The sequence below is a fragment of the Mugil cephalus genome, chromosome 18 (genome assembly GCF_022458985.1).
Source record: "Mugil cephalus isolate CIBA_MC_2020 chromosome 18, CIBA_Mcephalus_1.1, whole genome shotgun sequence".
Classification (NCBI taxonomy): Eukaryota; Metazoa; Chordata; class Actinopteri; order Mugiliformes; family Mugilidae; genus Mugil; species Mugil cephalus.
The window spans coordinates 11,237,726-11,368,501 of NC_061787.1; the positions used below are offsets into that span (position 1 = coordinate 11,237,726).

Genomic DNA, 130,776 nt, shown 5'->3' on the forward strand with positions numbered 1-130,776 from the left:
CTTTGCCAACTGTCTTTTTGACTTTGGTTTGTCTGGGTCTTTATCACTGTAAAAATGTCTAATATTACACTCAGAGTTCCCTGTTTGACTTTTAGAGCACAGATATGAAGCCACAGTATCCATGTGTAAATGGTCTAGTTTGCAGTTTGACATACAGTAGTTGGTATATTAAATGCGACCTTCTGAATTTCAGGTTTAATGGGACATAAAAATTACTTTGCACTTGCGTAGTATAATATAAATTAAATAGAAAACATATCCTAAGAGATTTGGATTAATCAGCATTATTTAATAACCACTGCTGAGTTCCACATAAAAGGCTTTACTCTGTTTACCTGGCTTAAGGAAATGATTATGGTTTATGAATTAAGAGCTTATGTTCCATGCCTCCAAACGCCGATATCATCTCAATTAGTTGAATGTGTTTCCTGATGTACAGATGAAAGTCAAAAACGCAGTTTGTTTAATTCAAACCCTGTTCCTAACATCTGCTTCATTACTCTCTAGTTCCCACTTCAACAGATAAATGCACGGAAACATTCTGTAAAACCACAGACTCCTGTTCAAAAATGAACCGCCTCTTGTTATAATTACTTTCTTTTATCATGAAACTATAAGGGCCGGATCTCATAAGCCACGGCTGAAGGTTAGGCAGAAGAACAAAGATAGTGGAACATGCTGTCCCGTGAAGAATAATGCAGTTCTCGAATTTCACTTTGCTTCTCTCTCTGATAGAGTAGACAAAGTCCTTTTGTAGTATCTGCATACTAATGTCAATCCCATTAAATATTACATTGCTCAGAGAGAGACCACTGGTTCTTTATGTGCAAGCTCTGAAAGAGAGACTTGTTCAGTGGAGGGTTTTGTGCTAAATTGAAGTGAACTGACCTTCGTGTAGGATATAGTAATGGCATGGTATGTTTTCACTAGTGTATAAATGAACCCCCATCCACATATAAAGCGATTTGCAACTGATGGTCACTGGTGGATGCTTCAGGCTCTGGTTGTTTTCAAGTGAAACGAGCAGAACATAAAAATATTGCTAGTGTATGGACAGTGTTCCTCTATCTGAAGAGATGTTGCCAGTGACATCGCTGCTACATCTTACTTCAACCAAATCTCCAAACCTGCTAGCAGCATTTAGAGGTAGGAACCAAACTTGTGGACGTTTTTTCCATTATGTGCAAACCGTAAGCGGAGCTCTTATTCATTATTGCTTTAGATTAGTTCTAGATGATACCTTCACATTTTGCATGCCCAAATTTTTTTTGTTTGCCCTCCACAGAATTTCATAAATATTCCACGTTATTCGGGCATCACTGCTGTTTTCTATCTGTGTGTATGCTCCTTAATAAACATGGACTTTCATTAGTTTAAAATTAGTCACATCTACGGAGGTCCATCATATGCTCTTCCACAGGCTACAGTAAAGGGAAGGTAGGAACATTAATTTGCATGCAGTTTGTAATCTCACCACTAGGCGGCATTTATTCCTGCACAGTAGTCCTTTAAACTGAAACTTTAAAATGCAGTGTAAAGTGCGGTTAGAGCTTCCAGGCCTGCTTGTGGGCATCTTAATTCTTCCCAGTAATTTCTCAGATTTTCTTACAATGCATTTATATGCGTCAAGCCTTTTCTTCAGGAGATATTGTGATTTGTCACAAAAAAAGAAAGCACAGGTGTGCTCCATTAAGTGACCATGACAGTGAACCCCAATATCACAAAAGAAAAGACCTCCCCGCGCGGGGAACACAGCCATAATTAAGACACCTGCTTTACCTGCTGTGACAATTCAAAATGTGGTTACCCTGGCAACAGGTACAGTTCAACATCGCCGCAAATCGTCATCAGGCGGTTACTTTGTCTGAAACATAAGAGCAGTTGATAAATCTGTTTACAGTGCAGACAAAACAAGAAGTGCGATTCAAGTTGTCCTTCCACGCAACAAACAGTGTGGTATAAAATTGATATCCGATAAATCATTGCCGCGTCTTCCATTGTAGATGCTGTTTCGATTAATACTTGCTGGCGCTGGTTTTTAAATAAAGCCACATATTGAATTTGCCGTGACAGCTTCACAATAAAATCCACCCTTCATTTCACCAGATGAACACTTTTAATGTGAAGCAATAGGAAATGTTAGTTTGCTGCGGCTATAGCCAGGCCAGAGTCATGCTAATAGAAATCTATTTAAGGCTCATATCGACAAGAACGCAAACTGTGTAATCGCTGCATTAAATTTACAATTACATTTCCTGTGAATCCTTTTATATACAGAGGGTATTTAAACTCTTTGTAGGAATGGTGGATCCCACCAGCAGCAAAGACAGCTACCACAGAGAGATGTTTTGTTTGCACATTGTCAACTGACAAAAACTTTGAAGATCATGGCTTTACTGTAAATTTAAGCCATTTTGAAGTCAATTTTTGCATTGGCCTTAAAAACCTACAGTAAATGTATAAACGTTACTAAAGGTGTATGGGTCTGAGTAGACGTCAAGTATGACGATTCTCTGCAGGGTGGGCCTCGTCATTCGTGTCATGGGTCCACGTCGTGGAATAGTCAGCTTGGACTAAGTGCAGCCATTTCCAGGGACAAAGAAAGAATGAAAACGGCAAAGCCACACAAACACAAGAGAGATGCATTCAATGGAGTCCGCTACCTAAAAGGCCCCGTGTGGCATTTTACTAACCGTCCCAGCTCACATAGGCACAGTCCCAACCTTTAAAATATGCATAATGGTGAGGGAAAAAAAGCTCTTTCCTGTAATGGTTTTACTAAACCCACATCCCAGCGCTGATAATACCACATACAGGCAAAAGGCTTTCAAGTATATTTTGAATTATTTGATATAATCCTTCCACCTCAAGCTCTTGTAAATGTAACCCATTTATTGTAATGAGCATTAAATCCCCTTACAGTTATGTGTGCACATTCCATTTATTTTTGATTAAAATATCCCACACAATTTTTTGCAGACTCCTTGACAAAACAGTAATTAAAGAATAAAAATCCATTCGTTGCTTTAATAAAGAAAATTAAATCAGTGTATAGATTTTTTTTTCTTTTCCTTTTTTCTTTTTTTGCCACACACTGAAGTGGACCTCAGCTGTGTGGGGAATGGGTGTTCTGTGAGTACGTTTTAGTAAGTTCACTCCACTTTAATCAAAATGTCAGACAGGATGTAGAAAACTGTGATGTTATACGTTCTTCTTGAAATATATCCCCTTTGGCATTTTTATTTTTGCTGTAAAGGGCTGTGGATACACGGGCCATGAAGATTTTCCATCGGGCGCGGTGGCTGTGTAGCAGAATCGCAACGAAAACTTTGATTTCCATGTTGCTGCTTGTTGCGCGCATCCTATAAATAATGCACCTGCAAATATTGATTAACGCACCTGAAGAGTAACCACGAGGCCTCGAACGCCTCAATATTTTCAGCCCTGTCCCTGATTGGCTGTTCATGGCCAGAGGCATTATGTGGCCTTTGCACTGGATTTTATCATTGCAATAAATTATGATTCTCTTTAGCTTCATGTCTTATTTAATAAATATGATAATAATAATAAACTAAAAATTATAAATAAGTAAAATTAAAGCAAATACACAGATTCAGAATTCAGTGGAAAAGGTATGCTTTTGTTGCATTGGTTAAATTGCGCCCCCAATCATTAATAAAGAGCATGTCAGGAGCATTGTTGCGACTTAGAATAAATTAAATAAAAATATCAAAGATCATTACAAGCCTCTTTCTGAAGCACCGGTGATATCACAGAGAACCACAAATATGACAGCCTCTCCAGTGTTTCACAGTCGTGTGTATAAATCATGTCGGCTGAGAGTGCATTTGCGCATTACAAGTTATGCAGTAATAAAACTGGGAGGATTTCAAGTCTGATGACTCTCAGTATCACCCATTAGTCATAGTTTATTATAGAGTGTGATATTGGATTAGGAGGAATTACGCCCGGCTGTGGTTTAATTGCAGCATTTCTTTCGTCACCTCTGCCCTGCCCACATGTTGGAACCTATCTCCAGGTATTTACTAAATCAGACCATCTTTCTGATTGTGAATCATTAACAGTGAGCAGTGAGGTCGTGAGCAGCCCCAGGCAACCGCGATTACACGCCGTGCACAGCAACACGCTGATTGCTGCGTTTCGTTTATTACCAATGTGGGGTGACTTTGTTGACTTATCACACCGATTGAGACCAAAAAAAAGGGAGTACAGTACGCTGCCAAAGGGACTCAACAGTCTCGGGTGTCTTAATGAAAGGAGAGGTAAACACACTCGGTTATGAAGGTGCTAGAATTTGCCCTGAGGAAAGTTTGATCGCCGCTCGTGGACACCCAGTGCATTCCTCAGACACTGCAAAGCGCTTTCCGCTGCACTTCCCAAAGGCTTGGATGTGATCTGAAATGTGAATTAAATTAGACAGTGCTTAAGGTGGAAACAGTGCACCCGCCGTGCTTATGATGAATGAATGGTGACAGTTGTCTCCAGCGCTGTGTGCTACGTGAACTTGTGCTGAATTTTGTCTGACAACGGCAGTCAAACACTAATGCGTCAATAACACATTATTACTTTCCTGTCTGGCGCAATCAGCAATAACCTACATTACTCAGGTGTATTTATGTAGCAAATGAGAGAGGGGGGAAAACATAAAGAAGTGTTTCTGCACATGAAGTATGAGATGAAAGCACCGTGCAGCTTCTTAATGCAGTTGTATGGCCTAAATGTGCTACACTCACTCAGATTCAGGAACACGGGTAGTTATATTAATAATGCCGCTGTTTCCAAAATGACCCATTCATGCACTATTTCTCTTTTTATGTAGAACACAAAGAGGATGAAGGACACGCGGCGTTTCTGTGTCAACAAGAATAGGTGGTTACAATTTGTTCAATAGTCAGTACAGACTGTTTGCCATTTTGTTGCAAAAACATTATATCCTTAAGAATTGTGTGACTACATGTCAGTGCTTTAGTGGAAAATGGACTGACCGAGAGCGAATGACAACGAGTGAGCAGGTAGGAAACAAAATATTGCCCAAACTAGTTCGTCTAGTGTTTGTATTTTGCACACATTAGCTGCACATTACACATTGCAAAACTGTCAGAGAGCAAACTAATTATTCAACATGTTGTTTGTCCACTAAGAAGTGTCCAAGTAATTGTCCTACACGGTTTGATCCATTAACGTCTGGACACTGAAGATTTTTACTTTGAGGGTATTCACATCCACACTGAAGCCACGGTGAAGGAATTACAACAATTTTCAGGGTTCGAAGTTGAATAGATAAATAAACACAATCAACAATAATTAAATAAATGTATAAACTGTGGAATTCTTTGCAGAGAGTTGTTGGTGTTGGTTTATTATTCAGTATTTTGTCTTCAACAAAAAAAAACATGGTTGACCGGGTGGAGTTCGTGTGACTCAACAGCTGCAGAGTATTCCACTTCTTCACCTTCAAAAACTCCTAACATGCCTTTATAGCATGTCCACACTTTGTTTCCATACTCATCATATATAAAACTGCTATGACAGACAGATAATGTAACAAGTTCAGGGGTCTAAGCACTAACCATAATAAAATATATTTGCCATTATCACATTTTGTGATCTCATCCTAGTGTAGTCCTTCACCTGTTTTGGAATAGTACTGAGTAGAAAATGAGACCGTCTTTTGGGACACGGTATGCCATAATGTCTTTTGTTGTGCTTTGTTTGCTCAATTTAGGCACCGTCAGTGTGTATTGTTAACACTGTGACAGAGTAGCTTGTTCTTAAGTGGTATAGTTGTAGTCCCTTAGACAATAGCGATAGTGATTTGTTTAGCTTCATTAGTCTGCGTTTGTTCCCTTTCAGCACCGCGGACAGTTCTGAATCATGTTATAGGAGTTTTATTCCTCTTGTTGTGTCTCTAATCTCCACGATGATTGTATACAGTATGCACTACACTAATTGTGTCAGGATGAGGATTTCTAATGAGGACAGGAAAAAAAGAGGGCGTCTAATGCATCATGGGAAGGCCAACATTGCATACGTTACCCCTGTATATCTGGATTGCATAAAACACCAGTATATATGATTAAATATAAACAGTAGGGATATTATGGGTCCCATGGCTCTATGTTTCAGCACCATGGACACGGCTGAAATATGTTCAGTAGTTTTTCTTTCATGGAAACTATTTCTCACAGTTTCATTTATATGGCCTGGACTGTGTGATATAAAGTGCTCATATCTACACATATATTCTATATAGTATGTACTATATTAATTGAGTTGGGAGGCTTATTTCTATTAAGGACAATAAAGCACTTTTTTTTCCCTCTTGTCATGCGCTCTTGGTATTGTTATATGGCCGTAAGCAACAAATTAAATTCAAATGTGGACAGAAAATGTAACATAATGTAATGATAATATGAACATGCATTCTGTTTCTGTGACTATAAATAGGACTGAATGATGTTATGATGTTTTACTGCAAGTGCTTTATTTATTGTTTCACCTTGCGACGACTCTGTACGTACAGACGCGTCTCTGCTCCGATGTGGAGACAAAGTGTTTGCTGTACACACCACATTTATTGTGTGAGCGTGTTAATATATTGGTGAATGGTCAGTTTTCATCAGTCTTATGTATGATGCCAGGAGAGTATGAGAAGAAAAACACAGCTGTGTTTCAAACTACACATGAGTGCATTGTATGAAGCACATATTAAAGGAAACTAATTGTGTTAATATATGGAATAAAGATATGAAAAAAAAACTGTTTTACTATGTTTCATGCTTACCTGGAGTTTTCTTGTGTGCTCTAATGCATCAGACATGTACGGTGGGGTGGATATGTGTTGCCCCCCTTCCTGAGTTCTTATTATTTTAATCTTAGCACAAGATAACACAAGTAAAAACAATAAGTGAATGCCCCCTAAACATGATAACTGGTTGGGCCACCATTAGCACCAACAACTGCAATCGAGCATTTGCAATAATTTATAATGACAACATCACTGTGGAAGAAGTCTGGCCCACTCATCTTTACAGAAATTCAGCAACATTGGAGGTTTTTCAAGCACGAACCACCTTTTTAAGGTCATGCCAGAGCATCTCAGTAGGATTCAGGTCAGGACTTTGATTCCAAAGTCTTTTTGTTTTTCTTCAGCCATTCAGGGGTGGACTTGCTGGTGTGTTTTAGATCACTGTCCTGCTGCAGAACCCAAGTTCGCTTCAGCTCGAGGTCATGAACAGACAGCCGGACATTCTCCTTCAGGATTTTTTGGTGGACAACCGAATTCTCCATTTATCATAGCAAGTCTTCCAGGTCCTGAAGCAGCAAAATAGCCCCAGACCATCACACTACCACCAGCAGATTTTACTGTTGGTATGATGTTCTTTTTCTAAAATGTGGTGTTACTATTCGCCGGATGTAATGGGACACACACCTTCCAAAAAGTTCAACTTCTGTCTCGAGTATTTTCCCAAAAGTCTTGGGGATCATCTCGATGTTTTCTGTCAAAAGCGAAACTGAGTCTCCATGTTCTTGTTGCTCAGTAGTGGGGTTTTCCTCTTGGAACTCGTCTTGCCCAGTCTCTTTCTTATGGTGGAGTGATGAACACTGACCTTAACTGAGGCAAGCGAGGTCTGGACGTTGTTGTGGGGTCTTTTGTCATTTGTGGATAATGACTCTCACTGTGGTTCACTGGAGACACGTTTTCCATACAGGGGCATGTATAAGATTTCCCCCTCCTTAATTATGCAAACCTTCATTTAAAAACTGCATTTTGTGTTTACTTATGCTATCTTCGACTCATATTTAAATGTGTGCGATGATCTGAAACATTTAGGTGGGACAAACGTGCAAAACAAAATAAGAAATCAGGAAGGGGGCGAACACTTTTTCACACCACTGTGCCATACACATGTACTGTATGTATATAAAACATACGTATACACATATATTGCTGCATTTAGTTAGTAGGTATTGTGTTACTGGGACACACTTATCTAAGATTAATCAGCCTACATGGCTATCTTTAATAAAATGATTTCGTTTGTCATCAATGCACCACGTTCTCTCGCAGCGAAACCGGTTTCAGAACCACGGACAGCGCTGCCTCGTCGTTCGCACGTTGTCTGTCCTGAATTCGCTTCGCACGCGTGCGATTACGAGCATGATGGGGGTTGTGTTTTTTTTTGCTGCACGCGTTGACCAAACCATTGCCGCACAGACCCACGCTCCCGCTCCTCCATCCCTCATAAGAGAGCCAGGCTGCATATAAGCAGCTCGCACTCGCCCTGAATGAAAAGAAAGCATGCCTGGATCCTGCCGTGCCACTGACACCGAGCGAGCTCTGCATCTTTAAAACAGAAAAAAAAAAAGAAAGGGGAAAAAAAAAAGAAGCCAAAGAAAAACACACAACCGGTTCAGTCATAACTGTGGGATGATAAGGACTACCTCTTTTTACTTTTGGAGAGAGCCAAGCCGTTAGGAGAGCATTCAGCATCAGCTGTTCAACACTGGTCTCTCATTGCTGGAAGTCGGGGCTGAATGAGTCACATGACAGAACTGGAGGCAGAGATCTAGAGAAAAGGCACAGCATTTCGGCTTGCACCGCCATACTGTATTTTGAGCCATATCACATTTTTATTGCAACATTTTACTCCCGCTCGGTGAGTACATTTCCAATGGCTTTTTTGTAAGCATTTTTTTGTCTTTTTCATTGCCCCCTTTTTTATTTTTCCTCCTTTTGCTGGTGTTTGAATTTGAGCATTGACATGGTGGTTTTGAGCGTTTTTCACATCCAGGCTTCAAGTTTTTAGCATGCAGTTATTCTGATGGAGAGTGCCGAGAGGGTGAACGGGTGCGTTATCGGTCTTGAGAGAGCCTTTACTTGCTTGCAGTTTTGTTTCGAGGGTCGAAACCAAGCAGCTCTTGTCAGTATTGCGATTTTTCAAACATTCATTGGTGGGTTTTGAAATCTTTTTATTTTTATTTTTTTGTTTCTGTCGACTTTTGCTGTTGCTATGCTTTGGTTTGCATTTGGCAGTGTTGTTTGTTGCCTTCGAGTTTTGTGATTTTGATGTCTCGGTGACTCCCACCGATCGAACCCCTTGCTTTTACTTTGTTCCTCTTTTCTTTTATGAGAGAGAGAGAAAAAGAAGGGAATCATTTTTAAAGCGCGATGGCGTTTTAACGTGCTACTTTTCTTGCAGCTGAGCTCACAGGTTTGTTTTGTTTTTTTTGTGTTTCTCTCTTTTTCCGATTTCATTATACTTTTGCTGGTGGCAGTGTCAAGTATTTTTGGATGTTATTTTTGTTTTTTGTTTTTGACTAGATGATGCTGGGTGGACGAGGGGAGTTTTGATTCTTGGGGGAGTTCAATGCGTTTTTTGTTTTCTATGTCAACGAGGATGAACAGACGTTTTCCCCCTTGCAGGTATATAATATGAGTGGATAAGTATTCTGTGTTTACAATAAAGAATGAGGTGACAGAAAATACGCACCTGTGGCTGACGTGTTATTTTGTAAGGCTGGCCAAAAAAATGTGCTCATTAGAAAAAAAAAAAGCATTCTTTACCAATGTTACCTGAAGGTTACCTGCTATGATCGATCCGCTTCCAGTGTTTCATAAACAATTCAAGAACAACGGATTGGGAATCAACACTCGTTTGATCAATATGTTTTCTTTCTTTTGAGTTCAGCAATCTCCATGTCGCCCGAGCTGAGGAATAAATGTAAGTAGCTGCATTCAGGTCCCTGGGAAGGATGCACCGTAATGATCTTCCACAGATATCCAAACTCTGTCCATATGCCATTTTCTTTTTGGAGGGGTGCAGAATTCAGTTTCCATCTCTGCAGCAGTCTTTTGAACTGAGCCAAGTTGGGGAAATAATTAGGCTACCATCGCAGTGTGTCATGCACACAAGTATCTTGCACTTAAGTGCCATCCTTACTGCCAGACGAACCTAAATCGGGCTGTGAAGGCCTAGATGCATAAATACTCTTGGATTTGCCAAATCTGATTTTGCAAGGAAACGAATAGGGTCACCGGGAGGACGTCTGAAAGAGGACTTGGAGCAGATTAATCCTTCAAGAGGCAGGTTTAACTGCAGATTATTAGCGTGCTGCAGGATCTGCAAACAGGAGTAAATAGATATCACGTAGTCTTAGGGAAAAAAAAAAAGAGAGACATGGCTTGCCACCAGGGAATTATTTACTGTGTGTGTTTGTGTGTGAGTGTGGTTGCCTCTCCATGAATCTTGAATAAGTTCAGTCTCCAAGGAGATATTCAAAAACTACTCGGCTAGTCCTGAACTATTCCTGGACTGTTTTAAGTCATTTCCTTGATATTAGCTTCCTCTTGCAAGAGAGGTGTTAATGGAGCTCATCGGTTTCCTTCAGTTTGATCCACCAGTTTAACAGATTTTGTCAGTGTAATACTGTGGGCCCATAAAACATATAAGAGTGGATCATTAAGCTTGAGTATAGACCGTTAAGTCTCAGTGTCGTTAAACATTCTGGCACATTAGATCAAAATCAAAACAATTTTATGCAGAGAAATGAGACATTCCTAAGTGCTGCAGTAGGTAAACTCGCATTTTTAATAAACCAACCTGATTAGAGCAATTAAGATGAAGCGTTTTATCATGTATTGAAAAGCTGTTATCACATATTGATTGCGCTGCCCCCTGTTAAACCGGCGCGGGCCATAAAGCAGATGCAGATAAAGAGCCACGAGGAGGTTTTAATGGTTTTCAATTTGTGAGACAATTTAGAAACAGAATGTCAGAGTCCAGGAGGGGAGTCTGCGTTTCCTTGCAAATTCACACCCGTGCTCCGGCTTAAACCTGTTCAGTGACAGCCCTTGTCTCCGAGGAGGCGGCCACACAGCCAGAGCCTGTCAGTTATTGAGGAAGGGGTGTTACAATTCAATCCTTCAATTTGATTCTGACACAGATAGCCTTGCACATCATCAGAGGTTGGATCTCAGCCGCGATTCGAATGGATTTCTCTTGTATAAATAAAAAATAAAAAACTAATTGACTTTAATTTCCAGGATCCTTCCAGTTTTAGCCTGAGACCAGATCATGTCAAAGTGTCTAGTTTATATTTTTAACAACTTCTTCAACACTCCAACACCCGCATTTACCCCTAAACATTTGCTAAATTTAACCCAAACAAAGCCTTTGCGACACATTCCATCATCCATGCGTTTGCTTATACGTCCGTCGGCTTCCAAGCGTCACGTCATCCCACCCCAGCACGTCCTCGCGCCTTCGGGTTGAGAGGTGTCTCTGCCGCGGCGCCACGGCATACGAGCTCCTGGACATCTCTCCCGCTAAGCATTATGATAGCTTTTATTGCGTCCTGCAGCGCTGTGTCTCCCCTCCGGGCAGGTTCTCCGTTATCTGGGCCAAGCCAGAGCTGCGCGGGAGACTCGCAGACAAGTATGATGGCTCGTGTGTGGATATACCTCCGCTAGCATGAATAAAACATCACACGAGAGGAAGCTGTGCTAAACGCGTGCTTAACTATGGGCCTTGTGCCTCCTCGTGCACGCTTGCCGGCGTGAGTGCGAGCGTGTTTATGCTCGGTTAGTGCTTTTACTGCAATTTGTATCACCTCCGCTCACACCCGAGTCTTAAACACACATGCCCGGGTTATGGGCTGAATTTTAAACAAGATGTTCTCTAATCTTGCTTCGGTGTCAGTTTTAGTACATACACATTTCTCAGACTTTTATCTCAGGCAGGACGTTGGAAAGGGAGCCTTAAACATGTTCTAGGATGTCAAAGGCGCAGCAGTGGAGCTTTATGGGCTCGGCTAGTTTAAGGTTCGAGTGTAAATGCCCTGTGACGTGCTGTAAGTAAGCTGCAAAGCCACTCTGAAGTTTAGGATTCTGAATTGGATCAGAAAGTGAACGTGCTTTTAACTGGAACCGACTCACTTGGGGTTATCTATTGATTGTATTTGATTATTTTCTATACTGATACAAATGTAAAGGAAGCAACCAGTCCTTTTGCAACAACAGTAACATGAAGATAAAAACATTTTTCAACTCAAAATAGCTGCATTATTACACCAAAAACTGTGTTAAGATACTAATAATTGTTCTTTTGCTATTTTCTACACTATATAAACGTGGCTGCTCTTTAATTTAACAGCTGAAAAGCTGTTTTCAAACCCAAATAGCATCTGAATTCCTCCAGGCTGCGTGTGAATGTGAATATTCTCAGTCGTCACGGTATATGTACGGTTCAGTTGAGTTTCTCTTAGCTTTTTGTGTTTGAGTTTTAATGGCGTCTCACTGCTCATCCAGTCAGTTTCTTTAGTTCTAAATGACCAATCTAAATGTTTGTGTATGTTTGTTTTTTTAATTTTTGGAACATTAGTGAGCGGTGCCATCCCGTAACTTATGACACAATCCTAATATCTCTTCTGAAAACGTTTCGCTGCCGTTAGCCAGAGTGTGAGTTTCATTAGGGAACCACTAATCATGAAAAGCAGATACCACTCTGAGTACAGTCTGAATGACGTCCTTTCATTGCAGGTGGGTGTTGAGATGTTAACAGACCCCGTGTGAGTTTCAAGAGTGCACCTCCCACAGATGTTCCAAAAATAAACGCCAAGACCCCACAATTCATTTAGAAGTGAAGAAGCTTCTTCTCTTCTAACTCTAACCACAAAATAACAAAGGAGGAGTATACCTTTTTTTTTTTTATTGACTTGAGCTCTTTCCATTTTTATTTTGGCAGCTGGACAACATTCCCGAAATCTACATACCACACTCAAATGCTTTTATTTCTCCCCTTCGACAAGATAAACCCGTTAGCAGATAAACAGCTTACCTCCATCATGACCCACTCCTCTGAAACCACCGTTAAGTACTTAAATGTCCTTTTCTGAGCTGTTAATTCGATAAGTGAAGGGATCTCACTCTTCATATCCTGGGCAATTAAACCCATATCTGAAGAATAGGGTCAGGCTGAATGACTTTCCACTGTCTATTACAGGAACCATTCGAGTTGCACTTGCGCTGAAACGAGACTTGCCGAAACCTGGGTGTAATTTTAGAATCTCAGGCGCAAGATTGAGGTTATATTTCATTAACATTTGGTCCTGAGAGCGCGTGCATCTGCCGTCTCTGACTCAATATATAAAACAAGACGCAGACGTAGAGCTGGTGCGGGTTTGCGTGATAGGAGTAATTCCAACAAGTTTAAAAACGGCCAGTTAGGCAATAATTACTTCTGTGTGTGCTTATTGGGTGCAAACTAATTCCCAGGGGAATTACGTTTTTTTTTTAATTCCTTTCATTTTTAGAAAGAGACGAGGTCTGATTAGGAGCAAGTGAACCACGCAAAGCAAAATGTTCCAAACTTTACAACATGATCAAGAAGAAAGAAGGTTTTATGTGCTTTAACTACATGTCAGTCGCTCAGCGTGCAGTTATTGCCGCAGCCAACTTCAAAGCCTCCAGGCCAGCTGTATCACACCACATGTAAACTGAGCATCGCTGCTCCTGATGCATATATTTACGGTGTTTCTAGCACGGACAAATCCAAATTCATATCATGGGGTGATCAGTAGAACTCTCATCCGTACACACGCCACGCTTGTTTCATCATACTTAACTTTTTGCCGTATTTTTCCCCCCACATCAGTCTGCCAAACGTCATCATCAAAGTTTAACCCTGAGGCAGGAAGGCGGCCGCGCTAAAAGCGGCGCAACAGCTTTCGCCAGTCACGTCTGCCCTTTTTATAAAAATAATGGTAAAATCTCCGCTGTTAGTGTTATGGAATTGTGCCTGAGACATCTCGGCTGAGCACAACAGGAAAGTAACATTCACACATATACGCAAACCGACGGACAGAGCAGGAAACGGAGGCAAAGCTAACAACTTTTGGATTTCAGAAGCGGAATCAGCCATCAGATGTTTTCTTTCCTTCTTTTCTGAATGCGTGTGCATTTATTTGAATTTTGCCGAGCTCGTAATATCCCCTTCAGCACTCCCAATAACCAGCTTCCCCCTTGGAGCACTATTAGCCTTTTGTGTGTTAAGATGAGTAACGGAAAGCCATGTGAAAAGGCAAAGCCAGTCAAATATTCGTAATGTTCAAATGTTCACTCGCACAAGGGTGAAATTTACTTTTTTAACCTCGGCAGAACATAAACAAGCACACAGAGGAACAAAAAGACACTCATCAGTCAAAATCCACTGTGAAATAGTGAATCGATCGAAGAGTGAGGTCTTTCAGGTCAGTTTGCTGTGATTAAAATCTAAATTAAATGAGAGATTTACAGCAACACAACGAGCAACACATTTATTGCTTCTTAAGGCAACATAAAAGGCTTCATAACTGTACTTGGGTACATTTAATATGAAGATTTACTACTGACAGTTTCTAGATGACCAGTGCATGAAGATAGCAGGTTGTGCATGTTTTGTGCATGTGCATGAAACGTCCAGTTGGCTACATCGTCTTACTAAATTTGAGCATTTCTGACCGCGTTTAATCCAACGGACTCTGCATTATGCACAGTTTATTAGTAAAAGTGACTGGTTTCAGTGAGGCAACAAGTACACATATAATTGTCATCCTGATCAGTGTGTGTTAGGCGCCTCAGGCCTTATTCGGACTACCAGGCCTAACCCAAATCAGTTTGAGCTGATCATACAACACATTTGGTGGTTTGGTTTGAAACGCAACTCCAGTAGGAATTTTTACAGGTGTGTCTCAGTCTGGACGTTCAGATCAGATTTCAAAGTGTCTTTTGCATCGCTCGCAACACGACACACAATAACAACAGCATCAATTTCAGATTGACAGAAGTACTGAGCAGAATCCGGTCCTGGAGGACAGCATGGAGTACATCAGTCTGTGGGAAAATGCTGTGTTAACGTGTCTGTTGGTGCTGTACAGGGAGAGCAGGAAGAGACCTATCATTTGAAAGAAGTGTCCCCAGCACAGCTACACAGTCACTGATCCCTACATCATGACCTGCATCATAAGCTCAGAAACTGTGATGAATCTGGACTCACGAACCCAATCGGATTGTTGCGAATAACAGCAGACACCATCCATCCATCTCGAAGATCTGATTTGGCTGCAGTCTGAGCGAAGCCTAAGTGGCTGTGTGATGTTTGCTGACTCCGTGAGAGCAAAATAAACAAATATGAAATTACCAAAAAAAAAAAAAAAAAAAAAAAAAAAAGGCAGAGGAGTGACGTGAAGCCTTCCGAAGCAGGTGGCAGAGCCCTCCAGATGCTGCACAGAAGCAGTGGAGCAGATAATGTCCTGCCTAGATTACCTCTGGGACCTCGATTACTGTGGAGAGTCCTCATCTGGGTCAGCTCCAAGCTGGTTCTGCAGGGATCAGCTGTTCTCGCTGTCGTCCTGCTTGCCTCAGCTGTCTCTCACCTGCTCGTAGCCAGTTGTGGATGTGTTGACACGACGAACGCCACAGCCTCAGCAGCCATGATACAGTGCACTGCGCTGTACCTGCCGTGCAGCGATAGCCACGTTTGCAAGCTTGGCGTCGCGTCGACGTTGTTTTGGCAACATTTGCATAAAGACACTTTTCATAAGCACAGAGGAACTGTTAAGCAGGTTTTCAGAGAACAAGCCGTTGTTACTGTTTGAAGTTAGAAAGTCTGTGAAATGACCACAAGAGCTATTTAAATAATCACAAAGAGACAGAAAACAATCACATATAACAAAAAGGCTACAAAACGCACCAAACCGTGGCAAAGAGACAGAAAACAACTAAAATATACTAATGATACATCGAAAGAAAACACTGAGAGACATAAAACAACTACAAAGAGACACTGAGCTAATACACAGAGGCACAAAACAACTACGTAGATCATGAGTGACAACATAGAATGACAAAAAAACTATGTCAGGAACATACAAAACAACCAAAAGAAACAATAAATCACAACAAAGATAAAACAACCTCAAAATAATCAAATTGTCAAAAACTTACACAAAAAAAACGAACACAAAAGAGACGCAGTAATGTCAAAAACGTACAAAATGACCAAAAGAGGCAGGAAATGATGACAGAGAGATAGAAATATCACCACAAAAGAATCAAAATAATGTCAAAAACAGATGCAACACAACTACAAAAGACCCACAATGATGTCAAAAAAATACAAAACTACATGGGATGACCACAAATAGTACTAAAACTGATGATTGCAAAGGGAAACACAAGAGACACGATACAAAACACACAACAACAGGGCAGGGAATGACCACAAATAGATACAAAACCACCACAAAAGACCCAAACTGAACACACAAAAAAAACTGCTGCAAGGAAAAGCAAAACCACAAAGAGACAAAATTACAACAACAAGATGCTCAAAACCACCCGAAAGGAACACAAAACATTTTTCATTTCTTTCACTCTGGGCGTCTTCATCCTGTGCCGCGGGGGCTCGGGGCCTTTTACATGCCCGGGAGCACACTGGCGAGTTCTAACGGGAGGCAGAGGTTTAAAATCTTTGAAGTTTATATTCAGAAATAGAGTCACATCACAAAGGATTGTTTCCCCAACTAGGACAGCACGTGATGGCTTTACACAAAAGGAGGTCGAAAGGTGTTAAAAAAAAAGCAGAATCTTGTAGCTGTTGAGTTTTAGTTTGTCTTTTTCTGTCGGTGGGGCTGTGTCAGACACCGAAACCTAAACCGTTAAGCTGCACAACGACGGGGTGTGATGGTGTTTTTGCAGCACGTTGTTTTTTAAATGATTCACTCAGATGAATCGGATGCGCTTAAATTAAGTCATGGCTAGTTTAACAGAGAAAATTAAAGTGGATTTGGATTCACTGTTACAGATTAAAATGATTAAACATGCTCATTTGGCAATGAATGCCACAGACAGTGATACTTTTTTTGTTTTATAATGATATAATCTAATTTACACTAAACAAGATGCACCTGAAATTTGCAGTTTCACCTCATGAGTGGAACAGACAAACAGAAAAGATTTAATACTGGTGCAGTATTAAATCTGCACAAACAAGCGGTACATGCGCAGGATGAAGACATCCTTTATATAATGCGTGTAGTCAGTAAAAGAGAGGAAAAAGAGAGAGATATTTCAACGTGGAGGCATCTTGACTCACATACTCACAGGGATCACGACCTCAATTTTCAGTGTCTGCCACTAGGAAAGCACAGGTGCACTCAAGGAGAGACGACTAGCTAGCGAGCTAGCTAGCTAGCTATTGGGTTTGTGTACCCCTGAGGGAAAAAACATGTCCACCGAGCAACCCTTTTATGTTTCCCTCAACAAACGGTTCACTCAGGGGCAGCAGGGGGACTGCTGGAGATGGCAAAAACGTATTCCTCTGCACATTCAAAGTTTGATTGAGGCTGAGGGGTAATCGCTGAGACATTCACGTAGTTATTTAAATGAAGTCCTGCAGTAATGTTACAAACTGGGAAAAATAAAGTCCCTGTTTTGTTTCTGCATGCATGTCCCTTTTATTATGCATCTCAAACAGAAGTGCAACTGATTGAGGTTAAGAATTGCACTACCAACTGATTATGTTCAGGCTCAGATGCCTTCTACATTAAAATCTGTGGGAAAAAAAGGCAAAAACATCTGTGTTCAAAATGAAGCCGTGCTCACCAGTGGCTTTGTGGATAAAAATAGAACTCCCACTATTTAATTCCCCCACTTAGCCACTAAACAAAAAAAAAACAATCTTCTGCTGCAACATTAATGGCTTGTTGACATCTTGCAGTGAGCTGCAGTCTGTCAGGTGGCATGTGTAAATAAGGCCTCATTCTTCATATTGATTTTTTCCTCCAGGTTTTTTGACATCAGAGGAAATCAAGGAGCACATTGCTGCATGTTTGCCACAATACCGGCAGCTATTACGGCCTTTACTCCTGTCACTGTCCACTTATAAATGTCACAAGCCTAGACTCATCACATCCCTCTGTATGTTTATAGTAAAGATGGCGACGCATTTAAAACTCCATTAAGGCGGTTTAATTTTATGTCTCAAAAAGTGGTCACCAGCCTTTTAGATGACTCCGTCAAGCAGAAGCTACGTCTGCTTTTGACCCATCGCCATCGCTACTGCAGGTCATAACCTAGTGGTCAAATAACCCTACAATTCACAATACGCAAAGCAAAGATCGAACAACAATTAATATGTCATATTGTGTGGTATAAATGCCTTTATCTTGAGCTTCTACACCGCTAAGCGTCTTTAGAATCACTTCTGTAAACAGCAAAACTTCTTCTTCATTTATTCATCAGCAGGGCCAGACAAACCCTCAAGTGAGGGTAGGGACCCCATCCTGGGCCCTGTCTTCTTTAATTTAGGTTACTGTTATTAAAACGCTGTTAGGTGGTCACAGAGAGAGGAAAAAAAAGATAATGTTTTCCTCTTTCCTCCTTGTTTTTCTTTTCTTATCAACTTATCTCGCAAAAAAGGTGTAAACCTGTGAAGGCAAAATAACAAAATGAAACAGATCATTATAGGAAAAAAAAAATAGAAAATAGCAGAGCCCAGTATAAAGGCATCAGTTTGTCTTTGTGAGCTGCAACAGAGAGAAAACGAAATACAGAGGCTTGCTATGGAAATAAGGGGTGAAGGTGAAAGACCCTGAAGCAGTAGTCCGCTTTAACTGATTTGTTATCTAGTCCTGTCCATCACCATGGCCACGTTCTCTGGGAATGTTTTTATGAGATGGTTTGAGTTGGTTTTTAATGACGATTATGAGCACGCTGTTTTCTTGGCACTTGTGGTGACCTTATGCTAAGCTAAGCTAACCAGTCGTTGTACCTAGCCTTATATTTAATGGATTGACATGAGTGTCACTGATTAAATCAGTTTTCAGTAATTTTCAAGTCAGCCTCTTAGATCAATATCAAGTTGTCATTCTCTTTCAACTATAGTAGCTGGCAGTGAGTTAGCTTAGCATTATCAGCATTAGCTAATTTGTCTCTTTTCACATGAAAACAAATCCTCAGACCAATAAAGCCTAACGCAACAAAATACATTGTTTGGTTAGTAAAGAGTATTATTATTATTATTTTTATTTTGGTGTTTATAGCATGACTATAATGTGGCATGTACAGCAACTTTATGCTAAGCTAACTGACTATTTGGCATGGCCGTGTATTTAGAAGTGGGAGGGGACTTTATCTTGTCAAGAATTACATGATAAGCTCAATAACATACAGCAATTAAAAGATTGTAGCTGGCAGGCAATTAGCTTAGCTTAGCATATCATTGTAGGGTAGTAAGACTGTAATCAGCTAATGAGGCTCTTTTCACAGGAAACTAAATCTCAAAACCAGCACTTCTAAAGCACAAACCTCTGCTTGACTGGTGCAAAAACCTACATTGGGCAACTATCATGGAGGGTTATGACCAGGACTATAACTTGGCAGATGTAGTGATTTTATGCTAAGTTAAGCTAACAGGCTGTTAGCCTCGTACGTAACAGTCAGATGCGTGACTTCAGTACAAATGACTAAAACATGTGAGTACAATGTCTTATTAAGAATGTACAATATTAGTTGATAACAAAACATCCTACATAAGCACTTTATTTGGGAAGTTGCGCACTAATCTTTGCCACAATGACTGTCTGAAATTGCTGTGACCAGACATCTCCAATATAAGGAAGACTTGCAGTTTATATGGGGCCATGGGGAGTTGACAGTAGAAAAATCCATTTCTGTCAGAGGTTGACGAGTCAGTGGATGACAGTGAATAAATTTGTCAGGGGTAGATTTAAAGTTGCAGCAAGCCACGGGAGTTCGACAGCTCTGTAATGCAGGTAGAGCTAAAGTGTGTGCATGCAGTGCAACGCTCGCACAAGCCGAATGAAGTGTGACATCTGCTCGGTTCACTAGTTGTTTTACAGTACTCTTAAAGACACCTGTCAGTGATGTCATCAGGGAATACAAACATAATTAAGTAATCAACTAGACACATTACATATGTAAATGACATTAATAGCAGACATGGGTTTGAAATATTCCTTCAAATTAGTCACATCATTTAGGCAGAGATCTCTTCCCAGCGAGTGCAATCATTGGACTAATTAGGTCAGTCAGTGCAAGTTGAAACAATTTGAAAAGCAATTTCACTTTCCAATTAATTCTTGACTAAGAGAATGAAAGCTATATAGGAAGCAAATGTGTGAAGCAATAGTAATCCCTTTCAAATAATCAGATCCAGAATGACAGAAACCAACTAAAGATTTTACCTTAAAACCTGAACTTCAGTTGTTATTTTTCAAGGTTTCTGGATCAGAATGTGTATTTGCAGAGCCAACAACCTGTGTGAAGCTCGGGAGTATCTCGGGAACGCCATTCTGTGCTCCAGAGCTGAATAGTGGTGGATGAAAGCTTAACATGCTTTCACTTTTCTGATAGAAAATAAAAGCATTCAGTAAAGTTCACAACCATCCATCCATCAGCTGAATAGTTCAGTCACAGTTCAGTATTACCATCACATTATTTAATGCTTAAGCAACATTAAAGCTGCAAGAAAGCAATTTATTTTACATGTTGACTTTTAGCGTGTCAGAGGATTGCTACCCAAAATGGCTGCCACCAGATTGCATGCGCACGAAGCGGGAGCCCTCACAAAGCCTGACAAGCTATATATGGTGACGTTGTGTGCATGTTTTCTCTAATGAGAAAGTGTTTGCTTTCCTCAAAATGTACCAAAAACTGACAACTGTCTTTATTTGCATGGACATAATTGCAATAGTTGGCATGCCCGTCTAATGAAGCGCCAAGAAGCTGCCGTGCTTACAGAATTGAACTCTGATACAGTTGATATGTGACCCACTTCTTTCTTCACCAAGTTCATCACAATGAGTTTCATTAATATTCCGTCGTCACACCGCTGTTGGTTTCTTCTCGTGTGTACGTACCTTCAGACATGCGGCCTCTATGTAAAAACTGAACCACCTTCTTCTAACTAGATGCCAATAAATCTGCAAGAAGAGTCTTTGAGCCAACAAAATTAACAGCTGTTGGCTAGAGAAGCAAGCTCTTGTTTACTTATGTGTGAAATTGAAGATCTATTGTTTCTAAGAAAACGAAAATTTTGAGAAGCATCTTCAGCCATGACCGTGAAATTGAAAGGCTGACAGGCAAAACAAAACTAGCCGTTTGTCTGTTTGTTTATTTTTTTGTTTTGTGTTTTTTTTAATTGAAGACCCTGATGATGATTCTCTAATGAGAATAAAGAGTTATTTTTTGTATATTTTATATTTCCAACTAAGATGACATTAACAGGACGTGCTCTCAGAGGTCTCCTGTATTTCTCAATTCTTCATCTCTCCCCAAAATATCACTCTCACTCTCATTTTCCGGCCTCCCCACAGCGCTTCCTCAGAGATCTCACCAGAACGGTGCAGAAAGACCGACGCTTTGTCCATTCATTCAGTAATTACATTCCACCGCCAGGTCTTTGCGGGCTGATTATTTAGCTGTCTGTCTTTTCCTCTTTATCTAATGCCAAGCCACTTTTTCAGCGTTAGCTCTGATGCAGGAGATCAGGACAGCGGAAAAGCCGCAGATAAGAGCCACATCCAAGAATATCATCCTGATTGTCTTAAACAATGGAAAGAGTTCCAAGAGATTGACCTGCCAGATTTAGGCTTATAAGGTTCCATCAATGGAGGACAAAAACCACAATAATCACAAATGTGTGATAAGTCTCCACAGTGATATATGGAGGATGCTTTTTGGTGCGACGAACAAATTCATTTAAGTCGCCTACACAAGCACAGGACAGTTTTTTTGTTTGTTTCAGTTTCCTTTGAAAAAAAATAGCCCTTGGGCTTTATTTCGCACCTATCTTTTTCTTACTCTCCTTTATATCTGAGCGTCACCAGCTGTTATGGCAGATGGGCGAAGCAGCAACCAATTTAGCTCCATCCATTTCTATGCAAGAACACAGGGAAACTTTCTCTCTCTCTGCCGCTGCCTCTGTCTCATCTAAGGCTTCTTTTGTGCGTGACCCAGCCTTGCCATTCTTTGACAGACTTGGACGAACTCAATCACCCAAAAATGGGCGGAATTGCATGCATTGAGGTTGATATACTTTACTTGGGTATAAAAACGAATGTATAAGTAGAAGTAAGAGTCTTTTCCTTATACAGCGTGCTGGTTTATATTTTTATTCTGGACGGAATGAAAGACCTGAAGTCTTCCCGTCTTCTTCTTCTAGTGAGATCGTTAGCAGGCTAAGCCACAAAGAGCAAAGAGGAGCAGCGAGGTTCAACAGGAGGGCGAACGTGGCTCAAGGTGCCAGGTGTAGTGATGGGAGTTAATGGCAGGGCAGAAAGGTTTTTCAGCGGTGGATCCCAGACCAGTGTTTAAAGACAAAACAGTGTATTTAGTAGGAGTCTATTGTGCATCTAAAACTGAACTCTTTTGTTCCTATTCCACCAAAGAAAGCACAGCCCTTAAACAACCAATGGCACGAGCGATAACAGCCAAACCGGCTAGTTCATTAACTTGTCTCGCTGTGTTAATAATGAAAAGCAGTGTGGATAAAATCCACACGGATACACGCACTAAGACCTTTCAATAAAAGCTTCATCATGAGTTGGGGTTCCCTGCGCTCTTCAAACTACCCTAGTTCTTGGAAACAAGGATTCCACAAAATGTCGACCTAATTCCTTTCAGGTTTCCATCCATGTGGCCTCACATAATAATACATGCTGCAAATCTTCTGCTCTACTTGTGAAAGGCTGCACTTATTGTCATGACGATGAAACCAGGTCAAGCTGCTAAAGGTAGCCATTAAAAGACGGTAAACTGCAGATGCAAAGTGATGCATATGGTGAGCAACAACACTCGGATATCAAACTGTCACTGATAAGTATTCAAGGGACGCTGTAGGGTTTTTACATGTAAATGAATGTCTGTTATATTGAAGCCCTTAGCAAACAAGATTACTGGTTTAAAGTACAGAGGGACGCCAAAGACAGAGTAGCATAAAGCAACTATAAGTATGGCCAAAAAAATTGTTACAAATGTAACTACAGTTCTATGAAACAAACACTGATTTTCATAGATGTGGCTTTTGTGGGTATCTATCTACAACCTTTCTGACAACTTCAACCAGTCTAGCTGTTCTCCTCTTTTGTCTTTTGCACCATTCTATGTAAACCTTAGAGATCTTTCAGGTTAAAATCTCTTGAGTAGTACTTTCAGAAATGCTCTGATACTGAACTGTCTTTATTATGATGCACAATGGTGTGATTGGATAATTGCAAGAATACATAGAGTGTGAGTTTTCCTTAAGGGCTTTATGAAACATACTGTATGTACAGTATGAAGCTTATTGTGTTACCATGGTGTGTGCTGTGGGAAGGTAGCAGATAAAGCCTGGTTGTACTGGATACAGCCTCTCAGATTAAGAATTAACACCTCAAACACAAAGTTGTTTTAATCAGTTTCACTTCAGAAGCACTATGGGACCTTTCCAATTTGCTGGCTGATGGAATACTGTTGTAGCATTTGGACAAAGCCTCTACTGCAAACTGCAGTACAGTACGATATTGTTTGCATGGAGAAAATGGCTCTTTAAGCATATCTTCTTAGGAGTTCAATTTAAAGTGAAACTTGATAGATGTGTAATAAATGCACGTAAAAACTACTAGTCACACAGATTCGTATGACATTTAGGTGACCATAATACTAAAAATAAATAGGTGTTTTAGAGCGGATCTGCTATCAGTGCTACACTACACCTTGGACCATACCCAGAGACACTTGACATTTGGGGGAATGTTGTTGGCTTTCTGGCTGAGAGGAAAGAGAAGATTGATGCCACTATTGTGCTTGTACTCTAAGTAAACAAAATAAAAAACTAAAGAAACTGAAAGCAGATATTATCATTGTAATCCAAAAAGCGTTGAATAAGGTCAGCTGGACTTGTAGAATTTCTTGAAGACGTTTCGCCACTCATCCGAGTAGCTTCTTCAGTTCTGATAAACTAGTGGGAAATTGAGGTTTAAATAGGAAAAACTCTGTGGGTAACACCCACCAGAAACTTGCTTGACCAGAAACTGGGGTCACTAATTACTCTCTCAAACCATCTTAAATCCAGAGAGGAGTTAAGGAAGCCATCTATGTCAAAATGGAGAAACCTTCTCTAAACAGAGGAGGTGGACTGAGATTTAATTTACCAACTATTTATAATTCAGTTTTGACTTCTGTCCCCAAGAAGTTTCAACAACATTCACACATTGAGCCTCCAGGTTCCCATGGACAATAGCCTCGTTAGAGCTCTATTCATAGGGCAAGTTAGCCTGGGCACTCAGTTCCCCCCATTCAAGGACAGGTAAGTATCAGCCATTATGGTAATTAGTGACCCCAGTTTCTGGTCAAGCAAGTTTCTGGTGGGTGTTACCCACAGAGTTTTTCCTATTTAAACCTCAATTTCCCACTAGTTTATCAGAACTGAAGAAGCTACTCGGATGAGTGGCGAAACGTCTTCAAGAAATTCTACAAGTCCAGCTGACCTTATTCAACGCTTTTTGGATTACCATGACCTGGATGACTGAGAACCTTTACAGAGATATTATCATTGGTTAACTTGACTCCAACTTGACTTAAAGTTAGCAGAAACTTTCCTCTAGTGCCAACACAGCTAATTATCATGTCCTATCTTGTTTGTTTAACAGGCCTTGACACATTCAAAGCCATTCAAAAAAAAAAAAAAAAAGACACTGTGCTACAGATAGATAATACTAAAATGTGTTTATGTTGTTCAATTAATATGTTTTAAGAGTTTTATAAGTGCTGGTTCTTGGATTTTAATATTTGCACTTACTGTAGCGAGGCTAGTTGTTTTCCACTGCAATTATGCTAAGCTACCCGCCTCCGGTTGTTAGTGAAAAATGTATTTTGGCCAAAATCCAGAAAGAGGTACTGACAGGTTATGGTACAAGAAAAAGGCAAATTTCCTCTTGTTGTGACAGGAGTGCAACGAAGTGGAAAAATTGTCATGCAAACACAACCATCAGAGGGAAAACAGTTCATCTTTTCTGCTCTTCTTGTGACAAGTTCTTTTATTACGTGGCCGTATAAATCAGGTCGTAGATATTTTAAGGTTGGAGTGCTGTGAAGGAATACTTTAGATCAACTGGAGGGTCATTAGGCTTTTCTGAGTGGCATGTGGCTACTAAACACACAGTCATTTTACCCAGAGCAATATAATATAGCCAAGGGCAGGTCCAACATGTGCCAGAGGGTTTGTTGGGATTGGCCTTGCCTTCCAGACATTTACAGTTGGACCTCTCAGACTCGCAGACATTAAATTACAAATATATGTAGCCAGTTCTTCCAGAGTATTATTAATTTTCTTTACTTTTCACTCTTTTGTGTTTTAAAGTGTGTCTTACTTAATAGAATGCACTTTGATTTCCTCTCACACTACTCCTAGTATACATCAAATCTAAATTACTTTAACGTAGCTCTTCTCTTATTAAAAAACCTCAATGTAATTATTTGAGTGTTTTAGTTTCTGTTACTTTATATGTTATATTACATATTGTATTTATGGGCACATTCTTAATGAATTGATTGTCGGATTAAGTTGCATCCCTCCCAGCGTGCACAGAAAGACACGTGACCTCTACTGGAAATGGCTCAAAGGGGAACTAACTGAAATGTTTTAGCTATTAATTTTTTAGAGTGCAGCGTCCCGAACTAAAATAAGCAGATGGAGGAATGGAAAGATAGATGGAGGGGTGGATGGGTTTCAGCCATACAACGGATTATTTGATTGTTTTAGAATTTGAGCCAAATATTCATTGTTCGAACAACTAGAATAATGTCATTAGGAACGTATCCCATATCTTGATCCACTGATCCGCATGGAACTAGAATAGCAGTTGCCTCTGTAATCCAGTCAGGTTGCACTTTACTTCTATGCTTGTCTGGACCGTTGTAATATACAGGATGTACAACAAACTTAAATAAAAGTGTTTTTTTTTTTTTTTTGTATCTGTATAGCATTATCTCAGTGTCTCAGGCTCCTGTTTCTAGTGTGGAGGCATAAAAACATGCTGTATGTAAAAAAGTTGCCCTCAGTGAATTCCAGGTCCAATCTATAACTACATCTGCCAAGCAAGCTTTGCACTGTTATACAACTTTAAGTCTTTGACCTTGCAGCATCAACCAGTTTCAAAAAGTAGACAAATTTGCAATTTGTTGTATGTGCACTCCTTCATATACTTCTGATCGGATACGTCAATTCTTCCGCCCACATTTGTAACCAGAGCGATATCTCATTTCACCAACAAACTGCCTCATAAGCGAGGTAAAAATGCAACACATTTTCAAGCCGTGTTGAATCATGCCCTCTCATGTGGGAAATCAACACACGAACAGCGACAGAAATGCTCCACGTTAACTCTCAAGATGGTTTTTCGTGGCCTTGTTGTGCTTTCAAGTCCCGTCTCCTGCCTTGGATCTTTGCCAGTGTCATAGTAACGCGTGTGTCATCGTCTAATCCAGGCAACACTTTCCCGAGGAATATGTTAAAGGCTGCTTTCTTTGCACAGGACTCGAGGAGTGCTGTGCGTATACCGTGAGGAGCTTGTTTATCTTTAGGCAGCCCTAACGCTGATTGTATTTTGAGTGATTTAATAACTATCTAGAAATTTGGAGAAACTTCACTGGGTTAGAGACGTCACACTGGAAAGGTCAGCAGGAATTAGTGGAGTAGGAGGGAAACTTAACCTTTCTTCAGGTTGACTGGCAGAGAGACAGAAGTGGCTTGATTGCAGCCATTGTGTACTCTTGTGTTTGATGATAATTACATATCCTGTTGTTTGCTCAGAACCATAAATATTTCATGAGCTCCTATCATGGATTTAGAAAGACAACAAGATTTCCACTGTGCTATGACAGAAAATGTGTATAATAGAGTAGCACGGGTGTGTTGCTGTAGTTGTTACACGATGCGTTTTCGGCATTCTGCTTTGACTCTTGGCCTTTTTTTGGACCTTTTTGTTGAATATTACATGATGTACATAGAATCGATTTCAAGTCAAGTTCAGTTTTATTTGTAGCTGTAAACCACCGACTTCTTCAAGTGCCTGTCAAAGACATACAAGACTTTTCACTCTTTTCGCTCTTGTGTCAACATCCGGGTGCAGCGACTTCGTGGAGTCTCTCTTGTTTCCCTGGCAAGACTCCAGGAACTCGCAGGGAAATGTTACAGCGCCTAATTCCTTTGTAAAATCACAACTTGACAATTTTAAATTTTGGCTTGACAGCAGATCAAGCGAATGAGTCAGTTAGTGAAGTGTATAAGTGCTGGCAGGTGGATTTTGGACAGTCACGCTAATCATTTCCCCATTGTCAGTCTTTATGCTAAGCTAATACTGAGCCTCTAATTTTGTAAAGAAAAACGCACAGATATTCGAGTGTCATCAATACTCTCATGAAACCTAATTAAGCTGCTTTCCCCATGTACACTGCCGGGCCCAATGAAAAGTTGGCACCGAAAAAAGAAAAGGTCACACACTCTAATATTTTGTTGGATCTCTTTTAGCTTTGATTGTAGCAGCATTCACAGTGTCATTGTTTCACTAAGATGCTTCTGCAATGTTACAAGACTTTTTTATTTATTTTTTTTACCAAGATCTTGTATTGATGATGGGAGAGTCTGACCACTGCACAAAGCCTTCTCCAGCACATCACAAAAGTTCTCAATGGGGTTCAGGTCTGGACTTTGTAGTGCTCAATCCATGTGCGACAATTATGTCTCGTGTTCCCTGAACCAATCTTCGAATGTCATCTTGGAATATGCCACCATCAGGGAAGAAAAAATCCATTGATGGAATATCCTGGTCATTCAGTATATTCAGGTCGTCAGCTGACCTCATTCTTCAACTGCAGCAACCCCAGATCATAGCACTGCCCCCACAGGCTTGTACAGTAGACATTAGGCATCACTTCATCTGCCTCATCTCTTACCCTGATGCCCCATCACTCTGGAACAGGGTAAATCTGGACTCATCAGTCCACATGACCTTCTTCCTTTACTCCGGAGTCCAATCTTTATGCTCCCTAGTAAATTGAAGCCTTTTTTTTCCTGGTTGGCCTCTCTGATTAGTGGTTTTCTTAAGGCTACACAGCTGTTCAGTCCCAATCCCTTGAGTTCCCTTCTCATTGTACGTGTGGAAAGTCTCTTACTTTCACTATTAAACATAGCCCTGAGTTCTACTGTTGTTTTTCTTCGATTTTATTTCACCAAACGTTTAAGTAATCGCCATGAATCAGAATTTTTTTCCGACCACATTTCTTCCTCGAAGACGATGGTTCCCCACTATCCTTTTATCCGTTCTAAAAGATGTGTTTGTGTTTGAGTGGAGCTGAGGTGGGTAGATGATGATGAGTCAGGAGTCTAGTGACCTGTGACAGCACCAACCTGTCGCTAAAAGCAGCTGTGCCCTAAATTATGCATAACCCCACAAGGCTTGATATAAATTAAACAGGTTATATAACAGTTTACCCCGATGCAGTTGTCATGAATGAGGAAGATGGAGCTCAAAGGCAGTTTTCATACCAGACTTTAAACATTGAAATTAAAATTAAAAAAAACATTTTAATATGGAGGTATATGGGGGATTGACTTGTGAGTAAGCTTCAAGTGGTCCTTTGAGGGATGTTTTTCAGCCGGAAGGGTGGCATTATTACAGTAAGATCGCATCCACAAAAGCAAAAACTATTGCAATGTTTTTGTTTCATTAGCACATGTAACCACATCTTTTGTTGTTGTACAATTACCATACATCATATTTGAATACAAGACAATAGCAGCGCTTACACAGACGCTGAACTGCAGGCCAGCAGCTCCACCAGTTTCTGCCTACTCCGTGTTGTTCAAAGAGAATTCTTTACGCCAGCATCTAGAGATTTGTGTCGGCTATATACACTGCATAGTAAACACGACCCAGCGGCCCAAACCAGCATACCTCAGCACTCATATTGATCACCGGCGTAAGAATAAAGACTGTGGCATCTGGAGACTCAGTTAAGTGTTGATGAACACATTCCCCTTGGAGGCCGGCATATACAGTAAATCCAGATTAGATTTTTCTTATCCTTTGTACAGCACAATAGATTAATTATTGTCATACTTGTGAAGGAGGAATTTCATTATAATCCATTTTAAATAAAACTATTAAAATATCAGGTTCACTTGTTTAATAGTGGTCATTATAACCCACTAAATAAAAAAAACAGGAACGTTGCCAGTTTTGCAGTTACCCAAAATAAAATTCAGTTTCATACTGTGGTAGTAGTCTCAAAACTGCTGATTCAAGGCCAGTTTGCAGTGTTTTACAACGTAACATTTATTTTTAGTTATACTTAGAGGTATACAACCCCATATAGCATCAGTACTATCACACAGAAGGACAGCTTGACATTGTTCTTACATATCTGCACTTCATGTTTTAAAGGCTGCATTAGCGCGACACACACATAAAAGTGTTTTAAATTACATGAGCAAGCGTTTGTATACGCCCACCAGTATTCCAGCATTCATTATTACACAAGATAAGATATTACAATCCCTTGTGCCAAGATCTGAGGCAAAACACAATTAGAAGCCCAGTCCAACTGAAAACTGACCAGCAGGCTAGCAGTCAGCTACCAACTAGCAACCAACAAGAAGTCACCAGCTAACTAGCCTAGCCAACAGCACTAGGTAAGAAGTGATGGGATAAGTGACTACATGTCAACCAACACTTCTCCCCTCTGCAAAACAAAGGCTAAACACATTTAGAAACACAGTCCAACTGAAAAAAACAAAACAAAAAAAAAAACAATGAGACACTAGCTAACTAGCCTAGCCAACAGCAGTAGGCAGTATGCAGCACATCATTGGGGTTTCCAAGCAGGCACCTCCCGTCACCAATGTTTCGTCAACTTAGGCCCACGACACCTCAAGAAGGCTTGACAGCGAGTTCCAGCATCCTGGAGTCACCCCCCCTCCATGCAAAGATATAAGCCGACCCGTTTCTAATCATGCACGGGACATGATGTTTACACGTCTGCCATGTTTGCTGGTTGGGATTTGCTTGAAGGACGAGAGGAGTCTTGACACTGAGGAATCAGAGCAGCAGGCTTTCAGCGTCCTGTTTTTGCACAACTTGGATGCATTCCAAATCTTCCACAGAAAGACACCATTTTGGGCAAACTCAAAGAGCACATACAAATACAAGTTTTGAAAAAAAGAAGAAAAAAAAAGATCCGAGATAAAAACTGGATGGCACACAGAACCGAAACACCATCTCAGTAATTCCTGTCCTCAAACTGGTTGGATATTTTGAATCATACAAGGTAAGGGGCATTTCGGTGGATTCCAAACCTACACTTGCAACAAGCTGCGACAATAAGTCCTGTTTATTTTCAACACCAGTAAAACAGGTTAACATATGCGCAAGCAAATCATTCCAGATCGTGACAACGGTATCAGCTGGATGGATTCCAATGAAAACTATTAAGAAAAAGACGACAAATAGTTTAACAGCCTGAAGGGTGTCAAGCTGGAGGGTGCAGCTATAGTCTCTTGCTTACAACTCTGTTACAACTCTCACAACTGCCATAAAATCAATATGTTGGCATTTTTCCAACGGGGCTCGTGGCCTGGTGTGAGGGAGCGGGACATGACCTGGGACCAGGACGTTACATGCAGAAAGTGAGAAAGAAGCCATTTAGTGAAATGTTTTCTATTCAACACCAGGACGTTGAGTGCACTGTGTCTGTTTGCTTCTGCGCCTTATTACAGGGATGACTGAACTCTACCTGAGCCTCACAATATACATGCTTGTCTGCAAACAAGCCCCCTTAAGAATCGGATCGTTGCTGCAATTAGAGTGTTTATAGAGAAAAACATAAATATATATGCTTTAGTTGGACTTGTCCAATCTATTCTCCACCAGCGTGCAAAATGTTGTTTAGTACATTAGGATGAGAATCCGCGTTAATTTGCCCCCTTATGCACACACAAACAAGGATTTTAACTCTACTCTTTACACACTCAGTGTACTTGTAATTTGGATATATAAAGACATCGTGGACAGGACTGTTACAGGTTAAAGACATGGCCCGTGGGAAGAAGCTGTTCCCGTCTCCGGTTGTTTTGGAGTGTTGTGTTGTGTAGCTCCTACCAGAGGGGAAGAGTTAAAACTGGTCATGTCCATGGTGTGATGGATCCGCACTGATGTTTGCTGCTTGTTTCCTGACTCTAGATGTGTATAATTCCTGGAGGGCAGGCTGGCACCAGTGATTTTCTCCTGCAGTCTTGACGATCTGTTGCAATCTGTTCCTGTCCTGTTTGATAGCTGATCCGAACCAAACGGTGACGGACAGGCAGATGCATCCACCGATGACCCAGTTCCGGCAAAAACAACTCATACTTTGGCCACACTTTAGCATGGTAACAAGTGCAACTAAATCAGTAAACATGAGAACACTTTCCCAGCTAAACATTGCACTTTTACTGTGAGCTTCACACTTTTGCATCACAGACTTCATCAGTGAGGCGGCCTGTGTTATTGTGTGACTTAGGTCTGTGAACACATTAGCTCGTTATAGCACCAGTTTTAGACAAGCAAATTCATTGTACTAAAAAATAAAACTACTGTGACTTTAAATGGAGTCTGGTGCCTGAAGAGGTTGATATGTTGTCGTCCAGTCCCCATCAGAAAAGTCTTTTTGACAGCAAGGTAAACCTTCTGAATTTAACATATGCTTAAACTGAAACTGATATCATTAGGAGGACCTTGTTTTAGAAGATGTAAAATATATTCTGCAGCTGACTCCACCCGCATACTCGGCGTGCTGATCAGGTAACATTACGACCACCCTCCTAAAATTGTGCATTTCCCCCTCGTGCCTTGAAACCTGCTGTGACTCACCAGAGAATGGACATGGGTCTTCTGAGGGTGTCCTGTGGTGTCTGGTAACAGGCTGTCATTAGTGGTGGGGCCTTTGGGTCCTATGTGTCCTATGTGTTGAGGGGAGGGTCCTCTGTGGATCATCCCACAGATACTTGATCAGTTTGGGATCTAGTAAATTTGAAGGGCAGTTTGTCATGTTTTTTGAGTTGTTCCTAAACCGTTTTTGTGTGTGTCTGTGTCAGGCTGCATCCTGCTGGGGATGGATGCTGCCATCAAGGAGTGTCATTGCTATGGGGTGGGGGTGCCTGGTCTGGTCTACAAGTTTCCCTAAAAAGGAAAAAAGGTTGAATTGTCACAAGATGGTCGATGCCAGTGGTCATAATGTTATGCCTGATCGATGTACGCTAACTGTGGATAAGTAGCTAATACAGCTTTACTTCAAAGCCACTCTAATGTGACTTTAATATCAACTCTTGCAGCGGTCCCAACGAAAACCGTCAGGGTGAATGATAGAATAATGTGCATAAAATCAACTGGGAAGCATCTATAACAGTTATGCATATCATAAAGTTTTAAATTTATAATGTACAGTATGCACATGTAATGAAGTGCTGGGATAAGATACTCATATACGATACAATCAGTGCGTAGAATTAGACAATTCATCAACCTTAAAGCTAAGGGGGAACTCTTAACCACTCCATCAGTAACTCAGTGACACAATGAATAGCTGCTGTACATCACTGTGAACATTTAAACGATTGAGCTCTAAGACAAAGGAAGGCTGCAGTGTGAACCTGAGTGTTATCACAGACAAACAGTGTTTGTTGGTGACTGCGCGTTTGCTGCTAATTTAACATGTTTTTTCTTTTTTTTTTGTGCGTAATTACCTGCACAATCCAAGGTAGGCAAATTAACCATTAAAAACACTTTTTGATGATGCTCATGCTATTCTGAATGTGACATTTAAGTCCTTTTCATCATATTCTCTTCCGCTGCCTCTCTACAACACTTTCGTCAGTACGCCCCTGGTTGAGTCATTAGTCGGAGGAGAAAGTTATCACATGTCTTCTGCATATTAATGTCGTCTTTGTCATTAAAATCTTCACGAGTTCAGCAGGATACTCCAGATTCCTCGCCGAAACACTCCAGTTATTGCGCTGTTAGATTTAGCTGCTTAATAACCAACACACAGGCATTCAGATTGATTGAAATGTTTTTTGTTTGGGGTGGGGGGGGGGGGGGGGGCTTGTATCATCAGTGGGGATCGCGGATTGCGAAATTGCTGCTTGCGTCTGAGACTTGTTTTGGATGAGTGTTCAGGGGATGTAATCTGAAATGACAGCGGTGTCAAATAGGTCATAGACACACAGGCATTATATTTACAACAATGCACTTTTGCGTTTGTGCCTCCCCGCGCTTGTTTTTTGACAATCTGCGCCATCAAGTTTTTAACCCCGCTAAATCTTTTCCACAAGTACCTGTCATGTTCTCTCCATTTGTGCTGTTGCCTTGACAAACGTGCTGCCGGAGAATTAGGTGAGCCGGGATCGGACTCACTTGCACGTGCTGTTGACAAAGTCAGACGTGTTGCGCTGCACATCGCAAACTCACAAAGTACAATTCAGTTTTTCTTATTTTTTTTTCTTTTCTTTTAAGCTCATAAGATAGGATCACATTTTTTTTTTTTTTTTGCCACAGGAAAGGGGGGAAAAAAAGGACGAATTTCTCAGCTGCAGCTTGTGTGTGCTGTCACACAGATGTGACAGATTTGAAAAGTATGTCATGTATCCAAGGATTTCTGATGGCAAACCTGGGAGACAGACCACAACCGAAATACATCCAAAGCCAGCGAGCGAATGTGGAGTGAATAAAACACCCCAAGCTGCTCTCATCAATACTTATTAGTTCTATTTAGCTTTAAGTCGCTTTAAGTCGCTCTACAGTCCTGTGGAGTCTCTTGAACTCAATATATGGCAGCTACTTATGTGGCATGTTGCAACTGAACGGTGAATACTTTGCATTTCATTTCAGGCAAGTTTTGCATATAAAAGCAACACATTTTTAAGCGTATCAGGTGTCATTTAACGCTTTAAGATTGAGGCCAGAGCCAGACTGTCTTCTGTATAAAATTAAACCAAATACTACAAAGGATCCTGCAAACAGGCAGAGGCAGTTATTAACTGATAAAAAACAATGACACATTTTGCAGCTAAAGAACCAGACTTCTCACTTAGTAGGTGGTGGAGACCAAAACAGAGAGAAAAGCAGAGTGTATATTTGACTAGAAAAGCAAAAATATATCTGTGGATAATCTGATGAATCATTTCTGCTTGTTCTGTGGCCATTGATTTAGTCTTAATCTGCCCATTTGTCTCTTAATTCTCCTTTGTTCAATCCACAATCTCAATTCATTTTTTTTTCATTTATTTTTTTTTTTTACCAACTTGTTGTATTTGTTGGCACATTTCTCGCATATTCCAATCACTGGAATTTTTCGAAACCTCAGAGAGCCCCTCGTAGCACAGTGGAAAGTCACCGGTAGCTGATTCTAAAAAAAACAAACATTGAAACGAAACAGAAGTTATAAATATTTTATGATGCTTGTTAATAAACATTAGTACTCTAATGCATACATAAATAAACATTTGTATTACTTTGTCGTGTCTGTTACTATTTGTTCTTTATTTGGTTATATTATAAAGGCCAGGCTTTTACGTTAAGCGTGTGCTAAATGTGGTGCCGTAATGTTCTGCCTCACAAGCCTTTAAAATGCTCATTTTGTAATTGAATGGGAAAAGAAATGTTTGATTTTTTTTTTTGAGTATTATGCTGCATAATCCTTTTTTGTGCACCGCTTTAAGATTGAAGCTATATTGCTGCACAGCTAACTTCCATTATCCGCTATTAGGTATGTTCACGGTGCGTTCGCTGAACCTTGTTAATAAAACTTTCCTCAAACATCATTAACTTTGTAACGTAAACATCATTCAGCCGTAATGATGTTTACTCGTCTAATGCTACATAATCAGGCGACGGCCGCACGTTCTGTAAATAAAAGTGCTTCTGCGGAGGCGACGCAGCGTCTGTCAGCCAAAGCGCTGCATCATGCACCCTCGTATTCATGAGGCGAGTCAAGAGCACTGCAGACAGACTGAGCTGTTGGTGTGATGTGGGGACTGGAGCAGGGGCGCGGCGCAGTAAGGTGTCAGCGGTGATTTAGCTTGAGAAGGAGCAGAGGTGATTGAGAGAAAAACATCGGGCCGGTCTGTGCCATACTGGAGCTCCTCGGAAAAAGATGTGAGGCAGTAAACACTAAGCCGCCTGCAGCTCTGTCATACATATTATTGGGTTAGCTAAGCAAACCCAGGCCTAATCCTCTTCAACTCTGCAAGGCAAAGTAGGGAATCAGCGCGCAGCGATTATCAAATGACGCCGTTTATAGTTTTATTATATAATTTTTATTGGTCTATCCGCAGCAACCAGGAAAATACCAGCACATGGATTTTTAGTTGATTCATTTTACACTGATAAGGATTGTGAACACTGCAAAAAAAAGAGAACCCACAAGGGAGGTGTAATATTGTGTAATGGTTACTCCACCGGTGCCGCAAATTAGCAGGATTCATCCGTCCATGAGAAAGCTGTTTATGTATGTATTTTAAACTCCCTGGGGTGTGTGTTGCCAGGCAAAATGCCCCATCTGCCATCTTTTTCCTCTCCATTCTTTGATCATTTCGTGACCTCCTCCTCCCTCCCTCCCTCCCGCCACCGAGGGGGGTTTATTCACATGACGATTCATCCGGCTCTCGATCGGCATTAATAATGCAACCTGACAGACATTGTATGAGGCTGAGTGCGAGGTGTCACTCACGGCGGCGAACAAGTGAGGAAGCGGCTGATGTGATGAGAGAGGGAGATACGGACCCAGAGTGGAGGATCAAAGGTTTAGCAGTTCACTTCACCTTAAGTTATTTTAGTATATGACAGATCTGGAGCCGCTAATCCTCGCAGATAACATTTCACGTGTCAACATTTATCACGTCTGAGCAGCGAGCTGATATTTTTGGGAAAAGTCACTTGAAGTAATCTTTGCTCCGAATGTGGAATGTGGAGATGCATTTCATTTTGGGAAAGAGAAATAGCTGTCACATCCGCAGAAAAAAATAAAAAAAATAAAAACCCGGAGGGGTTTCCTTTTAAAGGTAGCCCGTCATCCCCAGAGCAACCTTCCCCTCATAAGAACTTTTGCCATCTGAGTGTTTGAGTTCATGTATCACTCTTAAGAGGATGTGAGCGTTCATCCACAGCCAGTATGTCATCATGTGGTTTGGCTTTGGTACAGTGCTTTAAGGCTCACAGTGTCATCCAGTGTGTAACTAAAGGATCTGAAGGCTTTCAGTCATCTCATTTGCTATAGACCCAGTTTTCAATCAAACAGCAATGATACCTTGCTTAGATATAAATAAACTGTCAAATGAAAGTGATATTTAAAATCTTTTTCAGCAACATCTGAGCATTTGTTTTGTGACAGAGAAATAAAAACTCTGAGTGAGTAGGTGTCATTTATTTTCCCAACATGACTGATGTTTGGAAAGGGAACCATTCAAATGCTTGTGATAATGCGTCGGTACCGCCGAGCTATTTTTACAAGGTTGTTTGTTTTGCCTCGTGCGAGAGAATTTTCTTTCAAGCTCTTCAGTGTAACGCATGCATCTATAAGGGAGCGTGTGTTTTATTTTATTAACCCGAGAGGAGAGGATGTGTCGAGGGCCACAGACAAGACTCCAAGTCTCCACCGCTGCACCGAAGACAGCGTGAGCCGTCAAACTGTCAAAACTTAAACTTCAAGGATTGAGGTCAGCCAGCTGTGTGAGGTTCTCCATCACTTTTATGTGTGTTTGTGTACAAGCACAGAGGGTGACTTCATGCATGCGTTGTCTGTATGAGTGATTACACACGAGTCTGTGTGTGCTCGTGGTCCTGTGTTGGAGTTGGCAACTCTTCATATGCACGTTAGCGCGCGTGTGATTTCAACATTTCTGCCTCTTTGTGGCAAACCGCCACCGCCATGATCCATTTTACTGAAGTCTGTGGTTCTCGCACTGCGCGTCAGTGGACCCGATAAATGGAAATATGCCAGGGCGAGGAGAGAAAAGAAACCGCTACACTTCATGAAGTACGATGACGGCTTCATTGCCCAGGGAGGCCCTTGAGGGTTCCCATGGGCTCCAAGCGGCTAGTGATTAAAAAAAAAAAAAAAAAATCCGCATCTGTGCCTTGGCGTACCAGTTAGGGTAATTGAGCTATTTGAGAATAGGTAGGATTAACGGCAATTACTACGTGCTGCAATTGTGTTTGCATTGCCCATTTGCAAGAGGTATAAAAAGAACGCGCAAGGGACGTATCAGCCCCTTCATCAAGCGTGTCTAATTGTCGGCGCTTCTTCGTCTTTCTGAATTATTTAGACGTCGCGTGAACTCTGTAAAGACTGTGGCTGTCTGCAAATATTGAGACTGCTTTAATTGTACTTTACTGTTACACTACAAATGCCGTGCGGTTCAAGGGAAGTGAATTGCGGGGGCGTGATAAACCGTCTATTTACAGACGGAGAGGGCGGGAGACATTTTTAATGAAGACGCCACATGGAGCCGGCCAATTAAATATAGCTGCTGGTTTAATATCCCTCTATAAGATGTACAGTATCATTGCGTCACACCGTGCTTTGTATTTATGTCCTAGGTCATTGATATTCAGCCCTTAAATGCGCAGCCTGTTTAGTCTCCTCCGGTTTTGAAGGAACTTTGGCCAGGAGTCGATCCAGGAGAAGAGGCCACTTTGCTATGCACATTTTAAACCGAAAGAAATCAATAGAACTGAACACTTAGCAAGCTCTGCTTTTGTCTCGCTTTCACTCGCGCTTGATTTACACACATGGATTAATCTTGGATAATGGAAGCATATTATGAATATAGAAACATTTGACTTTGTAAACTAATTAACAACGTATTTTTATTTCTGTATGGATAATTGTTTTGGCATTGAGGGGCACGATGATGAGGGGAATTAAAAATGTGTAGGAGATCATATTGTTCTGGTGTAGAGCATCGTTTACACTACACTGCTTGTGTCTTACGCTCTCACCAGTACTAATACGAGTGGGATTTGAATTGTGCAAATTTTTGAAGGATGCATAAGAAATTATTCATGCCAGTATGTATGTGATGCAACACGTGTCACGTGCAACAACTACACATATGAACTGATTTGTGGCATGTGAATCTGAACACAATTGTCCATTTTTAGTATCTTCGCGTAGAGATTTAAGGCCTCTTGTGAATGTGAAGATGTTCTGCATTTATTCAAATGAAAAAAGTCACTTTACTACCGTATACATGATTGTGAGTCACAATATGTTTTGCAGCGAATCAAATCTCAACCAGTATTTATCAAGCTTAATCCTTAATAGGGCACTCATTAAAGGGCATGTGACATGCTGGTGAAAACCTTTTAGGGCTCTCCCAGGGGAGCAGTGGTTGAAATTACCCACGATTCATTTTGGCGAGTTGGGAGAGATGCGTTCCAGATTGTTCTGTGAGTTCATGATGTGTTCGGTGGCAGTGGCAGCATTAGCTCGAGGATGAATGTAAACCAGAATGAGAAAAGGCTGTGGACAAGATAATAGGGGCAAAGAGAGATGGCCAAGAGTTCAGTGTCTGTGGTTTCGCTCTCGCGACGGCCATCGAGCACCAGCGTGTGTTTACATACAGACAAGCCCTGTCGCTATGTCGTCTCCCAGTGAGCTCTCCGTCCATGTCCAGTCTTAGGCAGAGTCCTGTCCTCCTGCTTGTATTCCATCTTTTTTCTTCCCCCTGTTGGTTACCTTATGTTTGTGGTGAGCGGAGTTGCCGTGGTGATGTGCTTTTATTGCACCATTTAAGAGCACAATTAATCCCCTCAGCATGTGGCTTCTTCATTAGGTGTACATAGAGATGGATGAACCTGCTGGTGGCTCTTTGTACCAGCTTGAAAGCATGTATTCCAGCTGCAAAGACGGACACTTAAACATGGAGGTCAAGTGGTCATTTGAGAAACTGTAGTTTTGTCATTTTCCAGCCCCAGAAGTTGCAGCTTGGGTTTGCTTAGATTAACTTAGACACAGTACAGAACTATCTTGTGTTGCCCAGTAAAAAAATACATAAAACATACATGTTTAGGATTACTTTGCTGTGTTAATGACGTCTGAACCACTCTACTGCTGCAAACATAAAATACGGAGCCTAGAGTAGTTTGGTTGCGAGCTTGCCAAAGGGGGGATATCGATTTAACAGCCCCTGGAAGAGAAACTGTAGAAAGCCCATAACAAATATCTCTCTAAAGGCCATCTTTTGACGCATAATTTCTTGAGATTCCAGCGAGGCAGCAAAAGGGTAAGATAGATCTGCTATAAGCTCCGTGATGACTGAGATGAACCGCCAGGATCACCAATAATTCTCCAATTCACCTTAATGTCTTGCTCCAGCCTCTAACGGCAAATGCATTTGACTGATTGGTTCTCCTGCAGTTGTAATTACCGAACGTCTTCAGCCGGCATCTTTGTATTTCACACCGGAGAGGGGACAGACTTTGTCTCAATTAGCTTCCCGTTTTATCTCCTCTTCCTTTCTCCGAACCTCACACCTCAGTGGCGCTGACAAGAATGTTTGTACCTGTTATACACAGCGGCGCAATCAGTTCAATCCTTGGCATGACTTTGAAGATTAGTCACCAAACCATGAAGAAGCTTTTGAAGTGTTGGGGATTCTTTGAAGTTTGTAATGCAACCTTCTTCTTCTTCTTTTTTTTTAATGCGTTGCACAAAGTTTCTGCTAGCTTTGAACCGGCAATAAGAAGAGGAAGCAGTCACAGGCATAAACACAACATGATGGAGATTTGTATCATCAAAGTCCATCTGATAGGTGTTTCAAAACTGATATCTTCAGTGTGCATATTCCACAGGTCCCTTCACACTGAACTGTTATTTTAAGTGGGAGAACCACCACCATCTACTTATGGAACGGCCCCGTTTGACCAACAAGTGCTTTTTTGAAATTCAGATTTTATAGAGGGTCCCTGAGTCCTTAATGCCAATGACTATTAAATATTTATACTTTGCATGCGCAGCAATGAATAGTTCGAATAAACTCCACTTTCATTTTACACTTGGCAGGCAAACTGATTATGAATAAAAATGAAAATGACATTGGAAAACAGCAGCGGGGGGAAAAAACCTGCTCGTCGAAGCCTGGTGGCCACATTCAAGAAAGTCATAGCCAAATTTTTCTTGGCCAACTTCCTCTGGTCTAGGCTGAGTGTTCCTGGCTGCTTACCTCAACATGAAGTTAATGAATTACCGGAGACTTGATTGATTGCGTTGCTTACGGTGTGTGAACGTATGGTCCGGCCAGCTGCGCTTCACGGCAGATGGAGAGAACGACTTTGCCTTTCGGTGCGTTCAAGTCAAAACACCAGCAGAAAGGCGTGCACAAACCCGAGGAGAGTGAGATGCGAGCGTGTTCTTGCGAGGGCGTTTCGGCGGCGGGCATTGCCACGGGGGAAGGGCAGCTGTGGCCGGACGACGGCCTGTGCTCGGACATCACGGTCACGGCACGGCTACAGATGGTCGACCAGCCGCTCCGTGCGAATACCACCAGAGAAGAAGAGTCAAATATGTCTTCCCTATACCCTCTCAGAGTTTCACTCAAGAGCGAAGCACACGGCAATACATTCATATTCACGACCCACAAAGAGAGCAAAGTGCATAAAATGTGAAAAATAAGCAAATTTTTATAACATTATATAGATAATATCCCTGCCTTTCTGCGTAGTAATTCCATAAATGAAACCTGTGAATTTTAAGGTCATTTACATTCAACTGAGCCGTTGCCAAGCCTTTGAAGCCAAAAATTGCCTGTCATCCTCTCACAATACAAGCTATCGAGCACAGTGTAGCTGGCAGGGGTGTCCATAAAAAAGAAATATCCTTCTGCAAACTGTTAATTGTAGAAAGCTGACAAAATAGCTCTGCTATGTGACTTTTTGAGACACTAAAACCCAGGTGTGGAGTTTGTGTTTCCGTCGCCGTAAAACACTTTTTTTTACAGTGCGGATTAACGCTCTTAATGAAGAGTTGGGACTTGTTTTACCTCTCCTGCAGAGTGGATGTTAACAAATGCTAATTTGCCCCCATTAAAAATTTGTCCCAGCTGCAGCTGCAACTTGGAGCGCTAATGATGACACATCCAGATTTAATGGGGAGGGCGGAACGGTCACCGGCCAAATATGTTACATCCACAGAATCAAAGCATCCCTCAACGAAATTTCAGCAGGTTTAAACACTTTAGTTTTATTTGTATCACTTTGCATTTATAACAGTTTGCCCTTATTGATTATGTTGTACCGATTTTAATGCAATTGCCAATATGAATCCCGTAAAGATGAATCACACTTTGTAGTTTAAAGTCACTAAAATAGAGTTGATGGATTCAATTAAATATTTTTTTTTTACAAACAGGAGTTTCGTCCACAGAGTATGTTCTGTTCTGTTTGCAGTTTCTTAAAAGTCCTTTGCTTTAAAGTCACTATATTCAACATCTTTGTATTCATACAGTGGTTGCCTATAGTAATGAACCCACAGAGTATTATTACCCAGCTCTGCAGTTTCCATCAGCTCATTTCAACTTTATGTTATCTTTCAGTTGCACCTTTATGACCTACTACTTGTACTACTCTTCTGGTTCACCCTCACCTCTCTCATGTTGTCGGTATTGGTCACATCAGAAAGCCGATTCCAGGGAAAAAGCTCTAAATCTTACTGCATTCTGCCTGTTCAGTGTCAGCTTCGGAAAGAAGATTCTGCTCGAAGGAAATATCAGATTTTTTGAACTGCTGTGTTTGATTAACTATTCCTGTGTGCTGTTTAGGTGCTGGACAGGTAGTATTTTCCTGAAAACTGTGGCTCAATAGGGGTGAAAGCAGACCTCAGAGACTTAAGACTAACATGATACAGTAAAGTTGAGGCTCTTGGAACTTAAATTATCATTAGAAAATAGCTTAGCCACTTAGCCAAACTCAGGGTTGTGGCAGACATCGAAAAAGGTGAAAGAAAAATGAAAGTTAAATTTACATCACTGCCGTTGTTGCTCCGAATCTGAGAAGTTTAATACACTCGATTATAGTTTTTTCCTACGAATAGCATGCAGCAACTATGCAAAGGTTTCAAAAATTGTAGGTGTTATAATCAGTGCAATAGTTGTGCATAACACTGATGATATAAGCAGCTTTGATCTGTATCTCAGATCTATAGATGGAAATATCCCAGTAACCAGGGTTTCTAGGTTTTCTTAAAGTAAATTGTAGTAGCCGTGATGTCTTCATTTCAGTTTAAAAAAAAAGATGAGTGAATGCAATTAGCATGCAAGTTTAAAAGTTGGAGTGAGTCAGCATGCACTCAGCATGGAGATTGATACGCACATAAACTTTATGTAAATTTTATTTATTCCTCAGAGGAGGTACTTCTACTCTGGCACATTTCCATTTGTAATTTGTAAGCCTTCATTTACACCCCACTACATCTCAAAGATAACGATTTGCATTCAAAACATCTCATCATAAGTGCATGAAACCAGATGCACTGCAGTTGTAACCAACTATATATGAAGTAGTTAGAGCAGTTGTGATTGATCGCTTTCGCTAAAGTGAAGGTTTTCAACATTAAGTGTCTCGATGTTGATTTTTGAGGCTGTTTGTCTGCTTGCCCATTTTGAGAAAATGGGAATATCTAGCTGCACCATGGATAGAAACCTTTTAAATATCCCGTGGAGCTATGTTCCATAGTGAAGAGGAAGCTTTCAAAACAATCATGCAGAGTGGGTTTTATGTCACCCTGGTGCTATCCTTACCAATCAAATTGGATTAAGAGCAGACTGAGATTGATCTATTCTGCGCTCGACAGCTCACGGTGTTTGACCAGATTAGTTTCAACTCTGTGCAGCTGTATACGACCATTGAAAGAAATGAAATCTTGTCATTTCGGGTGAAGCATTCCCCTGCCTGTCACAAACAGCCGACTCCCCCCTGGACAATAAGAAATTCCACTTGTATATCATCCAATGTCTGCTATGCCCTGGCACACGGGAGCTTCCCTCAATGCATATTACCCACTTCCCCAGTGCAGGTGAATGAGGGCCGACTGAGAAATGACTCCATTTGCATGTCAGCTAATTGTATCATTGCCCCAGGCTTTCTAATAGCCAATAAATTTTCTGAGAACAAAGTTCGAAGGGAATAAAAATGGTTGGAGCTGCAAAGCATATAGGTACTATTTGTCGTGAAATGAGATTTGCTGCAGGTAAGAGAAAGAAGGGCCCTGGTGTAAGAGGCTGTGGTATTGAAGTTATATAAGATGTATGAGGTGCATATGATATGTCTTTCTCATAGGATATGCCTTTCTCCTCAGACCATAACCACCCAAGTATAAAGGAATCCTATAGCACAGGGGAAACTCTAATATTAATTTTTCAATGAGTCAAAGGTCCATTTATTGAGGTTGGCCAAGCTACTATTGTATAATATTCAAAAGCACAAAAATACATGACATTTTTTCCAAATAAATATTTGAATAAAACAAGACCCCTGTCATGAATCCAGCAAATATGTATCAGGATTGAGGTTAAAGTTCTTTAACCTTGCTTTTTTAAACAAAAACAAAGAACCACAAGAAAATATGTATTTCTTTCCTGAGGTGAACCAAGCATCTCAGGAATTTTAATGCTAAAATACAAGCTAAAATCAAACACAAATGTAGTTTAACAAAGAACCAACACATTTATAGGTTCCTTTGCTAGGCAAATATATCAAGATCCCAGGAATCAAAGTGCAATAAAAAAAACAATTTTACATTCATAATGTGTCAGTGTCAAACACTGCTTAATGAAAGAAATGGCTTCCAGTGTTTGTTGCCACTGCTTTGAACTTTGGCACAAATGGCATGATGGGCAGACAGATCGAGTCAAAAACAAGGATTGTTTGGAACTGTATTTAAAAATATGTTTTAAATGATGCATGCAATTTTTAGTAATAATGCAAGAAATATTTACAGTACTATGTCTTCATGGGTATTCCTTGGACTTGGATGTTATCTAGCACAAGTCAACACAATGTAGTTGAGTGACAAAATGTCAGAGTTCTTGAATATGAGAATTGAATATTTTCACATTTTGGATAGCTGGATGAATGGATAAATTAAGCTAATATTGTTTTGCTACTTTGCTCTGATGCTGTCAAGCGTATAAACTTGAACTTTAGCGAAAACCAAACACAAAACATTTTCCAATTTTTACTCCCTGCTTTGGTCAAAATCCCCAACTCCAAAATTAGGCTGGTGAAACCAACACTTTTTCTATTTATTTAGAGATGAACAATTGCTAAAAACTCAGCAACAACATAGTGGCAAACATTTGTCTATTTACACACCCAGCAGACATTAACAGACTAGCATTAGCATTTATTGGAAGTTAGTCTGAATGGTGAACTGTTTTTAGCACCAAATCTTGAGGGATATATTTGTCTCTTTAGCTGTTAAATACGCCGCTATCTTCAGTAGCTAGATGCTAACTGTGCCTGTTCTTGTTTAGAAACAGAAAAGTTGCTGTTTACCAAAACAATTAGCAGAAAAAACTAGAACAGCTGGTAGTGAAAATGTGCAAATCAAGTTGATAATTGACACTGCAACAACTTCAGTCACAATACATTCCTGTGATTGATCCAGCTTAAGATAAAGATACTCTGTAAATGCTTGTAAGCCCAACATTCACTCTCCTTGTAGGTCAGCTTTAGTCTCCTCCATTTGCCAGCTAGACAATTTTCCCTCCGTTTAGTTGCCCACAGATTTGACAGCAAGCTAAAGCAGTAAAACTGCTGCTCTTAAAACCAACATTATAAGTGGAAAAAAGCTAAAAACAGCTATAAACCTGCTTGAATCGATCTATAAATTCTTGTCGATGTCTGACTCGGTATTCTCATAAAATACCAATCCAAAACTGTTTATCAAAGCTAAGGGTAGCAGACCAAAGCACAAACCACTTGATATCTTTTCACACATTTATCATAACTTTACTAATACCTACTACCTTAAAAGCATTTTTTACTCTCTGTGCAACTATTGGGAAAATGAATCTTCAATAATGGCATGTGATAGTCGTAAATAATGAAGCTGTATAAACATCCCACTGACCAAAATATAATTTGCGTTTACAGCACTTTGAACTCATTTGGCTGGCTCAATTAGAGCTCTTTCTCTTCCTCCTCCTCCTCCTCCTCCTCCTTTTTATAGACCATCTTCGCTGTCTGTGAATTCTGAATTGAATCCCAGCCCGGCACTGTGTACCTTGACTCATAAAGCCAAAGGGCAGCAGCTGATTGAAAATGTGGGGGAAATTAGGTTTATGTCTCTCTATCTTGGAGACTGGAGTCATTTTTCAAGAGGCAGGCAGAAACGTGGAACGTCCGAGATGACATTTAATTTGTTTATGGCCTCTATTCTTTTGATATTAAATTTAATTTCCGCAAATGTTCTTTTACCTTCAGATCAGACAAAATGTGGCGACTGCCGTTTGGTCTGTGTGGGGCTGAACAGTTTCACCCTCTGACCACAATTCACAAAAGGGCACAATTGTATGGCTGGCTGCACCACTGCAACGCTCTGCGGCCATACAAATAGTTGCATTGATTTACAAATAGAGGGATTTTTTTTTTCCTTCAGTTGTTGCCGTTGCTTTCACAGGCGGACACATTTTAAGACAAGATATAAATGGAAGGAGTCCGTGAAGCAATTATTCCAACTCTGTGGTACATGGCAGAAACACCATTGGAAAAGGTGTATCGGGTTACCTTTCTCGGTTCTGTTTCAGTGAGCAGCTTCTCCAGCCTTTTCTCAGCCCGTCAAGCTGCCTAGGCAACAATCAGAGCAGAGTGGCTGAGGCATGGCGAAGAGAAATGTACAGTGGTGGAGTGGTAGGAAATTACAAAAGGAATCAATTCAATGAGTTCCCTCCCTCCATGAAAAAATGTCTATAAATCAGGCAGGTGGCCAGACCCAAACAACAACCTTTTAAGAGCCTGTCTACCAAGGCACAATGCATTACAGAGCCGGGGAGGACTTGGTAATATGGCGACTCCTGCACTAAATCCTTTCTTTTTTCCACTCGACCATTATCTCAACACGACAGTGCTCTCAGTCTCATGACCTTGTTGCTTTTTCCTCTGACCTTATCCATATTTATTCATCACCCTCATGAGATTGGGAATTCTGCCCCGTAGCCCATTGAAGTCAAAGCTCTTGTCTGTAATGCCAGAGCAGCAAAGTGTTTCGTTCCAAAAGGAGACATCCCCCTTTTGAAAAATGTGTCACCTACTCTGACATGACCACACCAGCATGAAAGTGAAAATGAATCTGTCTTCTGCTCTTAACTGACAAAAGGCAGCACTGTAGAAGCTGTAATCATTTTTAAAGAGTGGGCTTTGAACACCGGGTCGTCATTTTTCTTTTTTCCTCTAAGAGCAGTTTGCAGACTGTATTTCTGGGATGAAGCTCTTCGCTGTGCTCCTTTTTTTTTTTTTTTTTGATAACAAACGTCAAGTCCTCTAAAACAATTCTCGTGCCAATTACGTTCTTTATCGCTTCCCGTCCTGCTTTCCCATGTTTCTCCTCATGACGCCATCACCTCATAGGAATGAGAAGCTTAATGTAGGCTGTAAATTTACGGAAAAGGCAAGGTCAGCAGGAAAGCCACCGATGGAATAAATTAGTGCCCTGGTGCAAAGAAAACAACTGAGAAGACAACGTGAAATACAACAGTGAGGAGCTGTAAAAAGACTCCATGACCTGATTTATCTGACAAGAGAGGCAATCTAACGCTTCTGCACTGATTTGTCATGTTCCCTGTGACCTGTCCACGCACATCAATATGGCATGGGTGTCAGACTGGGGATTTAAACCACTGTTAGGCGGTCATTGTGGAGCTTGTTCGAGTTGGCGCATGCACTGCATGTACTGCATGTACTGTGCGCTTGCACCACATTAATTTCCAGTGTTTGCTGCTGATAAATGTCAAGGCCACTTGAGCGATGGCGAGCAGCAGCCCACGCGCACAAACAACACGCCGACGCGGCGCTGTATACGTGAATTATCACGTGGACGTAGTGGGTGTTAATAGACAAGAAAATAGTATTGCAGTTTTGGTGCTCTCCAAGTGAAATGATTGAAAGAGCAGCAGGATATTTCTCACGATCTGAGACTCAGGGGTAAAGGATGTCTGGCGGAGAATATCTCTTGGCTGCTGTAGTTTTCTGGATGACTGGGCAGCTGTCTTCTTCTCCTGTAGGTTTAGATTAGGCAATCTCAAAGCAGAATGTCATCATCACTCAGTTTGTGAATTACATCCTCTCTCTGTATTTTAAGCATAATCTCATGCCATATAATTAGCTGAGCAAACCCATTACAGGATAGCACTCCACAATAAAACCACATTGTGTATTTGTGAAGAGACCGAGGCTATGCTGTGTCAAAGTGGCTGAGCTGTAGGAATCTGCAGCCTCTTGCAGTGGAAAATAATGTTGGATAAAGGGAGGGGGTGCTGCCAGTGTGAAAAAGTGCGTGTGTGCGTGCCCGATATTCCAACAACATCAGTGTTACCTTGGTTACTAATCCTATTTACTGAGGATTGGATCCATTATTCAGGTTCTTCGTCTCAAAGCTGAATAGTTGTTATCACCGTGTGTCAGGGACAGAGGCTCAGAGCAGGCGAATATTGAATATTCAGTGTTTTCTTCACAATATTTCACAGTATTTAATGCACTAAGTGTAATCCATTTTGGAACATAAACTGTAATGAAAACCTTGATTTTTCCAGCTATAAAAATTAAATCATGTGCTTGGAGTGAAAAGAACGAAAAGGGATCCATGCATTCATGTGCATTTATCTACTTATTGATAATGGTAATTAAACACACATTTATAATTGTGCATCCTTTCCTTGGGTAGGAATTCCCTGATCCTGCAGCCGGTCATCTTTCATAAAGACATTCAACATTCAATCCATGAAAAGGTCACTTACAGATAACTGCAGGGGAGGCCTACAAAAGCTGAGGCTAATGCACGCTGATAACTTGACAGCACAAAAAAAAAAAAAAAAAAGTGAATAAAACTGTAATACGAATTACAACCCATGCATTCTGTGATCAGTGAAACGGCGCACAAAGCATTAGGGATGCAACAATATGGGTATTGAGATAGCAAAGCATTCCCTCTGACAGTGACTGTATTTGGTTTCTCACAAAGGGAGAGAAAACTACTGCGACATTCACATACTGTTGCTCCGTCTAATTCTCCCCCACCTCATCCTTCCAGCGGTAGCATTTCAACCATGAAAAATGTGACTTAGGTAAGCAGTTGACTGCCCAGTGACCTTGTACGTTTCAATACATTGGTTACACACTGTAGAGTAAGCCTTCAACAACAAAAGCCTCCATCATAAAAAAAAAGGAAGCAGAAAAATCACTAACCTTGTGTGTACATGGAGCCCCATGGTGTTCAATATTAAATAATATAAACATTACAAAATAAATCAGCAGATATCATATTAATGTTAGCAAACAAGGTTCTCTTTATTAATTTATGACTATTCAAGTGCATATTGTATTTTCGAAAGTCTGTTTTTATTTCTTTATGCCTATGTTTTTTTTTTCATGCTGCATTTTGTTTCATAATGTCACTTTTTATGACAGTTGTTTTGTCACAAGGCGATAGACCTTTTTCATGGTGAACATTTTGACTTGTCACAGTAGGGGAAGCATGGCTAAGTTCTAGTAAATGTCAGGGTAAGCAATGATAAGCTTCCTCTAAGTGGAACACAGTCATCATAAATAGCCTAGCCCTTTGCGCTAAATAGCCCTTTGCATTGGTCACCAGATAGCTATTAAGCTAGCTCTTGATGCTATATAAACCACAGTGAAAAGTTGTGTGTTTTCTCCTTTAACCCTGTATTTGTCCTTAAAAAACTTATTTAAAGTGAGCAATTTAACTAAAATAGTAACTGAATACAGTGTTATAAACTAGCATAGCTACATAGCTGGCTATGTAACTAGCGTGTGAAGCCTTTTAGGCTTTAAAAGTAGTTAAGAAAATTTGCGATTGAGCTGCATTAGCTAATATAAGCTAACTGACTAACTGTACTAGCAGTTGTTTTTTACATATCCTAACGGGCATATAAGCACAAAGTATTTCTTCAAATTCATCCTCAATTAATAACCTGTTAAGATCAAATGAATGACCTCGCTGGGATTTTGAAGATGCCTTTGACTTGTTCAGGTGAGGCTGCGTCCTACGTGGCTGCACAAGGCGTTATGGACCTCTGTGGCAGTAAAGGGATTCCTGTTTTTCAGAATAGGACATAACCTTAGAAGTGAAGAAGTAAATATCTGGTTTCTTTAACAGGAGCTATGTAGGTAGCTAACCAGACTCCACTGTCATGAAAAGACTCTAGAAAAGTGAAAGAATTTTGACCAGTATTGTCGTAATACTTATTCACATCAAATGCAGTTTTGTAGTTTCGTATTCACAGAAGTTTAATATTGAATACTTAGGTACTTTCTTTAGGAGCAGAATTAGCCAGCGTTGGCCTGTCCAACATCTAAAGCTCTCCCCCATCCTCCCCCCTTCTGTCTGTGTCCCAGGAGGGCAACTGGAGGAGAATGACTGGTAAAACCCAGACCAGCAACGTGACCAACAAGAATGACCCGCGTTCACTCAACTCAAGAGTTTTTATTGGCAACCTCAACACAGCCATCGTCAAGAAGACCGACATAGAGGTTATCTTCGCCAAGTACGGCAAGATAGTGGGTTGCTCCGTTCACAAGGGTTACGCCTTCGTACAGTACATGAACGAAAGGAACGCCAGAGCGGCTGTGGCAGGAGAAAACGCCCGTATCATCGCTGGACAGCCTCTCGGTGAGTCATCTTTGTCTCTTTCCACCTATTGTGAGATATTTCTGTGTCACTTAGATTGCAGAAGAGACAGTCTTAGGCCACTGCTCAAAAACTTTCTACTTGAAATACAGAATGTTTTGTTGAAGCCTGATCTTTGCTGGAGGAATGGATTGTCTCTCTCGGGAACAAAAAATGCCTCGGGCATCTCTCAGAGTTTTAGTTTAGACCCTCCCTTGGCTCCTAAATGCTGAAGTGTCTGCGTTTGTTGTCACGCTGTTTTGGAAAAAAAAAATCCCTGTTGAATCCGTTAACTGATCCACTAGTGGATGTAAGCACAGTTTGATTTTAACATTCACCAAGCAGCAACTTGCAAAAAGTATGTCAAACTTCTTGTGACACACTATTTAGAGCAGAACAGAATATGGTAAGTGGCCTGGGATGCAGCGACAATATGCTGTGCAAGCATTGATTTTCTCCACTGCCTGCACTTTGTAGTGGGTTGTTCTTTGTGGATGTTTGCTGTGAAAAGTTATTCTTTGCTCACATTTGCTTCGCTCATGGCTGGGAGGCTGTTGGATGTTTCAGAGAATGAAAGGGATGAGTCAGAAGGTAACTTTCTAGACAATTTGACGAAATTTAGGAAAGCATTCAGCTTATACAGTTTTGTGTGAGACTTTACCAGCATCTATGTAAAGCCTAGGGAGGAATTGAAAAGCTACTGCAGAGCATGTTCCCAGACACTGCTGGTATAAAACAGAATTTTAAACTGATCATGAATGGATAATGCTACATATGGCCAACAAACCTTTTGATTCCAGTCTTGGTGTTTCAGCTAGGGAACCTAAGTTTAGTCTTTTTTTTTTTTTTTTTTTAATTTAAAAGATCAGTAGATGATCAGAGAAAGCAACGTGTAACAGACATTCAGTCAGGAATACATATGGAGTAATTGAGTCTGCTTTGAAGTTATGGAGTTCGGTCATGGTTTTGCATTGCATAGTATCCACAGGGCTGATTTCTGGATTAGGTCTGGCATTCAAATAAATTGTTTTGTACAATGTAAGATAATGAGGACGACAAAGATAAGCAAAACCTCACTCTGATCCATTGCTCTGAAAGGATACGATCACCTAGACGGCTGCCTCCTCGTTAATGAAGGTGACATGAAACATAATTTATGTGTAGAATAAAAATGTAATGCTTAAAGAGAGCACATGGTTGCTAGGTTCCTCTACCTCTGGTGGTCTCCTGTTTCTTCACAGTAGATAGGAAGATCCTAAACACCAAACTAGACTTGACTCTTCCTCCTTCTAACTAAAGTGTTTTCTTTAGTATTCTTAAGATGTTTAGCTGCTCATGAAGGCCTGTTGGGTTTGTTCTTGGCTATAACCTCTTATGATTGCCGATGCAATTAAGGTATTTTTGCATTCTACACTTTTTCTATCAGAACATCAATAGCTGATAATGATAATCTCTCTTGTCTGATTAATGGGGGCTAATGTGCTTTTGTTCGCCCAGCCGCTCATTAGTTTGATATTTGGCGTTATGGATGCCGCAATCAGCGAATGAGCAGGAAAAAAACGCATCCGTTATTAAAAACACTTCACTACCAGGTCCATCACCAGACAGAGCCAAGCCCATCACGGAGCACCCTACCATATCCACAAAGAGAATGTTGGTGATTTATTTGTGACTTCTCTGCAAACTGTTTGACTCTCTTCATGTGTGATTGCTTGTTTTTGGTTGAGGAGGCAAACATAATGGAAAGTATTTTCATTACTTCAGAGTTCATTTCACACCAACCTCGAAGCGAGACGACCCGGCCCTCAGCGCTATCGCTCAATCTGCAAGTCATGTGGCGGGAGTCGGACTGGGAGATACATCCTTAATTGACAATTAAGGCCACCCTCAGTCTCATCCTCCCAAGCTGATGCTTTTTATATTAACATGGCAGAGAAATGAATCAGCCGCGTAATGATTTGGAGTTGAGGAATGACCTCCGCAAAGGATCCGGCTTCCTTTTCGAAAACGTTTCATTAAAGTGTTATTACCTGCAAGGTGATTGCACATCGGTTTCAGAGGTAAGCTTGTGTTGCTGTGGTGCAAGAGGAAAAGCAATCATACGTGTTAGTGTTTTTAGCCATCGCTGACCGTGTTTTCTGCTGCCGTCCTCCTGCAAAACATTTTGTCGGGAGGCAGAGAAACCCTAGAAAAGCATGCTTTACAGTGGTCACTGGAAAAGAGGTCATTGGAATAATCACATCATACTGCTGCTACTGCTGCTGCACAGATACACTTTAGTTGCGCAGACACACTGGTGATGACTAATCCGTATACTCAGTGATACACGCGGGTCAAAGGTCCTAGCATACTGCCAACACTCAAGATGAGACTGTCACTGTATATGCTGCGTGCGTGTGTGTGTATGGATGCACAGCTGCAAAACAAATGCAAAAAAAATCTATAATAACACAGCTGGCAGCATCTTCCTCCCCTCGCTCCTGAATGAAAAATGGATGCTCTATTACCCTATCAAATATGAATAGGAGTTCATGAGATCATATCTAGGATTCTGAGCGCAGCAATCATTACTAAATAACAGTATGTGCCATGCTAGTCTGAATCTGTATATATGGGCAATTCAGAGTTACAAGCATGAAGGCATTTCTCTGAAAGCACTTCACATGAGCACAGATGTTGAATGTTGAATAGGGGAAGACGTTTTATTTTTGTTTTTGTTTTTTTTCTCCTCTCATCGGTATTTAAATGGTGCTGAAACGTGTCCCAATAAACACTATAAAACACAGATAACCTGACGGGAAAACACTTTTGATGCTAAATTTGTTCCCATCAGGCGTGCAGCTTTGTATGGTTCCTGCAGACCCTCGAGAAAAAGCTAAATGTTTAATTAAATGTTGATTTGTCTTTCTCAGATGGATGTGTCTCACTACGTTTTCAGCTGTGAGTAGTGGTCCTCAGCCTGCGGTATGTGGGGCCAAGCAAGTGTCAGGAATATCTATAGATTTACTAAGTAGACTTGATTTTGTCAGTTTTTGTTTTTCTGACAGTTCGTTCGCAAGTAATTATCTTTGGAGATTTATGTCCATCACCTTAATAATGACAAGTGTATGGCATTTGGTTATGATATAAGGAGTCATGTTTCTGTTCACCTTCCAAATGTACGTCCTAAATTCACCCTCTTTCAGCTCTGCCTTTGGTCTCCGCCGTCTCCCGAGGGAAATATCTGGCTGCAAAATGCTCCACTATGTTTCACCAGCCACTTACTTAGTGCATCTTTCTCCTGCCTGGTGCTAGACAACCAGTTTATAGTGGTTTCCACTGAATACAGACGCCTGCTGCTGCCGAAAACAACTCAGATAAGAGCACTGGGACGAAAACGCAGACAGTAACTTTGTGGCTTGTAAACGTATAAATAAACAATGAGTTAACTGACACTAAAGTGCACCGCAGAATGGAGAGAAACTGCAGAGATGGTGGTAATTAAAAGTAGCTTTGCCAATATTACCGATCCCTTTCATTTTAGAAAAAGACATTTCATCTATTGCAGCTTTAAAAGGGTGAATTCCAGTCAAATCCTGCTCAAAAGAATTGAAGTGTCAGTAATCAGTGCAGTGAGTCAGTCTCTCCATGGCGCCCCAGAAATAGTTTAAATTTGAATGACAATAGTTCCTCACAGTCAGATAAGTATTAGTCATCTGAGGTCAGCTGCTGTATTGTAGGATGAGACACATGAAGTGCAAATATCTCTGCGTCTCTGTTGTGTTCCCTTCCCCCTGGCTAAAGGCTGACAAGGGGGGAGGGAAGGGGGTTCCTTCTGACACAGTGACATGATGATTGCTGGCATCCATGAACCTCAAATGCATGTGAGCAGTTTCCTTCTTCACCCACTGAGATCTATTTGCTGCATCTCTTCGCTCGTCGCTCTTCGCTCTTCGGCGCCCTCACTGGGCTGCCATGGCGACAAAGAGTGACAGACTTTTTGCCCTGAGCTGTCCCAACAGCCTCCCCGTCATGTCGATGCTGAGTCTCCATATCTATAGAGTCGACTACATATATATACCCCATCTTGTTATGCAGTACTTTGTAGAGCAGTCAGTTAAAATAAAAAAAAAAAAAACATCTGAAAAGTTGATTGTGTAAGACTCTTCTGATGTAGTCACAACAAATATTTGTGATGCATATCACTCCCTCCTTTTATGTGGTAAGACGAATATCTATCTTTTCTTGTTTTTTGTTTTTTTTTTTCTCATCCACCGATGTGATTGTTCCAACTTTGTCCTGATGTGGCACCGTGTACTTATGAGTGTCAGGCAGGAGGCAGCAGATGTGTGTGACTGGCAGTTGCTGATTGAAGCCCTGATGGAAAAGGACAATGAAAGAATCCTATATTTTCTTCAGAGAGGCCACGTATGAAGATACGAGCTGCTGTGTAACTCTGCAGCGGAGGAGAGGAGGAGAACGGCAGAGAGAGGATGATAGCTGAGAGGGGGCAAACTAACAGCATCTCTGGAGAGTCTGTCTGCTTGCAAACGCACCTGATAATCTTCCTTCTGTTGACTCCTATTTTGAAGAGCTTGACCCCCCTCCTCCCCCTCCCTCTCAAGAGATCTGCATTCCCTTCCACCTGGAAGTTTCATAGTCAAGGTCCATCCCATTACAATATTAATGACCACAGTGAAGGATAATGTGTGATGGATCACCAATCATACTGCCTCCAAATGGCATTGGCAAGAGTTAGGCACATAAATAATAAAGTGATTTAGATGCAAAATCCATCCTAAGCGGATTACAAAGGCAGTGGCACCGCAATCAATCGTTATTTTGGGCCGGCATGATGCATAGCAAGCAGCACAGGACACAGAGAGTAAAGTATATTGGTAAGGAGGAGGAGAATGAGTAGTTACAGGTAGATGGAGTGCGGCTTAACAAGATATGTGTTGTTTTTCTTGCTCTGTATTGATGTCTGATTTATGTAAACTGAAAAAAAAAAAAAAAAAAATGCCACCAAAAAAAAAAGGCCACACACTCTCATATTTTATGACCTTTAGCTTTGATTACAGCAGCAATCACTGTGGCGTTGTTTCAGTAAGCATTTATTCCCATCCAGTGTTCCATTAATTTTTCACCGAGATCTTGCATTGGTGATGGGAGAGTCTGACCACTACACAAAGCCTTCTCCAGCACATCCCAAAGATCCTCAGTGGGGTTAAGGTCTGGACTCTGCGGTGGCCGATCCATGTGTGAAAATGATGTCTCATGCTCCCTGAACCACTCTCTCACAGTTTGAGTCCGATGAATCCTGGCACTGTCATCTTGGAATATGTCCGTGCCATCGGGGAAGAAAATGTCTTTCGACATGCTTGTTTAAAAAATGAGAAGCAGGTGGGGTTAAATAACTTTTGGCCTGGTAGTGTATTTGTTTCACGGCCGACTGACAATGTCCAATATAACATTAATGCAGTGAAAATCTTGTTTTAAAGGCCCTAATGTTGATAATTGTGAATGAAATTGTTGTGTGAGTCCGTTGATGGCAGAACATTGAATTGACACAAGATTCTTAGTGTTATTTATTTCTCCTGTCAGTGGTTTTAATGTTTTGGATGATTGGTGTGTGATCTGACTAAGATTGTGACCCATAACAGCCTGCATCAAAAAATGACATAAAATGTTAGTGCTAATCTATCGGCTCCTGTGTTTAAGCGCTGGCGTCAGTCCCTCGCTTTTATCGAGATTCATTAATCCAGAATAAAAGGAAATATGTAACTTACTTGGACAAATGGGATTGTAAACCTAAGTGCAACACTCCCATATAATACACGTGTCTCTGAATATCGCAGACTTAACATTGTAAGTGAATATCCACGGGGGATTTCTTTTCTTTAAAGCCTACCCAAACAAATCCTCCCGCGTCCCCTCCACCTGACTGTGGTAATTCTCTCCATCATTCACCATTAGTATTCACAGGCTGACGCTCGCTTGCAAATTTGCATAGATAATTCCAACTATGTCCACAATAACGGCACAGTTCACCAAATTTATTTCGAGAGCCAGGTTTGGAAGCACAAGCGGGAGGCCCTGTGGGTGTTGCAGCATGCGACTGCATGGGCCAATTCCTCCCCGTCCGCCGGGCCGAGCCTTGCCAAAGCCGAACCCGCGAGGCCCTCTCTTTATTTTCATGTCACTGTGTTTGCTGCCGGAGCTGCTGCGCGAATATTCAGCCCGTGTGACCATGTGAAAAGATTAGAGAATTCGAGTTTGAGTGAGCAAAAACACTTCCCACAAATTGCAATATCAATACATAATCTATTACTTTCCTCTCTTAGTCTCTCTCCGTCTTCTCTTCCATATCTTTCCTTGTCCTTGCGGGTGATTAGAATGCACCCTGGTCGTCCATCTCCTCGCTCATTAATCACGCTCTGAGAGACTGGGCTCGACGTTGAATGCACAGTTGGCCTAACCCAGCTCTCAGCTGAAACATCCATACCAGCAGGTACGGAGTAGCACACAGGCTCACATTCATGCCATAGCACCAGCAGCAGGACCACCAAGGAGCTGGAATACATTAGTAAAAGACCACGATTCTGTGCAGAAACAATACTGGGGAAATTTAATAGTTTATTTCGCAACGCTTTAATAAAGCCAGCCAGGATCTTACTGTCATACATGCCGACAAATGCTGGTGTGCAGCTTGAGCCACTGTGTGGGCAAAGTGAGATGGATTCCTGTGTAGATTTTGGCAGAGGGAAACTGCAGCTAATTCTCTGATTAGAAACCTGGGTTCAGAAGGCAGAGAAACACAGAGCTGTGAATCAGAGTCAGAGCGCAGGGCTCTGTGGGATACCACAAGCTGTGTGGGCAAATATGTGTGCATATGCTCACATGCACATGGAATCAAGCTTTTCTCTGTGTTTCTACCTGTTTCATCTGCAAGTATCTGAATTATAGTTATCACGCTGTGTAGTTATGGCTTTGCATAGTATGTTATAGATTCATATGGGTAACGCATTACATCTGCAGGCCAGATGGTATAATATACTGTAATATAAAATAATAATAAAAAAAAAAAATACGGTCACGTTGTGCAGTGGTGTTTGGATTTCCACACCATATTTGTCAAAGGTCTCTTGAGCAACACCTTAGCATAAATGTGTAAAAAGAAACATGGAAATATGCACCGGATGCCAAGTTTTGAAAGCGTATAATTAATAAATCTGGAGAAAATGGAAGAAAAGATAAAAAGAGTAAGGTTTCTCGTCACTGATTCCAAATTAACTGACAAGTTCAGTTAATAATTGTTACTCTACTGTAGCAGTAAAACATTTGTACACAAGAATATTATTTTTCCTGGCCTATAACTCAAACTAGTCCTGTTCCAAACTAGACCTACCTTAAGTGTTCTATATTAAACTCAACCTAGCGCTCAAGCCCCTGAAGACATTTCAATTTGTGGGGGAAAATAAAAAAATATACATATAAAATGTCTAATCAACCAAAGATTTTGCAACCCCCCTGCACTAGCTGTCATGTTGACAAATTCATCCTGAGCCATCAGTGAGTGTCTATGACCTTAGGTTTTAAAGTGTGTCATGTACCATTGCCACTAGTTGGACCCCTGACCTCAGCGCGTGAGAAAAGGAACACATATCATCTGACTTACCTTTCCTCTCAACATTAAAATACACAACTATTTTCTCAACAACATGATAATTTTTATATATTCTGTTGTGTATTATGTGTAGTCTATGTCATAATACTGTATATTGTAGTAGAAGTAGTAGAAGTTGTAGAAGTAGTAAAAGTAGCACAGTAGTTGAAGTAGTTATTGTCTGTGTCACGTACAGTGGGACTAAGATCCACTTTATTTCACATCTGTGTGTCAATTGTGTGGCACATTTTAGCTCTTCTAAGCCTCCTAGTAGAGGCTGGGCGTATCAATCCAAATATCCATAGTAGTGATACCAAGGCGAATATCGGCATGGGATCGATGCCAGTTTGATGAGATCAATACTTTTGTTACAGTTTCTCTCCTGCACATTCAGCAAATGACTCCTCACGGATTCAGCTTCTCTAAAGTCTGTGCATGGCAGTAGCTTCTCCATCCCCACCTGGAGCAAACGGTGGGATATAGACAGAGTTTGACACTCAAATCAAAGCATCACAGTGGCTGTACTGTCAAATTGTTCGATATTATAATTAGTTAAAAAGGTTTATTTACCTAAAATATTTGTCCTGTGTTTTATCATAATCAACCAACTGAAGGCAAAATTACGAATTTCAAGTAAAAAATAAATTATTGGTATCGGCGATTCTAGCCTTGTATTTACTTGGTATCGGATCGATACCAAAATCCCCAGTATCACCCGCCCCTACCTCCTAGCTAACAGTAGCCTTTCCAGTTTCCCTTTTTAAATGATAAATACAGATGCTGTCACCTGCTGGTAAGGATAGTTACTTCCTTTCACGCAGGTGCAGAACATAGATTATGTGGCACCTTGTCTGTAGTCTTTGTGGTGCGTTCAAGTGCAACTCCTTTGTCCAGACAAAGGCAACGTGAGGCGACAGTAGTGGCCGGTGGTCCGTACCTCACACCTTTCCTGTAAAAGGTAGTTGGGTGGCTGGAGCTCACCCCAGAGAGGGTGGGAGGGTACACCCTGGACATGCAGGCAAGTCTGTTACAGGTCTGACACAAAGAGACAAACAACAATTCACATTCACTATGCACACCTGCGGCCAACTTAGAATTACCAATTAACCTAACATGCATATCTTTGGACGGTGGGAGGAAGCAAGAGCCCCCAGAAGAAAATAAACAAACGCACTGGGAGAAAATGCAAATTTAATTTCTAGCTGTGAGGTGGCAGCATTAAACACTGCACCGACTGCTTAAATGGATTTTGGTTGGACCAGTTCACCGTCAAGACAAAAGGTGGAACTTTGTTTTCTACATAATAAGTTTGAATGAGATAAACCTGACATCGACAAAACGCGCGCATTAACGTATTCAGCCTGGAGGATGACTTCAGGCCACGCGATGATATGAAGAAGAAATGTGACGGTGACATTAGTCGGCAGAAGACACATCAGCTTTCATTCCTGTCTTCATATCTTCCAGCTGACCAACCGCAGATTCCGAGGCCACGCTTCTCTCGTTTCCCTGAAGTTTCTGTCCCTTTCTTTGGCCGATGCTCAGTTCGTAAACAGACCCACTGCAGGGGCACGCTTTGAGATAAGCAAAGAGGACGGTGTGAAACGGGATTAACTAAAAGCCTAACAAGCACACTGAGTGTGTTCATTAATATTACATCTAGAGGAAAAAAAAAAAAAGGAAGAAAGAGATGAAGAGTTAGGATAATTGTTCTCCATACATAATGCCTGGGAACTATTTACAGTTTCAGGTTCAGGTTTAGTTCATGCTGATGCAGTCAGGGTGGGCTTTCGTGAATGGAGCTGCAACGGAGGAAACAGTAACATCGTACGATAGGCCTGAAAGTTTGTTATGGATAGATAACAAATTCGGAACACGCACATTAACCGAAGACACTTCACTCTGACTTGATCTAATGGAGCCTCAGCATCGTGCATCAAGAGTAATTAGCGTTTTGCGTGGGATTCGTACAGCTGCTCCGCTTGTGCATGCTGAGAGATAATACTTCAAGAAGGAAGCAGTGTGTCTGCAGCAGGTACAGGCTTGACGGAGACCACTGCAGTGCAACCTTTACGCAGAGCATCAGCTAAACAGACAGGCTCCCGCGCCAGACCTGACGCGGTCCCCTTGAATGGAAAATCTGCCCTTTAACACTTCATAATAATTGATCCAGTCAGTCATGTCTGCCGCTTGATTCGCGCCGTAATTGTCGACGTGCACCTCGGGCTGAGCAACAAAGGAGAAATCCATGCGATAAAAAGGTGACTTACTGTGCGGGTAATGGTTCATGACTTGTGATTACACATGCAGTGATAATTACCGCGACCCCGGAGCATTTCCGTGGACCCGCGCTCACAGGGCTCCGCAGCGTAACCCCTCTGACTGCCCCCGCTTAGCGCATGAATTGAGAATGGCTGTGACAGACTCGCTGGGGACTTCAGCCCCTCTGAATGAAGATGGACAGTACAAACAACACAGCATTAAAAAACAGCCCAGAACCTCGCCCCGAGTGATGTCTTGCTCTGTTTACTCAACGCTTGGTTTACTCCTGCTCTCAGATTTCCTTATTTGACTCAGCAATTACTCTCCCCCCATCTCCTCGCGCGCTCATGCTAGTTCGCTTCCGCCCTTCCTTCATCCTAATTACACTGAGGGCTTTGTGACTCATGGCATCCAGTTGAATTCTTCGGGACTCCGCCTTGGGCTCCGCTCACCGCTAAAGGTCGCGCTGAAAACGATGGCGGATGACCACCGCTAGTTTATTTGCATTCTCCGTAGCCAGGAGAAACCTCACTGACACCATCCAGTCACAGTTTACAGTCAGGCCATAACTGTCCCAAGGTACTCGACGCACTATTTAAAGCGGCGGTGCGTGACAAAACTGGCCACTTGGCCTTCTTAGACCTTAAGCCTTTGCTGTTTTGAGGAGTGAGGAAGCAAGGATTACTCTTCAACTGAGAGGGCACAGATTTTTTTTTTTTCCGGATCCACTAAAAAAAAAAGAAAAAAAAACAGTCGTCTAATTCAATGTGAAGTGATTGTCAAAACATGTCGTAACGCTCCTATCTCAAAGCTTAAAAGCCTCAGCTCTCTCTTCTTCTCTATCAGCGTCCTTCCTCCTTTCAGCCCGATATAGATTTAATTATATTATAGATTTAATGTCCTGCATAATATACGCTCGGCTGCCTGCTTTGAGAAACGTACTTCGGACAAGAGTTTGGTTGTTAGAAAGTCAGAGATGCTCATTAATAGGTTGACGGTGTACTTGGGCTGACAGGATGACCGTTTGCATCTGCTTAGGGGGGGAGGAGGCATAACGCACAGATGTTTGCTCTGAGTCTCCGAGGAAAGAATGACTAACGCGATCTTCATACGTGTGCCGGGGGTGTCTACTTAAATAGATAGCAGCTGGTAGGGAGAGCAGCCCTGACCTTGATGTGGCCTTGGTGGATAAGTCATAAACAAGTTGCAAAAATTATATATAATTAGGAACGGCTGTTGTATGTAATAGGCGGTAAATGCAGGGAGATAATTTACAGACGATGTAATACCTTATGTATGATGATTGATGCCTAAAATCCGTAGTCTGACGTAATGCAAAGCCTCTTAGTTTTACATACATGTCTATATATACGGGCCTTGGATGAGTTCGGGGACTTGAGCTGTAAAGTGTGTCACCATCGTCTCTGTAGCCTACCTGTGTGACAGAATTAGTAATGAACTGTGTCTGTATTTATGCACCTCATCTAACAAGGGAAGATGGGCCGCCTTCATCCCTTTGAGTTGCGGGTGCCGGCCTGTCAAACCATATTTGAGCCGAGGCCCGAGACAAGCGCTCGTCACAACAAAAGGGGGAAATTCATCAGGTGTCGATTTGGTTTGAAATAATGGGTCAAGACAGCGTAATTCTCATCTCCTCGTATGCGGAGCGCATGGAGATTGTGGACACGGGAGTAACTGAAACTGAAAAGGCTGTGTGTGTTTTTTTTTTTCTACTCCGCGGTCACTGAGCTCCACACTGTGGTTCTCGGCGGTTATTACCACTTGTGCTTGACATCAATAAGAGATGCCAGGAGGTCTTGAATTGCGACTTGTTTTCAATTTAATAAGAGGAAAATGGTGTACATGTACTTTATATCATGTTTTGTGGTTTTCCTTCATCCTTGGAGTGTGTTTTCTGGCTTTATATCTAGGATTCATTTCTCCTTGTGCTCTCCTCCCCTCATTGGTCTCACCTGTCTCTCGTTATTCCATCAGCCCTTTGCCAAAAGTACTAAATTGACTTCGGGTGTTCCAATCACTTCCACGGCCACAGGTGGATAAAATCAAGCCCCTAAAGGCGTGCAGATTGCTTCTACAAACATTTGTGAAAGAATGGGTCACGCTCAGGAGCTCAGAGAATTCCAGTGTGGTACTGTAATAGGATGCTTCCTATTTAACATGTCCAGTTGTAAAATTTCCTTGTGAAAAATTATTCCACAGTCAGTGGTTTAATAGCAAAGTGCAAACGATTGGGAGCGTCAGCGACGCAGTGGCAGCCCATGTGAAATAACAGGGCGATGCTGAGGCACATAGTGCATAGAGGTTTTGTGCAGAGTCAGTCAATCACTACAGACCTCCAAACTTCACGTGGCCTTCAAATTAGCTCGAGAACAGTGCATAGAGAGCTTCGTGGTATGGGTTTCCACGACCGAGCAGCCGCATCCCAGATAAACGTCACTGAGTCCAGTGCAGTGGTGTACAGCACGCCGCCACTGGACTCTAGAGCAATGGAGACGTTCTTTAGTGTGATGAATCACACTTCTCCATCAGTCTGACCAGTCTGGGTTTAGCAGTTGCCAGGAGAACGGTACTTATCTTACTGCATTATGCCGAGTGTGAGGTCTGGAGGGGGTGGATTATGGTGAGGGGTTGTTACTCAGGAGCTGCACTTAGCTCCAGTGAAAGGAACTCTGAATGCTTCAGCATACCGAGAGATTTTGGAGAATTCCGTGCTCCCACCTTTGGACCTCACTTTGTGCACAAAGACATGGATGAGCGAGTTTGGTGTAGAAGAACTTGATTGGCCTCCACAGAGTCCTGACCTCAACCCGACAGAACACCTTTGGGATGAATTAGATGAAGGCTGTGAGCCAGGTCAAAATTCCCATAAACACTAAACTAAACCTTGTGGAAAGCCTTCCTAGAAGAGTCGAAGCCTTTATAGCTGCAAAGGGTGGGCCAATGTCATATCAAACCCCATGGATTAAGAATGGGATGTCACTTAAGTTCATGTGTGTGAAAAGCAGTTGAGTCATATCTACATCTTTGGAAAAAGAAATGTTGCTAATGTCTTAATATTTAGATTGTGGTTACATACAGTGCAGTACAAACCTGTACTAACGTGACGTTTTGGAGGAAAGAACGTCCAAACGTTCGCTGCAGCATTTAACTGACTCTCTGTTCATGTAGACTAGACAGCTTTGACTGTTTCTGCCCTGGAAATGTCTTGTTAGATTATATAAATCAGACGTGGGACAGCAACACAAACATTAGTAGCGACAACGGCATTAGCAACGAATCTTCCAAAAAGTAACATGACAGATGTGGAACACCTCCACGCGTGTTTCATCTAGTAGTCACAGGCGAACGTCTAAATTACTCCAGAATTGACTCTGTCTTTAGTAAAGGTCTTCACCGAGAAGCAAACCTGACAATCTTCCATTTATCACCCACTTTCCAAGATTTTACAGCCTTGTTAATCTCAGATGAAGCAGATAGAAGGAGAAATGAAGTGAAATCTATCGGCCGGGTTCCCTTTTTCCACCCTCTGGTTAAAATCATTCTGTGGCCAATGGTTCAGTCGGTTGTGGCTCCATTACATCCAAGAGACATTATTGTCTGTGTATTGGATTTTTCTAACCTCCGCCACCCTGTGTGGTTTGCATTATCTCCACTGACTGGGTGAACGGCCCTGCCACTGATAGCGTCAGAGCCGAATTAGATTTGTCAGCCTTTAATGCTTGTATGAATACCAATTGCGACTAGTTCAACATTTGAATACTTATTAATGTGATTCTTTGCACTCTGCTGACCCTGACAGATGGAAAGAGAGAGAGAGGGAAATGTGGGGTAGAAAGGAATTGGGAGGAGGGGATGATGCAGATTAGAGCCTGAATAAAATGTAAATCGTGTAGTTTATGAATAGATTAATCTATGCATGATTAAACTGAGGTACATTATATGGGTGGAACTGCTTGTTCCAAAAGCTTCAGAAAATAATCCCTCAATTCAGTAAATAATAAAAAAAAAAAGTTATTCAGAGTTTCAGTTGGATTTACTAAGATACTGAAACGTTTAGTTAGATATGTGTTTATAGGAACAATCTGGTTTCTTATTTATGAGATACTGATCCATCAAAGTGGACGCTGAATTGAAGTAATAACCAGTGCCATCAGAAAATACTCCTAAAACTCCTAAACAGCAAGTCCGAAGCCATTTTCAGTTTGCCTATACTGTACAGTGTGTTTGACTTCCCCTGGTCCAAGGACTTCTGGAATAGATTTCTATTCTGGAATAGAAGAGGACACTTTTGTCCCTCAATGGTAACAACGTAACAATTTGTGTAAATCGGATACTACAAAATAAATAAAAATTGAAAAACATCGAAATCAGTGTTGCTACTGATCATTGACATGTCCAAGGCTCTAATAATGCCGCCAAGAAAGATCCTTTTTTTTTTTTTTTTTTAAATTTGTGATGCCTTCACAAACACTGGCATATAAAGAGTTAAAAGTCAGAAAATAATCAAACTTTTGATATTTGTGATTAGTACTGGAGTAGATTAAAAGATCTATGAAAAAATGAAAACAAAAGAAGGTATTAACGTGCTATTTTTAGAGCATTTTTGAAGAGGACGCTTGTCTCTTAATGGTAACAACGTAACAATTTAGGTTACACAGTGTAAAAATGGGGCCTTATGGGATTTGAGTTTGAAATATCAAAATTTGCTAAGACAACAAACCTTTGCCAAGTTTGATGGCAAAAAAGAGAATTAATACTAAGTTATCAAAAACATAAAGTAAAATGGAAAAGGAGCCATGGGAAATAACAGAAGAAGATTAGGTTGGGGATGATTTCCTGAAAGACATTGCACATGTCTGGACCAAAAAGTTACCATTGAACAAACACAAACACTAAAGCCAGTGAGCATGTACATTACATTCGCCACATGCAAGCCTGCAAGTCTTTATGAAAATATTCCTGCTTTTTATCCGAATGTTAAAATGAGATTCTGTGTTGACTTTGAACTTTATCATTAGAGTTTCTCTTCTATTGGTTCTCTAAGCTGATCGGCCAATTAGAGTGAGCTCTCTGACCGACACACTGCAAAAGCTAGGGCTTATAAAGCAGTATCCATGCCAGGTTAATTTAAATTAGGAGTGAATCGGTCTGACAGGAAAACACACTCATGCATACATAATCAAGAGAGCTGCTTTCATCAGATCTGTGTCATTAGCAGTTACTCAAACACTCTGACATTAAACCGTACAATACAGAAACAGATACTTACACCATAGGTCTTCAACAGGGGGTTCGCAACCCATATATGTATATGTGTGTGTGTGTATATATATATATATATATATATATATTCCCCTCCACAAATTTAAATACACATTAACATGAATCGAACATATTTTAGTAAAGGGATAGCTTAATATTGAATGCAAAATGATAATAATAATGTATATATTTATAAATAGCACTAGGATGAGTTATATAGAACATATACATATAATAGGTAGGGGGTCCCTACTTGATCCTTCCATCAATTTGGGGGTCCTCGGTCTGAAAAACGTTGAAGACCCCTGACTTACACCAATGTGTAGGTCCCCCTTGTGCCACCAAAACAGTTCTGACAATAGACATGGCCTTCTGAGGGTGGTCCAGGTGGGTGGTACATGTCTAAGTAACGTTCACATGAATGCCAGGTCCAAAAACATTGCATTATCAGAAGACGGCATGATGTTATTTACTTCTCCTGCCAGTGGTTTTGGCTGATCAGTGTACGCTTGGTTGAGGTTTCCTTTAAATATCCCAGCTAAAAGCAGCTGTCACTGTCACACAGTTTACTGTCCACTAGAGTGTGCAATTTACCCTCCTATGGGTTTTATAGCAGCACAAGTAGAGGGAAGGACACAGTTCATGTGTCTTCAACAGGGTGTGGATCGCTTTGTAACTTGAGCACAAAATAGAAATAAAAAAGGAATATTTGAATCTGTATTAATTTAATAACTTATATGAACTGAAAAATGATAATAATGTATATTATTATAAATAGCACTAGGTTGAGTTTAATATAGAACACATATAATATGTAGGGGGTCCTTGGCCTGAAAAATGTTGAAGATCTCTGCTCTAGTTGAAAACAGTGGGGATATATTCAGTAACAGTTAACAACGTGCAACATGATTTGTCCTTGTAGAGCTTGTAATCTCAGTTTTGAAATATATCTTAACACCATTAATCCTCCATTAATCCTTCCAAAATGGAAATGAGTAAAAGGGGCTAATCTGCATGCTTGTAGAAGGGGAAGTGAGGGAAGCGCTGTCGGTGATGTGGAAGTGGTTTTAAGCGTGAACACCTTCGCTTAACACAAGCCGGGCTGAATCCAAACAAATGAGCTGTTCAGGCTTTGAAAACATAGCGCAGGGCGAAGAGGGATACTTTCCGTGGACTGCTAAGTAGTTTCCTGAGTTGACACACGAGATACGTTGGAAATTACTTCGTGCCACAAGCAGTGCCTGTCTAATGAGCTAAGAGAGACTGTAAGTCACAGGCCAATGAGATGTGATGGCTTGAGCAGATTTATATCCATCATGGAGAAAATCTTCCCCCTGGGCATCCTCAGCTTCTCTCAGACTCAGCCACAAATGAGGGTCGTTTGTTAACTATGTGTTTCAGATGCAGAGACTGTCTGTGAACGCAGCGCGCTTTGTGTGAGGTTGACGCATGCACATGTACATATTCCGCAGAGCTCTCTGTACGTTTAAAGGGGTAATGGTGTGCGTTGAGAAACTTCACGAGCACGTTCTTCTTCTACATCCGCCACATCCAGCTTCATCTGCAGTTGATCGCATTAATCCGTCCATCACACGCAGAAGAATTGTCTACACCGGTTATGAAATCGCTTTAACTGGATTTAACCACGCCCATGGTGCAGTGTAGCATAGGAAAGAACAGTGGCTGTAATTTAATATCAGCAGAGATGGATTATCAAGTCTGGAAGTCTGGCAGCGCTGCGGGCATTTGGGAAGAGGTGCAGAATATGTTAAGGATTTTCTCTCTTCTCAAATTAAAATACTGGGCTTTCGAACAATATAACGCTAAGAGTTAAACCAAGCGCGTTCAAACTTTTTAGAGTTGCAGATGAAAGAGACCGCAGATAGGGAGTAATATCAGCATTCATTCATTGTCGCACTTAGGGCCCTACGGTTCATTTAAATACAATATTTACTCCCATAGTGCTGTTTTTGCTCTCTGCTTGATCCTGAAAGAAAAAATCTGACTTTTTAGCTATTAAATGTCCCACGGTTGATAATTACTTTACTAAACTGCCAACTGGGAGAAAAAAAAAAAATGTATTGGAGTTGGATGGATTTGTCTCTGTGATCAACTCATTTTTCATTAAACAAACATTTAATCTGTTATATATAAATTTGTCAATATAAGTACTTTGCTAATCTTGGAAATGCTAGAAATTATTTAAACCCTAATGAATAAAAGAGACATTGATGATTTTTAAAAAAAAATATATTAAGTCCATGTCACCAGACTAAGATTTGAAAATACAAATCATACATTTGCAACTTCAATTTTTCTCCAATCAAAACAGTGAATTCATGGGTAAATATGAGCCTCAAATGAATATTCATATTTACCGTAATCAGAACAATGTCCCAATCACAAGACAAATGCCTCATGTACCCAGCTCAATATGAACAGAATGACCTGATCAGACATTTAATCAGACCCAGAGGAGTGAAATAGGAAAATTCTTGCTCCAAGTAACAATGAAAACACTTCAATGAGTAAATATTCCTTCAGCTCACGTTTGCCTCTATGTGGGGTAAACACCAGGTGACACGACAAGGGAAAGAACGGATCAACAAAGTTTGAAAGTGTTGATTAAAACCTTGAAAACGAGGTGCGTCTTGTCACTTTCGTCTATTGAAAGAAGTTGTTTTTCTCCACTTGTCATTTTTCTGGCAGATTCAACTCTCCACATCTGGCGGAACCTCTTTGTAATGTCAAAAAGGATCCGAACTGAGTGCTGTTTTGGTTTGTTTAAAACAAGACTGTATAAGACACAAAAAATTAAGTTGGAATCTCCGTTTAGAAGGATTTAGTAAATGGTCCGTGCACCAGGGATCAAACTGCTGACCCTCCGCTTCGCTCTCTGGCCCCTACATTCAGTCAGCTGAACTACAAATATCTGACGCACCAGTAATGAAGGACGTTTAATGTCTCATCCAGTTTGGTTGTAGTCGACATTTTACACACTTTTTTTTTCTCTCCAGCATAAATGCAGCAGTTTCCAAAGTCAGTACAACCTGGGAAAGAGTGGCTATCATGATAAAAATTGAGCTCTGCCTTTTACAGCAACAGAAAAGACTGTTTTACAAAGAAAATTATGACATGTTTATGTCTTAAAATAAAAACAACAAAATACTATTAAATGGGACAGGGAAATGGGAAGGGATTCTTTCAGACAGTCATATAAAGATCTTGAGTCGGGTAGAAAACACAGCTCGTTCTGGGTAAAACTTAGAAATGAATCTTAGAAATGAAGCATATCATGACATTAACTGCGATTAATTCATCTTTGACCATTTTTTGGGCACTCGGGGCTTCTTGGTGTATTAATCCATGACAGACAGCAGATGTCCCTGTTACACTTTTAAACGCAGATGGCCGGCTGCATTTCAAAGTGGCATCACCAGATCTATTTTTTTGTCGTCCTCTTCCACACAAATACAGTTTTAAACGAGAGGAGAAAAACATTTCACTCGAGTGTTTACGAGAAATGACTTTGACCTAAAGCCCAGCGCAAACCAGTGATCACATCCTAAATACTGGTTTCATTGATTTGGTCTTTTTCACAGAATCCTCTTTGGGGTTTTTAACCGTTTCATCCCAGCCTCAAAATGAACGTATAAAGACCCCCCCTCCCCCACCACCACCAACACACAAACACAATGTGTGTTATGGTTTAGTACACTACAATAATGTAATATAGTGCTGCTTCCTTATCCTTGTCTCCTTAGCAACACAATCCCCTTTGCAAGTAAGATGAGATGCACCTTTTCTCGAGTGCGCCCAGAGCAATTGTGGAGGGAGAGCAATATTATTTTTATACTAATGGCACTGAATCCACATGTGTAATGTGTAATGCACAGTGTTAGTGGCTGGATTCGTGTCATAATTTTAAAAAAGGATACGTTGCTGCTAAAACGGGCAGGAACACGTCACCACAAAGGTCAGAGCCAGGACGAGACTTCCGCGCTTGGTCCTGGTTCAGAGGTTCCAAACTGTGTGTAGTGTGAATAAATCTGAATACACTTATTGCCGAGAAGAATATTAAGTAGAGAAACAGGCTTGAATTAATTTTGCATTTGTAGCCATGCTAAAAATAAAGCTGGCAATGTCAGTCCACCATGTAGTCCTGTCTTTAATATCTCTTTGAATAGGCGCACATGATCACCTGGTGATTAGTTCGCTTTCTAGAGCACAGTTAAAGATTCCACGTCAATTTGATGGCGTAGCAACGATGGCAGCCCGAACGTCATGCTCCGTCTCTGCAATTTTCAAGTTGATTGATTGTCAGAACATTGATTTTGGATCGATAAAGATGGAGCACATTGGGAAAAGGTTAACTGAGGTGATTCTTCGATACAAACATTTGCATGAGTCTTACCTGGCGAAAGTTTCAGTGAAGCAAGAAATAGAAACAAAAATGAACACAATGTCATCTCTGTCCAGGAGTGTAAACTGTGGTTAAGGTTGATGATGTCAAGAAAATATCTTAACGACAACTCAACAGTAGTTGAAGATGGATTATCTGCAATACATTTCTGAATTTTTGACGCTAAACGAGGTGGCTCTGGTCTTCTCCTCCCAACCCCCTAACCCTTGGAAAAATATCAAAATAAAACGAGGCGTTAATCAGGGATGTCAAACATGCAGCCAGTGGGCCAAAACCGGCCCGCCAGATAGTCGAATCTGGTCCGTGGGATGAAGTTGCGAAGTGTGAAAATTAGAATTTGTTAAGAGTCATTTTTCAGTAACATTGGCACTTACTTGAATTGTTTCCCCCTAGAGGTCGCACCGATCAGAACACTGAGACCTTGAACTAAACAGCAGATGGCAGCAATGCGAATTTGCACTTGTTTTTCTTAAGGCATTTGAGGTTGTTGATAAAATGTTTTTTTGCTGTAAGTATAGCTCATTAAGTAAACCTTTTCATATTTGTACTTCTCCGATTACTTGTCCGGCCCACTTGAGGTGGGGTATGTGGCCCCTGAACTAACGTTTGTTTGACACCCCTGCTCTAAATAATCTCAATAAGCCAGCAGAAACTTCAGACTTGTATATTGTGTAGCTCCGCCTTGAGAAGTTCATATCTGACGTACAGACCAGGAGGACTCTGTAAATGGATCAACAACAGTGTGCTTCCAGTGAATCCCGGGACGAATAGTGCATTGGCAACACTCTACAACCTCCCTTCCATCTACCGTATGACAGGCTAGATCTCGCTAGTTTCAACTGGGGGGCATAGCACAGGTGCAGTCTTTGCCTGGGGGCCCCACGATTGCACAGTCAGCACTGGGTAAAAGACCTAAAACTCTCGGAATATCTCCAGTGTATTCACACAGCACAAATATAAACGTCTCTTCACCAATTAGCTGCAACAGTGACTGCACCATTAAAGCTTTAGATTCATGTTTTATGTCTCTTTAGTGGGAAACAATTTACAGCTTCATTTTCTTATGAGGATTTATTATTATTATTATTATTATTATTATTATTATTATTATTATTATTATTAAGAGATAATTCATGTTTTATTCCCCAATAAAATAACTTGTTCCTTTGTCCTTTTTAGTCCTTATTTGCACTGGCAATTTAACGTGGAGGTAGGATATTTATATGTCCTTATTTTGTATTTTTTTTAACCTGTTATTGCCACTGGCCTGGTGTCTGTGGCGTGGACGTGCCGGGATCCCCCCCTCCTCCGTCTCGGAGCATGGTACGCTCCTCGCTCAAGAAGTGCCTCCGATTCCCCCCGGTGTGAGGAGCTCATTTATTCCCAGCCAGAAAAGTACTCGCCGTTTCGCCGAACCCTCGCCGAGCCTCCGCGTCCGTAGCGTGTGAAAGAGCGCAAAGCTGGACCCGTACATAATGACCATGTACAAGGGGAAGCGTCGCAACCATCGATGTAAGTTTACGCGGCATCGCCACGGGGCTAACCGAGGACGCTTCATTTGCGCTGGTGTCGCTGATGTTGCGCTCTGCATAAAAATACGAAGTTGCAAAATACCGAGTCGTGCATGCGAGGTTGCAGCCTGGTCGCTTTAAGTCGGGTGCAGGCCTGTTTAACTACGGTTATTTTTCTTGTAAGCTTTCGTTTATTTGTGTTTTTCTTTCCCCTTCCTATCCTATCCTTTTTTTTTTTTTTTTTTTGCATGAGTCTGTTAGTTTTCCAACGCCATCCCCGCACCTGCTCCGTTGTAATCTGTTTATTCTGCTGAAGTGGGCATACGTTATCATGAGGTGGTGTGACTTATCGAGGCTACGGGGCAGCTATTTATAATGACAATTAGGTTCACTTCACACGCAGAAGTGATGATGTGCTGCCTCGGAGAAAACTGCAACGCAAATACTAGTTGTGCTGCTGAGTGTCCTCTCGTGAGAAACTTGGCTGGTGCTTTTGCACGTCAACGGATTTCTGTGTTCTTTCAAAAATGGGCTAAAAATATAATAAACAATTAATTCTGAGTCTTTGCTGCTTTTACGCGATGGTAAGGTGAATAAGGACTGTGCATCAGGGAAAAAAAATGCAAGATGTCAGAAGATATGTGGTCGACAATATGAGCTATCGGAAAATAATCAGCAAATTAAATTATAATGACAATTATTGTTCCTGAATGGGGCTCTGCAAAGACCCTGCCCTAAAGCGACACTGATACTATCTGTGCTCATGCCACGCTGCAACTGGAAAGATGTCTCAACAAATGAGACCACCGGTTTGCTAATTACCACTTGGCACCTGTTGTTGGCACAGTATTCCACAAGTGCACAGGCGCAGGTACACAATGACCCCCCCGCCTCTCTCGTCTCCCAGGCATCTGTAGAGCGCGATAAAGCTTTTAAAGTGCTGCTTCAGAGAAAAGTCTGCTTTCTCTCCTCAACAAAGGGAATGGAAATATGTAATGTGCGCCGCATAAAAATGGATCCCGCTGCACAACTTTCCGGATTTGCACTGCGTGCGCGCAGACAATGTGGGAGGAAACCCAAATTTGGACGCTGAGCACAGAAGTGTCAAGAGGAAGAGCAGGCAAAGGAATCCGGGAGCGTCGAGCAAAAGAGCGAAGGAGGCAGTTAAAAAGTGAAAAAGGAAACAGAAGAAGCCAGTGAATCTGTGCGTGGGCTCAAATTGGTGAGGAGATAGTTTAAGAGGTCGTCCTGAACATTATGTGGCAGCTGTAATCCCAGAGAGAGACTGCCAGCAGCCACAGGCCGCGGCATGGACGCGCTCTCCCGCGCTGCTGCGTTCGAGTTTGGTCTGAGCCGCATGGCGGACGGGAAACCTGGTGTGTCTGAAATGAGAAAACGACTTTATCAGGCCTCTCTGCGGAAGAGAGAAAGATGTGAATTCATAGAAGCGGCTGGTTGAAAGATGAGCACTGTGAACCATTGATGTCTGTTTGGGAGGGATGATCAGAAAACTACTGAAAGGCCTGCTGTAAGTTATGAATGAAAGTGTGTTCCTTAAAAAAAAGAAAAGGCCCGTTTTTGCTTCCATTTGGCCTCAACAACAGAACCCACTGCACATTCAGCAACAGCTGATGCGTCTATTTTCTACAGGTGCAGGCGTGACGAGATACGTGTAACTTCTTTGGAATGACTTAGCTCGACATTCATACCGTACTGAAACGTGCCCTGTGGAAACAATTGTGTGTTGATAGAGCAATTAACAAGCAAAGCGCAAAATTCATGTCCACTGGAGAAGTGAACGCATGGTGTTGCCTGACGTGATTATTTAGGCAAAGAAAGCCTCTTTCTTGTGAGGCCTGACACAAATACTGGAGCGTTCGAGTTGAAGCCCATAAATATTTAAGCCCTTGCAGGCCACGGAGATGTTTGGAGATCAAATGAGGCTTCGGCCCTCTGAACCTCAGAGATGTGTTTCATGTGTTGGCGTGTACACGTTCATCCGTGTATATACAACATGCGGTGGAAAACTTTGATGTCCGGTACATGGAAGCGAAAGTCGACCATGCAAACAAAGTTTTCTCTGCGGCTCATTTCACTTGACTGCAGTTCCCGTCACAGACGTGTGCCGCAGCGAGTGTGTCTCCCGTGTGCCGCAGATGCTGCTGCTGCTGCTGCTGCTCTGTGGGTGTTTGCGTGCCCCCTTCTCACGGCGGAAGGAGGTGAGACGGGCGGCCCGGGGCGCCGCGAGCCCCCGTCAGACGTCAAGCCGTGTGTCAAGGGCAGTTGTGCGTGAGTTCGCGCGTGAAAGAGTGTTTTTTTTATTTTTTTATTTTTTTGCTGCCTCCAAGACGACGCTTCCTTTCAGCTTAGCTCCGTTTTGCCCAGAATATTTCGCTTCGCCTGTCCGTGGGAGGGAATACAAATCGCGCACAACTCATGTTTTTACAGTCCGCTGCTCGGCTTCTCTTGAATAAATCACCAGCAATTACAGGACGTAATCTGTTCCAGCAGTTTTAAAATTCACCACACTGTGATTTTCGAAACGCGTTTCACAAGTGTGCCTAATTAGTGGCCTGTGATTGTGTAAATATAGTGTATTTGCACCGATCAGCCACAGCATTAAAACCACTGACGGGTGAAGTAAATGACATCGAGCAACATCTTGTGACAATTCAGTGTAATTCTGGGAAACGTCTGGACCTGGCATTCAGGTGAATGTTACTTAGACATGAGCCACCCACCTGGACCAAACCAAGAATCCACAACCCGTGGCAATGACTTGATGGCAGCAGCAGCAGCCATCCCCAGCAGGATGCAACCTGACACAGACGCACACACAAAAGCAGTTTAGGAACAACTCAAAAAACATGTTAATCAGCACAAGGTGTTGACCAGGCCTCCAAATTCATTGGTTCCCAATCTGATGGGATGATCCACAGAGGCCCCTCCCCTCAACCCATAGGACTCCACTATCACCGTCACCGACACCACTGAACAGAAGGCCCATGTCCGTTTTCTTGCGAGTCCATTTCAGAGGAACAAGGCAGACCCCCACAAAATATTAGGAAGGCGGTCGTAATGTTATGCCTGATCGGTGCATGGACAAGCAACGGCATCACGCTCCACAACCGCCCTGGAAATGTGATTTTTTTTTTTTTTTTTATCCGTCAGAAAGAACCTAATGAGACTCCCGTCCCGTCCTGATGATGAAATAACGTGACAAGAGTTGTGACAAGGTGTCGCTCTCCCGGGGGCCCTCGTCTCTCCCACCTGCAGCAGAGGAAAAAAAACAATCACCGCGACACGAAGACGAGCGTTCAGCGGCGGCACGTGCGCCGCCACCTGCACGCGCACGAGTCCTGACACACGGAGAAAACACGGACGCTCGAGAAAATGACACCTTATTATCCACATTCAGGTGCGCTGAAAAACGCGTGTGAAAAAAAAAAATTGGCAAAAATTGAAGTTTTTTTTTTTTTCCAGTACGGTGTACAGTTGATAGGCTGCATGTACTAACCTGACAAATAGTGAAATTAATGCTTGTCAAGTGTCATTGCCAACACACTGAAATAATTAGAGGACTTGTAACATCTCACTCTGTCTCTTACTTGTAGCTCTCATTCTTTCTTATGCACCTATATAGAGATGAGATTTAAAAGGAATTACATTCACATGCATGTACGCCAGCAAATTTCTCTCAATCGCCCATTCTTTTTATTTCCTGTTTAAAATGGAGTGTCGACGTCTGTGGGAATTTTAAAGCAGCGTGATGCCAGAGCAAGTCGCAGATTTCTGTTCTGGGGTTTGACGCTATTTTTAGTGGCGAGGAAAGTCCACGGCAATAACGCGATTATCGGCGGCCGCCGTGTCTGTTTCTCAGAGGACACACTTGCTTTAAACGCGTTCATGAATAACCGCTCTGTGTTTGTTTTCATGCCTCGCTCCCCGCCGCAGAGCCGCACGTTCATCCGTCCGGCGCTTTTTTTTGAAGTGCATCGTTGTTGACTCGCCTGAAACGGCTCGCTGGGTTTACAGGTCACGCGGAGGGACGCGATCTCAAACCGACGCCGCGCCTTTATCTTTTCCGCCGACGCCTGAAGGGGCTGGGGATTATGAGCTGATCCCCTTGGACTTTGGTCCCCGCAGCCGCTGAGAGGGGCACTGAGGCAGGACGGCAGACTGAAAGTCACACTGGAGTGTTTGCAGAAGGAGAGATGTTCCCATTTGTAATGCCATGTTCACTCGGATGCGGCAGTCGAACGTAATAAAAGAGGTGTTCGACAAACACTGGCCGTCGCCGGCAAGCGGAGGAAGGAAATGTGTCGGGATTACACAGAAATAAAAACCAACTGATTATTTGTTTGCATTTGTGAGCAAAGATTTGCTGCTTTCAGCCTCTTAAATCAAGACGAAATTGAAATCTCCTCACTTTTTTATTTGGGTATTGAATCAGCTTGTTTATTCTGTATATCAGGGAATCAGTCCGCCTTAAAATTTCTATTCTGTTCACAAATACAGATAATATTTGTCTTCAGATAACGGTATTTGCCCACTGGGATAAAAAGCTTGTTGCGTGGGGCCTTGCAGCCTAAAAACAGGCACCACTGTCGTGAAGCCTACCCACAGGAAAAATATGGACAAACCCCTGAAGACATCACCCTTCGGTTACCTGAAGAGCAGCGTTAAGGCTCAGTGTGGTGACTCCAGCCGTCACAATGCCTCACTCTGCCTAAGTCAGAAACACTTGAAGCTGATTGAGCTGAGGTTATGTGATGCTCAGGCACCTAGCTAGCAACCTGAGGTGACCCTTAGCATTTGTTTCCTAAAGTATGCATAACTTTTAGTCTTGATACTATGTACACTAAGCACCAAAATATTTTTTTTTGTATCGTCTTGTAAACATGGATGTAAAGTTGGACATTTGACATGGAGATCTATTGCTCTATCTTACATGAATGCTGCCTTGTTTGTAATATATCATTCCTTCCATTTTTATTCTTTAGTCCATCCATATGTGCATTGTGTGATTACTGAATGTCTCAACAATAAGAATTTCCCCATTGTGGTATGAATAAAGGAACATCTTACCTTGTGTTGTTGAGACTCACTCTCTTTCAAAGCCAGGCCCAAGTGGTCAGTTGTGGAACTGCAGTTTGTTCGTTTGATTTTTGCATTTCCTAATTGGTTTTAGGTCAAAAACTAAACCAACATTCATTGTGGTTTAATAATTGCTTTTGTCACCTTAAAAAAGCAAAGGTTTAGCCTCTTTATTATGTCATGAATCTTAATTTTGTGCTTATTCTTGCGATACGTTTCAAAATGTAAATCATGATGCACAGAACATAGCTGAATTAAGAGAGAATAAATCTATTCTTGTTACGGGTGCGGCTAATTTTATTGATTCATCTGCTCATGAGTAATTGTTCTGTCTCTAAAAGGTCATAAAAAATGCAAGCCTAAGATAACGCCTAGAAGATTTACATTTTTCCCAACTAAATATTAAAAAGAGATTATTTTCTCTTTTTCTAACTGTTTTATTTATTTAACTATCCTTTGGGTTTGAGACATAAAATTAATATACAGTATATTAAATATTGTATACAGTTAAATGCGCCTCTTTAAGAATAAACTGCAAAGCTGTTAATGGAGCTAAACTGTCCAATATAATGCTTTATATTTGAACCAAACTGGATGTGAAGGAATACAATATGTCAAGAACAATTGTGAGCTCAAACAGGAAACTGTAGCGAGCCACATTACCTCACCTTGAACTTTGATTCACGGTTCCCCCTGAATAGCCATGTTTGATGTTTGATCTTCAAAGGTTCCTAGAGCAGCACCTTTGATATGCAGATATTCCCTCGGCCTCCTTGCCACTCTTTTTCCGTGTAATTAGACAGCACTCGTCCGCAGCGTTGCCCCCCCCCCCCCCGCGACTCCTCCCGCTGTTGAGAGGTGTCTGTAAACAAGCTGTTTTCCTGCCAGCGCTTAAATCGTCCCCGGCACCGAGGAAGGAAATGGTAAATGCTTATTTCGCTTCGAAGGGACTGCGGCTCCTTGTGACCTTGACTGATGGCTCAACGGGTGCAGGGAAATAAGAGAACGGCTAATGTCTGAGTGTTAAGCGAACGAAATGTGCGGCCAGATTCAGAACGGAGCTGGAAGTCCTTTCTAAAAATCAAAGCGTGTCACATTGCGCATTGGGGATCCACCCTGATGCCATTATTTGATTGTAATTCAGTGTGAGGTTTTGAGGAAACCCGTCAATGAAGTTGTCAGTCTCGACTTGCAGCACGGCCTTGATCGGACCTCGGAAATCTTTCAGAGGAGCAAAGATGAAAGGGGCATCTGTAGTTTTATGATATCCAAACCAGCCTACAGGTCATGGCGGTGCAGCGTTACATGCAGCCGTTTTTAATCTCAGACCTCCTGCCTTCCTTACAGACACCTCCAGGTTCACAACTCAGCCAGGAGTTCATGTCAGAAGCAACCAAGCTGAATCCGACGCTGCGAAGCGCTTCCCTCCCATCCCTACCTGTCCCTTCTGCACGTCCGTCAGCTGCACGATTCAGCTCCTTCACTCTCCTCTTTGTCTTTGCTCGTGTCGCTCCTGCCGAGGAACAATTTGCATGATTAGTTACTTTGTTCAATTAATTAAGTCATCGGGGAGATAGGCGCCACGGTGGCTCATTCAGTGAGCAGATGATCGGCAGCTCCCTCTGCGTCCTGCCCAGCCTTCCTCTCGCTCTCGCCTCCGCGTTTAATGTTTATCTCATCAAATAAGACGGTTGCCGTTTTGCGAGAACAGGGGAGCGAAATGAAGGAACGTGCAAAAGGGAAAACGTGACAAATGTGAGGTGGCACCACCGGCCCTGGTCCGTTGGGAGTTATTTATTTTTTTCCCCCCGTCTGTTTTTGGAACAGAAAAAGAGCACATTTCTCTTTCCTTGAAGGTAATCGCTGATCCGCCTGAAAGGGAGTTTATTGCAGTCAATCACCTGCGCTGCGCATCTGCACCATGACTCAAAAGCCAACGCGATGCCAAAGCTTTTTAGGTAATCAGGAGGAGAAAAGACCTTTTGTACCTCAGTGGCAGCACGGAGTTAGGTTTGGGACGACCATACGAATCGAATAAACCAGATTTCGTTCTTAGGATGTAGAATGACGAGGGATAAAGCGTAAGTTTACAGGAGTTGAATTCAAGTTCATTTAATTAAAACTGCATCAATATGCCCTTGTGTATCGTTATGTTACATGCCGTTACTAGTGGTCAAGGTTTGTTCTCGCTGAGGTTGTTATCCACGGAAAATTTTACCTGTAGCATCAAGGTGGTTTGACGTGCAGCTCTCTTCCTCTTACATTTGTCTGCCAATCAGTTCTAAAGCAAATTCGAAATCCCCTTTCAGAAATTTGGGTACCAAAATACAGTCGAACATTTGCAGTTTCGTTAAACCCAGAGTGAATAATTTAAATCACAGACACCCCACAGTAACGGTGAAGTGATTGTGCTGAAAATATCTGAACAATAATCGATGTGTAGTCCCAGAGGTTTAAGTCTAAACTTGGTGAATTACTGACATTACCTTCACTCCTACTGTTGTGCACAAATTTGCAGACGTTCAAGTACAGAAGATGTAACCTAACGGCTCTGTTTTTGCTGCAACTTGGCAAATGATAGTGAGCTAACTCGGCTAAGATAAAAGACCATGTAATTAACATCTTGGTATTACCATTAAGCACAACTTGCCACAGCTTTACTTTGAATTGTAGATTAGATACATGCGATCCTCAATTAGAAGTTATATTAAGCTCCTAATCTCATGCACAGCAAAGAATTTTAAGCCCAGTTATTGGACGGTTTTTAAAGAAATGTACCTTGGGAAATTCAGTTGACTTCTCTCAGTTGATAAATGAGCTGAACCGGCTTTCTTGCCAAATGGTCCTGGAAGTTCTCCAGCTAACGTGGCCTGTGCATAAAACGAACAAGAGTTTGACTTCACTGCAGATGCCCACTTTGAAACAGCATATTGGTGTTATGTGGAAAAAGTCATCATAGCAAAAATATTGTCTCTTTATTGAGTTATACTCTCAAATCACATATTGTCAAAAATCCAGCGCCGTAGTAGAGCAGTTTTTAAATGGCACATTTGCGAGAAGTTACACGTTTTTTAGGAAATGACTTGTTTATTTCCAGCCCTCTGTGTGATGGCCCGCGTGTATAATAACTGGCGCATATCAGTGTTTTGTTTCCCTCATTTATAGATTCTGTGCTGCAGGTGTCCAAACGGGTCATTTGCAGCTGCACAAGCCGACAAAATCGACTGCGATTTGGTTGCTGGGTTTGCCGCTGTTGCTGAAAGGGAATTTTGCGTAAAAAAAAAGGTAGTTTGACATGCAAATTGCTGCTTTTGGTGTTTTGTTTTTTCTTTGGCCATGCGATGGCGCGTAATTCAGAACAAGGGCATGAGTCATTTTAAGTGGATAGAGCTTGCACAACACGTGTTGAGCCGACATTTTAAATTAATACGACAACATGATTTTAGGTTTATCCTGATTAGGACCGACCACACTGATGGATGCGATTTGTGATGTGTTCAGACAATATTCTGTAAAAATAGTCACCACCTTCTGAAGGAAAGCCTGTACAGAATGAGCTTTTGAACGCTGGGTGAGTCAGTTATCATCATTATGAAACAATGAAAAGAAAACTGAAAAAAAAAGAGGAATCTTTACCACTAATACAGACTCTGAGGCAGAGTCTCTCTCCCTCCTCCTGACCTTGCGTTGACCCCTGCTACCCACATTTTTAGCTCTCGTCTGAAGCGTCAGCTATTCGCTAGTCCTCCCCCATCCCCCTGAGAGAAGGTGGATCCTTCTCTTTAAGAAAGGGAATGGGAAAAAAAAAAAGATTTCAGCCTGATAAGTTGTGGCTTTAATCGGACTGGGCGGCTTTGTGCCTCCTCGAGTAGTACATTCATATTCCTTCCCGGGCGTCTTCCTGTCTCTCTGCGTTCTCACACGAGCAACCCTCTCCTTTTGTGAATTTTCACAGGAATACTTTCTCATTTCCAGTGATTCCCATGCAATGTGTTGTGCCATATGGCAGTTTATAGCCTTGATTTATTCAAAGCCTCGCCTTCCACTGCTCTGCTGTTATTCATCCCTCGCTAATAAGAGAAGGGGAGAAAAGAGACTTGCAAAAGCTTTTGTTGGCGGCACAGGTGTCACATAGAAAGGGCCCCACAGGTGATGCTCAGCGCTGAAATGCCTCATAATGAGCTTCCTCGCCGCGCTGGGACACGGGAAGAAATATAGGATCTGAGAGAGAGTGATGGATGACGAAGAGGGTTAGACGACGTCTCGTGCGAGCGCAAGTGCGAGGAAAGGGAAGGGGGATGGAGACAGAGGGAGAGACGTTGAGGGATAGGGTGAGGGCCGAGGGCGGATCATGGTGCATGAGCAAGAGTAAGAGACAGAGATGTAAGGCGGCAAATGAGACCAATAAAACACACAGGCAGGTTCCTTCAGGGAGTCACGGATCCTTGTTTTCTTGACAGAGGAACACAGGTCTGTCTTCAGTGATTACTTATGCTTTGTGCCTCTGCCTTTCCACTCGTTTGCCTCAAGAACCCTGTTTCTCGACCCGATTCCTCAGCCAATAACAACGTCACCTTAAATATTTATTCGCAGTCGGGGTTGTGCTCGTTTCAGTATCTGCAGACAAAGACTCTCTGAGAAATACACACAAGAGGCGACAAGCTCAAACGTATCTATGAATAATTCCAGTCCTGCAAAATTCAAATTGAATCATGCGTTCATTCCCACAGCTGCCAGGTCCAGCCCACCTCCCCCTTTTTTTTGTTTTATTCTCTACCCGAGACCGAGAGGAGCAACCGACCTTAAAACACCTTTGTAACGCGTTCAGCACCACGGACAGCTCCACCGGTCCCCGGCCGACCCCGCTGCAGATGACAAGCCAACGGCACAAACCGAAAACCATTAGATAAAGCACGCAGTATCTGTCCCTGACCCGGTGAACATCTCATTTATACCAAAATGAGATTTGAGTGCACCACTGACCCAAAATGGCATCAGAAATTACTCTTAACATTGCAATTAGTTCCTCTGAAGCGTATTTCACACAAACAGAAGTGAAGATATGAAAATGGGGCAGTTTGATAGAAACCTTTACCTCTACTCATAAACTTTTAGTCTTAGATTAGTCCAACGGATGCAACAATTGAGCTTTTGTGGGTCTTCTGATTGGTCAATCAACTAGATGCCATCTACCCTTTTTCGGCTTAAACCTTTGGGAATTGACTTCCGCATGGCTAGTATTTGTCAAACCAAGCAACAATAACATTGAAATCATTTAGATTTAAGTCATATTAAAACTTGAATTAAATGTTCTGTACTGGAAATGACTATAAATAGATAAACACAGACAACTGGTGCAAAGTCTAGACTTTTCCTATGTCAGCTAATGTTAGCATGGTTGCTAACAGTAGTAGCAGTAGTCAACCTCCCCTCTAGATTCTATTATTACAAGTTTTTAGGTTTCTCTGTGGGAATGGACCCTGGCGTTGTTACTGTTAGTCTTATCTAGCAACAGTAACACAGGAAATCTGGACAAGGAGTATGAGTTGTCTGACTGGTGGTTAGCAGACCGACCAGAAGCCCAACAAAAGGGTCAGATAAAGATATATATGAGACACATATCTGGCAAACCTGCAACAGTAGGGAGGCTGCACAGTTTTCTTCAGTGGTTTGAAGTTGTCCATCTTATTGAGTATTTCACAAAAATTGTAGAAAAGTAAACTAATTAATAAAATAAAATGTTGTAATGCCTTATATTTACTGGGTTTCGTCAAATTTACTTGCTAATAAGACAAGATCCATCAAGACTTGGAGGGATCACAGCCTCGTCTGAACAGTTTCCTGGAAGAGAACTCTAAACTTGAGGCAATGCTAAAGAACCTGGCTGCCGCATGGGTACAATATTTTTAAGCTGAAGTAGAGCTGTAACTATTAATTATTCTGACAGTTCATTTTATCCACAAAATTTCCCAAATCCGCTAAGTGGCGTCTTCAAAAGCAGTCAAAAATATACAAATATGTTCAGTTTACTATGATGTATACAAAATATATACTGATATTTAAGAATGTTTGGCCTTAACCAGCATTTAATCAGTTATTAGGTTGATTATTTCAGCTCTTTGTCTAGATTTAGTGAAAATAAATAAAAATGTGGAGCTGATTGCGTCGCTGAACTAGACTCTTGAACCAGATTTATCCCGACAGCTTCAGTCAAAGTCGGCTGAGGCTCCGGTAACTTTTTAGCAGAGGCAGTACGTGCCAGGTTTAGGTAGAATACCAGCACAGAATACCAAGTCTTTGGCTGTGCTCTGTTTAAACCGTGCTGAATATAAACCACAGTTCCCAGAATGGGGGATCTTTCTGAGATTTTCTGATTGCACGGAGAAGTTTTGGGCGACAATTATATTTAGTTGGCTGCTGTGGGCTAATTAAAGGTTCCGCGCAGATATATCTGTAAATAGACCTTCAAGTTAATGAGCAAAACTGTAATCATCTCCTAAGTCGGCATCAGGGTCAACCCCAACATACTGTCAAGTACACACACTAATTTGGTCACACAGCTCTGCGTTCCAAAAAAAAAAGAAGCACGTTTTTGCATATCTGAGTAAGTAGTATTCAAACAGACTGGGCTTTAATCCTGTTTCTCGTGAGAGCAGCCACTGGGAGAAGGAGGCAGGAGTTTGCCGGCAACTTATTTTCACCCAATACACACTAGTGGGTATGGTGTTGGAGAGGGTGAAGGGGGCGCAGAGCAGATGCATAAATTATTAAGTAAATGTGTGTAGCAATAAGGGACAAAATGTTGCGAGAGCCCCGCAACGTGTAAAAACAAAAAATAAACAAGGTCATCTATACATCTATGAGGTGTTTATTTATACCGGGAGGTTAGGGCTTATTCCCCCAAGGACACCTTGTTGATTGGGTCAGTCTTAAACTCGTATTCTGCTTGTTGTGAAATCTTTCTCGTGAATTGCTGGCAAGAGATTATGATGATAGTGGGATTTTACACTGCCTTCGGGTCAGACTTTACCTCAGCCGCTATTGTTTATTCATTTTTGTATTATTTGCTTCTACTTCATATACCTCAGATAAGAATAAGAATGTTTTTTCTTATCCTAAAGCTCAGTTGAAGGTGTTGCTCTGAAGCACAATACACTGCTTAAGCAAGGGGCTATATAACCTCAGGCTCGTATCTATATCGCTGCTGGCTGGTCTTTCTCATCTTTCGAGTACTTTGGTGCGGATTTTGACCGACTGGCTGCTCTCCCAGAATCCACTCAGACTGTGCACAAAATAGGAGGACCTTGCAACACCCTTGGCAATGCGCAGATAGCAGATATAAAAAAAAAAATAAACAAATAAATTCTGACTGGCTGGCAAATCTGAACGCCTGACGGCAACATATTTTTTCCACAAAGAATGAAGAGCAGGCTATAAATCTAAGCTTCCCGAGCATCCCGCTTTTGTTGCGGAGTTTTTCATTATATGCTAATTCCTTTTTATTGTCTTTACATTTTCAAGGATTCTCTCCTGCCTCACGATGAGAATTTCATTTTGTAATCTTCCGAGCTCACCATGGCAAGGTCTCCAGTCTTGCCTTTAGGAAATTGGCTCTCGCGGTGCACCTCGACTTTAGTGAATCTGTAGCTTTGTGTGTTGCTGCTTTAAACGTCCCTTTAAAGGTTCCGTTTTGAGGCAGAAATGGCACGGAGCATGAATTGGTATTTTATTATGAAGTAGTGCTTTCATGCTTTCTGTGCCTCTGCACTGCTTTCAGTTCTATACAGCACACGTGTCAAACCCAAGACCTGCGGGACAATTTTATCCAGCCTGTAAGGTAATGCACTAAATGGCCAAGAAACAGAGTTGCCACATGGGTTTAACTAAGCAAATAGGTGCAAGCCTCCTGTTGGATAATTACTGCATGGGAAATTATCTTGTAGCAGCAACATGTTATTTAACCCCAACTGATGCAATGAGTAGCTTCTCATTTCTTGAACAAGCATGTGGAAAAACACATCCTGGGGTTGTAGAAAAGATATTAGTCTGTTTGAGAAGGGTCAAATCACTGGGATGCATCAAGGAGATTGCAGAAACTGCTAAAATTGGGTTAAGACCTGTCCAGAGCATTACTAAAAACTGGAAGGATAGTGGGGAAAATCCTGATTCATGGCAATCACTTAAACGTTTGGTGAAATCAAATCAAAGAAAAACACTTCCATTAAATAGAGGGTATGGATGTGACGTCACAACACGCGGACGTCTCCATGGTTACGGCCACCGAGTAGCAAAAGCTGACAGTTGAGCATGGAGATTAGCCACATCCGTTTGAATCATAGACTTTAATAATGTCTAAATTGTAAATAATAATAATAATAATAATAATTTAAAAAATTTGAAGAGCTGTTGTATTCGGAAGCCCGCAGATATCTCCTCCTGCCAAAGAAAAGAGAAGTAAATGGATCAATGCATTACAAAGAAACAACTGGAATCCAGGCACCGAAACCTGGTGTTGTGGTTCACATTTTGCGTCAGGTATTAATATTAATTTGTGCTGTATTTTTTTATTTTTTAATGAAGTCATACCTTAAACAACTTATTAAGTTACCTTCTGAAAGTCTGTCAGATATATTTTTGTGGCTGTTGTTGTTTTGGCGCAGTTAAGGGCGACGCTAACTATTTCAGTTCCAACAATGAATAACAATAAAACGATTAACATTAACTTTTAACGAAATATTTGCGATCACTCCTCGTCATCTTCGTCATCCTATTAACGTCCGATCGATAGCTACAGTATTGTATGGCCAACGTAACTTCTCAGTAAACCTCTTCACGTTAGCATCTTTTATTTAGCTACATTTATCATAATGAAATGACCTAAAACTAACTGAAACTGAGGCTCGTCCACTTTTCAAATCGTTCACGTGGATCATTGTTGAGGTCAGTTGTCCTTGATCTTGATCTTGGGGCATCAGGGTAAGAAGAGAGACAGAAGTGATGCCTCCAACATGCAAGTGTCTACTTGGGTGACAGTGCTGTGAATCTGGGGTTGCTGCAGTTGCTTAGGTCTAGGTTCAGCAACATTATGTCCAAAGGATGAGGTCAGCTGACTACCTGAATGTACAGAATGACCAGGTTATTATGTATGAATGATTTCTGATAATACATCTGAAAAGACAAATTGTGTCTCATTTTAAGAAAATATCGAGGCTGGTTGGTCCATGATTTGGAGTCAGTTCTTAATTTTGTTCCTCTCTCTGATCGAGTTCAACACCGCTGCTGTACACTGTCACCACTGCCATTATGAGACATTTTCCGTGTGAAGACTTTTGAAGAAAAGAAATCTTTCATTGAAACATTTGTCTTGTGCACCATGTAAACCTTAACACTTTATCAACCTCCCACATTATCATGTATAAAGAGTTAACTGAATTGACTAATGAACACATCTCAAGGTCCTCTCTTGAGAAAGGCATATTTAAACCATACACATCTTGCAACACTAGCGAGACACACTACAGTATGTTCTAACCCATTTATAAAGATCAATAGATCGCTTAATATGGTGGTACGGATAAATCTTTGTCACTGCAAGTGGTCATTCAAGGAACTGCAGTTTTTGGCACTTCACATTGGTGCCACTTCACGCATCTTTTGGCGCATGTTTACTCATGCATGGTTCGTGTAAACCCAGTTCACTTAATGAAAGTGAGCTTTGTTTCATTGTGTGTTTTTACAGACATAAACATGGCCGGCGAGCCCAAACCATACAGGCCCAAAGCTGGCTCCAAACGGCCGCTCTCAGCCGTATACAGGTAAGATTTTGCCCTCCCTTACAACATGCTTGCCATTAATATTAACCAGAATTCCCATCCCTCTGCTCCCGCTGATGCAAATGTGCGGCAATATTTAGAATATTCCTATTAAGTTTGAACCTTGAATTTCTAATTGAGTTTTTAATGGCTTCCACATTTCCGTGGCTTCACTGGAATTTTCACTGGCACAATCCTTTAAATCTCAAAGGAGATGATGTTGTATAAGCTTCATTAAGCATGACCCTGATTTTCTGCCCCATACACATATCCTGGTCACAAACAGATCAAAGCAGTGTGTGTTTACCGCAGTCTGATGTGACAAGAGCTCTAGTCATGTTTTTCTGGGACACTTTCCTGTGGTTGTTTGTTCACTTAAAGTTTATATTCCCACCAATTTACTCCTGTCTGAACTGTTGGTTTATTCCATTACATATCTTATTTTACTAATTTATTAGTTTGTGTTATTGGAGACCCTTATTTGCATTTTGTAGCTGCAGCTGCATACAGTCACGATGTAATATGCGGATTATGGAAAGGAACGGGAGAGGCGAACACCAACATTACACTATGCTGAATTGAAATAGTAATACATTAATCCTAATTAAAATTCCTGTTAGACCAGCAAAATTTCAGAAACAGATCCTTCTTTGCCTCCCTTCTCTTTATCTTATTCCTCTCTCTGAATTCTAACTCAGCTGCCATCCTGAGCGTGTAACATTGATTTTCCTCTCTAGGGTCTGAGAATGTCTTTTTTTTTTCCTTTCATTTTCCTAGTGTGTTTTCCCTACGAATCTTTTTTGTTGATCTTCTCAGATCTGAGGTCTTGGCATTGCCTGCGTGGCTCACTGCTTAACCTGCAACAAGCTTTAGGCGTAAACTAGAGCGTGTCCGTTCGAGTCAAAGCGGCTTGAGTTTGATCTGTTTACTTCTGACAGATCTAAAATGGCTCCTCTTAATACGATCCATCTCTTTTTTTTTCTTCCTTCCCTTCTGTCTCTCTCTCAGCGGTTATGAATTTGATTACGAGTACTACAGGGATGATTTCTACAGCAGGTATGTATCGACCACATTATTGCAACATTATTTAAGGGGGGTACATTCAAAAGGAACTTGTGAGCTAGTGGTTGGGATGTGTGAGGTCCTGCACACTAAGAGCTTGGCATTCAAATGTAAAATCAGCTGCCAATGGTGGTGAGAAAACCATTGGCAACTGTTGATACCCAGTAGCAATCAAGGCTATAATATATGAAAAGATGAGGCTGTTGGGAATATTAACATTTTTATCACATAAATTATAAAGTCTAAGAAAAGTCTATATGACTGAGTATACAGTTCATATATTATTATTATTATACTATTACCATTATGATGTCGTGGCACTGGAGGCAAAACAGAAGGAAGCTTGAGGTGAACACTGTCACTGTCAACTGGGAAAATGTCCACTTGTTATATTTTGGGGGGTTAAAACCGGAAAAGCAAAAACACTAACTTAAGTGTTTTATTGCATACCAGCCACTGACGGTTGGTTGACTTTGGTTGAATGCGATTAAAAGAGAAAAAGAGAAGATTGGAGTGATCAATCTATAACTCTCTATTTGCAATGCACATTTGATATCAGGTAAGATTAATACATTATCATTTTCAACATGCATAACATTAATTAACGTTAAGTTAATTACATTATTTGGAGGATTCTTGATACATGCTAATGCTAATCGCGAACTAACACAATGTTAGTTGTATGTTTCAGGGGTGTCCAAGCAGAAGTTGCATTCACTACTTTACCTTCCACAGTGGTTCCACTTACATGTAATATCTTTGTTGGAGAGGTTTCCCTTGATAAAGACAGACTAGACTTCATCCCCTCTGTGTCCTACGGTCAAATCGTCCATCCAGTGAGTGAGAGTGTAAGGGTCAGTGAATATAGTCCCATCAGTCAGAGTTAACTTTTTAAAATAACACTCTCGGTCTCGGGAGTGAATGAAATATGCGTTTTCCTCATCCATTCTTGCCAAAACAGTACATTGAATTATGCTAACTGTTGTTTACAGGCTAAAAAAAATATTTCACAACCCATGACCCTCAAAAATTTCTGCTTGCAAGAACAAGAGCAAGAGTTTGTACGGACTTTTTAAATCAGCACGTGAAACGTGGCCTTAGCAGCATGGTTGCAAAAAAGAAGTCCAACTGTTTAGAAATCTATAAAAAAAAAATAAAATAAAATAAATCAGCCAAGCGTGAGGCTTCAAATCAGTAGTAGCCCAGAAGCCAATGAGCAACATTACACAACACTACACTTATTATAATCTTCCAGTTTTTGAAAGGTTGAAGTAAAGACCACCGTATTCATTGAACGCAAAGTATTATTCTTACTACGGACTCATCTCAACGAAATCCAGACCTTTACAGACCAACACAGCTGTATAATACGTCCGTTCAGAGACGTGTTTTGGCAAATTGTACATAGCGACGATTGTGATAGACTCATACTCTTTAAAAGCCTCGCCTGTCACATTTAATCCCACCGCCATCCCGCCGAGGTACATCGAAACAGTCAACTTGTCAAAATGGCGGAACAAATCAAGCAGCTCCAAACATGCTGATGAAGGAACACTTGTTTTCTCTCTCATTTATCCCCCCAGTGATCAGAGCGCTTATCTGCGGGGACATTTTCTATTTTCTAAATGTCAAACTTGTTGAGAGCTGCGACAGTGTCGGTGTCACTGAGAACAGTCAAAGCTGGCACCTTCGTTTGACATTTAGCACCCTCTTCTTTTCATCCTCTTCACTTTTAAAGGACATGCGTAGGGATTGTTCCCATGTAAGGGTCTGGATACCGAATGAGGGAAACTGCTTTATATTTTATTTATATATATTTTGTTCCTAGTGTGCCTTGAGAGGAGAGAAAAATCCATAGAAAATCCATTGCAAAATACAATACAGGGAACAGAGGAGGATTTAGGGAAAAGGTGATGGTGAGATCAACCAAAAACCCTTTTATCTCCAGCAGACGGACAACTTCTGAATACTACGTCTCTTATAAACCGTGGGGGCTTATAGAGAAAGTGTAAAAATCGAAGTGTGATATTATCATCTTTTTTTTTCTTCTTCCTTTTTTTAGGCTTTTTGACTACCATGGCAGAGTGGCCCCCCCACCCAGAGCCGTGATCCCCCTGAAACGCTCCAGGGTGCTGGCCCCCTCCTCCCGCCGTGGGAAGACCACCTTCCCCATCAAGACGTCCTCCTCTTCTTCCTCTTCGTCCTCCAGACCTCCCACATCCTCCTCCTCCTCCGGCCTCAAACGTATGCACACTAAGTTGCTTTTCACTTGTGTTTACACTGGACCCGTCGCATTCCACTTGTATTTAATTTTGATTTTTCAAAGGCCTAATTACGCTAATGGCATTCTGTCATTTTCAAAAACTGAAAGCCTAATGCAAATCTCGAAAGCTCTGAGACGAAAAACAAACAAAAAAAAATAAAAAATAAAGAATGTCTATAAAAAGCTATTTAATTCACAGTGGCTCCAAACAAGCCGAGCTGTAATGTAGAGCAAAAACACTAAATCGCAAATATAATCCAGGCAGCACCCATTCGGCGAGCCGCACCATTCTTGTCACCCAGCATCCATCTGGATCTCATTTGGTCTTCTGATTAACTGGCGAAGCATTAGAACGTCCTAAATGTAATTAATGTGAGATTGGGAGCATCTCAGTGGAGCTGTGGTCAGCTGTGTTTTCCCAAACATTAGTCTCTATCCGTAGCCTGTGTAATTGGTTACAGTGTTTGTTTCATTGTTGCCCCCGTCTAGGCCGGTGTTATCAGCGCGAGCAGCTTGGTAAGGTCTGTCAGGAGGACCCAGCTGCCGTTGGTATTACTGAGAAGGGGAGAGGGGGGGAAAAAAAAAAGCCCATCGCCCCGTCCTCTTTTTGGACAGAGTCGATGAATTCTCTTTTCTGTCCAAGCAGTGCTGCTGTATGTTTGGGAGACTAATTTGGCCCTGCCAGGACCATGAAAAATCACTGTTTGTATTGACTTTGGCCTAGATAGATTGGACAGCAAAATAAGGTTAGCTTGTCCAAACAACGGGTTGAGCTAGTGCAGGTTGTTGTAGCCACAGCGGCCCGCACACGCAACAATTCACTTCACAGAAACAGCCATCAGATGCATGAATCATGAGGACGGATAAACCTGAAGCCTCATTGTCAGTTCAGTTTGTCCTTCTTTTTTGTTCTTTCTTTTTGTCTCCATTTCTTTCTGTCTTTATTGCCTCAGTTTTTGTCATTTGTCCTTAATTTTTCCTGTTCTTTCCTTATTTTTCTCCCCTTTTGTCATTTCCTCATTCCATCTTTCTTTCTCTCCATTCGTGTCTTTCTGTGATCAAACTCTGAAACTATTAGTTGATTAACTGACTGCGCGATCAACACTGCATTTACAAAGTCGTGATCAAACTCACTCACTCCAGTTGCTTAGATGGGAATATTTCAAAAGTAAACTAATCATCTTCGGGCTGCAGACACTCGAGCGTCACCACGACCTCTAAAATTCAGGCTTTTTTTCTCACTTTATTCCCACTTTCTAACATTTTAAAGAACAAATGAGTCACCCTCCTCTCTGATACTGGGATCTGAAAACGACTTGAGCACTGTGAGAACTTTCAAACTCTCAAATAGTTTGTCAAGGTTAGATGAAGATTTTACCTTTATACCACTGTAAATAATTTAACAAACCCAGATCCCAGTTCAGATCAATGTAGGAGTTATGAACTGAAGGCATTTTTATCCAGTACTTACAAATATGTGGCTAAACTAATGCTAAAGGGTACACACTGTATGATGTTTTCCAGCATCAATACAAATAAATACTTAAATAAATATATATTTTTTTGTTATATATGAGTGACATAATATCCCTGCAGTGTCCATACTGAATATCCAACTTTTTCAACAACTACTAGAACCTGAATGACATGAGCGTCAACAGTCCCAAAACTCTTTGCCTAGTTTAATCTTCGTAGACCAGTGACTCAAGAGAGCATCGCTATCCTGCTTTAACGCGAGGTCCTAAAATTAGATCTATTACTCATTCCGTAAACCTTTCCTAATGCGTATTAAATAACAATAGCCTTTTTTTTTTTCCTCCTCCGCTCTCCGATCTAAAGATGCCGCGTTGATGAAGCGATGTTGGATTATGGCGTGTACGTTTTTTTTTTTTTTTGCTCCGCAGCTTACGCGGCGCACAAAAGGAAGAAAAGCCTGAAGGCTTCGATAAATTAGAAACTGTTCCTCACATTCTTATCATCAAAGGACGACTAGCAAGCCGCCCAGAACGGGCTCGGATAGCGTTGGGATGAGGAAGCGTCTATGTGTTCCCATTCGTGGACGCCGGTTTGTGTAAATGTAAGCGGGTGACGCCGAGATAGGAGATAGAAACACTTCGGTGTGTCCCCCATCGAGATATTATTATACATCCACTGTTTTCCCCCATCTTCCCATCCAGTAAGGTCATTTTTTGCTGTTCTATAGATTTAAGGTTGATGGCTGTAGGTCTTCCATGCACATATCATCTGTGTGTTGCCTTCAGTGTATATGCAGATTTTTCCCACTCTGCTTTTCTTGGATGCCTTAATCATCCCACTGTGTTTTAAAGAAGTCCTGCATTGACAAATATCTTGCATCCTACAGGGCATGCTGTTGTATTTCTGCATGAATTCTGCTGAAAGATTAAAATGTCCATTTGGAGAATCTGGTTTACTGCAGGGTAACATGTCAGGAATGTTACATCACACATTGACGTCTTGTCTAGATGTAGATGTTTATGTTTTATGCATCGGTTTTGATCATGCAAAGTTGGATGGGGCCCCGCATTGTGATGTGGGTGTAAATATACATCAAAGAAAAGAGGCGCACAGATGCCACCAGACAAGTAACGTTTAGATTTCTGTGCGTGTGTCCTGTTCTTTTTCCAGCCGAAGCTTAACAAGAACTCGTGGGTTTGTTTACCGAGCACTCATCCGTCCTCTCTCCATCCCTGACACAGTCTGATAGGTGTCAAAGAGGATTTTATGTTTTCTTCTCAACTTCCAGTTGTCTGTTTTTTCACCCATCATCTCGAAGATGACACATTCCGGCTGCCGACGGTTAAGGAGGGAGATTATCTTATTACTTTATAGTCTAAATTCTTTAATCTGCTCAGTTCAAGCTTCTGAGGAGTACGCCCTCATTTTAGCAGCCGTGAGACGAGCGAGATTGAATTAATGGTGACGTCCTTCACATAAATACTTTTCTTTCAGCCGCTGTTATATGCATATGACATATTAAGGTTAAGACTCAAACTTTGACATGATGGGGTTACGCTTCATTTACCCAAACCTCAGAAATGCATTGTAGAGTGGGAGCAAGTGTGAAGCGGGAACGGGAGAGCAATTATTCATGAGGGGGTAAACAGAAGCTGTGGGAGGGAAAATTGTTCCTTCTGTTTCTCCTGCAGTTTCTGTTCGTAAGGCAAAGATCAGGCAAGTGTGTGAAATGTAGCAATGAGACTGAAACGCGGGGATATTATTTAGGATCGATGTCTGTTCAACAAAGCTTAGTATGGAGGTATTAGTAATGACATTTAAAATGTGTCCTGTATTACTAACGGAAAGAAAGACCTATGTTGGTAAATGTTAATATTAATGTTTTGTGAATGCCTCAAATTACGTGATCATCTCTCAGATAAACCTCAAGAGATCTGCAGCAATATGAAATAAATTCATGTAGTTACTGTTTCGTCGACAATGTTTCAAAGTAGATGTGCCTGTGTGAATGCCATTTTAATGGAAACCTCATAGCTAACCTTGTAATTTCCTAACAGAAGTATTGCATTTAAAATAAGCTGTTGGTTTTTGGTGCTTTCCTTGAACCAAAAAAACTGTCAGATTAAATATTTGATTAATGTCATACACAACAGCACATACACTACCTTGTCAGTTCATTAGGCACACCAGCGGAAATTAATATAGCAGTTCTGCACTAAATCTTTGGTCCATGAAGTGTACGGCATTCCTTATTTGTTTCAAATAGTTGAGGGGGTTCAACTGTGTTTTCGTTCTGGTTTGTAGTACTGTTGAGTTGTATTGTGTTGTAACAACAGGTGTTCCTATTATTTAACACCACTCTAGTCTGTGGGATATGTTAACTAATAGAAACACTTAAGTGTTAACAGCACCACAAACTGCATCCTCTAAAACGATCATGCAGTTAAACTGATGACCAATCTGAGCCTTTCTGTTGCAAGCAAAATCAACTCCATGGTTCTCAGATGACTTGGATGACTACTTCTGTCCATCACCACAGAAAGCCGTTCCAAACTATTTCAATGAACTGGCAGATCTTTGCCGGAGCCTAATCAGTTCCCAAAGGTGTGACCACTGCGACACATAACGCACGGTTCCAGTCTGGGGGTGTAGTGCAGGAATGCATTCATTTTAGCTTTCCTGATATGACTGTAAAAATGCATCCCACAGTCCCATTTGACTGGTTCACACCAGTTGAATGCTTTTAATGTCAAGCTGCGGCATCATCATCATCCATTATTTTTTTCTCTAACCAAATGGTTGTAGAAACAATACGTTCAGATACTCTAATAAGATGCAGTGGATGCGTTTTGGCTACAGAATCTTCTAATACCAACTGAAAGACAGCACTTTGTTTGGATTTTGGCACCACTGAGAAAAACTTGAGCGGCACTGCGTGGTGTGGTGGGCGTAAGCTGTGCACTAATCCTCTAATTGAAAGCAGCAGGTCTACAGTTTTAGCTGGATAACTTTTCAGTTGGCCAAATTGAGATGTTTTACCCCGAGGGAAACGTGACTCACACTTGTGATATCCAAAAAAGAGTATTACCAGATGACAGCTTATGGTTTAATGAAATTACTACAGGCTGAACCCAACTTAAAGGAGCTACAAATGCAGACATTTCCCTTTTGTATTCCTGTGCCTCAGCAGTGAAGACGGACCAGCTCCAGACTATTAAACGAGAGCTCACTCAGATCAAGATGAAGATCGACTCTTTGCTGGGACGCCTGGAGAAGATTGAGAAGCAGCAGAGAGCCGAGTCTGGTGAGAAACCAAACGGGCAGGGTAGCAGGCAGACGGGAGAGACGGGGAAAAGGACACCGACCACTATGGGAGGGAAATTAAGAGCACACACTGGCCATACGTCTTTGTGACACTGTGGGAGATAAGAGCGGCGGAGCTCTCTGTCATAGCGGCAGACAGGTGTCAACACCACGCTGACTCAGTTTATATGGGAGGTCTTTATAGATGCCCTACTCTAGAGGATGACCTTCAGAGGGCTGCTCACTCTGAAGGTTGTCTTGACTACATGGCATGTTTTTGTTTTTTTTCACTTTAATGGGACCATCTTTGACTTTCACATTTAAAATGGTAATGAATATCTGTTTTAAATAAAACCAGTGTCCCTCATGGCCTTAAATGTAATTTATAAGATTTAGTAATAAATTACAATAACAATGGTTCTTTTAAATTTGATTATTTTTTAACAGTTGCCAGCACCAGGCAGCAAGATAACACCCAGCCATTTAATCTTTGAAATGCTTGAAAATTATTAAGTTTAATGTGTTAAAGGCAAAGGCAACTCCGAGAATGATGATTGCTCTTGCTCTTCAGCAATGCAGTTCCATAATTGAGAAATACAACAAGAGGAATACTGTTGGTGGTGTGGTGTCAAATTAAGCAGTAACTTTGATATCAAAATAAACATTAAATGAACATTAATTATTTTTTAAATCAATTGAAAGCCATAATCACCTTATAAATTATTGTTTGGAAACAAAGTAAATAAGCCTAGGAAGCTTAGGGGGGGAAGAAAAGTTATATAAGCCCAGACTATTTGTTCAGACCGCTAAACAAATTTACCTATGGAAGTTAATGCTAATGCTAATCCACCAAGTGTGCATGATTTGACGCAAACGTGTGGCACAAGACTTCATGAATCTGCTTCATAAACTTAACTGAGACAAGAAGTGGAAGGTTGACCTGAATCACAGTCTGACTCTCCCAAACATAGCTGATTAGCTGGCAAAAGTGCAGCCAGTATAGTGGCTTTTTTGGCACAAATATTGCAAACTGAACAGTAGTTAGCTGTTAGCTAACGTTAGCTTCTCTTTCAGACTGCACAAAAAACAATTCTGAAGTGTTATCCTTACATTTTGAGTGTCAACACTTTGTGTGCACTAGCACAAAAATAGCATCATGTTAGCAACAGTTGCAGTCCTCTGGCTGTGTCTACACTTGCGGCTTTCAATTACACACAATTGTTGAGTGAAAGGAAATAGAAGAGAAGTCGCTGTTAAATTTTGTAAAGCTAAGAATGAAATATAATAACTCTGCAGCTGGTTTAGAGAGCCGCATGGGTCAAAACTGTCCAGTAAAATGTGTCTAAAAATTGCATGTTCAGGACAAACTGCCTCTGTCCAGTTCAGGGAAAGAAAAAGTCTCTAGGGCCCAATAGTTTTTGTGTCTCTGCCCAACTAGAAACACAACAGAAAAAGGCAGCCTTGTAAATTTTACTACTACTCTGTGCGCCAAAGAAAACCATAGACCGTGATAACCCTCCGACTTCTGTCTGTGTCCTTCTCTCAGAGGCTCAGAGAAAGTATGAGGACAATTGCGACTCCCTTCATGAGGAGTCCGTGTCAGAGACGGCAGAAAACTCTGGGGAGGAGGCCGGCGAAGGCGCGCTGGACGTGGAGGCGGGGGAAATGACCGATGGGGGCGAGGACGACTACGACGAAGAGGGCAGCCACCATCTGGTAAGAGAAACGACTGACAAGGCTGACAGCGAGCGAGAAAGCAAGGCACTCTGGGAGATCTCAAGTGGGCAGACAAGTCTTTGCCTCCTGAAAGTTAATTTTCCAGAATTATTCATGGCCACATATCTGAGAGAGCAGGGCTTCACATGAGTGAATGGTGAGGGCGCCCGGACTGACAGTGTCTCCCCATCGACCCTGGCTGAAACAGCGGAAGCATAACTCTTTGGAGGCCCGCACACATACACATACTTACAGGCTGTAATTAAAGCAGTGAGCTTAAGATACATAGGAGAACGTTTAAGACCAGACTCTACGTGAACTGGTGTGGATTTTACAGTGAAGTGGTGGATGTAGTGCGGTACAGAAGAGGCTTTTATTTCACAAGGTCGGTGAAGAAGCAGCCAACAAAAGCTGAACTGTCAAAGGGATTCCGTTGTCTGGAGTTTGTTAAATAAAACTCTAGAAAATATCACATTCTCAGCATACCTCCTGTAAATTGTTTGTTTTGTCCAACAAAGCATCAAAAAGTTATTCAATTAAACCAAGGACAGCAGAAGATCCTCGCGTCATCTACAACCAGGAAATCCTGATGGAGTCAAATAAGTTTTTGTAGAAATGTGGTAAATTTTCTATTAAGTTCAGTTATTTCAGATAACTCAGATATTTAACTAATATTTAATTCAGTACTATGAATTAGCAAATACCAAATTCATGACTTGGGCTATAAATTCTCAGATCACAATTTCTCATAAGAAGAGAATAGCAGCAATATGGCGAGAAGATAACATGGAATTTAAATGAAATTCAACGAATTGTAAGCTTTAGCAACACCAAGTGGGTGGGTACCAAGTTGAACAGGTCTCAACTTTGAGCTGATGACCAATGGGAGCAACTGATACAGCTCATTTTATAGCAAGGAAACATTGCTGTAACATCTCTGGTACTCACCATTATTGGGTGATGGAGCATTCTTCTCAGATACAGACCGGTGATGCAAGAGGAGCTGGTCCTTGGTAATCGACAATGTCTGTCTATGTTCTGATTGTTTCAATGGAAACACACAAGAGGGTTACCAAGGCAAGCAGAGCCTGGAGCCCCCACTAGCGAACAACTGTCAGCTACAAAACAGCTACATTGATTGTGTTCAATCAGCCAGCTGATCTCAGCTGTGTCAGCTGTGGCTTAGGCTCACATTTTTTTTTTTAAATGAATGATTTCATTGGAAAAATAAACCACACAACTAGGGCTCTATTTGTTGAAGGTCTTCTAGACACAAAAACGTGAATGTTGTATTTACTTTTAATTGAATAGTCTGTTTTTCAACCAGTCCTGTGCTTGGAATATAAAAAGCCAAGTTTCAAGGCTGCACTTAAACTGAGAGATCTATACACTGGTGTGCTCCAATGGCTGGTCTTTTAACATGAATAATATTTTGTCTTAACACCCACAGTGCTTTATATCATACATTAGTCAGAACATATTGCGCATATTTTTTCTACAAAAGCTTAAGTTTTAGTGTTTTATTTGACATCTCACGCTGAGGTAGTGACGTCAGAGCAATTATCCTCAGTTTCATCTGGTTTGAGCTGTGCAGTGTGGCCCGTGCTTTCCTTTATTATGCTATATTTTTAAGCCATTAACCAGGTGAGCATTGCCATGCTATCCCTGATGAAAGATTTGTGTGCTCGCTAATGGAAGAGATTATTCTTCAGAGACGCAGAGGAAGAGATTTATTTGTTTCCTGAAGGTCACATTGATCACTCTTTGTGATAATGTACCAGAAAGACTGTTCTGCAGGTTGGCATGGCTGCTCTTGTTGAGCGTATATCCGCAGTGACCTTTAGAAAAGATTAAATACAAATCAAATCGCGTGCACAGTTAAAAAGCCTATATCACATCTGTGATTTCTAACTTCCTCTGTGTGCTCTCTGTTTCAGATAGAAAACCACGTATCGGATATTGACAACTGAGATCAGGTAAGGGCTTTGGATTTCTGTTTAATCCCAGTGTCATTTTGGATTACAGCAGTGGTGGGGTTGTCGTACAAGTTTGCAAAGGGTTCTGGGGGTTCTTGCAGCCTGTCCTCATTAAAGTCCTTATATCCAGTCCTCATTAAAAACCGTAGCCACTGATCTGTGGCTTTAGCATTTCTAAACATTCGTTAATCATCAGTCATAAGCTTCGTGACATTTGGAAGAGCAGCTTCACTGGAGGGCAGCTAATACCGAGTTCGACAGAGGGGCCAATAATGGCATTTCAATGGGCCAGAACTGCCCATAAACAACATTCATCTAATTGAACCGTGTGGAAGGGGGTATGAATGGTGAGGCCTTAGGTGAAGAGTTTCCTCGCTCTTGTCTCTCAGGGTGTGGGTAATGATGCAGCCACATCATCAGTTGACTTGGCACTGGCTTGTTCTTCATAGCAGGGGTGCCTGGGAGTGAGTATAGTCACAGACTGTTGATGTAACATTGAGTTAAGATTTGTGGCGCCCTTTTACTGCTGCTGGAGTAGTAAATGAAATCTAGAAGCTGCAAAGCACTGACATCTTTCATACTATGTTATGTTGTTTTGTTTGGGACAAATGTCTGTCAGTTTTTCCAAATCTTAGTAATTTGTTAGTCTGCAAATGATGTTGTGTTTATGTCAAAAGTCCATATGAATGGCGCCAACTGGCGGTATTCACAATGTTGTGCAAGGTTTTTAAGGGTCCGAGCTGAAATCAGGGCTGGAGGACTCATTTTCAGCCCTGGAGACTTGTTGCCTGTGTTTTTAATATTTCTGTATTTCTTGATTTAATAATGGCATTCATCTTACTGTATGAGATATCTGCCTTCGGTGCAACATCTTGTTATTATGTATCTGTATGATGTTAATGGTTTCTATAGTGATGCCGTAACGATCCTATTAAGAGGCAGTGTTTACCCTGCGGTTACGACACCATGTTAACCCCAGTAGTCTGGTTTTCTTTAGTCTGTTTTTCTTTTTTTCTTTTTTTTTTTGGCATCCTGGCCATTAGATATGGGCAACAAGAACCTTGAAACTGGTTCAATTCATTGATATCATTAGCCATCATTCTTATTGATTCCCCTTATCGATTCTTTTCGTGACAAACCTTTACATCCCAGGCCAGAAGCTGGCGGTAATTCAACTGAATATTGTTTGCCAAACGGCCTGAAACGGAAGAAAAAGAATAAGGTCAAAGCACATCATTCACATCACACGATGCTCATGTGACAACAAGGAAAACGCGATAGCAGAAAGACTGAATGGCCTTACCTTACCTTTACCCTTACCCTCGCCTTAGCTTAGCTTTGCCTTCACATTACCGTACCTTACCTTACCTTACCTTTACCTTTACTTACCTTAGCAGAACGTTTACCTTAACCTTAAATGTTACCGGAGGAAACCTATGCAGGCACAGAGAACATGCCCATAATTATTATTAAGGCCAGTTAAGGCCTTCCACTGCCTTGGTGGAGAACTACACCGTTAGCATGAGCTTACGGTGTAGCAAACCTCCACCTGCAGTGTAGTGGGCTGATCATCTGGCCGCTGGGTTTGACAGGTGTGAGAAACAGGTCCTATTTAAAAACTCTGATTGGTAATGTGATGAGGTCATAATGATGTCACCACAGCACCATGACATTGTTGTGTGGTTTCCATAACAACCTCAAAGGACACACCCTCTTTTCAAATTCAAAATGAGTGCTGACTAGGTGTGTGTTCATATGTTAAGTTAATTAAATTACACCTTTATTTTATTTTATCTTACCTTGACCTTAACTTATATTACCTTTACCCTTACCCTCGCCTTAGCTTAGCTTTGCCTTCACATTACTTTACCGTACCTTACCTTACCTTACCTTACCTTTACTTACCTTAGCAGAACGTTTACCTTAACCTTAAATGTTACCGGAGGAAACCTATGCAGGCACAGAGAACATGCCCATTATTATTATTAAGGCCATTTAAGGCCTTCCACTGCCTTGGCTGAGGACTACACCGTTAGCATATGCTTACAGTGTAGCAAACCTCCACCTGCAGCATAGTGGGCTGATCATCTGGCTGCTGGGTTTCACAGGTGTGAGAAACGGGTCCTATTTAAAAACTCTGGTTGGTAATATGATGATGTCATAATGTTAATAATATGATGTCATAATGATGTCACCACAGCGCCATGACATTGTCGTGTGGTTTGCATAACAACCTCAAAAGGACACACCCTCTTTTCAAATCCAAAACAAGCGCTGACTTCAGGGACGAAGGGAAATGTTCCCAATTGTTAATGAAGTGACAGTAAACTCGCTGTCTTATAAAAAACAAACAAACTTGGATCTAAATAGAGGGTTAGACATAGACACATATATGTCTAATGTCTATGATTCTGGCTCTAGGTGTGTGTTCATATGTTAAGTTAATTAAATTACACCTTTATTTTATTTTATCTTACCTAAACCTTAACTTACCTTTACCCTTACCCTCGCCTTAGCTTTGCCTTCACATTACCTTACCGTACCTTACCATACCTTACCTTACCTTTACCTTTACTTACCTGAGCAGAACTTTCACCTCGACCTTAAATGTTACCGTAGGAAACCTATGCAGGCACAGAGAACATTCCCATTATTATTGAGGCCAGTTAAGGCCTTCCACTGCCTTGGCGGAGAACTACACCGTTAGCATGAGCTTACAGTGTAGCAAACCTCCACCTGCAGCGTAGTGGGCTGATCATCTGGCCGCTGGGTTTGACAGGTGTCAGAAACGGGTCCTATTTAAAAACTCTGGCTGGTGACGCGATGATGTCATAATGACATCATCATGACGTCATGACACTGTCGCGTGGATTCAACCCTCGAAGGACACGCCCCCTTTTCAAATCCCAAACAGGCTCCGCCTTCAAGGACAGAGGGAAATGTGCGCGGTGCCCACTTGTTAAGGAAGTGACAGTGAGCTCAGTTTTACAAAGAAAATTTGGGACTAAACAGAGGATCATCAGCGCGTCATAAATCCAGAAGTCGCCATGTTGGAGGCACTCGGCAGATAAACAAAGCGCACGGTCTGAAGTGGATTGTGGAAAACGGTGAATTGTTGCCGTGTTTTTGGCTGTACCAATCGGACAGACCGCGAAAAACATTTGGAATTTTATAGATTGTCTTCAAATGATGTTGTGTTTATGTCAAAAGTCTATATGAATTCACCTCGTGCAAGTGCGAAGTTTTTAAGGGCTCGTGTTAGTAGGTGTTTTCAGAAATAGCAGCCATGGGTGTTTGTAATCTTTGTAATTTAATCATATGCCTGGATAAACAGCTTATATTACCAACATCTCCATCACCGCATTTAGTGCATTGCATTAACTGTAGTTAGCTTGCTAAAGTGTTAGCCCCAGTGGTCTCTTTCTGTGTGCTTGTTATTTATGGCTGATGTTACCAATTAAACACCAAGCGATTTCATGACTTCCCGTGCTGTCACTGTGTCCCATAAAACGTGTACAATTCCTCATCTTTTAATAATTAAGTACTTACGTGCATAGTAAATCTAACTGATAGATAATATATCAAGATAATATATCAATTAGCAGTAACGATGTTAAGACGTACAGACTGGGAGATTGATTTTCAAGCTTCTGCAAAAAAAAAAAAAAAAACCCTATAGATGTTTTTTCCTTTCTTCGAGCTAATGCCTGGTCTAGCTTTGCGTATGAAAAATAGATAATACTACTGCACGTATTCCTATCGACTGAGCAGTTTCTCACGTTAGCATTAGCTTAGTTTATTAGCATCATGACTTGCTTGTTTTCCTGGCCCCGCACGACAAACTGCTCCAATCTGTAATAAGCTTATTGGCTATTATTATTATTATTATTATTAATATTATTATTATTAGTATTTGGCTATTTATGTGAATTTGTAAGACTTCTTAACACCTTGCAAATTAGACCTGCTGTTGTTTTTCTGACTAGGGTAGGCTGATTGGTGATGAATCTCTTATGCAGAGTAACTACTCTGTAAAAACATTTACATTGCTCAAAGATTCTTTATGTCAAAATATGCAAACAAATGTTCACAGTTTACACCACAGTTTTTCCCCCTTATATTCCTTTTTCTGGCAGCTGGTGTCCCAGTTCTATCCACTTCTTGAGATATCACATGTTACACTTAAATTTTTCATTTCCTTTCCATATGTCTGTCTTTTTAAAATTCTATCAGTGGCCAATTCACAAAATCTCCTCCCAGCACATACATTTAAAAACCTGAAAATCCCACTCGAGGTTGTGAAATATGTTTTGCTCGCAGGCCTACCAAGGATAGAAAATCACAGTGAGAAAGGACCTCAGAAAGCCATGTCTAGAGGGATTAGAGTAGCAGCTCCAGCGACCAGAAAAATATTTCTGCACTTCCCAAGATATTTCTAAGGCCATTCAGAGTGGACAAGTCTTAAATCTCAGCCTAATCCTCATCAGATTTACAGCTTTATAAGCAGTCGCCCTGCTTGAGGAGGAGACGCGGCCCTATAATGTGTTTTTTTTTTTGTAAGTTTCCTTCCTTATCGTTTCAGGGTGAGGAAGCAGACGCGCTGTCGGTGGCATTAGAATTCATCATCACCTTCAGAGACAGAAACGGATCTCTGAGGGATCAAGACACCCATTCAGGACTGTAAGTCGTATTCACGAGATGCCGAGTCATGTTTAGAAGCCGAACTGTGCAGCACAAACCAAATATGATGTGCTCTCTAAAGAAATATCCATTTTAATACATCGGTCTGAATTTATTTCATATGCAGCTTATATTAACTTACAAGAAGTCAACAGTGTCATACATGAATCCTGAAAGAAAGGGAAAAAAAACTGAGGGGAATGGAATAAAGGGTGTTATTTTGATTTTTTAAATCCTATTGCATTGAAAGAAAGCTATTGACCAATTGTCACTCATTTTATGAAATGTGCTTGCGCTATAAAACCATCTTTCAGTCTTTTTTTTTTTTTTTTCCTCCCCGCTCATATCTGATGAATAGATGGCAGTCAGAACAATCTGCGGCCTCTGTATGAAACTCATACGAATGAATGAGACATCTCCACCGTCTGGTTCCGATTTGAGTCATACATAAGCCCAACGCTGTGAGCACAACGTTATCCAGCTTTATCCCATTTATCACACAAATGCCCTGTGGGGTTGTTCCATCATATATTCCAACTCCTGCCAAGTTTCAGAAACAGAAAGGGCTTCCTGTGGTAGAGAGCCAGCGCTGGCACAGGCCTCCTGCCAGGGAGCAGTGCCCTAACGTCTCAGTGCACTCCTCCCTGCTCAGCCCGTGCATCCCAACATGGACTGCTGCTGTTCGGGAGCCTTTCTCCTTCTGCATTGATTCAGTCTCACGTAGGCGAGGGAGCGAGGCAAGGTTCATCAAAACGGTCCAAGTTGTTACACTGCATTTTAAATCATACCTTCAGAGTATTAAAACCACGATTCAGCTTTTATAAATTTCTCTTAAAAGCTGATATTTTAAACAGTGGTGATTTCTGTCTTGTTGAACTCCCCATATATCACTTGCGTATCTCCCACTAGATAAAAATAAATAAATAAATAAATTCGATGCAGCCGGAGCTTCAGCTGAGCAATTATAATTAACCTGATTATGAAAAAAAATTGCTGCAAATTGAATTATGTCACCAGTGATTGGATGTCAGAATGTTCTGCTGTTAAGTATTCGAATCACGTTCGCTCACGTTTTCCTTTTCCCGCTGTTCAGATGTATCCTCTGCATTTAAGTTAATTTAAGTTCATCGGGAGGAGGTTGGCGTTGGGAAGCCGATGTTAAAGCTGAAGACACATGCAGGTTAACAGTCTACTAACAACATTACGGTACAAGTACAGATGATGAGCTTAACCACAAACAGTGCTTGAACAGTTCCCCCAAATGAGAAGAGTTCATGTTAATACACAGACACAATGCAGTTCTGCAATTAGATTCTAAATTAGCATTAAACGAGACGAAGATATGCATTTGCGATAACTTAATTGCAGTCAACAGTCTTTCTAAACTCTGACCTGAGTAATCAAAAAGACGAAACTAATTCCTTTGCAGTTGAGCAGAAATATGTGATGTTGCTCTGAATCACCTGTTTGTTGTTAACATCGTCACATAGCCAGTCAGCCGCCCGCTGCCACATCAGCCTAACTGAGGCTAATTAGCTGACACACCTGGTTTCCATTTGCCGGAGCGCTTTCAAAAGTAACAGGGAAGCGAGCAGGGTTCTGGCAGATGCTACATTTACATGGACACGTGTAATCCTCCCCGTAAAGGCCTCGTGTGACCGTCTCAGTGAGAACGGACTGACCTGATACGAGCGCCTAATGATCATGTAAACACTTGATCTGATGATTTATCTCTGGTTGGAATAAATACAATCTGTCTGTGCGTGTTTACCACACGCGCGGTCCAGGAGGGATGGGAAAAACGGATGTAGCAGACCAACCAAGCAGCTGTTTAAACAAATGTTTGAGGAGATGGAAAAAAAAGCTGGAGTCGACGTGGGGTTTTGTAGTAGTAGTTTGATTCCGGCAGATTTAACGCTCGGTGAGCAGAAGCAGTTTGCTCGAGTCATTTTCAAGTAATGTTTTGGGGAATGTACACACACGGATATCTAATTCAATTATTTCATTTAGAGTTCTTGTAAACAGTGAAGTTGGACTCTCTATTCTGAATAAATTCAATCAGGTTGAGGAAATATTGTCCATGTAAGTGGTGGCTACTTGGCTGATGTTTGTTTAATACTGTGTTTCATAGTGTTAAAGGAGGGTAGTCATGGTTTTATTTGAAAATTAGGGATATGTGACTCTGAAGCATGTAGGCTCCACGCTTCAATCAAAAGCACTTTAAGTTCTGTTGCTTGAAATATGAAGTCTACACATGCATCTGTTGACTATACGGCGATCAAGCATAACATTATGACCACCACCGATATTATGTCTCCTTCGTGCCTCCACAACAGCTCTGACTCATCAGAGAATGGACATGGACCTTTTGAGGGTGTCCTGTGGTGTGGTTGCTATGGGGTGGAGGGGGGGTCTGGTCTGGGTTGATGGTATGTTAATGCCAGGTCCAAAAGTTTCCCAGCAGAACACTGAATTCTCCCAAGATGTTATTTACTTCTTCTTTCAATGGTCATAATGTTGTACCTCATCAGTGTATTGGAATCTGCTACTGGTTTATGAGTTGGTGTTTTTTTTTTCTTCTATGAATTTGTATTAATACATCCACCCCTCCTGTCACATAAGCACTAATAAAACCATGTCGCCAGGTCTAAGCAAGACATTTTTTGTTTTGTAATTTTTGGCAAACTGACCCTTTAAACGGAGAATCTCTCAAACGTGAAGGAAACATCACCCCGCTCAGTTTCTCGAACACACCAGTCAATACTGGTGATACTGCCTGGAAAGAAGAAGAAGAAGAAAAAAAAGAATACATCAAATAAAATAAAAAAAGACTGTCCTGCAGCTCATTCAACCCATGTGTCTGGTGAATGATGATAATGTGTAATATTTAGCACTATTTTTGTATCCAGAAACATGTTTAAAGGAAACGGCTCTACTACATGTTTATCTTTTTTTTTTTTTAATTTGTTTTTTTTTTATTTTGTTGCTGGTAGCCTGTTATTTAATGAGCAGTATGGTGATGTGTCAAAAAAAAAAAAAAAATACTTATAACCCTCATTGCTTTTAACTGTCGTAAATTATCTGGGTCACTTTATAACATTTCTGGCTGACTTTTGGTTTGCACTGTAAATAATCTTTATCCTGTTTATTTCTGAAATACTAAAAACAAAAAAAAACAACGACTTTGATTAAGTTGAAAATAACACTGGACTAATATATGACAGTTTGTTGGAGTCATTGCAGGTTCAAACCGCAATCGTGCAACTTGTAGAAATAACAGACAACTGTTATAGAAATGTACATTTTTTTGTAAAGAGATTTTTATCAAAAGGCATGTTTACTGTAACTTTGTATTTTCAGTTCATGTACAAAAAAAAAAGGATATTCTCACTGTTGTCAGGCCTGAAAACTCACCGCCACTGTAGAAAACCTATTTGTGTTCTTATCAGTCGATGAAAATGTTTGTGTCATATATTTAACTGTTTCAACGATCAATGCTTTATTTTACAAATAAATATGAACTGAAGGACAAAGAAACCTTTTGAGTTTGTCGCAAATATATATTCTACGGGTTGATGATGGCGTGCAGATGGTTTTATGTAAATATTTGGTGCATCATTAAGACGTGCCACTTAAAAATCCATTCTCTGCATTCGTTAGCGTGCGCCTTCCTTCTTACTTGAGATTGCTCATTTGTATGATGTATGATTACGCGCGTGCAGCAGCTGCCATCAGAGTGACACTTTAACCAGTTGCACAGAGCGGCATGTCAAATTACTGTCAGCCAGCAGAAAACTGGACACCATAATGGAAGTTTGTCATTTTGTATTTCACCGATGGCGACAGCCTTGTCGGCTGCCAGGTAATGTCACCGTGCACCCTCCAGCCGGGAGCTAACCGGAGCTGCACGTCCATCCCTGGCAGGTTTTTTTTTTTTTGACATGTACCACTTGGCCAGTTTGGTTCCTGAAGTGAGCCTCAGAACTGAAAGTAAATAGGATTTTTTGTGTAGGTTAGCACAAATAGTGAGTTTAAAAAAAGAGGGCAACTTGATGCATATTACCCATATTACACACATTAGACATTTTTTTACTTGTGATGCTGATGCAGACAGACTACAAAAAATCCATGAAATTGTCTGACACACTTGAATTGGTAAAAATGACGATAAAAATATGTGAAGAACCAGTCTTTTTAAGGGGAACTTGTCTATTGTCCTGAACTATCTACATTAAGGTACGGACGCACCAAAGATGCCATACCAACAGGTGGCAGTAGTCTGTATTCATTGTGGAAAAGGGGTAAAAAGGGGAAAAAATACCATTAGCTCAGAAAGATTTATAAACCGTCTAAGAGCAGAGGTCTTAAATGTTTTTTAGGCCACGGACCCCCAAACTGACGGAGAGATTAAGTAGGGACCCCTTACCTACTACATGGGTTCTATATTAAACTCGGCCTATGCTTAAAAATATACATCATTATTATCATTTTGCATTCAATATTAAGCTATTCAGATAATACACAGGTTGAAATATTATTATTTATTTATTTTATACAGCTGTTTATGTGGGACATAAACAGCTGTATCTGTTAGCTTCTCTTCTGCGTGATAATGGATTTCACCCGGGGACTGAATAACCTCTCGGCCAATTGTGGGGAACTTGACAGAATCAACGTGTAATATGTGGCCTCGTGATTGGCTCAGCGGTGATAGGGGCGTTGTCTACTGTGTACGGGAGGTTTTGATTGACAGGTCTCTGCTAGTGCCACTCTCCATTTATCCTTTTGCTAAAATACGTTGGATTCATGTAAATGTGTATTAAATTTGTGGGTGAAAATTAATATATATATATATATATATTTATATATATATACAAAAAAATGTCTAGACAACCAAAGATTTTGTAACCCCTCCTACAATACATCCACACATCCTAGGGGTCGCAGACCCCCTGTTGAAGACCTATGTCTTAGAGGGTTAGCCACTCGTGAACTGACTGTTCGGTTTAAATGAAGATGACAAGTGGGAAAATAATAAGAGGGGAAATATAGAAAACAGATGGCATATGGAAATGATAAAAATCCATTCATGTCTGAAAAGCAGGTGGATAAAATCATTACCCTTGACTGAGTTAATAATGTGGGAGATCTATTGGTCTGTGAAGGAAAACTGTTTTCGAGGCAGCCTTTTCTGAAGGTCACAGAAGTGCTTCTGGAGCTGCTGGAGAATCACTCAATATCTTCATGAACACTTTTGTTACAATATTATTCCACATAAATCAAAAGTTCTCATTCATTATTTTGACATCCTAGATCTGCCTTTTTTTTCCCCTCCAAATGCAGCGTTTTTCGATTAAGATGTGTAGCAGATGCTTTTACTAGTTGAGTTTTCGGGGCATTCTTGGGATATTTATACAGCCTCTTCCCTCTTTACAGACAGCTCTATGCCTTGAACACAAACCAGCTTTTCAATAGATTGCTAGGCTGGAGAAGAGCTGGATGCCCAAGACGAAAAGAGTCTACATTTCTGGTCAGAGGGAGAAACATATTAATGTTTTTTTGGATGTGCGCAGCTGTTGTGATGCCAAACTTTTCCAGAATGTGGTCAAAGGAATATTTTGTGCATGCAAACACAGTGATTGTCATGTCCAACGACACTTCAGCAGGCCACATGAGACTTAAACCTGCGTCCTCCGCTCTGGCCTCCGAACTCATTACGCTCGGCCCCCGGTCAGATTAACAAACAGTCCGGCTGTTGGGGTTCCACTTGGGAACGCGCAACGTGATGTTAAGGCTGATTATGACCCTGATCCGGCCTTTGCTTTTTAAGATTTTGGTGAGTCTGTGACTGCACGGAGCGCGTGGACTATTGATTGATATTATCACAATGCTCGTCTTCTGACTGAAATGTCACAGCTGCGAAGCACAAAAAACTTTATGGAGTAAACAACAATATCCACTAAAGAGAAGGTCTTCAATGTTTGTCAGGCCAAGGACCCCCAGACTGATGGAGATATAAAGTAGGGACCTCCTACCTACCTAGTATATGTGTTCTATATTAAACTGGGCCTAGTGCCATTTATAAATATACATTATTATCACCATTTATCCCTTTACTTTAATATGTTGGATTCACGTTTATGTGTATTTAAGGAAATTTAAATTTGTGGGTGAAAAAAATACATAAAAATGTATAATCAACCAAAGATTTTGCACTAAAGTCTCCCTGTTGTCCATGACGACCTTTTCCCCAGTTGAAGGAGACAATCCAGTCCACCCCTCACATCTCTGCAGAGAATAAGACTTACGCTTAATAAAACTACTATTTACGCAGTATTTTTTCATAAACATGGGGTCTTCTGCAAAACATAAAATTAACACCTACTCCAAAAAATCCGCAAGACACGTCGAAGACTGGAAGCCAAAGCGAGGAGTAAAAGCTCATCGCTTTAAAGCAAAGCCTTCCATAAGCGGGCGTTTGCAGCGAGTTAAAAGTTGGTAAGAGTTCAACCGGTTTGAGCTCTGCAGGGATTTCGTGCCTGATTAGCGCTTCCTTTCTTGTTAGACCGCAGCACTAATGTCCTTGAAAGGTTTCGCTGTGTCACTTCCACTCCGCCGGCGAGTTCGTAAAGGTAGCTGGGTGGAAACAGATGGCCGATTTAAAGGCCTCCATTTATCCACAGTAAAAGGTAATGCAGTGAGGTTAATGAGGGTCAACTCCAACGCCACACACAATTAGCCCGCTTTATCAAGTCCACACCGTCAGCGCGCCGACGTGACCACACACAACTGTCCCCTTACAAGCTTTCCCCGGGAAAAAAGTCTCACACCCCGGCTTAATGCGCTGGACTTTATTCATTTATACAGGAATGCTTTTGAAGCTGAGCAAAAAAAAAAAAAAAAAAATACAATAACAATAATTTAGCGAGCCTGAGGATGAAATCGACTACACGATTTTAATTCAACTGGAGCGGCTAAGCTTCTGAAATATTGAATTTTATTTTAGTATTTTTTTTTTCTTTCTTTCGCAGCTTTAGAAATAAAAAATAGATTAAAACGAACCGGTGCTCCTGCTGCTAGACGTTTGCCGATTACATTGGTTTGAAGGTGTGAGTATATGTATTTTTCATTTGAAGGTTTATCACTCGGCCTGGCTCACATGTGTTTCCGCAAACTGACAGCTAATTTCTCTCCGACTGTGCCATCAGTTCACTGCGTCTGCAAATTAAGAATATATATATATATGTATATATACAAAATGTGTAATCAAAGATTTTGTGACCCCCCTGCAGTACCTCCATGGACCCCCCGTTGAATACCTATGGATTAAAACCATTTGGGGTCACATCAGGAATTCAGAAGCGGCGTTCGTGCTCCACATCGACCGCATAGTTTCATTTTTTATCGAAACATATTTTCTCAGTCAGAGCTGATCAAACACAATAAAAAAAGCCCTTGATTCAGTATTCCATTTCACAAGTTTTTTTTCCCCCAAATATCCGGCCCCCCTCCTCCCAGTTCACTACACAAATCTTAATTAACATTTATATTGTATTAGCTTAGGGGGGCAAGATGAGCATATTTTCTAGGTTTGATTTGAAAAATATTCAAATGAATCTGTGTGTGTTGCCAGGAATTTGCCAGGCTGCAAGAGGTGGGAATGAAGTGTCCCAATTTTTATCACTGCAGAGAAGCTTTAATGAAATCTGTAGCATTTCTGACAGCAGTGACGAATGAGGCGCTGCTAAGTCATTGAGTTTAGTTGGCAGACAGGAAGCTCACCTAGCTAGCCCTTAGCTCTACACGGATAAATATCCGGCAGTGCATATGATTTTTGCTAATTTATCAAATGATATAATTTGAATGATTACGAACTAACCCGATTCTGTACGGACATGTGTGAGGTGTAGATGGCCGGGCTTTGGTGAAGGATGAAAGCACTCAAATGCTGCAGCGCATCTTCCCAAATTGTTTTATTGCCTTTGCCATTTTAGCCCAACTGGATGACATTGATCCAGGAGCAGGGCAAGAAGAATAATTCCTCCAGGCCGGAGATGCAGAAGTCATCAGGATGTTCAGATGAAATCAATCATGGGGTAATATAAAATTGAAAACATGACAGGGTGATGCATGGGGAAGGCAGAGTGGAGAGCACGTTGATTTTTAAAGGTTAATCCCGTTAGATCAGGGGAGTCAGGAGAAGACAGAGGCTGCAGTCTCGTCAGAAGTTTAATGTCACGTGAGGACTGGAAATCAAAAGGACAAGAAGAAAAGCTGAAATTTTAATGACCCTTCTGCAGAAATTGGAAGAGCGGACGTGGTGGGATGAAAAATTCCATCACACCTATAGAATATGAGGTGAAACAGTAACAGCTTGACCAGAATACCAAGAAATTTAAGACTAAACTTTACATGAAAAAACTGTATCCCATAAGTTTTAAAGCTCCCTGATGTGAATTTTACCCACTTTTTTTCCGCTGACAGTGGTCAAATAATCTAAAGAGTGCCTTTAATGTCTGCTTTGCTAATATAACAATTCATTGTTGATTTGAGCAAAGACTAACTTATATTTTTAGCGACATTTCGAGACCAAGTAATAAAACATAATCATAAGACCCCCATTAAAGCTGCATAATCTTGTGGACTTTGTCTTTTATTTTGTTGAGTAAACAATAGAAAGTTATGCAATAGGATGTAGATAAAACTGCTGCAACACAGTTTGAGCTTCCTCAATAAACTAAAAAATAAATCAAGGCTGGAGCCTGAACATTACACAGTATAAATACAATATATCTTAATCTAAAACAAAGCATTCACCAACTTGGTGCTAAATTTTTTCCACCTTTTCCACAAACTTTTTTGTTTTTTTACTACAATTATACTACATAAATTACCTCTTTACCAGATGAGGGTCATGACCCCAATTTGATTCATTGTTGATAAAGACTGTAATTTCTCAAAACGTTATTGCTCAAACATGTCACCGTGAAAATTTAACCCCAATTAACATTTGAAAACCGCATATTCAGGCTTAACCAACACTGGTGTTTTTAACAGTAAGATTAAGGGTTTTGTTTCAATTTTTCAACCTTGGTCAGTTTAAGAAGAAACACACATTCGAGTGGGTTTCATACGTAAGAATGTCCAATGTTACTCTTTCAAATGTCCTTATTCCTGTAGACTCTGAGGAATACTGTCCCTCTCATTAACGGCTCAACCTAAGGCATCCTGGCGGTGCTCGATAGGATTCATCAGATCTGCTGAACCCCCATCTGCATCAAGATATCCTCTCACTGCAGCTGGCCAAATGTTCTTGTGTTGTCGTCTTGTAGCAAGTTGTTCCCGTAGACCCTTTTTGCAATAGTTCTCCAGGATGTCCCGGTACGCAACGTCATTGGCATTTCGATCCTGCTTCATCAAAGCCATTTTTCTTCCAAACCATCACAGAGTTGCCACCTCCTTGAGTAGTTTCCTGGATGCAGTCATTGTGCAGGTTCTCACCACATAGTCGCCGCCACTTTGTCTTCAATCTAAACGGTCAAATGGCCTCAGATGACACTCCTCTCGATGAAGTTTGAGGATTTTACAGACAACTATTCCAAGGAAATCAATCAATCAATCAATATCAGCTTGTTTGTGTCCATCATCAAACAATTGCTAAACATTGATTCATTTCACATGGGCAACTGGGACTCGGTATATAATCATTGCACCTGGTCCAAAGTGATTACTAATGTGTGTAATTAGAAATAAGAAGAGAAATGGGTCTGATTACATCATTATTCCAACATGGGGCCACAGTTACTTCACAGTGAGTGGTGTTTCTGACCAGAGAATGGGCATAGGCCTTCTGAGGGTGTCCTGTGGTGTCTGGCAACACAATGTTGTTAGTGGGTTGAGCGGAAGGTCCTCATCCCACAGATACTTAATCAGTTTGGGATCAAGTGAATCATGAGGCCACAAACCTTGTACCTTTCTTCATGTTCTTTGAGGTGTTCCTATACTGTTTTTGGTTTTGTGTTTGTGTCAGGCTGCATCCTGCTGCCATCAAGGAGTGGAGGGGTCCCTAGTCAGGTCTTGGGGGTGGTGCATGTAGCATCCACATGGTCCAAAAGTTTCCCAGCAGGGCACTGAATTGTCACAAGATGGTCAATGTTATTTTCTCCTCTGAGGGGCTTTAATGTTGTGGTGTATGTGGTTAGACTATTTTGGAATTAATCAGTGCATAATAAAAAAAAGAAACTGAAAATAAATGGTAAACAGCCAGTACAAAAAAATAAAAAGGAAGACAGAGGATGAAACACATCTCTATCTCCCCATGCAGTGGGAGATGTGACTGCTGGAAACAAGAAGGGAGTAATCCTCATTACCTATGCAGCTGTGTGGGCTGAGTTATCCCTTCAGTTCTGCACTAATTGCTCTGAATCAATAAAACTGTTTAATCCAAAAGAAAAGTTCTCAGTCACATTCAGGGCACGGTGACCTTGTAAAGCCCCTTACACACAAGATACTCATTTATCTGTGCTTCATGGTTCCTAGACAAACGCATTAGGAGTCGCTGACTTGAGAGGGAGCCGGTGAGGAAACAGAGGGAGGATGCATGTTGAGTGACCTCCTTTGAAGGAGCAAGATTTTGCTATACATGCCCCGAGGTGTCGCTCCATAATTGATTCCCTTCGTTTGTAATGTTGCGAGGCCGGCCTGAGGACGTGACGGCGTGAGCACCTCCAGGACCCGCAGGCCACGGTGTCCCCCCGCTGATAAGACGGGATATGAGCAGCATTGCCACCTGATAACTCTCCATGGCGACAGGCTCCTAATGGAAACAAGTATTATGCATCTCAATGGGGAAATTATAACATAGTGGAGAGAACTGTCACGTTATGATTACGGCCAGTGAATGGGTAGAAAAGGAACCCTTCAGGTTTCGTGACTGAATCCGCTCCTGCTCCAATTACGCTCTTGAGAGGCTCACTGTCCATTCATGCACAGCCGCAAATTACTGTCATTTCAGTCCCAACTGTCATGATTATAATTCACATTATAACCAAACTTTCAAATAAGGTGAGGAAGATAATGACGGCGTTTCCAAATCCATCCAATGTGGATTGAACACTTAATTAAAATGTGTCTGTGTGTAAGAGCTGCTGGGGAGGGAGCAGTGGGATATTTGTCTTTGTCATAATAAGGCTGTGGACAAACAGAAATCAGCAAAAGTTCTACACTCAGATTCCTGCTGGAGCATAAGTACATAACTTTTATCACCTAAGTATTTAAAGAAGCAGAAGTATAAGTATTTCCTCCAAGCTAGAAGAACAATTTTAGGGTTAGGAAGTTAGGGTTAGGGTTAGGGTTAGGGTTATGATACTTATGGATGAATCAAGTCAAACTGTATGATCAGAAGCAGAGTGCAGGATGTTACTGCGACTTAAGGGTTTGAAGTTCTCTCTCATGCCTACTTTTCAGAATGAGATCATCTCAACAAACATCTAAACTAAAAGTAACATTTTCACTGCAGTTTTTTTCACTTTGCATGAAGGGAAGTATTTGCCGACACAGATGGAGAAAGGCGCTAAATGAAATAAGCGTTAAAGTCTACATGGCCTACTCTCAGCACACAGCAAAAGCTCAGGTCACAAAAAAGTAATCGCACAATCTTGCCCGCATTGCCAAGGTTAGTAATACACAGGCCGATGAATGATTCCCTTCTTTACTGTACAGGTCGTAAATGTTCATCACACTTTTCCCGACAAGAAGGGGAGAATAAAATGAGTTTTCCTTGATCCATTCCAGCCTCATTCCAAGGCCAAATTGGCTATTGATCTCCGTCTCTTTGTCTATTAACGGAGAGCCTTGCATGCCAAAATTGGTCACCGCCGTGACGGCTGCCCATATCTCAATGCTGATTGATTCTGTGCGAGCTGCGGCTGGCCGAGCCAAACCAAGGTTGATGGGAAAGGGGATGAGGATGATTGTCTGAGGTTACTGTCAGCCTGGCAGTCAATGCACATGATCAGCAGAGCAGGAATCCACACAGACCCATCCCTTTTTTTTTTTTGCCTCGTTCCCTTGGCCTCGCCGCAGCCTCTGTGTTTCTGCCATGAGCTGAAATGGATACAGAGAGGAAGGTTATTCCATTCATTCATTTTCGAGGGCCTTGATGTAATCAATAGTGCCAGAATGGAGTGATGGAGCAGTGACTAAGGCGGTGCAAGGATTTAGGCTGTGGCATTGTGTAAGAAAGAAGAAGAAAGGAAAATCCCCCTACTGCGACTCAGTGAGAGAACAACAGGCGCTTTGATTGCTCTTTTCTCTGAAACAGTTTTCATCTGCGCCTCGTGGCTTTCACTGGTTTGAATAAGCGGCGATTGATTTCCGCAAAAACCCTCTGAACTTAAAGCTGCCATTTTTCTGGTTCAGATCTGTCCAAATCGGACAGATGTGGACGTGTGGCTGATTGCATGAGCGGGGACACATCTATTTTTGTTGTCCGGTGACATCACCACTGGTGAGGTTATGGGATGTTTTTTTGAAAAGGGAGTAGGACTGCACTGTAAGGAGCCATTTAGACTCAAGTTACAACAACAGATCTCTGATTATTGATAAAGAAATACAATCACTTCCAGATATGGGGCAGATAGCTTATTAATTTCCCAGATACATAACCATGACATGGAATTAACTCGCATCTATTAGATATTTTTAATGATGCTGGATAACATCAAATCTCAATTTCATTCCACTATTAAAATGCAATGTGTGTTTTCTGCGTGGTTAATGCAACATGACTCAATTATGAAGTCTAGTACAGAAAGCGCCTGATATTTGCAGGCACATTACCTCCGGTATCATTTTTTAAAAGTACTTTAGACGTACTTGCTTTTTTTATTTTTATTACACAATGTTTACAGCGATCGTCACTTCCTTCTCTGCTGAAGAGGAGATCAATCATTTCTTAGAATGAGTTCATAAAATATGATGCTACGGATTAAACCATCAGTGCAAATAAACCTCAACCAGCTAAATCAATAAAATGCTATTCACACTTTTATACATCATAAATAATATTGCAGTTGGGCTCATTCTTCTGCATAATGAGGTGCTTTTAGTTTTTTCTGCTTTAAAGACATTTGGCTGATGATTTGGCTCGAAGCAGCAGATGACAAGGTGCAAGTACATCACATTACACATTTTTGAGGGATAATTCTGATTTATTTCAGCCCGCCGTAATTTCCGGTTAATGTGAAACGAACAGTGGCCCAGTATAATAAGCCGGGATTGGCCCCATGGGTCATGCAATGTTTAGGCTCTCCACCTCCATTGCATTTTAGATTAGATTTTAGGGAATGAAGAAGTGCGGAGCTCTTAGTTGGACACGGTTTTGTGTGAGTCCTAAAGTATTTAACTACTCTCAAAACCCATAAACCTAACACACTTAATGGTATCTGCAGTAGAAAATGATCATTTGTGGTTACCCTGCAGAAGCTTGCGACTGCTCTATTCTCATAGACACAAAGTCTGTGGCCTGTCTGTCACTGTCTGACCCTCTTTTTGTTGACTGTATCAGGACATTGAAGAAAAACTGTGAACTGTAACTGCTATTAAATATATATATATATATATATATATATATATATATATATATATATATATATATATAGACACAATGCACACTGTTAGACAGGTCTATGCAAGCGCCACAGGGAGAGCTGTTATCCGTTAGCATTACTCTTTGAATTCAATTCAAATCAATTTTATTTTATAAAGCGCCAATAACAATGCAAATTGTCTCAAGACGCTTTACAAAAAAGCTCCAGAGCAAGTCTGAAGGCGACGGTGGCACAGGAAGAATACTTGAGCAGAACCCAGCTCATATGGAGGGAACCATCTACCTAAGACCTACAGTAAGACCGGCCGGGTAGAAACAGAGAAGACAGAGAAAAGAGGAGCAGGAGAAACAAGACAGACAAACTTGTGCCATAGATACATACTGATTGTTATTATGTGCAAGCGCTCAAATCAGTCTTCTATCATCCCTTGTAATTTTTGTAGCTCAACAGAATGATCAGGTCATGTTAGGCCATATGTCAGGATGCTGTGTAGCAAACTGCTGAACGCCTTCTCTAACCAGCACCGAGACTATGAAGATTTTTGTTAGTGTCGCCTTAATTTTGACTTAAGGCTTTCATGCACTCATTTCACTTCCTTGCAAGGATTTCTCTTGCACTCTTGTATCACATTTTTATTCAAAAAGCGAGCTGAAAGAGCAAGTTGACCTGTAGGGTCTCTTGAAGACATTTCAGTCAAGTATCATCAGTTAAAAAAAATAAAAAATGGCAGGGAGTTGGCGTTTGTTATGGTCCCTGTCATTTGTTGTGATGTTCTGTGTTAGTTGTCATGTATGCAGATATTCCTGTCTGCAATTGGTTTCCCATCACCACAGTTTTTATCGTTATTGTCAAACACCACCTGGAGTATTTAGTGAAATCTCAGAATGTTGGTCTACTTCATTTGTCGCCTAAGAGCTGTTTTGCTCATGAACACGTTCTTAATCTTGATAGTAGTAGAGTGTTTTTTTTAGAGTTTTAAAACAGGACTTGTTTTGTTGCGTTTTACTAATTTCTGGCACCTTCTTGTTCCACCTTAGCGCTATGCTCTCTTTTTGTTTCCCTTGATCACCGAAAACAATAAAACCATTTACATCAGTTTAATGTCGCTTGCCACTTCCCCTGGCGCAGCTGGCTTGTAAAAGAGTTTAAATGGGGCCTCCAGGTTCCCAACAGTGTCATAAATCGGAAAAAGCTACTTAAATTGGTGGCAAAATGTTTATAGGAGTCCAGTTGCTCTCCTTGCAGCTTGCTTTTTGGATGTAACATGACCAGGATGACTGAGAAATTTAAGAAAAATCTCACAGTTTTATGTGCGCGTGGTTTGGAGGCTACTCACACACCTTAGACGCCTTGTTTCTGAGAAACACAGCAGGTTGAATGAAGCAGCTTAGATTTTTTGCTCTGTTTTGCTCTACTGTGTTTAGCGTGTTGCTCACAATTCATCTGAAAGCAGCTGTGACTCAGGTAATGAAGCAGATAGAGTGTCCTTGGGTTGGACACTGAACCCGAAGGTCAGTACAGTGCAACATCACAGCCAGAGTTCGCACGATTGGGCAAATGAGAGTCAGAGCATTTTGTGAACAGCTGAGGCAAAGGTGCACTATTCACCTATCAGGCATAACATTATGACCACCTTCCTAATATTGAGTTTGTGCCTCCGAAACAGTCGTGACTGATCAGAGAACAGACATGGGCGGGGTCTGAGGGGGTCCTTTGGCAACAGAATTGGGGCCTGTGGGTTGAAGAAAGGGGCATCTGTGGATCAGACTAGTTTCAGTTTATCTCACAGATACTCGATCAGTTTGGGATCTAATGAATTCAGAGGCCAGGTCAACACCTTGTGCAATTTTTCATGTTTTTTTTTTAGTTGTTTTATTTTAGCGTCATTGCTGTGGGGTGGGGGTGCCTGGTCTGGTCTAGGTCGGTGGTATATTTATACTATATTAAGATAACATCCACATGAATGCCAGGTCCAAACCTTTCCCAGCAGTCAATGTTATTTACTTCTCCCGTCAGTGGTTTTAATGTTGTGGCTGATCGGTGTATAAGCACAGTTATTCGACCATTTGATCAAAGTTTTACTGTGCGTGGGCGTTCATGTTTTTTGATGCCGTGATGGCACTTATATATTTTGTGCCGGCAAATGTTTTCCGTTTCATTTAAAAGATTTTTTTTTTCCCCGACTAGACCACGCAGAAGGCTTCAGAAAAGAGTTCAAACAAGCGCAATTAGGAAGTGTCTTCAAAAAAGCTGTCATTGAGGAAAGAAAACACGTTTATCAAAATGTGTTTCGTAAAGTTAATATTTGTGCGTTTATTAAATTCGTGAAATGTGGGATTTTAATCATTAAAGAGCATTAATTAACAAGTTATTCCTTTGAAAATCTTTCACTGCATTACTTATTTATTTATTTATTTATTTATTTATTTTGGATTCAAGGTTTTGCAGCAGGTCAGAGAAAGAAGTCAACTCACCGGTGAGGGTGTGCCCATCAAAGCAAATGGGCTGTTTCTGAAATGTCAAATGAAACGCTGCAACCTTTTCAAAAAGGTTATGCATAACAAGGGAAGCCCAACTGTACAAACTCCCAATGTCTGACAATCAGCGCGGCCCCAACATGAGATTAACCTCCCTGCAAACTGAAGGGCGGATGATAAACACACCAAAATGGGAGACGATCATAAGTCAGATGAGCCTTAATCATAACAACAACATTAACGTCTGCTCCAAAGTATCTATAAATCATGAGTTGTGCCGCGGTTGTTCTGCTGAATTTAAATGATATCTCCGTGCATAATTAGATTTTCCTCAAACAGCTGCTCAGGGTAGCATGGAGGACTTCACGGGGAGGCGACGGAGTGAGATCTGGAGAACAAGGGAGGAGAAATCCAGGTGCTGGCCTACAGCTTGACGAGCATTGCTGCGATGCTGCGTGATCAGTTCACGTCTGTCTGTGCGTAACGCAGCTGCTTCGGTTTTGATGAAAAGCAGGATGTTTTTTAAACGAGACAGGCTTAAACCTCTGTAGCCGTAATTGCCAAATGCCGCGAGTCAAACGCTCGCGTTGCCCTTCAAACTTCAAAACAAACACACCTGCAATCACTCCGAGGTGTCGCGCGGAGTAATGGGGTTCGTTTTCAACCTCCGGGTGCGTGGTGCCGTGTTTGAAAAATATCACGTGGAAAAATCGTTTGAAAAGGTTGGTTGTAAAATAAGATGATCCATTTGAAAAAAAGAAAAAAGAAAAAAAAGCAGTACATATGTTTCTCCAAATTGAGACTTAAGCTGATTTATAAATATATTTATGTTATTATTTAAGGGTTGCAGATATACCAGACTACCAGGAAAGAACCAAAAAGTTACACTTGAACCAACCACCACAACACTACAACCAATGATCAGCAGGCACATACATGCACGAGAGAAAATAACTCTCCACACCAGCAGGGGGCAGTAGTTTGTATTTGTCATTCAAAATTTAAAACTGGAAAAAATACTATTCTTCTGAATCATGCTGATCGGTGGATCTACAGTTAATTCTTTCTTTTATTCCTCATGGCGTTGCGAAAAAAAAAATGCATTCTTGAAAGTTCAGACGTAACGAAGTGGAAAAACAAGAAGAGCCCTGTGTATCACTAAAACTACTTTCGACTGCTTTCATTACTTCTGTTTCTCTTCCCGTGCATTGGTTTAACAAGTTTAACAGCCAGTCAAAGTGATCTCTTGGAGCCACTCCATTTCCTCCCCTGATTCAACGTGCTGACTGAGCTGAAAAACTGTCAGGGTCCGGGACATACTGCCAAAACACAGACACGCACCGTCAGTCCACTCTGCCAAATGGCTGACCATACATAATAACCCTAAGAGCTCCTTTAAAACTACACCAGTTGTTATTTTATATTAGTGTCGGGTCAAATAGCAATTGTTTTCTCAAGTGAAAGACTTTAATCTTTAGATGATTTATCCACCAAATTGGCAGTTTACAGAGTGTTTATTCTAAGGTGCCATGACGTACCCAGTGACTTTGCTATGAAGCTTGTTGCTGAGATGAATAGTTCTGATTGGTTGTGTTTAAACAAAAAAATCTGGAATTAAATGAAAATGGTAAATCAACAAAGCTTCCTAACTAGCTGTGGCTCCTCCAGTTTTGCCCTTAGAATGAAGAATACAGACTGCTGCCCCCTGCTGTTGTGGAGAGTTATTCCATAATGCAGGCACGGTCGTTGACGGTAGTCCTTGGAAAGTGTTCAGCCGCAACTTTTTTGTCCAGACAAAGGCAACATGAGTTGACGCCACAGTCGGCCTTGGTCACCAGTAGTGTGTCCAGGCCTTAGCGCTCCAACCATTTTTCTAGGAAACCTCAACTTAGCTGCACCAGAGGCACAACTCTATATGAATACTATTGTTTCCACCTAGGCCTTCCAGTGCCGTCCATACTCAAAACAACTCACAGTGGTTTGCTCTATTGACAAAATTCAAAGTTGTGCTTTTGTCTGGAAGACCTTGTTTTCCCAGAAAGCTCAACTCTGCAGTGTTTGGCCACACTTTCAATGTTTTCCATCAGTAAGTCGCGGTAATTGAAATACTGCATTTTTTATTTTTTTTTATTATGTTCAGGTCTTAAAGGGTTAATACAACCGCCATGACGCCACTGATATAGAAACTATCAACATCATACGGATACTCAATAAAACAGGGCTCATAAACTGGAAAAAGTAAATGGACCAACTTAAAAAAAAAATTACTTCACTAGGTAACATGCAATTTAAAAATTTTTTTCAACTTAAGTTTAGATCAACACAATTGATTTGAGTCAAAAACACCTAATAATTTGAGGCTTTGAAATCAACATTTTACATTGATACAACTTTAATTTAAGGCATATCCACAATTTTTCTACTCAATTATTTGCTTTACCCAATAGTAAAATATTGTTGCTTAATAGTGTGTAATTAGGTCGTTAAATACATTTAAAATACATTGTAAACAATGAAAATTTTGTCTGATCCAGGGGGTGGGAGGCTCTAGGGTCTTGGGGTTAAAGCAAAAATCTGAGTGAGACTCATGCAAAACTTCACATTACTTCAACAACTACACAAATACACTTTTTTAGAGTGTAGTCGCTGCCCTGAAAGTGGTGGACACAACTTTTCCCAGGCTGTGCTAAGTTAGCTAGCTTAGGCTAGATCCTTTCCTCACAATATTCACCTTTTCCTTCAAAGTCTAAATAGCCTCTCCTCCTTCCGACTTTGTAGGTTCAAAAAATAGCCATTAACAGGGTTGAGGTTGCAACACATAAACATTAACTTCTAGCTTGGCTTAAACGGAGCAGCTCGCTGACCCTCCAGTCAGAGGACCTGAAAACGCTGACGCTACCACACGCCACACAGACAGCCTAAGAATACAGACTTGAAATGTGATTGGTTAAAGGAGCTGCGTCATTATGATATATTTCAAGCTTCAGCCGCCTGCAGTTTTAATTGTGAAGCCCCAGGAAGATTTCTAATGCAAAGTTACACTGCAGCGGAGAGACAGACAAGCCGTAAAATTAAAAGAATAGGCGCAGGCTATTGGGAATAATTTAAATTTATTATTAATTGGAAAATATTCAAATGTAAGTCAGTGATTTTGATTTAGGCCAACAGATGAGGATTTGTAAAAACAAAGTAGGTGGGCTCAAACATTCCCCACTACAACCTTACAAGGACAGTTTTGCGCTTACAACTTGTACACCACCGCCCCCAAATCCTCAACCACACATCCCACTGAGATGCTAGGTTTTCTGCCAATTAGGTTTAGATAACCTGACATTTATTCAGTCATTGCTCCAGAAAACGTTAATGTTACAAACCCTGATGTCCCATGTGGAGTAAATAAAAACATAATTATGTTATTTTTTTCCTCCTTTGCATGAAGAATTGATTTTCTGTCATCATTAAAGATCAAGCTTAACGGTAACACCCCCCTGAAACGACTGGAGATAAACAAATCAATGCCAGGCAGTCGACTTTGGAGTATTTTCAGCCGTCTCAACAGGCTCGGTTTGGTTGACTAAGAGACCCAGAGCCATGTTTCTATTGTTATTCAGTCTTTTCCACTGCGCATCTCCCTGTGCGAAGAGTTTTTCCTTGGATTTACTGTCTGTAGGTGGTGCTGTTTATCATTTCCTGACACAAACTCAAACAGTAGAGTAAATAAAACACTGTGCTGCTTTTAAAGGCACCATTTCTGCAGAAGATTTACAGCCTGGATCCTAAATATTGTTGATGACAGTTGCTCCAGTACTCAAAGTGATTTTATTTTGTCTTTGTTAATAAACGTAGCTATTAACAGCACAGTTCATATCAGACATAGTTTCAGTGTTTTCAACCGTTTCACCGTCTTGAAAATGGGCTCTAAATGTCGCGTGCATGACAATATTGCAGCATTACACCGCATTCAATTTTACCCCAAATCCAATCCCGTGACTCAATATATATCAATAAACTTGTGTGCGGTGAAAAGATGCTACATGGCAAACCACGTTGCATACAAATGCGTCTGCGAGATCATTAATAGCTCTGCAGATGCGAGGATGAAAATGGAACACAGATGGCTTTTCGCACAGTTCATTACTTAGACTGCCTTCCGAGAAATGTGGAAATACAGTGCGCACGCATTGATGAGTCTTGCAGCGCACGGGCAAAAACAACTCCGCGCCGTGGCTGTGAACACCACAGACGGATCGCTGTGAGGCAGCGAGGCAGCCCTGGAGCCCGCAGTGTAACACCAGCGGAGGAGCTTTTTTCTCATTGTTGCACATCCACAGAAGAATTTACGCGGTTAAATAATGAATCATCTGCACTGTGAAGTCAGTTGATTCGCCAATAGATGTCCTGTTGATTCTTGCATTTTAGGTGGAACATTGATCGATGGCAGCGGGCTCCCGAAACACATCTTCCGGGGGTGCAAATCAAAAATGCATTACTAATTCAATATCAGTATTTTAGTTACGACATTGAATAATAGAAGCATCAGATTCTTGAGGACTGTGTGACGCAGGTACTGAACGAAGTCTAAAATGTGAAATGAAAGGAAATAAAAGTGTTTCAAAAGTTTAAAAATCGGATGACTATCAATCTGGAAACTCTACTACTTACTCAGAGGTGGAAAGTTCCAGGTATGTGCTCGCGGTCACATTTCTCCTCAGACTGAGAAGCTGTCATTCATAAGACATTAAAAAAGAAAACTGTTCACTCTTCACACATATATATTATGTTCCCAGAACCCTCCTTTCTATCAAAATGTAACCCACAGGAATTACAGCTTTGGAGCTCTAGCCATAAATTGATGGAAAGAGCGCTGGAAGGAAATTCTAAATCTTTACTTTCCCTTTTTAAAGATCCTTTGTAAAGTGGACGGATACTACGTCTTGCAATATACTGTACGTCACCTACACACCAGCATCTCACCCTGCAGCACGGAGGATTATCAGCTGCCCTCCAACCATTACTCCGTTATACTGCAGACGTCCGCTCTCAAAGGGCAAAAAAAAACATTGTGAAGAACTGTCCTCGCCCCGGAAACCACCTGTTCTTTTGAAAGGCACAGACGTGATGGGCAGTTTTCTGGACGATACGTGACGAAACAAAAAGCACTTTTGTAGAGTTTGACTTGTCCTGCAAATCTGTTTAAAAAAAAAATGTGATGACTCATCCTACACTAGGGGGCATATTCTATTTTTTTTCTCACATTTCTTTTTACAATAAATGAATAGATGGAGTGGAGTTTGCATGTTCTTCCTGTGTCTGCATGGGTTACAGCTTCCTCACTTAAAGTTGAAAAAAGAAGAGTCATGTCCAAGGAATCAAATCAGTTAAATTATATTTCATATTCGTTACATGCTGTATCATTTTTAGCTACTCTTGGGAGCTGCTGGGAGTTCTCTATTTCCGTGTGTCTGTCAAGCTCAGGCTGGTACAGGTGTATCATTTGTGTGAAATTAGGCTTCTCCTCAGGAAGCATCTTGAGCTCATCGAATTCTAAGACCCAAAAAGGGTTTTTAGAGCCTTCTCTAACTCTGCCGTTTCCCTGCGGCCCACACCATCAGCTTTATTTCCTGAGGGTCCACAGCCGAATGGTGAACCTTTGATATGTGCCGTCCTTAAGCTGAAGTCAGAAACGTTCCTCTAACTTCTAGCTGTAAAAAAAAAACTCCTCTGACTTTCTGCTAAACATACCCACATATCTTACATACTCAGTAAGATCGAAAATTATTTTACATTAACAATGACTGCAGACTACTTTCCGCTCTTACAGCTGTATCTTTTTTTTTTTTTTTTTTACCAAATAATCTCAAATAACCCACTGCCTGCCGAGCTCCAAAATGTCAAAAACCAATAGCTAGTGTCACAGCTGGATTGACAGATAATTCCCTCGGGAGTTAGAGGAGGAGACCAAAAGAGAGTTAGAAAATTAATCCAAATATTGCTTTTACATTTGGCACATTCAGCTAAAATATACCCCACTTGTCTCTCTCTTGCTGTCGATGGCAAGCATTGACTTGTCTTCCTCTCACCTGTGCCACCCCCCCATTTTGCCTGTGATGTTTACCGCTGTGTGCCTTTTCGCTCGCCTCCATTTTGGCCTTCTCTGTGCACAGTCGCATTCCTGAAATCCATTTCTTCACAACACCTCTGGGCTACTCGCCTCCCCAGGGTGAGGTGAGCCCTGCTGTCATCATCTTCTCTCTGCTTGCAAAAAAAAGAAAGAAAAAAAAACACGTCCCTCTCTTATCTGCAGGCTCTGAAGACGCCTAAACAGCAGGCGGAGGGATGGGATTTTAAATCTCACTCATCGAGGCATTCATCCAGCACAGATTTACCACTCGGTGAACGCGTGCCTGACTTGTTCTGGAACGTCTGTGAAACAGCGAAGTGACATATGAACAGAAATCATTCCACTTATGAGCTTTAAGACAGAAGACTCATATTTGGAACATTTATTATGGCAATACCTAGGCTTCAGGGCAGCCAAGCGATGCTTTTCCAGGAAATGCCTCTCTGTCAAATGCTGCCTGTAGTGCTGTGCAATTTTCCCTCTGTTTTAATATTTATTTATTTATTTTTATTTTTTATTTTAGCCCGCTATAACTCCTCTTGGTCATCCAAACAATGCTGCTGCTGCTTTTTATAACACCAGAAGAAACTCGTCCAGTGCATCACGAGGATGCTTTTCCACAGCAAAGATGTACCCTGCAGCAAAAATAAAAGTTTTCCCAATACAGATTGGTGCTGCCAATAGATTTGTTAATAGAAAACACAATAGATGGTTGTTCCGAGAACAAAATGAGGCACTGTGTGGCGGTGGTTAGCACTGAGAGAGCACAGAGAAAGCTCTGGGCCCTTTCTCCGTGGAGTTTGCATGTTCTCTAAATTGTCTGTAGGTGTGAAGTCGTCTGTCCAATGACAGCTGGGATAGGCTCCAACTTCTGGAATAATTAAAGGTAAATTTGAGGAAGACTGCGTGTTGCAGACTGGTCAGGGCTTCATCCTACAGCAAGATAATTACCCAAAACTTTAGTCCAAGCTAAACCAGAGCTACCTCAGGATGAAAACAAGATGGAAATCTGGAAAACATGGAGTGGACTTTAATCCCATGGAGCTGGTTTGTGATGAACTGGATGGAAGAGTGAAAGCTAAGCACCTTTTAGGTGCCACACATTTCTGGGAACTTCTGGGAACAAAACTGGGAAGAACCATATTTGATTTCCATTTTAGAAAGAAAGAATGTCACAAGTGTGTTCATGTGTTAAATCAAAGATAGAAAGATGGTTACTTTGATGAGTCAAAAACAAAAATCTCATATATATATATATAAATATAGTGAGCATAGAGTTAGTTCTGGCAGGTCAACTTGTCAAGCCTAATTAATGGTTAACAGCAAGCAGCTGCTTCACGTCCTCACAGCCTCCTATTGGACAATTGCCTTCAGCACACCCTATTTAAATGTGCACTTCCTCTGCTAGTCTTTCAGTAACCCACCTCCTCCTCAGTGCCTCCTTTGTCTATCCAGTACCATTATATTGTATTGTTACCTTTTGATTCTATGTGTTTGCTTTAGCTAGCTGTATGTGTATGTATCCATGTTTATCTAGTTTCTCCTGCTGTTCTCTTCTTTCCGTTCTCACTTCTACCCGGCTCTCAAGGTTTCTTCCTGTTTTTCCTTGCCACCGTTGCCCTCCGGCTTGCTCTAGAGGTTTCAGGCCACTTTTTGTAAAGCATCTCGTAACAATTTGTATTATAGGAGCTAGATAAAAATAACTGAATCGCTGCTCTCTGGTTCTGTTTGGTTGTTCTTCGCTGCTGCGGAACCTGCTGTAGCCTCTCATTACAACTCGTGGAGGGCAGGAAGGTGCGCTCTTCCTGCCTCTAACGTAACGTAAGGTTGTGTCCCCGAACACAACCTTACTGCCAAAGACAACTTGTGCAAATAAAGTTTATTTTTGACAAAGTGATCCTGACTGAAATATAGTATCTGTTTGTCATCTAGTTCATTCTTGTTCTTGTGCTCTGTTGCCTGTTTTCCTGCCACCTGACCTCCTGCATTTACTTCATTAGTTCCTTCACTATATATACACTCAGTTGTTTTTGTTTTCCCCTCTGCTTGTTGTCTTATATATCCACTGGAGTGGCCAGTGTCTTTTGCTTTTGGTTGTCTAGACCAAAATCTTTGTCAAGTACAAGTTTAAAGCAAATCGTAAACAAGCATTGAAAAGGTTCACATCCAACACGATTCTTAATATGACAATAGCCATAATATAATTTGGATATCTGGAGTAAGACTTTAACAAATGTGGAGTTTTCTGCTAAAGGTATATAGGAGATGTTGATATCAGCTTGGTTCAAGGGGCATTCTTTGGTACAAGTGAGTTCAGAATATGCATTTTAACATTGTAACCCAGTTTGCAACACAAAGTATTTCCTCGGCTCTGGCTACTGAAAGCACACCAGCTAGCTGACAGTTCTGCAAGGCCAGAAGAGGTGCATGCTCAAAATAAACATTTCTGTTCAAAAGAAGAAACACAATGGAAAGTTGACCTTGGGGGGAAAAAAAATCCTGCTGGGAATTTTAAACACATGCTCAGAGGGACTATTTTTCAGAACAACAAACACTAGAATTTTGTACATGTAATCAGCGTTGTTGTAGTTTAGCCAGATAAGCCGCGGAAAGTAAAATTGAATAAGAGCGCAACCACAGTGATCCAATCATCCTTCCTTGTGGGGCGCCATTGTGGTCCAGGAAGGCACACTGTGACCGAAACATCGCTGATTTGAGGCCTTTGTTGCTCATTATTCTCCCTCCGTCTCCCCATTTTCTGTCACCTCTGTTCACCTTCAAAATAGAGGCTAAAGGCCTGAGAAAATTATAGTAAAGACAAGATACATACCTCAACACCAGATCCAAGATGCACTGGGGATCTGACTAGGAATTGTAATGGTTTTCTTCTTTGTCCTAATTTCTCGTTGAAATTATTATATGTTGGAAGGTCGACCTACACTAAGAATCTTGCAGTCAAATGCAAACAACTAGAAAAAAAAAGCGACAGGAGATACAGGTAGATATTGATCAACAGCGCCGGATTTCTGGTCATGCACTATATTAATACTGTAGACTACAGCAGCTGTTATTGGTTCGGGATGCATTTCCTCATACACACGTCTCAGTGGCTGGATAAGCAAAATATACACTACAGGACAAAAAAAAAAAAAAAGCTGGATTTAACTAATTAAATAGGTACAAGCCTCCTTTTGGATAATTACTGAATGAGTGATTATCTTTCAGCTGGCAACAAGTCATTTAACCCCAACTGATGCAATGAGTAGCTTCTCATAAATCATCCTAAACAACCACGTGGAAAGACACATCCTGTGGTTGTGAAAAAGATGTTAGTCTTGTTGAGAAGGGTCAAATCATTGGCGTGCACCAAGCGGAGAAAACATCCAAGGAGATTGAAGCAGAAACCACTAAAATTGGTTTAAGACTTGTCCAGTGCATTAATAAAAACTTGAAGGATGGTGGGGAACCATCATCTTCAAGAAAGAAATGTAGCGGTAGACCTTGGTGCTATGTTTAATAGTGAAAGCAAGAGCATTTCCACATGTACAATGACAAGGGAACTCAATGGATTGCGACTGAACAGCTATGTAGCCTTGAGAAAACCACTAATCAGTGAGGCTAACTGGGGGGAAAAGGCTTCAGTTTGCTAGGGAGTATAAAGATTGGACTCTGGAGAAAAGGAAGAAGGTCGTGAAGTGAGTCCAGATTTACTCTGTTCCAGAGTGATGGGGCATGAGGGTAAGAAGAGAGGAAGATTAAGTGATGCACCCATCATGCCTAGTGTCTACTGTACCAACCTGTGGGGGCAGTGCTATGATCTGGGGTTGCTGCTACCTGAATATACTGAAAGACCAGGTTATTCCATCAATGTGTTTTTTCTGCCCTGATGGCACGGGCATATTCCAAGATGACAATGCAAGGATTCATTGGGCTCAGATTGTGAAAGACTGGTTCAGGGAGTGTGAGTGTTTCACGCATAGATTGGCCACAACAGAGTCCAGACCTTAACCCCAATGAGAATCTTTGGGATACGCTGCAGAAGGCTTTGCACAGTGGTCAGACTCTCCCATCATCAATACAAGATCTTGTTGAAAAGTTAATGCAGCACTGGGTGGAAATAAATGTTGAGATGTTGCAGAAGCTTCTTATCAAAACATCTTTTCAGTTCCAGTCTGTATTGTTAGCAGATCCCACTAAATCATAGACCCACTGCAGAATATAGTTGTAGAAAAAGCTCTGAATAATTTGGCAAATGCTGCAAAAATCCCTCAAAATGAAACATAATATTACAAACACGAATTTCAAGCCTTGAGCTGCACCACCTGCCTCAAAGTTACAGGTTTCCAGGTATTTTTTTTTTATTTTATTTCCCTTTGGCAACTCCTTCACTGCCGCTAAATAACATCAGCTCCTCCACCTACCCAGCAGTCCACTGACCTTCTCTACCCAGCCTGGATACCAGCTTTCCCTTTCCTTCCACTGAGACGACCTCCTCATCAACAACCACTTCACGCGTGTCCTTTTCATTCCCAAATAACCCACCTCCTCATTGGCTGCCTGTGCGAGCGCCGAAAATATTCCTGCCTTGTTAAGGAAATGCGTGAGCAACATTTTACTTGTCCTTGTCCTTCGTAAAAAAAAAAAAAAAAAAATGTCTCAATCATCCTTTAACTACCGGTTCGCTTGTAAGTTTTCTACTTAAAATGTAAATTCAAACAGGTCGTGTTTTTCAATTTACACCTAAGCACTGCTGGCCAGTTGTAAGCGATTTCCAATTAGAGACGGAGCAGAACAATACAAACGAGATTCCTTTTGCTGTCGACTTAATGCAAACACAAATTCAGAGTTGCGGTTTTCATTTTGTCATAATAAATTGGTGGTGAGAGGTGAGGGATTTTTTTTTTCCTTTCTACATCCCCCGTGCTTATTTACATTTGTACATTGCCTATAGCGCTATAGCAACCCGCTGACTGCCAGAGAAAACATCCAACAGCTGGGGCTGACTGTGCTCAGGGGAACTTCTGTGGCATTTGTTCAGAGGAGAAGGAACAACACAACTTTGTTTCCCCGCCTGTAGGTTTTTGCAGTTCCTCTGGGAATTCTGCACATTGACCACAAGTTTTGTTCAGCCGTAGGAACGACCAGAAAACTAAATTAAATGAATCCTGGGCCAAACCATTTTGCAGAGACGCCAGTTTTCAAATTAAAGAGATGAAACAACAATCCTGGATGTATCAAACGAAATAACATTTCATCATATTGTGTCAAGTGAGTTTCATACCTCTAAGGATAAGTATTTGGACCATATGCGGCCCAGAAATTAGGTTGGACCTCAATGGGCTTTAAGTGTATTTTCTCATAGATTGACTCATTTGTGATTGGATCACCCAGAAAACATGTTAATACCAGAACGTGGCATAAGATCACGTAGGGAAGTATGTGACGTCACATGAAAACACATGAAGAAAACAAATTATTGCCTTAATCTACATGCAAACTTATGTGCATGTAAACGCATTACTCCGACTAAAATTGGAGTTCTTCTCATCCGATTAAGACGCCCAGATAATGTGATTGGAAATCGATTTTCTCCGTCATGTATACGCCTTAATTGGACTCATAACTTCAGTGCACATGCTCCACAACCGCTTCAGTGGCGTATGACCCCAGAACAAAAACATCCAAGAAAGTCGGTCACAGAAGAAGAAGGTAGAAGAAACACCTGAGGGGTAGCGCGCATCTTATCTGCCCCAGTAGTAGCGCACACATTACGTACGAGATTAAAAAACCTGTACTATTATTCAGCTTGTTGTTGTTTCAAATGGCGGTTTACCACATGAACGACTCTTTTTTATTATATAAGGTAATAGGTCAACCGGAAAGGGGGCTGTATTAACCCACTGACAAGACACATATCGCCACCTAGTGTGGAGGAGGAGGAGGACATGTTCCCGTCATTTGAGTGTTGCAGCTGAACTATTTCCATCTCACACATGTGAAGGGAAAAAAACACTATACAAATACAAGAACGTCTCATTTGAATATAAATTAAAGAAAACTTTA

At 41.2% G+C, this 130,776-nt stretch overlaps 1 protein-coding gene across 3 annotated transcripts; it reads left to right on the forward strand.

Annotated features, from left to right (window-relative positions):
* Positions 1-8,255: 8,255 nt before the first annotated feature.
* LOC124995679 (RNA-binding Raly-like protein) lies at positions 8,256-106,042 on the forward strand. 3 transcript variants are annotated; one of them, XM_047568252.1, is made up of 9 exons: positions 8,256-9,448; positions 49,726-49,999; positions 85,957-86,032; positions 87,038-87,085; positions 89,154-89,335; positions 94,018-94,134; positions 95,680-95,849; positions 97,787-97,825; positions 102,408-106,042. In XM_047568252.1, the coding sequence occupies exons 2-8, from the start codon at positions 49,744-49,746 to the stop codon at positions 97,817-97,819; spliced, it is 882 nt and encodes a 293-aa protein (XP_047424208.1). In that variant the 5' UTR covers positions 8,256-9,448; positions 49,726-49,743; the 3' UTR covers positions 97,820-97,825; positions 102,408-106,042. The 3 variants fall into 3 exon arrangements, with proteins under 3 accessions (XP_047424208.1, XP_047424210.1, XP_047424209.1); XM_047568254.1 differs by having other exon boundaries at positions 94,021-94,134; XM_047568253.1 differs by having other exon boundaries at positions 8,256-8,681.
* Positions 106,043-130,776: the final 24,734 nt, after the last annotated feature.

Coding starts and splice junctions, on each gene's coding strand:
- LOC124995679 (XM_047568252.1), top strand. CDS start 49,744: ATGACTGGTAAAACCCAGACCAGCAACGTGACCAACAAGAATGACCCG. Junction 87,086..89,153: donor AGGGATGATTTCTACAGCAG/GTATGTATCGAC, acceptor TCCTTTTTTTAG/GCTTTTTGACTACCATGGCA. Junction 95,850..97,786: donor AAGAGGGCAGCCACCATCTG/GTAAGAGAAACG, acceptor TCTCTGTTTCAG/ATAGAAAACCACGTATCGGA.